Genomic DNA, 144179 nt, shown 5'->3' on the forward strand with positions numbered 1-144179 from the left:
GTTAACGAAGTTAGTCGTAAACTTTATAGCAGTTACACTCACTCACTTAAAATATTACAGAATTTCTTACCATTTAATGTTTTTTAAAGCAAACATTGGTCCAGAGCTTACTTCTTCCACTTCTTGACTATGCGGATGTATGTTATCCAGATGCTAACTCTGAATTACTTGATAAGTTAGAACGATTGCAGAATATTTGTATACGTTATATCTTTGATCTTCGCAAATTTGACCACATAACCGAGTATCGCACGCAACTACACTGGCTCAGTATCAGGCATAGAAGAAACATTCACATTCTATCATTTCTTCACAATATTTTAAATAATCCCACTTGGCCTGTTTATCTGAGCGAGCTCATCCAACCTCTTTCACAACACGGACTATCTCTTCGTTCTAGTAACGAGAGAACCCTTTTAATACCCTGTCATCGTTCTAATTTTCTTGCCTCCTATTTCACAGTAGTAGCCACTCGATTGTGGAAAAATATACCTACTAATGTTAGAGACGCCCCTTCTTTATTTACATTTAAGTCAAGATTAAAATGTCACCATCTAAATATTTAAATTGTTCTTTTATCCTTCTTTTTTCCTTCCCATCCCCTCTCCTCTCTTCATTGTATGGTGTTAGTTTTTTTTATATTCGTAGTATAGTGTTAATTTTTTCTATATTTTTTTTTGTTAATCTTTGTTTTAGCTTTTGTATAAAATTGTAAAATTTAAAATGTCCATGTATTTGTAATTTTCTCAAACTGAATGGTTTGGGTAGGTAAGAAGAAATTGCCTTAAGGCAATATGCCCGCTCTTATATGCATATAAAATGTTAAATAAATTATTTTTGGAAGCCCTATAACAGGGCTACGGATAGTAGCGAGAATCTCCATTCGGTAATCATAGAGAGGGGGAAAGAGACAAAAAAAATAAAATGTGCTTTTTGCAGAAAAAAGGCCTGCTCTTGCAAAACTCTGATGTGTGTTATGTCATTATATATCGATCATATAATTTTATGTTTATATTAGAGTACTTAATTGTAATGAATCACTAAATTATTTTTTTGAAATAACTTCAAAAATAATTTAATACGTTCTGTCATTTTAGTGCGTAGATATGTGTATCGTGACGTACGCTTCCCCCGGTTTCATATCGATATACCTACCTTAAACTTGAAGGGGGGGAGGGGTCGGTAGTGTATCTTCGTAATCGCTAAGCCTTGTAAATGCCTAGATTTCCATATTCTCTTCTCAAAAATATTTCCCTCTATTGCAACAAATTTAGATCTTAATAACTCCCTAGGGATAAAATTTAGCCTGTCGGCAAACTTTAGGACAATATTTTTAGACGTTGCCTAGTATTCGGGTGAAATAATTGAGACATATGAATCTCACCGGCGCGGCGCGGCGCTAGCGTCAATAAAGGTTTCAGGTATTTAACTTCACAATACTCAACAGATGGAAAAATTGAAGAAATGTGATGTTCAAACATAAATAGAATGGTAAATGTTACACAATGCGTGAAGTGGCCTCTTAAACCAGCTAATGACAGGTCAAAAACCCTGTAAGTTATATTAGTTAAACAAAAGGTAGATAGTACGCCATGATTGGACATAATAATAAATATGAAACGATGGCAGATAATGCACCCACATGCTAGGAAATCGTAAATCATTTTTATCAATTTTGACATGCGTGCAAATTTTTCCGGGTTAATTCTTCTCCAGATTGGCTGGCTCGGCCCGTATCGTCGACCAATCTGAATTCGATATTTTATCGTGGCCCCTCCCACTGCGCACGGCTCCGCCCTAGGCCCCTCTCGGGGGCGAACCCTCTCTTTAGTTTACCTCGACCACCGTGGACGACCGTTGTGTGGTCAACTGTGAAAACGGGAGTGAAAAATTACGAGACTACCAGCCAATCAAATATGTCAAAATAGTGTTGTGATAGTGTGAATTTTAATTAATTTTTCCCTTCCGTCAAATAAAGTCTTGAATAGATTTCAGTTTTTAAACTTGTGAAATCAAACATAAAATTATCTATGTACTACCTACTAAACAAGTGAACAATTTTTTTAAACAAAACTATTGTAAACAATGTCATTTAGCTGTTCAGACAATAAAACGCAATACATATTTTTTTTAATTTTATCTCATTTGAATTGAATTTTACCGTCTGTATTCAATTGAACCAGGCGTGAATTCTTTATGACTATTTTCAAATCGACCATGAGTCTCTCAAGATCTCCAACTTCTTCGATCGAAAGCCCACACAACGATATCGTCAGTGATTTTACTTCCAGGAGTGAATGCAGAAGTCCAGCATTCCACGACAGTGCACACCCAGGAAGAGAACATGACCTGGCATCATTCACAGCGAGAGAAACCATTCCATCATCAGTAGAATCGAGCAAGCTCAAGTTCGGAGTGGATAGAATCCTATCTGGTGAAACCACTTGCCTAAGAAGACCAAAACCCTTACACAGATACGGTAATGAAGGATTGCAGGCTAACGCTAGGAGCTCTGAGTTTTCAATTCTTTCTTTGATCAAAGGAGCAAGACAATACATCAAAGAAACATCTCCTGTTCAGAAATCCCCGAACTCTCAATGTCTTCCCCATTCGGCTCCTTGTTCGGATTGTGTGACCTCGCTATTTCGATGTTGCAGACTCAGTCCTTCTTTTCAGAGAAGTCAGGATTCTCCTAATCATGGGTCTTTGAATTCTCCCGTCAGTTCTGTTGGGCAAAGTGTGGTGTCCGGTAGTGTTCCTGTGACGTCTCTGCATCATGGAATGAGTTTTGGCATGCAGAGATTCATCACGACTTCGACAAACATTGCTGACGGTTTGCAGATAGGATATGGAGTCCATGTTCCCGCCAGTATGAGACACCTCACCGTCAGACAAGTTCCAGGTTTGTACAACATAAGCAGATATACCTACAGTAATAGCTGTAGTACAACTCGCGTGTTTTCCTAATGATATACATATCTGTTGAAAGATTGGCTAAATGTCATAAGTGGAAACACGCTATGGTGAAAAAGAAATGTTCAATGCATCTACTGACACACTAGAATTAGGTTTGTACACTAAAATGTAGATTTTTCAGAGCCCATCAAACTTCAAAATTGTTTTCCTTCAAAAATGATAAAAAATCGCAAATCATGTTATATGGAAATTTCTTCAGTTAAAATATGGAACTGAAAAAATAATTGTGGAAGTTACTCAGTGTATAAAATAATTACGTGAAACAGTATTAACTTCCATATTCCTTCCTCAAAAATCTTCGTCTTTATTGAGATATCCATATTTATCTTTAGTGAAATCCTTTGAGTATCAAATTCAACGGTTTTATAATTTGTTATTAATATCCAAACATACCTACCTACAAAAAGTTGTTACTTTTTAAACGGATTGATGATTGAATAGATATGATAGATAAGAGTCCTCTTTAGGGTCGCTATCCTAGTGACCACATCGACAAAATTACCTGTTTTGGCAAACAGATTTAATCTAGTTCTTCTAGGTCTTAGGCGGTTTTACATCGAGTGTCGTTTAACCTCACCCAGAAATCAATATGATTTGACATAGGTATTAATTTTAAAAGTAATATTTGAATGAATATGCCTACCTTTGTATACTCATTTATTTATTAGCTTCAGCCTCACCAACTTCAAAAATATATTTACTTTGGCGGGCTTATTACGAAATGCAATTTCTTCCTGCCAACCAAAAACGAACCGGTCAAAATTTTTACTTTATTTGAACAAATATATATATATATATATACATCCATGTAATTTTTAAACTTTTTCAATTTTCTTTCCCAGATTGCATAATGTAAACATTATTTTGAATTTATTTCCATGCCTAGTATTCTGTTTATTCTGTTATTTTCAAGTATTTTTCATACCCTTTTTAATTTGTAGTATATCATAATTTTAATTGTTCTGCTTTTGTTAAATAATATTATAGTTTAAAATTTAAAAACGTCTCTAAAAAAATTATTATCTGTATGTCCCTAAATGAGTTTTTTTTAAAAAAACTCCTTGGGAATATTGTATATAATTATGTATAATATGTTTTCAATATAACAAAAAAAAATTTTAAAAAAATAAAATAAAAATTAAATTTAAAAAAATAAAATGTCTCTGGTGGTTTTTTCCTATACACACTAGCGCCACGACAGTGTATTTATAAGAAGATTGTGTAAAAAAATCGCAATAAATAGTGCAAATTTGTGTATCTGGGAAGCATGTTTTCAAGAGATGGAGGAAAGAAAAAAATGTTGAAAGGATACTGAATGCTGGCAACAAAATGAACGGCACACTAAACACAGTAATTGCTAATCGAAGCTAGACTGGCAGTGCACAAAAGGGTGTTAGTACCAGCACTCATGCATGGTAGTGAAACATGGAATTGGCAGAGAAAGGATGAAAGCCGAGTGAACGTGGTCAAAATCCAGTCTCTTAGACGAATATGCGGGAAATCATTGTATGACAGAGTTGCGAATTATGAAATCAGGCGAGAGTGCGAATCTGAGACTGGTATAATTGATAAGAAAAATAGGGTCATCATGATGGTTTGGTCATGTAGAACGAATGAATGACGAAAGAATAGTAAAACATATAAAGATAACGATAATTTTTGGTAACGTAGGTCGAGAACGACCAGGAAAGACGTGGCATGATCAGAAAAACCCAAATCTCAAGTTTCGTTATGTCAAAAGCAAACACAACCCAAGGGCATGTATGACAAGATGAATTAATTTGGAATAAATTAGGAATCTTGGTCCATCCTCTCTGCCGACCTCTATGGGGAAATGGCGTGATGGTAGTAGTAGTACTAGTAGAAATAATAGAAATACGGCAACGTATTGGTATTGCCAAAAGTGCTTTGAGTCGGCTGGTGAAGATTTGGAAGAATCGCAATATAACCATTAACACCACAAAGAGACTGATGAAGGCCTTGGTTTTCTCAGTGTTCATGTACAGTGTGGAGTGTTGGACTCTGAGGGAATCTGAAAAGAAAAAAATCAAAGCTTTCGCAGTGTGGTGTTAGGGGCGAATGATGCGGATTCCGTAGAAGGCCAGACGTACGAATGCATCTATACTCCAGGAACTGGAAATAGGAGAAATACCATGTGCGAGAAAAGAATCCTGCAGTTCTTTGAACATATTTCCAGGAAGAACACTCATAGTAGGAATAGAAAACTATTCTCCTGAGAAGTGTAGAAGGGACAAGGTTGCGTGGACGTCAATCGAAAAGATGGAACGGCATAGTCACTGAATTATCAGAATCATCACAGACGAATGCCTATAGAAGAGCACAAGACCGTTCCAGATGGAGGGAGACTTGATGAAGGATTGATTGATGAGAGCGAGTAACTTCTACTCCTACACGCCATTTTGATGTAGCGATACGCAAATAAAATGGAACGCCACATGCGTCTATCCTGATTCCTGATACACATTTCTAGCTTCGACCACATTCATTTATTCATCTTATCATTAAATTCCCTTCAATTGTATCTGCTTTTTAAAATATATTTATTAAAAGAAAACAACAGTCATTGTAACAAATAAAAAATATTTACAAATAAACCAAAATTATGGGCCAATTATAGTTTTCTATGTATAAGTAAATACAATGCAAAAAAATAAGAAAAACAGCGTATCCGTGAAAAGGCACTTCGTTTAATTCCGCTTGTAAAAAAATAAAATATAACAATAATAATAAAAAAGAACATATTGTATTGTATTTGATTTATTTTAGATAAGTGTTCAAATAAAATTGTAACATTTAGTTATACCTTAACTAATAAACGATATACATATAAAAATAATTTCAAAAACAAAACATTGTTATAAAATACAGACGCTTTCTTATGACACAATACCCAAAGGATGTTTTTTTTTTGTTGACTGTCTTAAAAAAGTCCTTTCGTTTTTATTTTGTTAATATTAGATTTTGGTTTATCTGATTTATCTTATTTAGGTCTTTCTTGGTCGTCATTGTCTTTCGGTACCATTCATTCTCGCCATTTATATCTGATTTACCATTCACTCGTCATCCATTTGTTCCACATGACCAAACCTTCTTAGTGACCCTTTCTTAATATTTTTTTTAGAAAAAGATAAAAAAATAAATATATTAAATACATTTATTTATTGATACTTTTACATCGTTTGTATTCTTTTTTTATACAGAATAATGTTCCCTCACTGGGGTGTCCCGTGCCAAGGGAAACATTTTACAAAATGTGAAACGTGCCTTAAATTAGCTATTTAACAAAGTTAACATAATAATAATAACAAAAAAACGTAATTAATCCAATTAAACTAATTATCATTAACAAAATAAACAAAAAAAATCAAATAATCATAAAAAACATGACCAATTTATATAGACCAATAGAACAAATTTCATAAACAGAGCACACATTTTACCTATTTGGCTTGATCCACACATCGATTTGTGTGCAACCCACCTCCACTATCCTTTTCTTACTAGCAACTTTATATTGTGAGAACTTACTAATTGTCCTTATGGATAATGGAAGTAGATTGTACACTTTAACCGAGTAGTAGGCCAATCCTCTTTGACCGAAAGTTGTATTAATTTTCAATTGTTTTTGCAGCATCAGGGTGGAGTATTTAGTAACTCTTGTATTTGTCGAAGGAGTTATGGAAGGTAGAGAATAATGTTTGTGTGCGTATAGACTCACTCATAAAAGACTCACTACCTTCTATTTGGAAACAAGAGTAATGAATCTATTGATGTCTTTATTGGTGTTGATCGTCTGGAGAAAAAAAATAGCACTAAGTACTTGGGACTGTTAGTGGACTCGCAGCTTACTTGGAATGAACATGTTGAGCGCGTGAAAGGAAAGATTGTCCCTGTAGCTGGAATACTGTACAGATTTCAGAGAATGCTTCCAGTTTCGCTGCTTCGAGCAATCTATTTTTCTATGGTCCTTTCGCATTTATCATACCTATGCTGTGTTTGGGGTTTTGCAACTAAGAGCAAAATTTCTGAGGTGCAGATTATTCAGAATAGAGCGATCAGAAATGTGTTTCACCTACCGTATGATACTCATGTAAGGGACATTTATTTTGAAACAAAAATCAGGCCTTTTAGCATGCTTTCCTATTTCGAGATAACTGACACTATCATTAATACTACTCTCGACTCAATGCACAGTAACATAAAGCCAGCTTTCATTGGAGACATCCATCGGTACAGTACTCGATCAAAAAACAATATATATATTGGATCTGTGAAGTCTACGAAGTTTGGTACTAGATCTTTACAATACATAGGTTTCAAGGAATTTAATAAATTGCCACAAAAATTTAAAGTACCTATTTCAAAATATAGAAACAGGACGTGCGAATTGAAGAATTATTTTTTCCAGAAGTACTTTGAATAAATAATGTTAGTTTATAGAGAATGCGCATTCTTGAACATATACCTTTTAATATTTCACCGTTTTTGCTTGTATATGTAATTTTTAATACTATTTAAATGTTATTTGTGTTTTTTTCTTTTTATATACTTTTTTTGGCTTGTATACATAATTTCAATTTTTTCAACGTTTTTGATAAAAAAATTTAACCTGTATTGGGTGTGCGCATATTTTGTTAATTAAAAAAAATGATTTTATTTTGTACTAGTTCAGTATGTATATATACATCCATGTAATTTTTAAACTTTTTCAATTTTCTTTCCCAGATTGCATAATGTAAACATTATTTTGAATTTATTTCCATGCCTAGTATTCTGTTTATTCTGTTATTTTCAAGTATTTTTCATACCCTTTTTAATTTGTAGTATATCATAATTTTAATTTTTCTGCTTTTGTTAAATAATATTATAGTTTAAAATTTAAAAACGTCTCTAAAAAAAATATTATCTGTATGTCCCTAAATGAGTTTTTTTAAAAAAAACTCCTTGGGAATATTGTATATAATTATGTATAATATGTTTTCAATATAATAAAAAAAAAAAAAAAAAATAGTAACAGAGCTTTTACATAAAGTTGTTTAATAGATTTTACACTAAGATTTTCGAATATACTGAGGGAACTAGTTCTGATTGGGACTCTTATGATAATTTTTATTAAAGCTTTTTGTGCAATTATTATTTGCTTGATCAGTGTGTTATTTGCACATCCCCATCCAATTATCCCATATTCCAAAACTGATTGAGTTATTGCGTAATATATTTTTACAAGTTCCTTTATGCTAATTATATTTCTTTTATTTTTAAAAAAGTAAATTAGTTTTTTCAATTTATTTTTAATATGTTAAATTCTTATCTATATAAATTCCCAAATATTTAATTTAATCTACTCTGTCCAACGATTTACAAATACATTTAATATTCGGAATCTGGTTATTGTAATTACAGCTGTCAATAGTTGAGGAAAGATTTGGATTATATATAGTTTTATATTATATCCCTAATATTACAATTTTCTGTCCATTTTCTAAAAGTCGTAAATAACTTGTGCTTTAAAAGTGAGAATCGAATTGTGGTAGTAAGATTTGCACCTCGGACCTTCGGTCCGTGGATACCACAATACTTCCACGGGACCACAACGCGGTTCATTCATCATAAATAATAAATGAAAAATCTAATGTGCTACGGAACGGAATCTCGCATTAAAGCCGATAAATAATAATTTATAAGATCAATTAAGATTAGTTTATGACTCCCAGTCATTAGTAAAGTTAAAACATGTAATAGAAAGTGAATATGGTATTAAGAACTTGTTTCACTTAATAGAATTATGGATATTTGCACCCCCGCTGTCCAGGGCCCGTTGCCCGTAGTCTGTGGCCCGTGGCCCGAGCTCGTTACTCGCTCTGATAAGAAATAAATTGCCATTTGATTATTAATAATAGATATAAGCCCGCCACGATGTAAAGGTTAACGCGTTCCATTCATACGTTATTAGGAGATGCTTAAAGAGATTTATTACATTGTATTGATTCAACTTTAGTAGCCCTCCAACCACTAACTCAGGAGTCACAAACCATTGAACGGGAATGAATTTTCTATTTAATTGTTTGTGTAATATAATATATCGTTGAACAAATAAGTAGGATAAGCGAATTTAAAATGTATGCATACGATAAGTATGTTAGGATAAGATCGGTCGGAAGATTATCCTAATTTGATATTATTGAATTACAGTTATTTAGAATTAATTAATTTATTTTATTTATTTATTAACATACATAAGGTTATTGAACATTATTTGAGACAATAAGTCCCAACTCCATGGGGCTAAAAGTCCTGTGTTGAGATGGGACGAGCAATTAGTTGACATAGACACATGAGTATATCACCACAAATATAGGATTAGAAACATAAAAAATAATTTAAAAAAATATTTTTTAAAACATATGTGGCACATCAATATGGTAAACAGTAAACTCAAGCATTTGAAAAATCATCAAGGAGTTTCCCACTCAATTCCCTCCCACTAAGGAAAATCCAATCCTTAACTCCTTTCTTGAAAATATTTTTTGTCCTATAGAGCTTAATACGTTCTTCCAAAATATTGAACACTCTCGGTGCGATAAATAAGAGATATCTCTGAGCAAAAGTCGTACGTAGGTAATGATTATTAAATGATACGCGAAAGAAATTACTTACATGAGCTAAATTTTTCCCCGAGTTTACAATATTAAGAATAATTTACATTCAATAACTTTAGTCATCAAACGTCACGTATTCGTTTGAAGGCTGTCGGCGTAGAATAGGAGACTTGTTTTTGTTTAGTTTTGTTTTTTTTGTACCACAACAGGCCAGGAGGCCCAATTACAGTGGTGAATTACGTCACAGAACACCCAGGCTTGAGAAAAATTACATTTATTTTTTATGTGTTCTCACCGGGAATCGAACCCAGAACCTACCGTGCGTGAGTCAAGCATCTTGATCACTACATCACGGAGGCCGCCGCATTTTGCATGGGAAAGAAAGAGATGAAACGTACCCTCGTTCTAAAAGATTCTTGCTAAAATCATATGAATGCGGGACAGTGTCCCATGTGAAATAGACAACATGAATGAAAGAAGGTTAGAACGAGATAAATAATATTGTTATTGGCATGAACGAGATAAGAATGATGATTATATTCCTATGCATTTTACATGCCTACACTAAAAAAGAACGAATTCTTAACGGCAATGATTAATATGAGCAAACGTTTTCTCTTCCCTTTGGAGTATGTGCCCGCCTACAAGTACTTACACTGAGCATTTAATAAAATCGCATATAATATTACGATTCAGACATTTTTTTTATTGATTTGTTATATTTTTCCAATTCATGGCTTTCATAAGCAAATAAAGTTTTCGTTTTGTTTTAAAATGAAGTTATCTTATTTCAGTAGACTGGAGTAATTAAATCGCAAAAAGGATAGGGGGAAAATCTGGCTTTTTTTTATTTATCATTATTTAAATAAGATTTTTTTCATTTAGGCACGAAGCGATATTAAAAACACCTATCCAATCAAATATCTCCCTTAGAGAGTTGAAACCTTTATCACGTGGGTGAGATTCATCCGGCTGACCATTTCACCTACTAGGCAACGCAATTAGAAAATAATTTTTCATTTTTTATGCTTCTTCTTATATCAGTTAGTTTAATCAATAATGTTTTGAATATGTCCAAATGTTTGTAGACAGGCTGGATTCTCTCCCTAGGGATTTTATTTAGATATAAATTTGATTTAACAGATGAAGAAAACGTTTTTGAGAAGGGAAGGGCCTATCTACAAATATTTGGACCTAAAAACATTGTTAATTTAACTGATTCAGCCGGATGAATCTCATCTATGTGATGAAGGTTTCGGCTCTTTTACTTCACAAAAGTCAACAGGTGGAAGAGTTGAGGAAATGTGGATGTTGCACAGTGTGTAAAGTGGCCATTTCAGCCAGTGGCAGGTCATAAGCCCTGTAAATGCGTAGACGTCCATATTCGCTTCTCAAAAATGTTTCCCTCTCTGTTGCGACAAATTCAAATCTAAATAACTCCTTAAGAAGGAAATCCAGCCTGTCTACAAACATTTTGACATACTCAAAATATTGTTAATACATAATTTGTATTATTTTTAATGAAACATTGAGGGGAGATCCTTAAGCCCACCATCCACCCGCGGCTATTATAGAGTCCTGGGGGATAGAGGAAAGTTATTATAAATATTCCTAAGGAATACAAACTCTATGCAGATTATGGAGGGGAAGTAGGATGTATGGACAGAGGCCAACACGTCGTCCCCACCCCTCAGAATCCTCTAAATGCCTCTGTTTTTTTTTTATTAAAAAAATATATATTTACACATTTTTTAATGAAACAATACAATATGATTCTGAAATATTTATCAGGTTAGGCACCCCTGGTGACGACCCGTCTGAATACATTACGGGTCAAATCGGATCCCGCTGTGAGAAGGTAGCCATAAATATAATAAGGAGAAATACCTCCGCTATTCCTTCCGTGGCCATACTCCATCACACCCTGACTACTTGGCTTCGACTAGCTCGTCTCAGCTGCCTTTTCAATCCACTATCGCCTAAGTCTGTGGTTTGTGGCCAGCCATACCTATAACTCATCGTCTAACTGGTGACGTTTAACTTCCTACTTAACCTGTGAACCGTAAAGGAATATCTCAAAGGACCAGACAGGAGAAAGAAATATAATTTATTACCAAATTTAATAAGATATTTCTGGCTCGAGCGTATCCATAGCTTTTCATACAAGTTGCCAAACTCACATTAAAAAGAGCAATGAAAGAATTGAATTTTAATCGCGGTTTACAAAATTCGTTTATTTTAATGTTTTTAGCACCGTATGTCTTTCTATCGAAACCGATTTTTCAGTAGGCACAAAAAAGTGTTAAAAGTAAATTTTTGGCATACAAACATATTATTTATTTCAATCTTCGAGTACAAAAAATGAGTATTTTGACTTACTAATAAGTAGCTAAAAGCAATATCTTCCAGCCAACCATAACACAGACTGGTCAAAAGAAGAGTTGGTCAAAAAATTGTACTTAATAACAAAATATATATCAAAAGATATATGATTTCAATTATTTATTGACAATGGGGAAATATTACATACTACGAATACCGATAAAAATATATGAAATGGATTTAAAATAATTAATTGTATTTTCAAAATCAATATGGATATTGTAGAGAAATGTTTTCATACATAAATGTAATAAAGAAATTCAATAAAAATACGTTAGTAGAAAAACGCGATGTGTTTGACCTTGGTTGTTATGACGTCAAGATTCATGAAATTGTTCGACACTAATTTCAATGGTCGGAACAAATAAACATGAATCGTGACGTATTAGGGGCGCGGCCAATGTAATGACCGTTTTTGCGGGAATTTAAAATTGCAAATTTAAAAGTATTTTTTATGCTACTAATAATTAGGATTTTTTTACTGGATAGTTTTTTATAGGCCTTTATTACTTTAAAAATGTAAAGAAAAAAAATGTGATATTTCCCTATTCTTGATGGAATTCCATTGTAATGATGAAATAACATATATTTACATAATAGGGTATTATAACTCGGGTGGAATATTGGATTTAACCTACTTTACAAATAAAAGATTTTTTTTAATTCTCCTAGTGTTTATATAAACCCTTATAATGAATATTTTCGTTTCGAAAATAAGGCCTTTTGAAAACGATCGTTTCGTAGGTTGGTAATAAATTTTGTCACAGAAGTTCACGAGTAATGCATTCATTTTAATGTTGGTAGTGCCACAAGGCACATATAGAAATATAAGAAGAGTTTTCTATGCATATTATCTTAATATTTTTATGACACTGTTTCTAAATTAAAGTCGAAAATTATAGAAATATTGATAGAAGCAGATATTCAATTAATTGTGTTTTTATTATTTTATTTTTTACTTCTAGCAAACTATATTTAACATAATTTAAATTGTCTTAAGCGAAAACATTTTTTTTTGTGTGTGCATGAGTGTCCCATACATTAGTATATTAATACATTTTTTTTTTCAATATTTCTGTACCCTACTGTTTGTTTACCCAATAAAATAAATAAATATCTAACTTTGGTACTACCTACTCAAAGCGCTATAATCTTCTATTTCTTATTTCTGTGCCATATCAGGTCTCCCCGACGGCGACGTTGGGGATCACTCTAAAGTAGGCATTCTAGTCCTGCGCCAACTGGAACAGCGCCTCAACCCCGCGCACTCCCGTCCAGTCGCGGATATTTCTCAGCCGGGCATCTGTCGCCTTCCAGCTCCCCGCTTTTCCTCGATCTCCCCATCGTGATAAGCTGTAGAAGCACATATTTACTTCCGCGCATGATATGGCCCAGATATGCGAGTTTTCTCTGTTATATTGAGGACAGTAGTTCTTTTTCGGCACTGGTTCGTCTCAGCACCTCCATGTTGGCCGCCAAATCTGTCCACGGGATTCTCAGCGTTCTCCGGTGAAGTCATATTTCCAAAGCCTCTGATCGGTTCACGAAGTTTACCTTGAGAGTCCACGTTTCAACCCCATAAAGCAGTATTGACCATCCTATCACTGCAGAAAAATGATTTCATGCCATTGAAGTACTTTGATAAAAAATCTAAATATCAATTTAAAATGTAATTACAATTTTCGAACCGGATTGTGGTCCCGTGGTAGTATTGTAGATTCACGGGCCAAAAGTCCAAGGTTCAAATCCCACTCTACCACAACTCGATTTCCATTTTTCTAGCACAAGTTATTTACGACTTTTAAGAAATGGTCCGAAAAGTTAGAATATTTGAGTAAATAATAAAAACTCAAGTATTTCTCTTTTTTTATAAATTATTTTATTAGTAGTGTAGTACTATTTTGATAGTATCTATATGTTTTATTGTTATTAAATTTAAAGTGCTGCTATTGTCCTTTTCCATACATAAGATTTTTCCCTTTAGAAAGGCACTGCGAATTTATATACCTTAAGTTAACTTATAAATTGATTTTCACAATATTATATTCTAACTGTAATGAAAAATACATTTATCAACGATGAAATAAAATACGTAGATAATAAATTAAACAACATACCCTCCCGTACATCCATTCAATCGCCATACTAACATAAAACTTAAGTGCATTTCTAGCTTTCTTTTTCTATTTTTGCATTTTATTCTAAAGTTCAGTATGTAGAGTAGAACATAATGCATTTCTCATGCATTTATCAATGTTTGCACATGCCGACAAATGTCCATTGTATTTTCATACAAAATGCACATACAACACAGCACTGCTAATATCTTTTTCCACTAACGAATTTGCAGTTCTGAATCAAGTAAAGATATCATCATCGTTGTATCCTAAGCCGCACCTGACGGTGCATAGGGAACTACTTCGGAACACCAAATGCAGTGTCACGTGAAGGCAAGGTCCCACACCCAACGCTAGACTTAAAATTGAGGGTTTCCGGCATGCTTTCCGAATTTTTTTGGAGAACAAGCATTGAATTGCGTTATTCCAGGATTGTTCAACGATCTCCAGAAACCCTCTCTTCCAAAGAAAAGATCTTCAAATGGAAAAAAAAAACTGAAAAATACATCCTAATCACATTATACTAAATGTTAACTATTTAATGTATTTTACATGATATTTTGAGTTTCTCCAAATTTTTGTAGACAACGACTGGATTCAACTCCCTGGGGAGCTGTTTATATTAACATATTACAACAGAGATGAAGAACATTTAAGAGAAGGTAATATAGAAGTCCAGGTATCTACAGGGCGTTTGACCTGTCAATGGCTGGTTTAAGTGGCCACTTTACACACTGTGTAACATTCACCATTCTGCCTATATTTGAACATCTATATTCATCTGTTGATGTTTGTGAAGTTAAAGAGCTGAAACCTTTATTTATGCGGGTGATATTCATCTAATTGAATTATTTCACCTACATACTAGGCAACGCCTGAAAATATTATTTTACACAGTGTGTAAAAAGTGACCACTTAAACCAGCCATTGACAGGTCATAAGCCCTGTAGATGCCTGGACTTCTATATTACCTTCTCTTAAATGTTCTTCATCTCTGTTGTAATAGGTTAGTATTTTACATGCACGAGTATTTCACATATACGCCCGGAGGGCTTTTACAAATAGATAAAAGATATAAAGTAAGGAATAAAATATAGCATTTGGTACATTCAATTCAATTTCTTTATTTTATACGTTTATGAACATTACAAAAATGTTTCAAGGCATACATAACACGAAAAATATTATATTTAAATGTAAATATACAAAGATGGTAAAATAAAAATACGTAGCAATTAAAGAAAAGGGATGCTATCCTCTCTAAACTTTTTTTCACTAATATGAAAGATGTCGATATCCGAAAAGATGCGGTTGAGTAAAGACATTGCTCTTCTGTATACTTCAAATACATATTCCTACTAGTAAAAAAAAACATATTTTAAAAATACATATTTATATATATATAAAGATGACATAATATGCATAAATCTTCCGTGCGCGGGAAAAAGGGCTTAAGTCATAAAATCGTCAAAATGACTTAAGTATATAGTTAAAAAGCTTTAATATTCTTTTTGCGCATTTTTGGTGTATTTGTCATAAATTATTGATACTAATCAATCGTCGCATTACAGGTCAAAGTCTTTAGTCATACTTTTTTCAAAAATTGTTTCGATTTTGTTATCCAAAAGACTTAAGTCATGTAAAAAATAAAATTTAATGCAAAATTTAAAAGACACAAAATGTCAAGAATAATTTTCTAAGTATGTAAATTTTTTTTACTTAAAACTGTTGAATCTTTATGATTTGGCAGCTGTTTTCTCTATTTTTGGACACACTCAAAACTTTGATTGGCTCTCCTGAAAAATCGACTTTTTTGACTTATGCCCTTTTTCCCGCGCACGGAAGAAATATTCTAAAACATTTGAATGAATCAAATATACCCAGCAACAAAAACTTTTTTTTTTCAAGACGCGTTAGCAAAATATAAAAATCCTAAGTGTTACCATAAATTCACAGTTGTAAGCGGGTTATAAAATTATTAACAAATTATTAACATACTTTAAAATGCTTTAAAGTGTACATCTGTAAAAAAAAAACCAATCAAAATTCATATAGGTATTTATATTAATATAAGAAAAATAAATGTTTGTAAAACCACATTTAAAAAAAAAAAGGAAATTTTACCGGGAATCGAACACGAGACCTCAAGTGTGGTAGGCGGACTTATCCCCACTCGATTAGCTTTTTCAGGATTTTTACTTGAGAGACCCGTAGATGGAGGAGTGCTCTCCCGAAACGTTTTTAGAAGAGAATAAAACGTGGAACAGTAATAATAACATTTTTATAATAATTTATGGCATGTCTTCTTCATTCCTCCACTATTTCTGCATTCATCAAGATTCGGTTTTCGGCCAGTTTCGGCCGCGGTTTTTGTTTCCACCGAAAATCAACCTAAACTTTGGCTCAGCTAAAACCTGCGGTAGGGATGGGTCGGATTACGTCATTTCATTATATATTATTTTATTTTATTCGACATAATTTTTTTAATTTATTTTTTAATTATTTTATTACTTTTTTTAAAATTTATTTTATTTTGTTATTTATTTATTTTTACACTTTATTGGGAAAACAACAGTTCTACGAACATATTTTATAGTAAACAATAGTTATATTGCTTAAACTCAGAACCAATAACAGGTTTCCACAAATTGTGCAAAGTTAGTAAAGAAAGTTAAAAATTAGTTTAATAATAAGGAATATTTTTATGTTTTTTTAAAATATATATATATTTTTTAATAACTATAAAAAAAAACATATAATCTTTTACAGAATATTTTAGTTTCTCTTTCCTATGTTACACAACAATATTATAACTGTCCATTATTTATTATAGGAGCAAAAATTCATTAACATTTTCTTGTATACCCACGAACAGGCCATGCCTTTGTGGGATTTTTTTGTTTACTATTTTTACTATTAATATGTATTTCATTGCTGTGTGATTTTACTTTATTTTTTTAATACTTTGTTTTACCTCTTATGTATATTGTAAAAAATAAAAAATAAATGATAAAAAAAATATATATAATACAAAGAGATTTTGCATGTAAAAATTACACCATTTTTCAACCCTTATTTTGATGAACTAATAAGGCCTTTTTTGGACGATTTCTGCCGAAATTAGAACAGAAGCCGAAATTCAGAGTCGGTTTCGATGTCGGCTGAAAATTTTGTTTCGGTTGGCTACTACTAATTTTGCCTCCTGCGATATTTATTTGCCAAGGGTGCTTTTAATGCACCATTCCCCCCTTTCCCGGTACTTACACTTCTTTCAATCTCTCGAATACACTCAAAACATTATGCATATATTGAGTTACGTATAATGAGTTAGAAATTAGCTTAAATATATCATCTCTTCAAGACCGCCGAAATAAATCCGACCTATTTAAAATTCTCAACTCACTCTTTGATGCGCCTGAACTACTGAGCTCAATAAAATTAAATATCCCAACCAGAAACCTCAGACAAAACTTACTCTTTCATACCGATAACCACAGAACTAACTATGGTTTTCATTCCCCCATGTCCAGAATTCTTAAGTCTGCCAACAAACATACCAGTCTTGATTTCTTTGAAAACAAGTTGTCTTTTTTCAAACGATAACTGAATCAAATTCAATTATAAACACATCTCTCCCGCTTCCACTCACACCAAGTCTACTATATACCATTGTGTATATCTACTTTCCTTTATAACAATTTTCTACGTACAAATTTGTCCTTGTAAATGCTCATTGGGCATATATATAAATAAATAAATAAATTAGCCGCTAATCTAATAAAAAAATTAATCAAATGAGGTAATTATTAGTATGGTTGGGACAGTAACATTGACCAGTAGCACTTTAAGGAAAATTAAGATTTTGGAGTAATCAGAGCAATGAAATACGCGTTTTGATTTTCAGCGGGATTCATTAAAGTTCTTGTGCACTCCATAGCACTCTGTAAACAGTAAACGGATGAAATATTTTGTACGCAAAACATACAAACATTTTAGTTAGCACCCTCATAAAATTTAGTCATCCAAACTATAGGAAGATTTATTGGAAAGAGTGGCGTAGACGTTTACAAGTTTTATTTTAGTAAAAATGAATTTAATTATTTTTATTTATTTACTAACGGACATTGTCCATTTACACAATTTATGTGGTTTAAATACGAGTATTACAATAAAAGAATAGTTAAAAACACTTGACGAAGCATTGACAAACATAAGGGACATCAAGACAAGATCTGGACTATTTATTTAGTGCTCGTTAAAAAAAGTCCAGATCTTGTCTTGAGTTAACAATACGTCAAGAGCCGCAACTTGTAAAAGAACGGCACCTTTCTTCTCAGAATTTCCCCTAAGCTTTGCTAAACGCTGTATAAAACAAAATACGCAGCAGAGTTGGGAGGAAAAGTGATATTATCTCAGTTTCACTGTTCTATGGCTGGCAGCTTTCTGCTAAGCTACGTTTAAATATTGTTTATAAATATTCGACATTTAATATAGTGAATTCCTCTGTGTATTTTTATACGGAAACATTTTTTTTTATTATATAAAAATAATCATTATTGACTACGCCTCTGAATAAGTAACACACTATGTACGTCACGTGTATAACACATAAGTATCATATGTTTTCTCAAGAAGCGAATATACGAGAGAGCTATTCGTCAGAGAAATATAAACATTTCCTCTTTGATAAATTTACATAAACCATATTCCTTCATCTTCCAAACTGTAACACGGTTCAAAATACTTTTCATCGATAAATTAGCGCAAACCCTGTACACAGTACACACACTTCCAGATTATATTGTTTCTCAACAAATCATAATAAGATTAATTAGGTAAACATTTTTGATACATGAATCACGTCTCAAAATGTTCTAAATAGGCATAGGGTCAAAGCACCAATGAATGACCGTTTAAGGTTCAGCTTGTAGTGAAATCCACTTTAAAGGTATAAATTTCATTATTTAAGCGTATAAAATAAAAGAAAACAATAAAAAACACAATTATTTTTCTAAGTACTTTTACTTTTTTATTGAAATACGAGTGTTACAATTATAATTAATATTACTCTAAAAAAATAGCAGAATCACCAGTGAAATGGCCGCTACTACCCCAGTAAAAATAATACTCAGATTTAGTTACATCATAACGTTATAAAACACCCTAACACATTAGAATTTGGATATATTCAAAGAATTGCATAAGAAATAGCATAAAATAAAACACTTACCACGCCTTTCCTTATAAAACCACTATCAATCTCAGAACAATAACGGGAAGATGCACTATTACCTTTTGACAACTCACAGTTCAAAACTGATAGATTTTTTTCTTACCAAAAGAAGTGTGCGCCTACTGCTTTTGTCATAGTTTCTAGTGTTAAAAGTTTTTTGACTGGACACATGTAGCAATTCTTATTATATTGTGTTTTATTAACCAATGGTCATTTACTGGGGGGTGGTCATTTACTGGTGCTTTGACCCTATATCATACTGCTTTTGTCATAGATTCTAGTGTTAAAAGTTTTTTGACTAGACACATGTAGCAATTCTTTTTATATTGTGTTTTATTAACCAATGGTCATTTACTGTGGGGTGGTCATTTACTGGTGCTTTGACCCTATATCATAAATATTATAAATATAAATGATAATGCTAATTATAAACTTGAATAGGAAATCAAACATAAAAATGTTTTCATTTTTTAAATTATTTTTTTTATTGATTTATAACTACCCCATCATCCTCGTGGTATAGTGGTCAGCGCGTTTGCCTACCTTGCAAAAGGTCTCAGGTTCAATCTTAATGATTATAACTATGGAAAATTCGCCATAAACATGAATTTTGCCTATAATTAGATAAAACAAGAACAGTCAGTCAATTGAATCAGAGGCAATTTTTAATAAATAAATTATATTAGCTATTTCGCGACGTTTTTTTTACATATTTGAATCTATTGATCGTATTTAAACTCAAGTTTCAACCGGAAACACATGTAGGTTCTTGACAAATTTCTTTGGTAAATATTCAATGCGTGATATCTGCACATTGAACATAGGATTCCACATTTGTGATGCATATTCCAAGTTGCTTCGTACCAATGTACAGTAAAGGTATTAATTATAATTTGCGTTCCATCAAAAACTGCAGCAAAACTTCGATGTAATTTATTTGGGGAAATTAAAATATATATTGGAATTATATCATGCAGAAAACTAGATGCCCTGAAAGCGTTGAGCAGTGTGGCGCGCAATATGGTTTTGGTCAAACAAATAAACACTTTTTGTTCAGAATATGTATATCTAATTTTACATCTATTAAGCGGCTATCCGAAGTGAAATTTACGACTGAGAGTGGTGTTTAGTATATTTGCGTTAGTTGTTCTATCACTGATATGAAAAGTATGGAAATTACTGAGCTGGCTACAAAAAAATATTGTTACCATTCAGAATCTTTGTGCCATAGATCTTGACCCATAAATTTAAGAATAATGAGAATAATAATAAGAAAATCTTTGAGCAATAGAATTATGAATAGTCCAGAAACAGCATACGCGCATTAAACAGAAGGCGACTAAACTACTCTTAAACGAGTAGTTTTACGTTTTGAGCCATTAGTATCTTCGGAGACGTCACTCAGTGCGCAACTCCCTATTTGAATTCAACTATGCAGTGTTGTGTCATTTTTAAGTGTAGAAATACTGCTTGGATCTTAAAGAAAAAGGATGGGATTACATTTCATGTATAAGTAGTAAATTCATGTGCAAGTAGCAAATGCATTACTTCAAAAGTGAATTATTTTTCCATCCGTCAGATTGTCAAAGAAAACAAAATTGGCATTTTGTCAGTGTTGCCAGGGTAGTCAAATTGTTTACCCTACTTTACTCATCTAATATGGGAGAACTAATGAAAATTGGACCTCTCGGATTAAACAACGCGGTATTTTTTATCAGTCATTTGACAGACATCTATAAAACATAAAATATTATTTAACATGACATAAAAATATCAGTTTTATGCTAAATAAAATTTGTTTTATTTTTTTCATTAATTAAATTACTCTTATTAAATGAACCTTTTACTATCTACTCTGTTGTGTCAATCAATGTTTCCGCGTGTACAATAAAATTTTAGAGAAATCAACAAATTCCTTTTTTTTTAAATATAATTTTCTTACATTTGTGTTTGATATTATTGTTCGCGATCTAGCAACACTACGCGGTGTCTTCACGCATGCTTTTTGGACACAGTCCGATGTATTCAAATATGATTTTAAGCTCCTTCTGGACTATTCTTAATTCTATTATTTGAGCTTAGGTCCCAGTTATCAATAATATAATAAATATATTTCAAATAAAAAATAACTTTTTGCGTTTTTATGATTTACCCAAATATTTCAATCTTGTTGCTATTTTCTTACAGTCGTCAATAACTGTGCTTTAAAATCGAAATCAAGTTGTGTTAGAGCGGGATTTGAACCTCGGACGCGACTCTACCATCAGGACTACAGCCATGCAAGTCTAATGATGTCATGAGAGCAATGAAACCGGTTTTAAGTCTATCAAAATAAGTGGATTAAGGTGTCAACCTGTCATTTATTAAAATTTATTTTTTACTCTTTACAATAAATTGCCAACAAGAAATTTAAATGCTTAAAATAACAAGGACTCGAATATTTTTTTAAGAGAAAAAAATTAGAAAGGAAAAAAACAACATTGTTATGCCATAAAAATGTGGAGTTATCTAATTTTGCATAATCAAGAGAAAAGACAAATCTAACTTTGCTTATTACTTGATGGAGATATTTAAATTTGATTCATACATTAAACAAATGCCTCCTTTTTTGCTTCGTATTACGGACTTCAAAGACATAAAATCTGCATGCCCAAAAAAAATATTTCGATTAATAATGTCCTGAAAACACTTGAGGAATTGTTTATAATAAAATGGAGGTCCTGTACTAAAAAAAGATATTCATGGAAGAATGAGTTTACTTAAAAACAAAATGTAAGACACCATTTATTAAAGATACAAAATTTACATGGCAGACACGTTTTTTTAAACATATATTCAACAATAGGTGGATTTTTTTAAAGTGTAGAATAAAATGTAAAATAGTTTGCAAATATAATTTATAAAATGAGTGGACTATGTTAAATAAAACAAACAAAGTTTAAAAAAAGTTTAATTGATATTTTATTTTTGTTATTCTGGCGATATTCTGCCATTTATTTTGGTTTGCGCCTGAAAAAAACACAAACTGTCTTATTATATCATTGACATTTAAAATAAATATAAATAAACATATAAAACAACTTTGTTTTTGGCCAATTTTTTTTTCTATCGATCGGTTTCATAGCTACACAAGCTTCTTTATCAAGGTATAAACAACTAATGAATCTTATTAGAATTTGAACAGTGGTTAATAAATATCAAATCGAAACATATGGAGCTAATAAGTCAAATCCTTTTGCTATGTTGTTTTTGTAAAGATGGGAGGTGTAAAGTGAAATGGATACGATCTTTAAATCTAGACAGAAGTGGACTTAACGAAATGCAGTTTATTTTCTGTTGATAAATGGTTTTTTTAATTTCTAAGATTTCTGAGTGGTCGAATATCAATATTTTATTGTCAACATGAAAAACTGGCAGAAAATTTAAATGCATTCATGTGATATTCTGGCATTTGCTTTGGCTTGTACCTGAAAAAAACACAAACTGTGCTAATATTTCATTGACATATTAAAAATAAAAAATATATATAATGTGACATGCTTTCGACATTTTTCTAATAAAAAAAGCAAAATTATGTTTTGTGTACAATCCAAGACAAAAAAATATTTTCATTCCTTTCCTCTTTATTTTATCAATACTTATTTGATTATTTTTCATATTTCTAAGCACTTTTTTAGCTATTTTATTTATTACTGGGGAAGGATGGATTTCCGCATTTATTGATTGCAACTTTTTTATACTTGAAACAACTTATTTTTATTATATTTTGACTGAAAATTCGCTCTCGAAAAATCACAACCAACTTCCAAATGTATGAGGGGACTATTTTGTTTTTGAAGAAATTCTTCTGATTATAAAATTTCTAACTATGCTTCACCAACTCAATGAAAAATGCTTAGTTTGCAGTGTAAAGTATAATTGAAAATCGTTTTTGTAGGGTTGAGAGACGGTTTTGAATTACGCTATTGTTTAGGTAGGTAGGTTTTTATGTATAGTTTATTTTGATACCAATATGTACAAACCATTAGTAAATGTATATTATGTTATTGTAACTCCTGGGAATGTAATTCAGCGTATTATGCCTGTAAAATACTTTATGTTATATGATTTATAAATAAAAAATTAAATAAAATAAAACAATCGAAATTAAATTAAACAGTTCATTTTCCGTTTTTGGTGGAGATTTATTAATTTGCCTCTAATATCCTCATATAAAGACAAACGAAATATATATCAATTTCATCATACTCGTTACCTAGCCGGTGTAGTCTAGATATTGGTGAATTGAAATAATAATTATCACTGCCAGCAGACTAAAAAATAACGTTAGCTGTCGAGTATTTCGAACAGGTACTTTTATGCTCATAATACTAGTTAATTCCGGAAAGACCAATACGCCATTTGCAATTTTATATAAATTTAATAAATCATTTATAATTCTTCTATTGTAAATATTTGACATAATTAGTGTACACAATCAATATTTTCAGTGGGTATATTGTCTTATCTATTGAACTGTCTACGTGCAAACGATACTTACGCATTTGAAGGGTACAGGATATAAAGGATAAATCTCAAAAAATTAAGTTTTGAGAAATTTTTTAGTTTTCAAACCTCTTGGACATCAAAATAAACTAAAAAATATAAAGGAACCTGCTTAATGTAAATAGCCCACACCGTTTTATAAAATCTAAAGTAGTTTTCATTGATATTCAATTATCGTTGAATTTCCGGTTTTTGACTGACATCCATCCTTAATCCCCTATGTGCAATTTTTTTCTTGTTCAATTATCTTGGAAATTAGAGCTTTAAGGTCAAATTTTATTCAACAGAAATGTACATTACGTGAACTGCCGAAAGCCGAAACAAAATGAAGGTCATAGGTCATAGGTCACAGGTCACGTGGCCGAGCCATAAGATGCACCCGGCGCTGCCAACCTTCATCAAGCTAAAATTGGATGATTCAGAAAAAAAATCGGTAGATCAGCTGGAACAGTTTCACCAAATTCATTTAAACCTTTGACAAACCACGCTGCCAAAAGCTGTTCTTCAAGAAACAGTTTTACAGTTTATAACTTTCATGGGGGAGGGAGAGGAGGGTGACTACGATTTTGCCACACTGCTCTAAAAATTGTTTCACATTGTCAGCCTGATTCTTTGTTTTCGTGGGGACGCCACGGTTTTACCACGCTACTTTAAAAACTGTTTTTCTATATTGTAAAACAGTGTAGCATGTCTCAAACAGTTCAAAACAGAGGGAAGGGGAGGCTGCTGTTGTCATAAAAATTGACTGTGAGGAAAGTGCTTTTTTAAAATATTGTTTTATTTATTAACAGACTACCAAAACTTTGTAGATTTGGTAAATTGCTCCTACAATCGGTAGAGTTGGCAACGCCGGATGCACCAGAGTACAGACGAATGTAATACGAATGAATCGGGTTGTGGTTCCGTGGCTAGTGTTGCGGACTCACAGGCCAGAGGCCCGAGGTTCAAACCCCACTCAACCCCGACTTGATTTTCATTTTCTAATAGTGAGTTATTTACAACTCGTTGAAAATGGCCACCAAAATGGAAATATTTGTGTAAATTATAAGAACGCTAATATTTCTTCTAATTAAAAAAAAAAATACGACACATCCCGACCGCACGTTTCGCCTGAGCGGAACTTTCGGTCAATTTTTGCCGAAACCGAAACCGAAACCGCCCCCGAATCACGTTTTATTGGCTGAAATTGGCCAATACCGAAACTTCGGTAGGTCACTAATTATTATATAATAATAGTAGGAGGGGGAATATAATTTTTTGATGTAGGTAAAGTCATCGAAAGTGTTTTTATAGACTCCACACTTAAGCGTAATTAATTGCCATCAGCTCGGGAGATTTTACGATCATTTGATCACCTCGGGTTGTTTACATCACTTGAGGTTGATGTATGGGGAAAATATTATGTTTTTTTGCGGAAGCCCTCATTTCCCGCCTCTCCGCCATATTGCTCCCGTCTCCGCGTAACGTCGGTAACAGTTTACAAACATCTACGCGGTAACATGTGTTCAAGTGAGTTTAAATTGCCTCAAGAAAAACATTTCAAATGTTTAATGCCGTTTTATTTGGATCGTATTTACGAGACAGCGTAAACTTTCAGCTCTCAATATATATTTTATATTACCGTGTTTTATCTCTACAATTCCGTATCGGCGATAACGAAGCCAGAAAATCAAACCTAATTTAGTTTTAGTAGTCTTGTTTGTGTGGTGTATTTCGTCACGTTCTTAAATCGTATATAGAAATATTAGGAACTAGGAAATTTTAGTAATACACTGAAACCTTTTTTGTAAGGTAGATAAGTGCCGCGGAAAACCGGACAAAAAAGCGTGATCTACTCGTGAAAGAATGAAGATATTAGAGGGAATTAGAAGCGAACTAAGAAATTTCCATTGAATTACTGAGATATTTGCGAAAATCTTTAAAAAAAGAGTTGCGAGATTTCTAATCTTGCTTCACCAACTTAACGGAGAATGCTTAGTTTGCTGTGTCAAGTAGTATAACATTTTTTCATAGAGTCTTTATTCAATAAAATATACACATTATTACAATATTAATACATTATAAAGAAAACAAAGTATTAAAATATATTTTGTCCCGATAAACTATTCAATAATAGTTTGTCATCGGTTGTTCAGACATTAGTTTTAATAAATAATCAAATAAAAATAGTACAGACATAATACTGTACACGTATAAAATAATAAACATATAAAATAGTTTAAAGAAATATGATTTTTTTTTAAAGTAAAAAAAATAGAGTAAAATAATACAATTAATTTATTATATAAATAAAACACGAGTGATACTTTAATCCACAAATTTGGAATATCCAGTGACAGTGAATGAGTTGACATAATGCTATTTTAATGAGTTTAAGTATCACTCGTGTTTTATTTATATAATAAATTACAATGAACTTCCATCAAGAATTTTCACTTACAAACTTAAATGTTTTAATACAATTAAAATTGAAGAATAGCAATTTACTTGAATATATTTTAAAAAAAAGAAAAAAATTAAACACATATATAAATAGTGTGTGCTCATAAATGTAATCAAAACAAGACAAAAAATAAAACAAAGTAAATCGAAAATTTCAATTTATATCTACAAAAAAATAAAAATAATAAGAAACTTAAAAGTACCTATTAAAACTAAGATCTAAAAAATGTAAATAAAATAAGAAAGAAATAAAAGAAAAGGTTAACCTAAAAAAAAACATAAATATATTCAATGAGAGATTAAAAAAAATGTTTTACATAAATAATAAATCAATATAGAAACGTTCTGTCTACTAACCACTTACGTAATGAAAACAATTTTATTTTTACAATGACATGTTTTCATGTCAAGTGGCAACATATTAAATATTTTTTGAACTATTGAAATTATTATTATTGAAATCTGTTTTTGCAAGATTTAGAGATGGTTTTGAATTACGCTATTATTAAAGCAAGTTGGTTTTTATGTATAGTTTATTTAGGCATCAATAACTAATTTTCCGTTTTTAGTGGAGATTACTAAGTGTGCTTCTTATACATGTTCCAAGAATTTAAAAAGCCGTTTAATATTAAAATTAGACAACTTGGAAATCTTAGAAATTAAAAAACCGATTCACAATAAGAAAAAAAAAAAAAATAACCAAATACACATAATTTCCTATAGTCCAATCCTGTCTCGTTTTAAAGATAGTATCCATCTCACTTTTCAATTCCTATCTTTACAAGAGCAACGTGACAAAAGGACTTGACTTAGTAGCTACATATGTTACGGTGTATATTTATTCGATAATATTTAGTAATTACCGTTTTAAAAAAAAGGCTAACATTCATTAGTTAAGTATACAATATTTGAGTTTGTCCAAATGTTCGTAGACAAAAGACTGGATTTCACTCCCTCAGGAGTCATTAAGATTAACAAATTACATCAGGGATGAAGAATACCTTAAATAAGGGAATATGGAAGTCTAGGCATTTACAGGGCTTATGACCTGTCATTGCCTGGTTTAAGTGGCCACTTTTAGTCAACAAATGGAAGAATTTAAGAAATATGGATGTTCAATAATAGGCAAAATGGTGAATGTTACACAGTGTGTAAAGTATTATAAATAGTAAGTATTATAAATAGCTATGAACACGCTCGTGGCAAAGATCTACATTTAGCTGAAAACCGCACGTAAATCGGTCCAGTAGTTACTCAGTCCATCGAGGACACACAAACAACATTGCCTTTTACATATATAGAAGAAGAAGATACGCGAATTTGACGGAGTGCCGACCTACTGATCGTTTGAAAAATGTCTGCTTCTGACGCCGCGTCTTGTATTTTTGAAAATTTAAACATTTACAGGAACCATAGATTGAGTGTTCTGGGGTACAGCCTTTGGTCAGTTAGCGGTCGGCGGTTGGCGGTTGATGCAGCCAATAAAAATTTCCCGAGAAAACGTTTTGTGTAAAATGAATAAAGTTTTATGGCGGTAAACAGATTAATTATACACAAACACGTTGAAGAGTTTCATCTAAATAGAGAGGGATCCTCATTAGATATGTTTACCAGCTGAGGAGAGATTACATTATACAAACCATGTTGCTACCTTCAATATTCAATATGAGGTTTAAGAATAGAAAAACACTACGATACACAAATTTTTACAATAAAGTAATGATTTTTTAATTTCTTCTGATTCCGATACTTAGGATTGGTTTGCAGCATATACTTGCACTTCCTTGGCCAATAATTTCAGTCCTCTACGTTCTTTTCAGCTAGCCATATGAGATCATGGACGACTGTTCATATATTTTTTATTTCATCCAGTTAGTCTTGGGTCGTTTTCTATGATTCGTGCCTTCTAGCGTTCCTTGAAAATACTTCTGTTTGTTCTTTTTTTACTACAACATCTTTTATTTTATTTTTTACGTTTACAACAAAATGGGAAATTTGATATTACCCGGTTTCGAAAATGGTATTAGGCAAATGTGAACCTTCATGGTCCACACACTATTTTTCTTCTTCTTCTTCTTCTTCTTCTTCTTCTTCTTCGATGGTGCAGTAGCCCAAATCCAGCCTTTGCCTCCAACTCGGCAACAGCAACCGATTTCCAATTTGCAACTTGTAACTCATCCTGGATCTTCCAATTCTTCTTTTATCCCCCATATGTTTCCATCTTATCGATTCATCATTGGCAGCATATCAGAAATTCTTTATAATATGCAATATTATATAGAGATAGAATGTTTTGAAATATTTGAGGTACAGCTTCTTATTATTATCTAGGCCAATATATATACATATATGTATATATTTAGTCCAATCATCTGTGTAAATCTTACATCTCTAATGGAGAAAGATGCTTGTGTTTAGAGAGGGAGTTCGTTTTACAATATTTATTGCACAATTTTTTGTAATATTTATAATTTTAAAACGTTTAATAAATAATTAAAAATAGAATACAAGAAACGATTAATAGATTATGGAAATTGGAATGGAGAGGGTTTCATGTGATTCTGTATTGAATTTTAAACATACAATGACAAATCCTGCAAACTGGATTTTTTCTAATTTCAATGATTAAAAAAAAAAACTAATTTACTAACAATATTGGTATTTTCATATTGGGAATATCAAAATGAAAAAAAAAATCTAGCCACGATCGCTTGGAGGATAAATTTTAAATATCAATGTATATATTCTATATCAAATAGAACTTAATATTCTGTTTTTATTGTATTTTATAAAATTATGTACCTAGCTGCTTTAAACCTATAAACTGCATTTCTTTGATATGTTTGTGTTGTATTTGTTTATCTAATTATTTTTTTAATATCTAGCTTCTACACCTTATTTAATATTTTTTTTTTTTAACTAACTATATTGTATTTTATTACAGGTCATGAGCCCTGTGAATGCCTAGGCTTCCATATTCCCTTCTCAAAAAGGTTTTCCCTCTCTGTTGCAACAAATTTAAATGTAAATAACTGCCTAAGGAGGAATTCCAGCCAGTCTGCAAGCATTTGGACGTACTCAAAACATTGTTGATCAATTATTTTATTTATTTTCCCACAAGCATAGTTACTATAAAACATATTATTTTATTTTATTTTCATATTTATTTTATCAATATATTTATACATTTTTACAGCTATAATATTTCAATTTTCATATTTTTACTAAAACTGAAATCCCACCAAGCCACTATCTGTAGCTTGTTGGTGAAGATTATATATACTAATTAATATAATTTTATCTACATATAAATAAAAAAACAATCAATTAACAGATTCAATTAACAAATAATAATATGTATTTTTTTTTAATACAAGAAAATATATGATAAATTTTAATATTTACACATTCACATATACACTTTTGATCGAGTAGCTACTCTTTTATTTTGCTCTTGGTACATTGTGTGTTAAATTTAAGTTCTTTCGGCAATAAATTTAAAATGCTAGGTACTAAATATTTGAAAGTTCTATTACCATACTTATTACATACTTTTGGTACTACCAAACCATCATTATACGTGAAGCGTGTATTATGGTTATGTTTGAAAGGAATTTTGAATGTATTACTATTAAATTGTTCTAAAATGATGCAAAGCCACAGTAATCCTCGAACAAGCAGAGTTTTAAGTGTTTTGTACAGGAGAACATTATCAGTTCTTTATCCGTAAATCTCTGCCGGTACAATCCTTTTAACTACATCAGTTCTCTTAATTATATTATTATCTAAAGTCAAATATAATGGTAAGCAGTGCATAATCGCTTATTTCGACGATTCGTCCCTGCCTTCTACTGATGTGTGCTGTCAACAAAGTAGATTAAAATCTAACTAAATGCTCGACACGGACAATAATGGTTATACAAAATACTCGAGGGAGATGTATGAATGAACTTACCTAAACAAAAACACTAGTTTTGTTTTGAAGATGATAAAAAATGACAAAATCTCTGGGTGGTAAAGGGAAATAACGTAAATACTTTGTTTTGGAGATCAATAAACAAAATCAGCGCCCACTTGAGATGGTACACATGTTATAATGTTATGTTTGTGGCGACCCACAAGTTGCAAACATTCCGCATTTTTTTAGGCAAACGTTTTTCCCTGACACATAAAACATGGGCTCAAGCCAGAATCTTTCATTTACCCATAAATTAAACATTTTAAGTAATTATTATTATTCATAAATTATATAGTGCCATTTTCGAAATATAATACCTCTAGGGCGCTTAAAAAGGTGATTATATAAAAAAAATACATTTAAAAGTTTTTGAATCTGTAATTTAAGCAAAACAATTTACTGCAACGGATTTATTCAAATGATTCAAAGAACAAGTGGGTTTTAGGTTTTTACCGAAACATCACTTCACTCTCACAGTTTCGCATTTTTTTTTATATATGGGAGTAGCATTATTTTTTACCTTGCTTATAATATACAAAGTTTATATTTCAAAAGAGGATTTTAACGCAATTACATTTCTTTAATTTTATCTAAACTGTTGGGATCAAGAAGGATATACTAGAGTGGGCCAATCAGGAACTTCTCAGCATTTGCTCATGTGGAGAGGAAACCAAACTCTTCAGGAGAAGCCGGCCTGTTAGCAGTAGTCAACAGGCCTTCCGTTCCACTAGAAGAGTGTTCGGAATTTTGTTCCCAACTTTGGTTTATTTTACCAATTTCGCAACTCTGCTGAAAGAGCATTCCATGCCGTAGGGCCTGCGACCGCTAATGCGCGTTCGCCGAATTTAGTGCGCTGTTTGCGTAGAGGTATAATAACTTTTCCTCTCGACGTAGAAGTAGCTGATCCAAGTGTAAGACGTCTGTCAGTTAGTTCATCTGGAATGCAAAGTTCCCTTAGATGTTCCGGAGCAGGGTTGTGCAGTGAATTATGCATAAGCCAACAGAGTTTGAATTCCACCCTCTGTGGAAAACGTAGCCAGTTTAATTCCCGAAGTTGTGGAGTAATATGACTGAACTAGGAGATTCCAAAAATAAGTCTCGCTGCGGCATTCAATACAGACTGAAGGCGGGTCATTTTGTTCATTAGTAGACCTGCGTAGATACCATTACAATAATCAATTCTAGACACTACAACGCATTTATTAATTGACGGGCGGCATCAAGTTATTTGTTCAGTTTGCTCTATTGTCTCGGGTTCGATTCCCGATATGGTTGACATGAAACATTTATTTATAAATGTGTTTTTTCACAAAAATATTTCAATATCCCTGGAATGGCACCTGCAGCGTAAGACTGATCATCTTACCCTCATGTAAGAAAAAAGATCATGTTACATTGGGATTGGTGTACCAATGCAGTGCCATATGCACAATTAGTGTCGGAAAGGTGGTGATGATGATGATGATGATGAAAAAAACATTTTTTATATTTAATTTTCCGTACCACTGAACTTTCTCTTTCAGCATTTTTACTATGGTAAAATTATCAAGTAGATACTTTTAGTATTCATAGCTTAAATTTACAGTGATGCTATTTTTTTAAGTTTGTAGGGAATAAAAATTGCACAAAATTGGAATGAGACACATAAAGACACATTCTTTTTACAGGAGCCTTTATAGAAACGTGCATTTTATTGCACATTTTATAAAATCAAAATGGCGTTGTTTCTATTTTGACGAGGCCAAAGTTCTTAATAATAATATGAGCTTTCACTAAGCGGATAGTCATAATAGCTTACATTTTTTTCATCTTACCTAAAACAAACATTCTGATATCTTCTAAACTTTTTTTATGTCATTTATTTGTTTCTTGAACCCTTCTAACAATTTTTCTTCACCTTCCGACATGTTTTATCTCGAATGAACCTTTTATTATCTTGTTAATTGAGAAGAGACAGAATGTTTGTGTTAAAATATAGACTAACAAGGAATTGCACAAATAAAAAATGCCGTTTTTAAAGAACGGATGTCTGTTTTATTTTTATTTATGTTTACATAAAATCAGATAAGAGATTTCGTTTACGGGGACTTGAGGTATGCAGTTTACGATGTGTGTTAAGTTGCCGGAATTTGACACTAAGATTTTAATTTTATCATCATAAACCTGTTCGTACTCGATGGTGCATAGAGCACTGTATTAGTAGAGAAATATGCAGCGCTCAATCATGCATAGATTATTTATTCCGGTATTTAAAGGCCCGTATTACAGTGGGAAGTTAACATTTTTCTTAAATTTTATGTACAAATTAAAATTAAGTTTTCTGTGTGAAAAATATATTATGTACACTTTTTTTTTCCACATTTCTTAACTTGTTCAATTAAGTTTTACCGACGTAGGTACTTAAGATTTTTGTACAAATATACACATTTTAGTACAGAAATATCGATAATTTTTTTTATACCGTCTTGATATATACTGATGAAAATAGCGTTTGTAATCGCGGACAAGATGCCAGTCTAGTGACAATTGACAATGAAATATTAAAGAAAAAAACCACCTTTCAAATCCTATGTGAACCCAATGGTGCATAGGGCACTGCAATGGTACTCCAATTGTAGCGCATCTGGATTATTTTTGTTAACATTAATCAGTCAGTGATCAGTTTTATGCTTGTGCTAGTCCAGGGACAGTGAAATATTGCAGTGGAAAATATCTTTTTAAATTAAAATTTCATGTCGACCCTGCCAGGAATCAAAACCGGAACTTCAAACATAGTAGGCAATCGAGCTAATTAAATAAAACTATCTAGATTAGGTACAACACGACCTGTAGCTAACGCTGACAGTAATTCTTGTGTGGATAGGCGGTGGCTGAGAATTTTGATGAATAGGTATTTGAATATTGTTTTCTGTCGCTCTCTCGCAAATGCCTTTCCGATACTGTGCGAAAAAGACAACTGGACGTCGGACTTATTATGCCTAACTAAAATCGACAAAATTAACATTCCGATTCCGATTTAGGTGTTTTTTTAAAGAAAGAGTAATTTTCTGTGCCGGTACGTTTTCCTTTTATAAAACATGGCTATCGTGTTTGTATATCATATGTTTGAAGACGGCAGATAAAATAGGGCGCTTTTAAGGGTTTTTGGATGGTCTAGTTCCCATAGTAATCAATTTATGAACAACAGTTAGAGACCTCGGAGTTATCCTCGACTCATCAATGAGATATAACTGTCGAAAACGATTAGGGCAGGTCTGAAGGTCATAAGAAAGTCAGTAAGATATTGTTTTAAATTGAACATTACAACCAGAATTATCTTCTTTAAAAAAAAAAAAAATACAATTCTATAAAAAAAGGTTTCAACTAAAGTATTTCAAAAATTTTTTTTTTTTTTTAAGTATTACCGAAGGCATAATTTTAAGTAGAAATTTATTTCTACTTAAAATTATGCCTTCAGAAAATGTCACTAAAATTGATGTAATTTAAAATGCTTGTGTTTCTTTTCAAAATCAAAAAAAAAAAAATTGGCTTCGGCCACTTTCATGTTTAATTTATTATCTTTAAATGATCACAACTAACTTTAGTGCTATACTTAGTCTTTATTGAGATCCCAGATACCTAAGTTTAGTCGTAATTTGAATGAAATGACGTTTGAATGAATTGAAATGGCGTAATCTGCCGGTCTAAAAGTAATTTTATTTTAGTTACATACAACTTTTAAGTATATTTTTTAACAAATACCTTTAAAAACATTGTTTTTATCTCATTTATGTTTTTTTATTATGGCGCGATTAAAAAAAAATCGTTTTAAAATGGCAAAATCGTATGATTTCCTAATGTTGCGTTCTTTTTACCAGACTACAGCCTTGAATAACGAAATCATTCAAATATTCACTAATTTCCATTACTCTGTATACATCTCTAAAATATTCTAGAGTTCTCCTCCATTATTTGGTCTCCAAATTATAAAATTCATTCGGATAGAATTGAAACTATCCAAAGAAAATTGCTCGGGACTCTTACATTTCGAGATGGTTTGAGTGACACCTTACACACATCCAATGATAAGTTAAAACATTTCCATTTTATTAGTTTACATCCATCCGTAGACGCACCAAACTTAACTATACAGTTTTTTTTTCTAAACCAAGTAGAAAAACACAACAATCACCAAACATTTTTTTTGCCAATCTTTAAATCAAATATTGGTTACCACTCACCCCTACCAAGAATTCAACGAAAGTTAAATCATTTATTCCAAGTGGATGGAGGGTTGGATATATTTGAGGAATCTAGGCAGACATTAAAAAATAAATTGTTAACGGTTATTATGGATTAATTAGTGTTTGTTGCCAACTTGACTATATTGCTATACTATGTCTTCTGAATTGGAAACTTGTGGGCTTTATGCCTGTTTTCCCGATCAAAAAAAAAACAGAGTATTATAATTTTCTCTATTACATAGAAAAAAAGCGTTCCAAATGCTTGGTTTGGTTTTAGTTTGGTTTTTAGTTTAACAATAAACGCGTTATGGACGGTTTCGGTTAGCGCTTGCAATTCTCAACACAAGTACGTAATCTGTAATGTAATCTGTAGCTAACTCCATGGTAATCATAGAATGGTTTTTCTCCGTTTGGGTGACTCTATTAGGGTTATTTCTCTAAGAAAAAACAATACAGACACGCCAATGGTAAATACCTATAGTGTGTAAAAAAATCAATGCTCTATTGCCATGATCCAGGGAGAAAACACGGGAATACTATTGTATGAAGAAAAGTCAGACCGCATTTTCTCAATCTAAGTATGAAATTTGTTTCGTTTTTGTTTATTCTCTTTCTGTATCTAATGCTGCATAGTCCACTGCATTTTTTTACATTTAAAAAAAAAAAATTGCACCACAACAGGCCAGGAGGCCTAATTACAGTGGTGAATTACATCACAAAGCACCCAGGCTTGAGAAAAATCACATTTTAATGTTTGTGTTCTCACCGGGAATCGAACCCGGAACCTTCCGTGTGTGAATCGAGCGTCTTGACCACTACACCACGGAGGCCGCTGCATTGATTCACCAACCGCAGTGCATCTTGATATTTTTTGTTAAATGAAGTTAAGATGATCAAAGACTGTGAAATATTAGAATGTAAAATGTTTTATAAATTAATATTTAATAGCAACTATGTCGGGAATTAAACCCAAGACCTCTTGCATGGCAACATACTGACCACTGCATGAAATTATATTTGTTTAATGTTGAATCTTGAAATAGGGCGCACATAAACTTTAAAAAAACAAAGTACATATATTTCATTTATAAGTTGTTTAACACCTAATATATTAAAACGCATTAATATGTAGAGCACAGAAACCACGTCCGTCTGCGACCGCCAAACGGCCGGTATGCGAATGTAATAAAAACCCAAATAAGACATTGTTTAAAATTGAATATTACAACTAGAATTATCGTATTGAAAAAAAAAAAAATACTGTTCTATAAAAAAAGGTTTTAACTAAACTATTTTCAAATTTTTTATGGTATTACTGATTGCATAATTTTACGTAGAAATAAAGGAAAAATTTATGTGATTTAAAATGCTTATATTTCTTTTCAAAAACAAAAAAAATAAGATTCTGCCGCGGCCATCTCTTTTTTAAGTTTATTATCTTCAAATCATTTTAATAGATTTTAGTTCAATACTTAGTCTTTATTGAGATCCCAGATTAATAAGCTTAGTCTAAATTTGAAATGGCGTAATCTGCCGGTCTAAAAGTAATTATACATAAATATAAAATATTAAAAAAATACAGTCCTATAAAAAAAGGTTTTAACTAAACTATTTCAATATTTTTAAATTTTTTATGGTTTTACTGATTGCATAATTTTACGTAGAAATAAAGAAAAATTTTACAAAAATTTATGTGATTTAAAATGCTTATATTTCTTTTCAAAAACAAAAAAATAAGATTCTGCCGCGGCCATCTCCTTTTTAAATTTATTATCTTCAAATCATTATAACAAATTTTAGTTCAATACTTAGTCTTTATTGAGACCCCAGATTAATAAGCTTAGTCTAAATTTGAAATGGCGTAATCTGCCAGTCTAAAAGTAATTACATTTTAGTTATATGAAACTTTTAAGTACATTTTTTTATAGAAATACCTATAAAAAGTATTATTTTTATCTAATATATAATTTTTTTTTTTTTATTGCGTGATTTTTAACAAACATTCGTTTTAAAATGGCAAAATCGTATGATTTCCTAATTTTGCGTTCGTTTTACCCGACTACTACCTTAACCTTCTGCTTGAATTTAGATTTTTTTTCAGAGATGTTTTTATTTTTTTACTACCTTATATTAAATAGAATTTTGTGACTTCGCCTTTTTTCTAAATCGGAGTCTGATTTTTACCTTTCCACTGGTATTGTAATTATTTTCATGTTGGCTTTGATCAGTATTTTTTTCTGAAATCCTGTTTTTTTTCTAATACCAAACAAAGAAATCTCACTATCAAACAAAGAAAACATAGATAAACCTACTGTATTACAAAATAAAGCCTTTAGAATCATTTTGAAAAAAAAACAGATACACGAGGGTAAAGTCGATGGTAAATGAAATGAAATTATTAACATTTAAACAAAGAATATTTTACAATACAATGATATTTGTTCATAAAATTATAAACTCTAATAAAAAAACAGAATTTTGGAAAAAAATTGATCGGAACCAGCATGAACACGATCACAATACTAGAGAAAAGAACAAAATTAGACTTCCATTTAGGAAATAGGCAAAGTCACAAAATTCAATTTTATTTAAAGCAATTAAAAAGTATTACGAAATGGAAAAAAATATTTATGAAGAAAAAAACATTTCAAAATTTAAAATAATGGTCAAGACATATGTGATAAACAATTTATAAATTAAATATATTTGCAATGTTATTATTAGAACACACATAACAATATGTATGATATGTGTGCCCTACTTTAAGATTTAAATATATAAAAAAATACCCTCAATTATTTCATATTTAATTATATTTACATGCTGAAGATAAATTATCAAACGCCTCTCAGCTACAAAAATTAAATTCTAGCAACATAAAAATTATGAATATTTTTAAAAATATGTTTTAGATTTTTTTATTTATTTGTTGTCAGTGTACCCCCACCGCATCCAGTCCCGGTCTCCGGGGGCGGGGGCAGGGCCGGGGGCGGGAGCGGCCCCCAAGAGGAAGCGGTCTTGGTCCCGCGCCGTGTTCAGCAACCTGCAGAGGAAAGGGCTGGAACGCCGCTTCCAGATACAGAAGTACATCACCAAGCCTGACCGCCGCCAGCTGGCCAGCACCCTGGGGCTCACCGATGCTCAGGTGAAACATCTTTAATCATTTGGTTTTTTTTTACCCCTGTATTACAAGGTACTCGAAAAAAGTTATTGTTTATCTTAGAAATGGGATGTTTGATCACTGATTTTGGTTTTTTACCTTTATGAGTCTAATCACCATTGTTGAAAAGTCCAAGCAAAATGGCGCGTGATAACTACTTTTAACGACAATGTGAATATCTGTTGAGAATATTCCATCTTTCCTGCATTCTGCTTCAAGATTATGGCGTGGTGAACTGAAAAATGGGCACTGAAATAACAGGTGTTCGATACTCTGTGAAGAAATATCATCGCGTGAACAATAGTCATCATTCCTTCATTTAAACCTATATAGGTAACTTCTCATAGCTCCGTGTCCGGTAAAAATTTGGGTCGTTTCAAAAGTACCATGGTGATGACGACGGAAGTTTGCTGCATCAGCCAGCGTTGGGAAAAACATTTTAGTGATTTTACCTGTAGAAGCGCGGTAATGATCCTCCCAACGCAGCTGTGTATTTTGTTGTATACTGCGCTTAGCAAAGCTAAGAGAAATTCTGAGAAGAAATGTGCCGTTATTTTACAAGTTGCGGCTCTTGCTCGTTCATCTGCTCTCTCATTTCCAACGATACCAGCATGTCCTCTTATCCACCATATTTGAATAATCATCCCTCTGATTTTTAGATGCTTAATTTTACTCAGAAATTTACAATGAAATGGATTTACCGGCCGAGTATCAGTTATAGCTTAAACGCCCGAACGACAATCTGATAATATTTTTGAAATAACCCACCTCTCTGGTGGTTTTTCAAATAACCATTCGAGAGCTTCTCGTATTGAGAGTAGTTGAGCCTGAAAAACTGAGCAGAAATTGTCTAATTTAAATATTCTGCCTGGTAATTCTTTATCACCCTAAAAAGGAACGAATGCCGCCCCCACTTTGTCGTCGAGCAGGCTACGTAAAGATTCTTATTTCATAGGGAGCATAAGGAGATATATCTTCTGACATTACAAATGTCCTTTCTTTCTTGAATTTTAATGTCTAACGGTGTAAAGCCTGTTAGCTGTTTCATTCAAGCATTTTCTTTATAGTTACTATAAAGAAAATGATAGAACCTTGATTGCAAATAATAATTATAATATAATTTAACTGCACCTATTTAAAAAGGTTTTACATAATTAATTTTTTTTTATGCTTTCATATTATATTTATTTTCTCTTGTTTGAAAGAAGAAAGGATGAAAGGCTGATCTGGGGCTACTCCGTATGGATCCGCTGGCGAAAGGATTTTTTAAGACAGTCAACAAAAAATAAATTATTATCATATTATGTTTTATTTCATTATTATTGTTGTATTTAATTTTTTTACCAGTGGAATTATACGAAGAGGCTTTTCACGGGTACACCTTTTTTGGCATTTTATTTACTTATTCATATATAAAGATAGCTATAATTGGTCCATAATTTTGGTTTATTTGTAAATATTGTAATTTTTTTGCTACAGTGGCTGTTGTTTTCTCTTCTTCTTCTGTAACTCTTAGAAACTTAATAATTCCCCTTTCCTTTTAGGTAAAGGTGTGGTTTCAAAACAGAAGAATGAAGTGGCGTCACACAAAAGAAGGAAGAGGTTTAGGAACTAAAGATGAAACAATGATCGGAGGAGCGGATTCCTCCACACAAGATAATGAAGAAATTGACGTTGATACCGTCAGTGATTAGATTTTACACACCGAAAAGCTGTTCTTAAAAATGTGCCTTAGTTGTACAAATAATTTATATTATAAATGCGTAAGAAATAAAAAATATATTTATAATGAAAAATACATTATTATATTTTGTTTTCATTTCTTCTCTCAAAACTAAACTTAGTTGCATTTGGTGAACTAATAATTTTTTTTTTTTTTAATTGACATATTAATACATAAACATGCCCTGAGCCCTCAAATATGATGACACTCATGCCCAACGCTTATTTAATCGTTCTCCGACCGTTTAGAATCGAAACCAAAATGCCTACTTGCGTCATGAAACTTTGTAAAAACTTTCGGATAAACATTTTAAAAGGGATTGTGCAACTTTTCATTAGTAAATATTTGATTACGAGTGATTAACAAAGCTTTAAAAATCAATATTCAAATAAAAATATTATTTTTTGTAAACGTCAAACTACGCCTAGCGGCACAATTGCGAAGCTCTACTTAGTGATGCACTGAAAGTTTTTTTTTTTTTTTTTATTATTATTTTTTTTTTATTTGATTTAATAGCATAATTATACATTTTTAAAATTTAAAAAAAATTTCACTTGTTATATTTTTACTAAAACTAAAATCCCACCAAGCCACTTTTTGTAGCTTGTTGGTAATTTGGACTATTCTTAATTCTAGGGTAATACGTTATAAAAGTATAATAAACGCGAGTCAAATTATCTTTTCGTTCCTAAAAATCTAGTGAAATGAAATAAATGGGTCGAAATTAAAAGGAATTTAAGGAAAGAATCTGATTGGGATCCACCAAAAACGAATGTTGATTGTTAACGATCAAATAAAAACTTTTTTATGTAATAAAAATGAGTATCCTTAAATTTTTGGTAGCATATGCATGCTCGTCGAATGCAGCCCCGGACTGCAATTCCAAACGCTCTCGCGGCCGTAGAAAAAGCTTTTATCTCGCATGTTTACATACAAAATACGCGAGATAAAAGTGTTGTCTATGGACGCAAGAGCATTCGGAATAGCAGCGCTGGTGTAATAACTGTGGGAACGTTTTCATGTCACTACTTTAAAAAATATTTTACTCTATAGTGCAAGTCTATAAATTATATGTCAGTGATTTTTAAACTGGTTTCTCTATAGCAGTGGTTGGCAAACCGGGGCTCGCGAGCCACATGTGGCTCTTTAGCCACTCGAGTGCGGCTCACACAACCCAAGTTTCACTCTTCGCTTATTTTGCCAACGGGTCCTAATGAAGAACTTTTAGGATTATTGTCACTGAAAGGTCAAACACAAGGCGAGGATATTGCAAACACTGTCATTAAATGGACAGAGAAACATCATCTTACACTTGCCAAAATTATTTCAATTTCAACAAATGGGACAAAAAGTCATCACGAGATACTTGTTTATCGTTGCATCGTTCACCAAGAAGCACTTTGTGTGAAGACATCTCCAGAAGAAATTCAATATTTTGGAATTGTTAATCAAGATTGTCGACACAATTAGTCAATTATCGCCAATTCATAGAATTTTTAGTTGAAATAGAGAGAATACGCAAATCTTCTACCACATAATAAGGTCCGTTGGCTTTGAGGAAACCTTTTTATACGAAAATTTATTTGGCTCGCTAAAGAAATCTCAGTTCTTGTACTGTTGATCTTTGGCTCTTTAACTAATGAGTTTGGCAACCACTGCTCTATAGCAAAAGGAGAACCTTTAAATAGAATGAAGATGGGTGATAAGATTCAAAAAGGAAAGTAAGAAAAAACAATAAATATAAGCCACAATTTATTATTTTAATAATAATTTTCATACATTGGTACATTACTTTTGTATGTGAAGTAAAGAAATTTTACTAAGCATAATGGCGTTATCAAATTGGAGCATAATATGCATTTAAAACCAGACAATGTATAGGTATATATGGAAGACATTTATGCAGAGGTATGAAAAAAAATATTTGAATACATAAATAATCTACAGATATGCATTTAAAAAGAAGAATAAAACAAACAACAAAAATCTTAAGATTATGATTAATTACAAAACAAAATTAATATTTAAAGCACTAACTTTGTGATTTTCCGTGTTAATAATATAACCGTGTATTTATTTTGCGTAAAATAACTAATACAAATTTAATATGCCGACCGGTTTCAGAACACGACTGTTCCTCTGTCAAGACTTAAAAATTAAATAATACATTGAGCCAGATCGCCAAAACACCGTGACTAACAGGAGCAATATTTTTTCTTCTTAATGAGAAAGTTCCGTGTTTTTTTTTATTTTTACTATTTGTTAAGACTATTAAACTAAGCCAAAAAAAAATTTGTATACCGTAGTATCGATGCTCGGCCTCGTGGCGTAATATTTATTCAATAAGGTGTTTTCCCACCAGAATATTTCATAGTCCCTGGACTGGTACCAGAAGCGTAAGACTGACCATCTTACGATCTTCGCGATTGGTGTACCACTGCAGTGCCCTGTGCACCATTAGGTGCGGAAAGGGAATGATGATGATCATTGGTGCTATGATTTTTAAAAGTTTTGTAATTACCCACGTGCGAGTTCTGCTGATTCGTGAATTGGCTTCCTGTAAACCAGAAATCTATCACAATACTATAAATGGTTGATTCGGAAGAACTAGTGACGTCATTCAATATAGTTCGTTTTTAAGAAAATATATTTTTTGTTTTCTTTCATACATTTTCAAGAAACTTCGCGGTACAATTTAATGCTATAATTTTTACTGCGCTTAAGAAAACATTTTTTACATCCAATTTCCCGTAGCATTGAACTTCCAAATTATAAAGGAGTATACTTCCGTAGTCAGATGGCAGAAGAGACTATCTGTTATTTTTTTATTTTTTTAGTTTTTAACAGTTTTAATCAATATTTAAGCAAATACACATAGAAAAAAAAACAGCATAATTTAAAATGGTAATTAATTATTGAAAAGTAACACTAAAATATTTTAGTTCATGGATTAAAGTCTTGAAATTGAGTCTTCCTCATATCATGTTTCTTTTGTTTTAAAAGCGTCATATCGTCGGTGATACTCCAATACTGTGTAACCTGTTTTTTAAAATGATTTTTTTACTGCAGTAAATTCACTATAGAGAATAAGAGACTGTATTTTAAAAATATTGTTATTTTTACTCTAAATAATGATAGTTTTTTTTGTAACTCCAGCGGTATTTTTGGTCGATCAAAATCATAGACAGTATATTAACAGAACTGTTTTTAGGTTCACCTACCAAAATATTCAATTGATAGTTATGAGATATTGCAGTATCACCAACTATAAGCAGCATTTTAAATAACAATTAGGTTCCATATGCACCATTAAGAACATATAAGGAGTGTTTATAATCAAATAATAATTGTAAAAATTATAATGTTATAATTAAGTAATAATGTACATAAACCTAGGAACCTCAATTTTATTCAGTAATCATTTATATCAATAAATAACATACATATTGTATTCATATGTACAACTAACCTAAATGAGTACTTCAAGATATTTCAAGGCTTTAAAGAAAGTTTAAACGGATTGAAATTAGAACTTTTAATTATACGGTTTACACATGCTTATTATATATCGACAGCAAAAAGGCCAATTTTGCAGGAACGTCCATTAAATATTTATAAAATGAAAAATTAGCTAAAATTTTATTATTTGAATCAATTCCAAAACAATGTAGGTAAGACCGGTGATATGTTGGACTATTAAACAGCTAAGTGGCATAAGCTCGTTAATGCGTTCTCCGTTTCCATGCTCAGAGGTTCGGCCATACGAAAATAGCGCATAAAGACGTGTGGCTTTGTACACGCTTTGAACGTCAAGGTCAAGTATTCCGAACGATTTTAGATTTCGTACACTTGGAGACTTCTGTTAGAAGCTTAATGGAACACTAGGACATGACGAATTATTAAAATTATCGACATTATAGTTGTTCAAATGAGGGTATGATGTCAACAGGGTTGACACTTATTTTTGGAGCCCCCTTTGATATTGCATATATTTTTTTGTCAAACTTAGTTTGTTGTAACATCTGATGCTTTTATTTCATTACTTTGCCATAGTTTTATCGTTTATTTCTTTTCTGTTATAAAACTATTATTTGTGGATAGAAGAAAGTGTGTTTCATATTATTTTTCAATGCACAAGCACATCTACCTCAATTTTTTAGTGAAATGCACGAGTCTGTGTTTGTTCGGGATCTTAATACGGTGTGTTGACGATTTATCGTCAGTTATCAAAAATAGTTTTCCTAAATAAAAAATGATTATTGTTTCTATGGCGAATTATTGCTTAAATTTAACTTGAAAAAGTCTTGTTTTCTTCTACGGACTCAGAATGGAAAGAAAATGTTGATGTATGATGTATATAATGTATGAAGATATAATGAAAGAAATATGTAATGATGTAGAATTCGTACAAGAGGGTTTCCGGTGTATATATCAAAATTTACGTCTGATTTTCATGGGTGGTCAGCTCATACAATGAAGATTAAAATTCTGAGATAGGTGGTGTATATATAATTAAATTTTGGCTATATTGTTGCGTAAGTCACTTGGCCTTTTTACCGTCTATATATATAACAGATTGATCTTTTATTAAATAATGCATATTTATGCACAGGTAGTCGTGGACTTACAACTGTTAACGTTTAACATTTTTAAACCCTCCAACATGTCACAAAAAGAAAAATGACAATTTCTCAACCTGCAAAGAAACAAAGACAGGCTGGAGAAAAAAAAACATAGATAAACCTGATAAATTATAGTGGTGATACAGTAATTATATTATCAGCAAAAATAAATCAAAGACAAACATAAAAAAATATTTATTTTGATAAACCACAAGTTTGCGTAAGCCGACTTACGACCTGTTAATTGGAACACCGACTGTGGTCATGAATCGATGATTACCTGTACACATTATTGAAAATCATTTAACATAAATAGTATTATTCATAATAAAATAAGTGTATAAGAAAGCTATTATTTTTATTGTACTATTCTCTAAATTCATTGTCACTGCAATTTAGAAAGCCTTATAAAAAGTATTGCATTAAAATGTAACTGTGCATAATCGATTAAAGGTTAACATAATTGAGAACAGGATGATTTAAATATGTAAATAAAAAATTGCATGTTTGATTTTTGTGACGAGGTTCTAAGAAAATAACCCTTTTTAAAAAGTTTATTTTAAAAGAACAATTCATTTTCCTACTATCAAGCTTTCAGGCTGATAGGATGCCTAAGACGCCCGAGGGCTTGAGTTCGATTCCCAGTAAGATTGTCGTAAAATATTTATTCAACCGGTGATTTTTCACTGCAATATTTCATAGTCCTTGGACTGGCGCCTGAAGAATAAGACAGATTATCTTGCCTTCGTGTATATGAATAACAAATGATCGCTGATATGCCAGTTCAGTGCCCCATGTACAGTTGGATGGTATATCTTAGTTCGGTGCCTATAAAATTATGTAAAAATATTAACATGCCGATTATTTACTATGGGAACTTAAATGACATAATATAAACCCTTTATATGAAGATATTGACTGTCTGAGAGGCTGACTATTTTTACAATGTATATTATAATACGAAGATTGAAAAATATAAACAAACAAAAATAATTCAAGTGAATATTATATACTAATAATCCACCAACTTCTTGACATTATGCTTGCTAGTTCCTTGAGCATTATCTCGGTCATTACTCCACCGGTCCTGTTTTTCCTCTCCTTCCTGCCTGTTGTTGCCCCCGTTGTAATACTCTCGCTGACGATTGCCTTCGTAGTTATTGCGGTTATCCCAACTCCTGCCGCCTCGGAATCCGCGCCCTCTATTATTGTAAAACGGCCTCGACTCACCCCGCCCGCGATTATTGTAGAAGGTGTTCCTATTGCCGAGCTGTCGGTTGAAGTTAGAATTGTCCTCGTGGCGATTGTAAGATCTGCCATCATCCCGATATCCTCTGTAATGCTGTTCGTTCCCTTCGTCCCGATAATTTCTCTCTTGGGAATTTTCACCTTCTTGATTTTTCCAATTCCTCGGAGAAGAATTGTTTCTTTCTTCGTGCTCCCAAACTGGAATCCTCGGCTTGTGTTTCTTTTCGTCGCATTCCCAAACTGGAATCTTCGGTTTAGGGGGTATTTTCCGTACTGGACTTTTGTCTTTATCAGAACTGGAATACCTACGTTTCTTTATGTGACTTTTCAGCGGTGATCCTTCGAAATTCTCATTCTTATCACTGTCTTCATTTTCTGATTTTTTCCTATGGTAAAATAAAACAATATAAAAATGTTTGTAGACAGGACGGATTTCCTCCCTAGGAAGTTATTTGGATCTAAATTTGTTGCAAAAGAGAGGGAAAACATTTTGAGAAGGAAATATGGAAGTCAAGGCATTTACAGGGCTTATGACCTGTCATTGGCTGGAAAATAAAAGAGCTGAAACCTTTATCATGTGGGTGAGATTCATCTGGCTGAACCAATTCACCTACTAGGCAATGCCTGAAAACAATATATAAAGGTTTCAGCTCATTTATTTCACAAAAGTCAACCGATGGAAGAATTGAGGAAAGGTGGATGTTTAAACATGGTCAGAACAGTGAATTGGATTAAACCAGCCAATGACAGGTCATAAGCCCTATAAATGCCAAGCCTTCCATATTCCCTTCTCAAAATGTTTTCCCTCTCTTTTGCAACAAATTAAAATATATAAGTATGTTATTTTATAAGAGTAATTACGTATGTGATTCATTGTGTAAATTATCAGTACAAACCTTTTATTTCTGGACGTGTGGTTAGAAGAAGAACCATCACTATCATCAGAACTTGCGGAAAATTGCTGTTGATGTCTCATTTCTCGTTGTCTGGAAGAAATATGATGCTTAATTTAACAATTTTTCCCTTTTCACACAAAATGTACATTTTTTCCATATTTTATTGAGAACTAGACAGTTACATTTGTCATCAAAATTTTTATGGCAAAGTATGATTTTATAAAAAGGAATAACTTTTTGTCTATGAAAAATATTTAACCTTTGCATGTCGAATTGTCATCCGTCACTAGGATTTTTTTAGATTATATATTTAGAAAATTTACAGAGATAAAATCCATTCAACATCAGCAGATTTAAGATTGCTTGAAGGGCTCAAATCGCACCCCCCCCCCCCCCCCCCCTCGTCCGGGGTGACACAAGTCTAAATGCGTCAAACTGAGAACAACGACTTTGAAGATTTTGACATTGGCAAATTTTGATCACAGATTAATATAAAACAATTTACTCAATACTGTAATATATATTTGATAACAACAATTATTTATAAAAAAAATATCTTTAAGTCTTCATTTAACTATGTTACGGCTATATGGACTGCACTGGCAACACTAAATGCCAGGCAGCCCACAATGACAAACCTAACACACCACCAGCCGCTATAAATCGGAAATTAATCGAAGTTAGACTTTTTCCGATCAGCGCTGGTACTGGACGTCTAGTCTAATTAATTAAACACTGTCTACATTTCATATTAACATATTCGAACATCTGTTATAGTTAAGTAAGATACAAAAATTTATAATAAACTCCATGTAATGTGAAAGTGAATCTTTTCATTTGAATACACGTAACCTATAAAAATAAAACTTACGGTAAGTTTTATTTAATTTAACCATCTTTATATAAAAAACAACATGTTAGAGTGCCATTATTTACTCGTATGCGGTTTTAATGAACTATTTAGCTGTGGCAGTTTGGCACAGTGTACATTTAAATTCTATTAAATGTCAAACTTAACTCAAAACACAGTTTCTATTTTACTTATGGCACCATTGACGGGGGGGGGTTTGCGAAATATTGGTGACATAATGGAAAGGAACAAACAATATTTTTTGAACACATGTAAAAACTGCATTAAATGTTAATTAGTATGAATGTATTATTTTTTTATGTTTTTTCAAAATTATACAAACTCTTAAAAATTAACAACTACAACAGGGTAAGTCACTCTCCAAGCACAAGAGTTTTTTCTCTTTTTTGGAGAGTTACAGTGATAACATTTACTATATGTATAAAAGTAGATCTGTATGGAATTTAAAAAAACATGTACCTTTTATGAAATTTATTAATAAAAAAATATATATATATCGAATGAAAAATACGAGGCATATCCAGAAAGTAAGAGTACTGTTTGGCTCTCGTGCTGTGAGAATTTTTTTTCCAAAAATTGGCAACACTGATTCGTAGTGGGGGGGTCTACTGAACACAACGAGCACCGGCTATCCTCATTAGTACCAAAACTGGCCTCGTAGTGTTCGTTTCTGTGAAAAATGTCAATAAGAAATTCAGCCGAGAGCAGCATTGAATCAGGTCACTAGCGCTCGCGAGTTCTTTGAGCGATTTGAATTGGAAGGTGAGGATTTTCTGTGCTCCATTATGACTGGTGATAAAACATAGGTGGCTAATTACACCCTGAGACAAAAAGACAGTCATCACAGTAGCGGCACACTAGTTCTCCATCGGCCAAAAATTCAAAACCTCAATTTCGGTCAAAAAAATCATGGCATCCGTGGACTGAAAAGGGATAATTTAGATTGATTTTTGCCTCAGGGGGAGACGATTACTGCAGCACGATACTGCGAGACCCTACAAAAGCTCAAAAGAGAAATTCAAAACAAACGGAAGGGAATGTTGACAAAGGGAGTTTGTTTGCTGCACGACAACGCCCGCCCGCACACGGCTTGCGGCCCAAGGCGCGTTTGAACTCGTTTGGTTGGGACATTTTGAACCACCCTGCATACCCCCCTGACTTGGCCCCTTCAGATTTTCATCTTTTACCTTCCTGAAAAATCACATAGGTGGAAAAAAAAATCTATTCGATGAGGAGGTGAAACAAGAGGTCTTGAAGTGGACGAAGGAGATGGCAGGAGAGTTTTAAGAAGAGGGCATCAAAAAGCTTGTGCCGCGACTTACAACCTGCATAGAACGGGAAGGCAACTACGTGGCGAAATAAGTAATACATGTATATACAAACAGTGTACTGTAATTATTTTTTAAATATTTTTTTTTAAATACAAAAATTGAGTACTCTCACTTTCTGGATATGCCTCGTATATGGAATTAATTACTACAAATTACAATCAATCAAAATAAAGTGATTTTCCTAAACTTACTTTCTTCTTATTTTGATTGCCATTTCTCTCATCTCTTCGTCTCGTTCTTGCTGCAATTGTTGTTCTTTCTCTAGCCGGACTGCTTCAGCTTTCATATCAGCCCGCACTGTTATCCAAATCATAATTATTATAAACACAATAATATGAATATTAGATCTCAAATATTAAATCATTTTAAAAACTCACGCTGCCTTGATAGTTGTGCCTGCATCTTTTTCCTCAAACGCTCCTTTAGAGATATTTTCTCCTTCGAGTACTGTAAAACAATTGGCGAATATTAATATACATTCATAACATCATTATTTAGTTAGTAAAAAAGATTACTGTTGCAGTAGATATAAAAATATACATACTATCAAATGAGGAAGTTCAGCCCTACGGGAAAAAAGAAAGAAAAAAAAAATTACGCACAGTAAAAATTAGAGCATTAAACTGCACGGCGAAGGTTATTAAAAATGTATGAAAAAAAATATTTTAATAAAAATTAACTATTTTGAACGAAGTCACTAGTTCTTCCAAATCAACCAATGACAGAGAGGTGTGACTTCCGGTTTACGGTAAGTCAACTGACCAATCAGCAGAACTCGCCGAGAAGAAGGGGAAGAGAACTTAAGACGTCACACGCATAGAAATTCCAAAAATTCAAAACATTAAAAAAATCAAAAACCACTGAACTTCCTCAATGATTCCTGGCAATAGTGTAAAATCTCATTTCAAGCTTTTTTACACCACAACAGGCCAGTAGCTCAATCACAAATAACTATTGACGTGTTAATAAGCAACGTGATAACAATTTCTTACCATGGTTGTTTATCATATTCGCGATCACAATGGAACATTCGTTAACACCTAATATTAAATGTCAAAATATTTACATTTCGCAACATACAATCCTGCTGCGCAATCACATATTTGAATTTCGCCGCTATAAATATGGAAAATATTCCAAAATTGCTATTTTTATTTATCATGCTATTTATTGCATTTAGCCGGCGGTTGGCAAGCCAAATGTCAAGAAAAGCAGTCGCCATAGTAATCGTAATTAAATTTTCACTTTTTTACTATTTTGCAAATGCAAATATTGTATTATATTTTTTAGGAAATGCCGATTTTTCCCCAATGAACTGTATTTATTTACGAGGAAAACAAAAAACAAACCGACAAGAGCGTTGACTTAGAGATTACACATGCGTTGAGTTATGACTGCGATAACTTAAGCATGTTCATTATTGTTCATTGTAATTGCTCAAATGCTTAGCAAGTTTTTAGGCACGTCGATAGTTGTTTGTGATTGAGCTACAGGAGGTGTAATCATAGCGGTGAATTACAGCACAGAACATCCAGACTCGAGAAGAAATCACATTTATTTTCTGTGTTCTCATCGGTAATTGAACCTGAAACCTTCCGTGCTTGAGTCAAGCGTCTTAACCACTACACCACGGAGGTCGCCAATTTGTTAGCAAACAGTCATATTTTTTTTTCCAATTTTATACTAATATGAAATTATTAAAGTTGAAATTAGAATGATTTATGCAAAAGAACAATAGTTTAAAAAAATGATTTTTTTAAGTAAGATCTGACGGGATCAATTTTTAATTATTGTTATTAAGGAAAATAACATTTGATTGTGTTTTGTTGCAAAAGAAAGAAAAAAATTTGAGAAGGGAATATGGAAATCTCATTTGTTGGAGTGAGAGGCCACTTTACACACTGTAATATTCACCATTCTATTTATAAAATTCTCCAATATAGGAAATCATAAAAACTAAATACGGTAAAACCTCGTTTTTACGTTCCTCGATTTTACGTTTTCCCGCTTTTTACACCGAAATGTTCAGGACCCATTTTTCTTCATACAAATATTCCCCCCAATTAACGTTTTTTACATTTTTCATCACCCCGGTTTTACCCTTAAAAATTTTCGGAATTTGATGGGTCAAAAAATCCAAAATTATGTCGTTATAATGATGCCACGGCCCACGCGCCGAAGAATTAAAACAGGTAAACAACTAATAAAGGATAAATTATTGTCTTGACCTAAATACAAAGCAGGTGCAGTGTAATTGACCTTTTTGTTTAAGTGTCTACCTTTAGGGTTAGTCTTAGTTTTCATTTGAACAAAAACGTCATATTGACTTGAACAAATCATGATACGCAGTTGACAAACATTTAGAAACAATAAAGTTTTAATATCATTAAATTGCGATGTTTAAAACATAACAATAGAAATATTTTAATTTATAAAAAAGACGGTTTAAAAAGTTGTCACAAAAGTGGAAAAAAAATTGCCGCGATCTGTATGACAGTTGTTTTTAGTGATGCCATAGAAAAAAAGTGATACCATATAAAAAGATTTCCTAATATTTAGGGGAAAAAATATTTTATGTTATTTTATATAAATTCAAAATTCTATTTTCGTTTTTTTTTTATTTACACATAAAATAATTTTAACGTGGTGTTTTTAAATTCAATTTTTAAAAAACAGATTACATAATATTGTTTGAAAAAATATAAAAATATTTTTAGTGAATTCATTGAAAATAGGTAAAAAAATATCGTCAATTTCCACTTATCACCGTTTTTTTAATTTTTCTGGAAGTAAATGTACACTATAGTGTAGCAAATAAATTTTATTTTTATGTAATTCCCATTTTTTCCATACATTTTTCATTCCCTCAGTTTTACACTTTTTTTTCTTGCTCCCTTGAAAAACGTAAAAAGGGGGTTTTACTGTAGTAGCATGAAACAAAATTTATTATACGATAAATGTATAGAAGGTAAACTAGAAATTATTTTTTCTTTTCTTTTTATTTCAAATAATTTACTATTTTGCCAGGTTTACACACACCTTTATGCATTTTTACACACCTTTAATTTTAAATTAATATTTCAAATAAGCATAATATAAAATATAGGTACATACTGTTCACATTGAACTATTATACTGTAATCTGCTATGATAAGAATAATCAGACACATTCTGTGAATATATAATGTTGATGTAAAACAAAATTATACATTTAAAAAAGTTTAGCACAATTTTAACTTGGTAGTCATTAAAAATCATTTTTTAGAATCATAATCGGTTATAATTATTGAAAAATATGCATGAATTGGAGTTTTGCTTGAGAAAAATTTGTTTAATTAAAGAAATCATTACAATAGATGATACAAATTTTAAAAATAATTACTATAAACCCATATGGCTTTATATTTTGATTACTTGTCGAAATAAATGTGTGTAAATTGATATTAAGGTAATGAGGAATTCCAGCCCAACCCGGAATTAAATTTTTAAAATGTTTTCGTGTACACGTGAATATTAAAAAATTTTGGAGTAGGATGAAATATCTCAAAAACGCACGCAAAAATAAATAAGAAATGTTAAAAATAGTATTCATTTTAAAATCGTAAATAATGACGTCACTCCTTATATCTACGTGTAGTATTTCCGGTTTCCGCTTTAAAGTCCCGCACCTTGTAAGGAACGTTTTGACCATAGAAAAAAGAAAAAAAAAAGAGTATAATTTGTATAATTTGACATTTCAACCAGAGATTGTCAACTTTCTAGGTTTTTCTAAATTGAAACGTTCGTAAAAACAACCATAACATAGAAATGAGCAAATTACGATCAACTAAATGAAGTAATCAAAGCAATATTCCATAGATTCTTGTCAGGTCAGTGAAAGTAAGAACGCCAACCGTTTCATGACGTCACTACTGAAAAGTGACACACTGATTACAGTCATTTGGCGCGGTATTTGATAAATGTAACTTTAAAAAACCATATCTTTGTAAATAACGCACAAAAAAAATTAATTAGAAAACAGTGGAATTCCTCATTAGGTAAAATCAAATTTTTATCAATTTTAGAACAATAAATTATTCATTAAAATTGGAATGTTAGTAGTTTCAATAAAATCATTAAATATTATAGATATGTATGTTATTCCGTCATAATTAAAAATATGAAAACAAATAGATTATTATGCATTCTTTTGCAATCTAGTGATTTACCTGAATAATTAAACTATTGGGGGGCATTTTCAACATGTTGTAAATAGATATCTGTTAAAAAATGCAAATTAAGTAATGGACGAGCGGGTTCGAACCTCAGACCTCTGATCCGAGTTCGCCACACCTAGCCACGGAAACACAATCAGGTAAAACACATCTAAAATACATTTTTTTATTGAAAACTTCCTATAAATCTAGGTACAATATGATAAAGTTAATTTTTATCTTGAATTTCGGTCAGCTGTCATAAAATATGTAAATTAATACTAAAGGAAGAATTTTTTAATGGTGGGTACTAGTGGAGGAAGGTGCTAGAACTACGGAACTTTGTGGACTAGAGTAAGTAATATCTGTAAATGTAATGTTCTGGGAACAGAACAGAACAGTATAGCGCTAGGAGATGACCCAATACAAGGATTCTTACTGACTTTGGGTGATGATCCAGCTTTACGGACTACATTCAAGACTTGGCTCGATTTACTGCCAGTCAACTTTTCATTAGTTCTGAAACAAATCAAATACACCGGTTAGAGAAATAATTCATTCAAAATTTTATACAGTAAAATTAGACCCACTATATAAAAGACACTAACATTTTTAATTTGCTACAATGTTAAAGAGCTAATCAGAATTACTCTGACTCGCTTGCGAGAGAGCAGATAGCATCAAGTAAAGAAAGAACATTATAGCTACCGAATTTTGATTTTAAATTATTTTTTCTCTACCAGATATTCTCAGTTCCGACTTTATTTAGCCTAAAAATGATAAGTCACGAGGTTAAAATCACTCTAAAAAGGCTGTGCTCAAAAATCTCTTTGCAGACGGTGCTGTAATGTTGCGTTCAGGGCTTCTAATCTCGGTATACCGAGATACCGTTATACCGGAATCCCACATGATTTTCTGATCCCACTCGAAGCGAAATTGCGTGTGCGGGATCTCGCGGGATTTAGGAGCAGCATCGAAGACGTCCTACCGCTAGCGCAAGCTCTCGTATACTGACTGCAGCCGACTAATAATAATTAGTTTTGTCTTAGATTAGTAAAATTTTATTGATTTTTCTTTTCTATACGCGTAAGACTGATCATCTTACCTTCATGTAACAAAAATGATCAAGATATGCTGCAATTGGTGTACCAATGCAGTGCCCTATGCACCATTAGGTGCGAAAAGAGAATGATGATGATGATTTCTATAAAAAAGTAATAAATAAAAGATCATAGACTTTTATTTTGCTGTCAACTGTCATTTATCTTTTAACACCATATTACAGCTTTACTTGTTCCTGTACCTTTAATTAACTAAATAAATATTACATGTCTGAACACTAAATATAAATTATTTAAGCTTTGCACTGAAATACGCGGGATTAAAAACCTTTGAATGGCACCAAAACTGCAATGCTGATCCTTCATGTAACAGATGATCGCTAAACGCTGCATTTAGTGTACCAATGCAAGATGATGATGATGATGATGCGACACTTAATTATATTATCATATTTCATCATTTTTAAATCTTCCAATTGACTGATGGTCTCCGAGAGATTAATAAATAATAATTTAATATTTGTTCTTTGAAATTATTTGTAATTCTGGGTGCTGGGAGAGCATTCCATGCCATAGTGAGTTCAAACAAACTAAATTGATTTAGTATTGGCAGAATAACTCGGTAAGGGGTAACTCACTTGTCAGTGGCGTTGGTGTTGCTATCGCTGGAGTCTAAGGACAGTTCACTGGATGAGGACCTCGCTCCCTCCCTCTTCCTCCCGTAGTAGCGCGGTACTTTGGGTGCCGAAGTGTAACTTGTTGGATTACTGGTGTTCTGGCTTCTACTCATACTGGACTGGGATTTATTATATCGTTTATCATCACGGCTGAAACAGAAATATATCAGATTTTTACTCTTATTTTAGTATTGCTAAATGTATTTTTATTCTGTTTGTAAAGTTTCTATTTGTAGTATTTATTTTTCTTCATGTAATTGGATTAGGCCATCAATATTACATATATCGTCACTCTAACTTGTAAAACTCCTAAGTCCACAAATTGTCAAAAATGATAGTTTGGCGTTCTCTATTAGGACTTCAAATAATCTATATTTATTTATTTAATAAGCGCCCAGAGGGCTCTTACAATATACAGTTAAAGTACATAAAGTAAAATCATAACTTAATAGTTATGATTTTATTTTCTGTAATCAGTAAACATGTAATTAATTCTCAAAAAAGAAAGAGGAAGTAGAGTCAAGTAAGATGAGTATAGAAACACATAAAAAAGAGGAGAATTGAGGGGATGGCCATTCAATGGAAAGGATAGCTAATTTAATAGCAGCAGGAGTGGTGTGGAGCAAGTCCAACAGCTCAGCATAATTATTAGCTGTTCTGTGGATGCTCACTAGGGGAGGGGAGAATGGTGGGTGAAGTTTGTCCTATTGTACTCACACTGAAACATGCGTCGGAGTCTGGTGGTCCTTGGTACACAAAAGTTTATAAGAGGCAGTAATTTAATGTGTGTAAAACTTGAATTTTTGTAATTTTTTTTTAATATTGAAATAAAACTTGACTACCATTCGCTACTGAAGTAAAAACTGTTTTTACTCTCCCCTGAACAAAAGTAATTTTGGGACTTACAAGTTTTACAAGTTAGATTAGTTAGTTTTAGGCTGACAATTTATAAATAAAATAAAATTATATTAACCTGCTAGAAGATGAACAGCTGCGTTTCCTGGAACGATCGGATGAAGAAAACACACTCCGATTCCTAAAAAACAAAAACATACATTAAAAAAAGAAATCTAAATCAATTCAAATTAAATCGCAATGCACCAAATATATATATATTTTTTAAATTGAAGGTGTAGTTTTCATACCTAACCCTGCTCCTGGATGAAGAATAGCTGGATGATCTCCTTTCCCGATCTCTTGACTTCGACCTTATCCTCGATTTGGACTTTGAACTGGAGGACGAGAGAGATCGTGACCTCAATCTAGACAATGATCTGGATCGAGATTTGGATCGACTTCTCGAACGACTCGCATTCGACCAGGGAGATGATGACCTCGATTTAGATTTCTGGGATCTATTGTATGAAGAATATTCAGAACAGCGAGATCTATGGAAGATAATAAAAAAGGCTTACATAACTTTTTCTTTAATCCAATTGAAATCTTATTTAAAACAATATATTGAGAAAAATTATATTACAATTTCCTTTTTCTTGTCACTTAACGCATTTTAACTAGTAACTTTTCCTTACATTGTAGTCGACAAAGCATACATTTGAAAGCAGGAGGTGAAGAATAAACTAAGAAGAAGATCTATAATGTATATGGAGTTTCCCCAGCAAAAATCAAGATCTCGGAGATACAAGTTCTTCAGAACAGAGCTCTGAGAGATATTCTTAGATGAAATGAGATTCCCATGTCAAGGATATCTACCGACAGACAAAAATACTTCCTTTCAAGATGATGCCACTACATGACTTAACCAATAATAATATAATATCAATAATATCATAAACTTTTCTGCTCACACAAATTTAAAATACACATTTGGTCATGATATTCACAACTACAATACGCATTATTTAGGGAATCTTCGTGTATCTAAGTTTCACTCAACAAAATTCGGCAAAAGGTCTCTGGAAAATATTGGCCATTTTGAATTTAATAAACTGCCCGATGAGCTAAAGCACGAAAAGTTGAATAGCAAATCCAAAAGTGTCGCAATAAAAAATATTACTTAAATCTTTTTGATAGTGATAGATATTAATGTAATTTATATAGATGGAATAAAGTACTGTTTTTATGTTTCTTACATTATGTTTTCTTACTATTTCGAATGTATTAACTAGTATTATGTATTATTAACTGATATTATGTATGGTCACAAAAATGTTTTATTTTTATGTACTGTCCCAAATGAGTTTTTTTAATAACTCCTGGGAGTATAACATGTACCATATGTATTATATGTTTTATTAATAAAATAAAAATTGAAAAAATAAGAATAATATAAGGTATTTTAGGATCCACTATACTTGCAAAAAAATATTAACTATCTATCATTTGAATCGCGATTGATTGGCCCCAACTGTGTTATGAGATAAACGAGGGCCGTAATTTTTTACTAAAAAATTATGATTTGTAGCAAATGTTAACTCTTTGTAGGTATTTTCAGCATAGATAAAATTTAACGTGAAAAATGTGGTGCATTTAGGAAGAAATATTTTTATATGAATTAAAAATAAACAACTTTAGTAGTATTTTATTCTCCGTTATGTTTTTCGAACGTTAGAAAACCATTTAAAGGGTATTCTTTAATTTGAACAATAAATAAAATCAATATTTAAAAAAAGGGGTGCAACATACGAATTATTTTTCTCAGTAGGCATTTTAAAATCCATAAAAAATAGTTAAGCTTAACAACTTAGATGTCAGTTTTTATTCAGCATCAGTATCCTTGGGCCACAGAAAAGTGTAAAATTGAAACAAAAATTTTCCACCCGGCCCAACACCATGTTCAGCAATATTGAAAGAATAGAGAGAAATAATGATTACCGTTTAGCTGTTTGCTTTGACGGTTCCTTCAATACACTGGCGTAGGTTTTTTCTTTTGGACCGACAGTACTAGTTTTCTCTGAAACATTCTTCACTGGTGTCTTTTCTGAAATAAACATATCTTATAAGAAACAATATATATGTACATATTTTTTTAAGAAAATAACAAATTGCGCTGTTTGGTGAAGAAACAAGAAAAAAAAAAGCATTTGTCCCTAATTATCGTATTATCTGTCCTGTAGTAAATGTCTTTATCTTTACTTAAACATTGTATGCAATGTATATTCTATTGTATAATTTTATGTAAAATCATGTAAATATGTCCATAAATAAATCACGGATCAAGTCCAAGGATCGAATTCCAGTCTATTGCATCATAATTCTTATTTTCTAAGAGTTATACTAGTTTCTGAAACAGTTTAAAATTTTAAATGTTCGGGCAAATTGTAAGAATACAAAAGTTTAATTAAAAAATTAAAAAAAACAACAACCATTACGCCATTTCTCCATAAGGGTACGCAGAGAGGAAAGAATGCCATATCACTGTCTTTGCATACAAATCTTGCTTCCTCTACATTCATACATTTTCCCATGCTTTTGTGCCGATTATTCCATTCGCTCTACATGTCCAAACCAATGCAGAGGTCCTTTCTTGATTTTGTCGATACTGCTCATCTTAGCCTTACATAATGTACGGATATCGACATTTGTACATCTATCTTGCATAGTTTTACAATAAATTTGCTCGAGAGATCGCATTTTGACAGCAATCAGCCTACTTTCATCCCTGTTTTTCCAAGTCCATACTTCGCTCCCATACATCGGGGTCGGCACTCTAATTTTTTATTGTGAACTCTAATTTTGCATCTTACGAGAAATATTTATTTGCCAAGGTCGATTTAAGCGCACCATTCACACTGTTCCCAACACTCACCCTCCTTTCAATATCATTCCATCTCTGTAAACATACATCCCAGATATTTATATATTTTTTTAACTGGTTCAAAGTATTTCTAATACCAAATTATCTTTTTTTTATCGATAATTCTATAACTGGTAATATTTTATTATTTTATATAGTTTATATTTCTAAGACTTTCTTAATTTGTTAATTGATAATATTGTTTTAAATGCTCTGTATTACTTATGCTTACATGTATGTATATTAAATTGTATTTGTAACTAATATGTAAAAGGCACTAAGTGCCGTTTATTTCAATAAAATAAAAAATATATACAAATTGCTCTGCCTGTTTCAGTATAACCCCATTCACAGTGATCACATTTGATTTATCGGCATTTATCAGTAAATCACTTCCCTTGCATACATCGTAGACACTTGTTACCAAGAATTGCAGGTCCTCTTTGTTGCTAGCAAGAAGCACGGCATCATCAGGATACAAAAGGCAATTGACAGTTAAGATAGCACTTTTAGTCCTTTAATTACCTGTGTCTTGGATTTCTTCATCACCACCGAAGCTCGTGATGAAGGTGATCCGGTCGGGTGGCGGGGGCGGGGAGGGAGAACGCCCTCCATCGCCCTCCGCTCCCTCCAGCATCCCGGGTAGGGGGGAGGGAGCACGCGCCGCATAGTGAGGAGGGCTGACCACGCGCAGTGCCAGGCGCTTGTCTCTGAGAGAAAAAGATTAATATTTATTTACACTATGCTCAACAATAGAAATATGCTATTACCAAATGGTCTCATTAACGAAGTTATTTCCTACACTAAAGTATAATCCACCTACACAAGCTGCATCCCAGATTTAGAAAATATTGCTTTGTCCTCAACAATTTTTTAAAAAAGAGCATAAATCAAACATTAATTTAAGAAAGAGATGTACATATTTCTCTAGTTCATATTGTAACTAGTTGCCGTAGCTGTGAAACTGGTGAAAAGACAGCTATATCATACATGCAACTGACGTAATTATATGTTAAGAGGAGATATTGTGTCCCTATAAAAAGCAGCTAGCAACTATGTGTCCCAGTATGTAATAAGTCAAATAAGATTTACCGTTACAACAGAGATGAAGAACATTTAAGAAAAGGTAATATAGAAGTCTAGGCATCTACAGGGCTTATGACCTGTCAATGGCTGGTTTATATTCTAAATTACATTTTCTTAAATGTTCTTCATCTCTGTTGTAATATGTTAATACAAACAGCTCCCCGGCGAGTTGAATCCAGTCCTTGTCTACAAAAATTTGGACAAACTCAAAATATTGCTAAGATTAACCGTATTAGCCTGAACATAACGAGATGTTTTTTACACAAAATATATATATTTTTAAAAACATTCACATTATATTCGGGGTTAAAGATTCATGACATTTTCTTTCATTTCTGCTCTAAATATATAGGTCGTCTTATATTCGAGGCTGTGTTATACTCGGGCTAATACAGCACTTCAAACAACCAACTACAGCCAATTGAAAGTGGAATACATATATTTTTTTAAATAAACAAGTTACAATATGTGTCCATATGAGTGGATCCTATGAGAAAAAAGTGTCTGCGAATTTGTAAATCATAAATTGAAATGTCATCGAATACACTATTGTATCATTAATTTTATCATGTTTTTCCAGAAAGTAAATACCAAAAAATGAACAAAATTCAAATGTCTAACAGAGATATTTAGTTCAGGTACCTGTGTGCTCTTCTCTCTCTTCTACTCTTTCTGCCTGAAAACAGAGCCTTCTCTTTCTCTTCCCGAATTTGTTGTTTTTGTTTTTCTGCATCGTGAGCATCTCCGGTCAAAAATGAAAACAGATCAGTTCCCTGCATTCCAAAGTTGGTTCCGCAGGTGTTCATCACATGAGCCTGGAATAAATTTTACAACGTGAGACAAGTGACAATATTACAAATTAGTACTGTACGGAATCAACTCATCATCCATCCTACCTGTGAAGTTTCCACTTTGTTAACATCTATAGCCAAGTCTACATCGACAATCTCTACATCCGATTCCTCGTCAGAATCTTCTTTGTCATTGTTAACAGCGGGAACTGAGGAAGACGCTGGGTATTCTATAAATATTTTAAAGAATGCTATTACATAAAATGAAAGTAAATTTAGCCTGATATATTATTATTTATGTTATTTTATTTTATTAGAAATTTTTACAACTATTACACAACAATAAGTAGAAATATATTAACAATACTAGAGCCAATTATAAAAATCCACTGTTAATTTAATAATACACATTTGTGCGTCATCTGTGTTCATGTGAGAGTATGTGCGTATGTGAATGTGTGCGTATATGTATTTTATTGATATAACTCCCATATTATACTTGAAATGTAAGCAATATAATAATATAACATGAAAATAAACAGGACCAAAACTAAAGTAATGATTTTGGCCCGTAATGAGCAGCAAATAAATGTAGTAATGTTAGGAGCAACACTAAAAAATGCGAAAGCGTATGTGTACCTTGGAAGCAGGATCACATAGGATGGGAGAAAAAAAAGAGACGTCGACTGCCGCATACATCAAGCGAGGTTTGCATTCAACGAAAAATAAAAAAAATTCAAGTCAAACAACATAGCTAAAGACCTAAAACTCCGCAAGCAACTTGCTAAGACATATGTATGGAGCATATTGATGAACGGCTGTGAGACATGATGCCTTGCCGAAAGAGATAAAAAAAAACTAGAGGCCTTTGAGATGTGGTCCTAAAGAAGAATATTAGGAATTTCCTGGAAAGACCACATCACTAAAGACAAGGTTCTTAGTAGAATCGTAGAAGGGAGGCGCCTATCAACACCATCTCAGAGAGGAGAGCCCGATGGATCGGCCTCATTATGCGCCGTGAAGGTCTCCTGCGTGACACAAGAGAGGGAATGACTGAGGGGACAAATCGCAGAGAACAAGACTTGAACAGCGTCTCATATATTGAGCTGAAGAGGGCTGTAGAACATAGAGTGCAGTGGAGGACGAGATGCGGGACTTTGCTGCAAACAAATCCCCAGGATTTAGACTGCGAAGAAGAATTAATACCTGTAGCGTTATAAGATAGTGAAAACCAGGTTGAGCTCCATCCAGCTGTTGGAGAGATTTACTTATATGTCTACAAAATCCAGTCATTAGGCATATTTTTGATGTTCTGAAACATAATAGGGTCGGTGGATGTAGGATCCTTAGTGAGACCCTAAGTTTGCGACCTTGAAGGATCTCAACTCATGTCGCCATTTCGAAAGGCCACTTAAATTTTTTTATTTCCAGCATAAAAATAGTTATAGTTCTGATTTTTACTGTTCTGTGATATTTTTTGATAGACTATATAAATTAAATACAGTCTTCAAAATAAACTGCTATTTTATTTTTAAATAATGTTATGGACGATACCTGTTGGTGTGTGTTTATTTTCATCATAATTGTATCCAATGGCGGCGCCTGTATTTTTCTTTTCTGACATCTTTTCTCGCTGGGCTTCTTTTTCTTCAATCGTAACACCAAATCTCTCCTCTACAGAAAGTTGGTGTAGAAATTTTTCTTCGCCTATAAAAACAAAACTAGATTAAGAAAAATTCCAAAGTAAATTAGTCGAGTTCTAAATGCCAGTATGGTACTCTCTCAGTAATCCAATGGTCGATTATCGGACACTATAATTTTCCATTATTTTTACTAGTTGAAAGTTCTAAAATTTTCTGGTATTCATACGTCAAATTCAGTCATTCACCAAGCACCTAGACTCAATCGAGGGGATTTTTTATTTAAAAGTATGAATTACTGTAAATTGCTGTTTTCATTTTAAGCATAGTTTGTACACATGTACGCTTAATAATAGCTTATTATTGAGTTGGTGGATTAGTGAGAGAGCCCTGTCTTCTTTTTGAATTTGTTATTCAAAAGAAAATAATTTGCAATAACGATGATAAATAATTTCACATACAAGAATATTGAGCCTATCAAAAAAATTCAACTAGAATCAAATCAGTATGAGAGATTATAGAGATACATTATTGCCCTGTATGTAAAATATGTATACTTATATTTATAAATGTACTTAAAAATGCATAAAAAATGTAACATTTTGTTTTAACAGTTCACTGGAGCATATCTGGATCATTTTTGTTACGTGGGAGGTAAGGTGATCAGTCTTGCAATTCAGGTGACAGTCCAATGAAACATTGCAGTGTAGAAACACCTTTAAAATTAATATTTCATATCCACTCTGCTAGGAATTGAACCCGAGATCTCAAGCATGGTAGGCAAACGCGCCAACCACACTACGAGGCGGACTTATTGGTTTTCATTTTCAGGATTTCAAAAATAAACTTCTTTATTTTATAAAAAACTATTCTTATACATGTAATAAAAAAATGTGACTTTCTGAATTGGTAGATTATAAACCAAGGTCTGATAAAATTCTGCAGCAAAATCTATCCTCAAAACTACTTGGAAAATTGTTTATTGTTCAGGGAAATGTTTGCCTCGTAGGGAGATGTCATTCACATACCGATTCCAAGGAACATATTTTGGGCTAAAATTCTATATCTCTCATAATTGCAATTCCTTTCATCGAGACTCAAATCTTCGGCCGATAAGTCTGGGGTGATTATTTCAGGAATAAAGTCCAAATGAGCGCGAACATCAAACCTGTCAATCATGTTATCGTGGTCTCCTTGCCAAGGCATCCTGAAAATAACATATTCATATTTATTCTTTATAGACCAATATATGTAAAAAATTGTTGTATTTAATTGTACAGCGAAGATTCTCAAACATGTGTGAAAAAATTAATAAGAATGGTTTTGATAAAAATGAACAACTTTGAAACGTAACAGGTTCATGTAAACACGTGTCAACTATATCCATCAATTTCCGGCATCCGGGTAGCCATGTTTTTTGACGCTCAGCGTGTTTTGATGGGCACCGGGTTCCACTTATAAATGTCAGGAAAACTCACCGACTTGAACTCGTGACATTACGGGCGGTATAATTTCAAAATTGCAAAACTTTAAAAAATCATAGCAATGATAATACAATACATAAAAATTTAATTTATTTGGCTGAGAAAAATTTATTTTTTAAAAAAACCACTGAACTTCCTCATTGAGGTTATTGAGTATTTGACCAAGTATTAGCATAGTGTGTGACTGGGAAAAATGCCCCATTGATCCTCCAAAGACTTTATCATTTAAAAAATGTGACTATTAATATGGTATTTTAACAAGTCAAAAAAAATATTTAAAATACAATTTATGTTAAGAGAGGATTTTTACAATTCTTATGATATAACTATGATTGTATTCAAAACAAACTTACATTTATAATTTTCGGGTTTAAAAATGACCACATACATGTTTGCAGTTGGCATGACGCCATTTTGACGTCACGCGTTATGACCGTCGACTGCACTCTAATAAATATTATGTACAAGTTTGGTGCCAAAATGTCATGCGTGCCGTTTGCCCCACAGGGCGTGAAACATTTCATTTTCGGGTAATGCAAAATATGCATATTTTCAACATTTTTACAAAATTTATTCAACGTCGCAAAAAAATATTAATGCCTTTACCATTGTAATTTATTGCTTATTTAACAATAAAAATCATTTTTTAAAATGTGAAGACCCTATTGTGAACTCTATTTAATAGAAGCTCAAAGACTTTTGACAAGCAAAACTGAAAACATTCAAGTAAAAGTGACTGTACTTGTAAATTTTGGTTCCAAAAACTTTTTCATTATTGACCAAGTAGAATAGCCGGTCAATTTCAGTTGTCGGAGATGTCACTTGCGAAGATTATATTTATTTATTCATTTTATTTCCATTATAAACAATGATTAATAATAAAAATAATGTGACCTCACAGGGGTTACCCGTGTTTTGTATTTGCCGCTACTAACCGATAAAACCCCTAAAAGCAAATAGTGATCAGATTAAAAGACGAAGTAAGGCTAACTTGGCCAACACTGAGAGCCTAGAACGACATTCGACCTGCAAAGTGTTTTTTTTATACTTTACAAGTATTATTCATGTACTGGAAAATTACCAACCACCTAAAAAAAAAACCTGATTGTTGAGATGCAATTGAAGTCCAAAAAAACAAAGTACATATTAGTAACTTCAATAGTTCTCTTTAAGATTGTTCAAGATTTTTTTTAAAATCGTGAAATAGGGCTTTTGTGTGCTCTAATAATAACAATGTACATGCATTTCATTTACAAATTATTTAACACATATTTCTTAACCTGAAATGAATGAATGAATTTTGATATAATTTTTCCTAAATGCTTTTTTCCATTACGAATATTTATTTAGCAAAAACAGAAAGGAATTCATTGCGTAAGACGCCACTCCCCATTATGGTACACAAAAATCACATTTTTCTTTTACATAAATTGTATTTTATTATAATTTTTCCTTCAAAAAACTATTTTTAAAAAAAGGGTTGAAAACTGAAGATGCACACTTTAGCCATGATCTTATTAGGCAATCATGTAATGATTTTTTCAAAATTTAAAAACCTTTTGCGTTTTGTATTTGTGTATTATTAAGTGAGGTATATTTATTTTAATTATTTTAGTGTTACACTAGTAAGTAAATTTAAGTAGCTTTGTAAATACATAAACTAAATAAATAAATACAGATATTAATGGTGCAGTGCACCGTCAGTTGTGTTATTACTAACATGATGGCGGGTCCTTCTCCAGCGGTAGCCACGGCAGGATCGAGGTGTATTTTACATGATCTTCCATGGAGTTGCAGAAATTGTGTAGGGTCAGCTTTCTGTAAAAACAATTATTGAACGTCATTATTCAGTATGTGAGTACCAAGTCATATATTACTGGCGAACTTAGAAAGCATCACAGTATACATAATATATATTAGTGTTAGCTATAAATAATCTCAAGCTTGCTTGGCGTACGATGCGCAAGACAAGCATATTGAACATTATAATAAAATAAACACAGTTTTAAGGATTACATAAAAAAAATAGTACTAAAAATGAGTTTATGTTTGTAAAACTGACAATTTTTTCATAGAAATCACGTCTGCGTTCGGCCCGCCTACGATAATCCACAATCAATCCCCTGATTAACTTCTCCTGTTTTCTAGCTTCGTGCCACATATTGGTATATTTTAAAATAATATATGTATAATTAAAACATCAAACACGGTCTAACTGTAAATACTGCCGACTGAACAATACTTTTATGAAAATTTAGATGAATATCGTAATCTAACATGTTGACATGCGAAGACGAAATAAATCTGTCACCGCAGATAAAAATCGGCAAATCTATTTTTTCTTCTTTTTTTTTCATTGTTCTTCAAAAGAAGTCATTGGGTACCTACCTAATATAATCTATTTTGAAAAAAAAATGTACAAAATTATACGAATATTCAAACAGACCTCAAAGCATTTCGGTGTTTTTATTTCAAATATCTGTCATTTTGCACAAATGATTTGGAATTCATTGAGCATTAGAGATATTTTGTTTGACCTACCTTCGGCAACTAGCCGCTTAGCTGTCATCTATTGTCTATGGCTGAGAAACACTGGCAACTTAAATAACAAACAAAAATAAAATAACCTAAAACTTAACACGGCAGGCCTAGGAATACTTTTATTTTATTGTTCAAGTAAAGTAAGTTTAAAATGAATCAGGCCAATACTTCGAAGTTAGTCTCAAAAATAAGATTTAAGATACCTCCTAAGCATAGAAATCTCAAGCAGCCTAGAGGGCCAGAAGGGCGTATGGACAAATTAAGAAAAACCGTCACAGCCTTAATAAAGTATGAACGCATAGAGTTAAACTTTAACAGAGCCGACGAATCTAGACAATATGCAGAACGGGTAAAAAGTAGAATAATCTTAAATGAAATAATTCGACGTATTTCAAGAATGTTAATATTTATTTTTGTTTCAGTTAATATCTGAGGCAATTCGCTACGGAGATTGTCATAAATCCACTATGGAGTTAGCCGACTATTGGCTCCTAGAAAAGTCACTAGTTCACAAATTGTTTAAAGTTCTCGTTCCCCGTTTCGAAAGCATGGAAGTGTCCTGTACAAGAATGTACAAGGCACCGAAACCATACCCGGGAACCCATTACGATAGGGCGGTGTTAGAGCTGCGCGGTAATCCCTTTCCAGACATCAAAACAAATACAGTTCAAAACCGGAATTTGATACACAATGTATTATTAGACGCAGCTAAATACGACTTCAGACAACAAAAATACGCAGAAATGGCTGACAATATTGCTCCCAAGGATCCGGAACCAGAACAAATCTCTTGATTTAAAAAATCTGATATTCTGTTCTTTATTTAAGAACAGAATATCAAAGTGGATATTCTAAATGTGTCCACTGTTCTTTTTTCAAAGGTTTTCGGGATACCGATACCATGATTAAAGTGTGTACTTTCTCGCGCATGTTATATTCTGAAAATACATGAGTTTTATAGAAAAATTCTGACTAACAGGATTATAATTAAGGCAAAATGTATCATTATACATTAATAGAGTAGAGTCAAGATTATCAAATCTATCATGCTAGTTAAATTGATATCAGAATTTTAGTAGAAATTTGAAATGGAAAACATCTTTCGTAAGTTTCAGAATGTGAATATATCACCAAAATAATCACAGCGAGTTTTAAATCTACAAATCTTGTTTTTTAAGTTAAGTTGTTACCGAGACAGATTTCAAAGTTCACCATACATACCAAACTCTGATTTTTAAAACCTAAATAATAAAACAGGAATAACTAGGGCTTAAAATGATTGATAACTGTAGTAATTCAATTTATGCATAGAAAATAAAAAACAATGTTAAATTTAGGATGAAAGTTGTTAAATAAAAACAAAATTTTACCATTGAATTTATTAATTTAAAATTTTCATTAACATATATTATATAATATTATCAATTTATTAAAACTACTGTTACACCTCTAAAAACATTAATTTCTAAGCCTAAACAATACAATATTTTGAGGGCCATGTTAAGGTAGTACATTGCAAAAATAACACAAGCCTGTGTAGGAAAAGTTACACTTATGACAAGAAAATATTGCAGGTTTTTTTTATTTATTTATATTTTAGCTACTTGGCACAAGTATTTATATATTAGCAGTATGAACAAAATTATCTTATGAGGAACTCGTACATTTACACTTGAAGTCTATCATAACTAAAACAAAATTCTTCATTGAATGTGCTGGGTAAATGAAAGAAATTTATATATTTGTTGATTTGGTGATTATTTTGTAGAACTCCATATTTATACTTTTAGTATAAAAACCAAACATTAATTTGAGTCTTGCCTTGTTAGAGCATTTTCAAACGAATGTTTCATTTGTTTGAAAATGCCCTTACAAGGCGAAACAATTGTCACATAGTTTTTGTTTTTATATTTTTAAAAATAAAATAAAGTATTCAGTAGGCTCAAATCGGTGTTTGTTTTTTATATTAAAATTAGAAATTAATATACATTTATGGCGAGGCTGACTGAAAGTCAGAAATACAACGAATATTTCTTTGTTTTTTTCCTTCTTAATGACTCCCGAGGGGGTGAAATCCAGTCTTTTGTCTACGAGTATTTGGACAAACTCAAATATTGTAATGAAACTAACTGGTCCAAGAAGAAGTTTAAAAATTGAAAAATTGTTTTCAGGCGTTACCTAGTATGTGAAATTCAGCCAGATGAATCTCTTCACAACAATAAAGGTTTCAGCTCTTTAACTTCACTGAAATCAACAAATGGAAGAATTGAAGAAATATGGATGTTCAAACATAGGCAAAATGGTGAAAGTGGCCACTTAAACCAGCCAATGACAGGTCATAAGCCCTGTAAATGCCTAGACTTCCATATTCCCTTATTTAAGGTATTCTCCATCCCTGTTGTAATTTGTTAATCTCAATGAGTATTACCTTATTATTAAAAAGAAAATACCCCAAAACTCAATAGTGCATGTAATACCTATGGAACAATATTTTCATGCGTTATGCGAAGTTAAGATAGGTTGGGTTGAGTTAAATAATAAAACAATTATTATTTTATTAAAATTAGTAGGAAATACAACTAACCTAATCTAATTAATAACAAAATAAACGCGTTTTCTTATTTAAAAAGTACATAATATTGGTCACCCCAATGCTCTCTCTAAAAGATATCAAATCATTGCCAATTTACAAACCAGCTAAATGTGGCTAGCTAAATTGTAAACTGCCAAGTATTGACAATATGGCTTATTGTCGATTAGCCCTATCATAATATGCCTCTCTTTTGTAATTTGGCTGGCCGATGTATTTTCGACAATCCGACTGCGACATATACATACTGTTAAGTTGACATTGGTGTGACTTTAGTTTAACATGAATTGTACAAATAAATTATTACTGAATAAATAATACCTACCAGCCATGTTTGAAATTATATAATAATGTAACACTTCATTTATTAATGCTGAAAAACTGAAAACGATGAACGGTTATGATTTTCTTCTATACTGATACATATATGAATAGAACCAGTCTACAGACACACTAATTTATAAGTAAACCAAATAACATTGTCAAAAAAGTCATTGACCACACCCAGAACAGCAAAAATAAACAAGAATGAAATATGTAATTCTATAGGGAGATTACTTCTACATACACCACATTTTTTTATAAATTTGCAAGTACAACAATAATTATTATTGAATGCGGGAATTATTTATGAAAAAACTTGAAGGAATATTCTGGTCCCGTTAAATTCTATATCATGTAACGCATTTCATTCATTTAAAGACAAAACAAACACAATATACTTATGCGGTAAATTATTTGTAATGTGCCCATTCTGTTAATAATCTATGCCTAAAATCAACTGTATTCTTCATATTTCCCCCTAGCACAGCGGTTTCCAAATCGCCAGGGAAAGCGCCAAAAATAATTTCCAGACCATGATATCTACAAATATGTACATAAAACTTCATTCCGAAAACCATTACGATGTGAACTTTTTAATCTTTATCATACGGCGTAATATAACAGTAAAAATTAGGCGAATTAATGTTGACCAAGAACTGCCAAACACGACCTTGAGCTTAGAGGAACCACAGTCATAAAGAGGGGGTAAAAATAAAATATAATAGTATTTGTTTAAAGATAGTGTGAGATGTCCGCCTCGAGGTGTAGTGGTAAGGGCGTTTGCCTACCGTGCGAGAGGTCTCGTGTTCGATTCCCGTCATGGTCGACATGAAATATTTGTTTAAAAAGGCCTTTTTACACTAGAATATTTCACAGTCCCTGATAATTTTACTTTCATGAAGCAAAAATGATTAAGATACACTGCAATTGATGTACCAATGCACTTTATGTACCACCCTCCAAAATAAATATGGATGAACCTATATGTTATAGCATAACCTTGTTGTTATTATGTTAATTGTAATTTACAGTTTTTTTTGTAATATTTTTTTTATTATTTAAAACGCGTATATATTATTAAAGCTATTGAAAAACTAAAAGATAGGGAGGTGCGAAATAAATTTTTTTTTGGGGGAGGCATAGTAGCATAAAGGTTGGAAACTGCTGCCCTAGCACTTACGGGGAATTACACTGAAAAACAGTTGCGGTATTACATTTATACTTTATTTATATATTTAAATACAGGGTAACATTGAAATATTACATAAAAAAACGCAAAACAAATAATTTCATGCTAACCCAGTTGGGAATCGAACCTGGTACTCCACACATAGTAATGCAACACGCTAACCTTTATCCTAAGGAGGCGAACTATAATTTTTACAAGATCGAAAACAATTAGAAAGTTTTTTTATTTTACGTATATAGATAGTTTGAAGATGTAAAAGTACATTAATCCCCATGGTTTCATTTTGAACAATTATAACTGAATTAGCCGTGAATATATTAAGTATGTAATTACAAAATATAGTACTTAATTTATTCATAAATAATGCAGAGGATTTGAGCTTAATGTAGTTTTTAATGTCTACTAGACTATAATTCCCAAAGTGTATAACTTCCAGTAATTTACCTTGATCTATAAATGATTACACATTTAGGTATACTCATCCTTTGTGCCTTTAGAATACTGGACATATAATTTGTAAACCTAGAGTATAGTTAAACTCCTAACGCGTGTAATACACCCGATAGAACAATGTTTTAGATCTCCACAGGCTGAATGTATTATCAAATTTAAGTAAATAGATTCCTTCGCCCGGGTATGTGTGCGATCCTGCATATATCTGGAAAATAAAAAAATAAAAACATTTATAAGCAATAATGAATAGAGAAAAATGCTACGGTAATATCATAAATCCTTTTTAATATAAAATAAGATCTGAAGATTTCAAACTAGCGATTTTTGGTTTTCAGGTCCATCTATGATTAAAAGCAACTGATTTTACGAATTTAAATCTACATTTTATCCATTTTTACTCTGACTAATTATGGTACATATATTTTATACCTCCTTCTTAATACTATGAAGGTTCGCATGATCAACCTACTTTACAACTTTGGCAATAATAAAATGGTTTCATATATACTTGTCAAAACTAGACAAAAAATAATCTTTTATTTTGAATATTTTTTTTTCTTAATTTTTTTTTAATTTTCACAAATTCATGTCAAAACTTTCAAATTAGTCATTTTAAATATATGCTACCACAAAACAGAATGAAAGCATCAGTCTGAGTTTCTAGATAAATCAAAATATATAAAATCGGACAATGTGGTAAAAATTTATTATATATCGTCGACAGCAATCCATCACGGCATATGTAACATCACCCCTAAGTCATAATTTTACTGAACCCATAAAAAAAAAACTCTTTCAAGTGCTCAAATTTGTCTTACGTAGTGGTGGATTTCCGTGAATGATATGTTTTATTTAAAACATAATCAGTACTTTAAAATGTTTTTTTACAACAATAAAATGAGGTTATAGCAGGCTCTCAACATAGTCCTGCTTTACAATCCAGAACACGGCGAATCATTTAATATTTTGAGAAGTATATCATGAGAATAGACTTTATTCTGTAAAGCCTTGTTCATCAGAGGCTCTTCCCTCCATAAACTAATCTTGGTTAATAATTGTTTATACATAATCCACTCATACCTGTGAGTAATAATACGCCACTGGCTAAAAGAGTCGCCCATACAGACAAAAACCATTATATTATAATCAACCACAAAGTAAGCTACAGTTTACAGCAACACAACAAACTGACAACACAACGAGAATCGCAAGCGCAAACTAAAACCGTCCGTTACACGTTTGTTGTTAAACTAAAAACCAAACCAAAAATTTGGAATGCTTTTATTTAGCTAAAGGGCTTCTTTAGCGAATTATTACTCCGAGACTCATACCAACATATGATTTGAATAAGTATTTTCTCATTTTGGGCATTGGTTCATTACAAATACAACAAATTTTAGTAGTCTAATGAAGTCTCTGTATTGCGCCCTGGTCCGATCACAATTGAAATATGCATTATCAGTCTGGAGCCCTTTGTACAACTGCAACTCTTCTAACTTGGAAAGAGTTCAACGGAAGATTTCACGCTACATACAGTTCAAAAAGGGTAAACCTGTAAATGAAATTTGCTACCAAACTTTGATGTCTGAGTTGAGGTTACCATTGCTCTCCACCAGAAGGACAATTGCTGACCTCACTCTAATGCACAAAGTGATATGCGCCATAATAAATCGCCCAAAATTACTGTCCCTGATAAACTTTCGTGTAGCCACAAGGACCACCAGACTCCAATACATGTTCCAGTGTGAGTACAACAGGACAAACTTCACCCACCATTCTCCCCACCCCTAGTGAGCATCCACAGAACTGCTAATAATTATGCTGAGCAGTTGGACTTGCTCCACACCACTCCTGCTGCTATTAAATTAGCTATCCTTTCCATTGAATGGCCATTCTTTTCTTTTCTTTTTTATAATTAACATATTAGTGAAATAATTGTGATTATATTTTGTGTCAATTACTATAATACTTTATTTACTCCTTCTTCTGGGCGTTTATAAATAAATTGGTTTGTCAACTTTAAAGCTATAACAATTACATACCTCAAGATGGCTATCTCTTCTGTATATGGGAATAACTATACTGACAGGTGGCTTCAACATGGACAGTCCTGAACGAACCGTTCCCACTTGGTCGGATCCGCATTCTAGGTCACTAGTGTTAATTATTTCTGAAAAAAAAACAAAGTTTCTTACAAACACTCTTTGTTTTATTTTGAATAACATGTTTTATTTATTTATTTGTTTGAAAGTGTGTAAAGTAGCCACTTAAACCAGCCAATGACGAGTTATGAGCCCTAAAAAGGCCTAGACCTCTATATTTCCTTCTCTTAAATGTTCTCCATATTTATTGAAATATGTTAATCTTAATAACTCCCTAGGAGGTGAAATCCAGTCCTTGTTTACAAAAATTTGGACAAACATAAAATATTGTTGATAGAATTCATAAATAATGAATGATCTGAAGCAATAATTATGAATAATATTAGAAATGATTGTATTTTGTGTATAGTTAGTGTGATAGAGGTTCAATTAAAGAAATATAATTTTTACCATCTTCATCATCAAATTCTTCGTGATCCAAATCTCCTTCATCATCACTTTCAGCTACGTGCACAGTCACTTGAGTTGTTAGGGGCTTACTCCATTCAAAAAATACTCCAAACCCTAGTGTAAAAAAGATACCTATATGAAGTAGTTTTGTAACAAGAAAGATTGTACAGACATTAGTTGACATTTTAGTTTGTGGTTTTCTCCATATATTTATTAACTTTTATAACAAGCTTCTTCTCGGACATATCGAACAAAAATATTGTCAACAGTTGAGCAAAAACTCTTCAATCGTTTAAAAACATAATTTTCGAAATAAAAACCAAATGGGGAATTAACTTAGTCTGATGCCGCGGGGCGTTAGTATTTATTTATTTACATTTATGACACTGTGTAAGTGTCTAAGTACCTAATTGGTGTTTTCGCCGATAACATTAACAAAGTATCACACATATGGTTGAAATTGCATGTAAAAAAACCAAGCTTTGTGAACTTAGTAAGCACAGGCTCAGCACCTCTTTACAATTTATAACTTCTTTCATACTTTATGAATGACATCCTTGTTTCGGGGGTTTTATTTTTTTTATGTTCTATTGTCAATGCATAATGAACATTACTAGTGGGTGATGTTAGATAAATTAAAACCTAACCCTTGAATTGTAAACATGACTACTAACAAGCGGAGTGTTTCATTTTGCAAAAAAGTGGCAATTGTTTGTAAAATAGAATGTGGCGCAAAATATGTTGAAGTGTCAACATTGTGAAAAAATACAAATGTTTATTTATCAGCATTTGAAATTTAGAAAGTGGTATGTTTGTAAGCATTTACATATTACAATTTTCAATAGTGACAATATGCAATGGCGATTGGATTAAAAAAACCTTTCTCTGGTATAACAAGTAATGCTTATAACAAGCTAATTCACTCGATCCCGTTTTCCTCGTAATAACCAAGTTCAACTGTATTTATATACGAATTTTAAGGATCTTTACCGGTAACCTGTAATTGAACATGTTTTAAATAAAAAATATACAAATATTATAAATACATTTTCGTACAGAAAATTTGATATTACTTTATTGACAATTGACTTCCCATTGTAGTGGCCCCCCTGGAATGCATAGATCTTTTAGATATTCCGGAGCAGCTCTGTGCAGTGACTTATTTATACATAAGTCATAGTATGTATTCTACCCAGCGTAGCCAGAAGGTTGCATGCTTACCTATGTCGAAATTATCAGTGGCAAACTCCCAAAACAGACATCTGCCCCCTTCATGCGTAGGGACCCGCACCGTCAAGGTCTCTCCGTGCCCAACCTGCAGCACACCCCCTCCGCCGGCAGCATTCCTCACAGCCTGCTTGAACTGGGCCAGCCCATTCCTGGTCCACATGCTGGGAGATGCCACCGCATAGTTATCTACCAATGGAAAAAATACTCAGATAGTGAAGGAGAAAACGTTTAGAGGTTAATAAATACACATCGTCCGCCTAACTTGTAAAACTCGCAAATCCCAAAAATACTTCTTTTCAAGGGAGAAAAAAAACAGTGTTTACTTCAGCAGTGAAGTTTTTTTTAATACATTTTTTTAAAAATAATGTAACACTATTTTATTTTCTTTTCTTTTTTCTTTTATTCAGGAAACATACAGTACAGTTACAAAGTTTAATATTTTACACAATTAGACTTAATTCTAATGGACCAGTGAAGTTTCCATATTATAAAGCAATTATATGTAAGGTTAATTATAAAAGTATAAAAAAGAGAAGGAAAAAGAAAAACCTAAATGAAAGTTGTTTAAAAATTAAAATTTAAGTGAAAAAAAGAAATTTTAAAGTTTGTAGTTTGTAGTGAGTATATGATTATACTAGTTTTACACGCATATAGATTATTGGAAGTCCTAACAGAAAAGACCAAAATATCATTTTTTACCATCTGTGGATTTACGAGTTTTACAAGTAAGGGTGACATGTATGATTGACTTACTAAACCAACTATAAAATGTATATTTAAAGAACTAAATTTGTTGCTATTTATTATATAATAAAAATAGAAAAACTTTGTTTCTAATTTAATATTTATTTAATTACCCAACGCTTATGAAGCTACACAAGCTTCCTTATCATGGTTTAATTTAGTACCTAACTAATAATATCCTATTTCATAATTTTAACAGTGTCTACTAAATACTAATAATAAGTCAAGTCTTGGTGTCATCAAACAAAATATTTGGGGCTGTTTATTGCTGAATTTATGCGAATATTCATTACTAAAAAAATGAATGAAGTTTTTATAGCTTTGCAACTGGCGAAAAGCCGGTAACTAAATAAATATTAAACGGTTAGAAACAAATTGTTTTAATTTTAACTAAACCATGTTTTGATTGATACTACCAAAATTATTACATAGAAATTCTACACGGTAAATAAATATTTGAAACTTACCATTAGTAACAAAAGCATTTGATATAAAAATATTTACTAATTTGAATTGAACTTTGCAATTGAATATTATATTTTATTAGGGATTTTTACAGCAATTACACAACAATAAGTAGAAATATGTTGACAATACTAGAGCCAAATTGAAAGTTCACTGTTTAATAATACATAATACATATAGGAGAGAGTTTAGATAATCGTGTGTGTGACATTTAAAAACTCACATGTAACGCATATTCACATACTCCATTTTCACATACGCAGATTAACAACAGTGATAGTTAATAATGTAAAAACTAAAAATAATTTTTAAAAACTACAAATTTTCCAAAACACATTAAAGATTGATTAAATTTATTCAATAGATTAGCGATAAAATCAATTCTCTTAGATTTTTCTGTAATAGTTTTCAAAATATTTTTTTTTTTTCAGTTTATTCTAAAATAATGAATACCTCCTTCATCCGACTGACTGTCTTCGTGCTGTTCTTGTGAACTATCTTCCGTCTGGTCATTTTTCTCGCCAAGAGACTTATGATTAGATCTGTTACATAAAGAACATTCCATTAGCAAGTTATAATAAAAACAGACACAAAAAATATTTTTTGGTACCATGTAATAACATCAAGTTCAATTGAATAAAAAGTAACATCTAGAACTTCTAAATTTAATTTTATATTAGTTAATTTCTCGGTTAATTTAAAAAAAAAAAATTATGTATCGTATTATCAGCACTATGATTTTTTCAAGTTTTGTATTTCTGAAATTAATCAGCCTTTAAAGTCTCAAGTTCTCTTCCGCTTCTTGGTTAGTTCTGCATATTGGTTCGTTGACATTAAGTAAACTGGAAATCTTCCACAACTGTCTCATCATTGGTTGATTCATATGAACTAGTGACGTCGTTCAAAGTAGTTCATTTTATCAAAATATTTTTTTCATACATTTACAAGAAACTTATATTTTTATACTCTGATTTTTACCGTGCGTAAGAAAATATTTTTTATAAATAATTTCCCGTAGGGCTGAAGTTCCTCATTGGAGAAGTAATTTCCCATAACTTTGGTATCTAGTTTAATGACTTAATTTTGATAAAAACATCTTAAATTTGAATCCAAGAATTTTATTACATAAAAATTAAACACATACATACACCCCTTTTTCTTTATTTTTATTATTATCTTGATTGTAAATCATGCAAAGAAAAGAAGATCAGTCTGACTTCTAGAGAAATTAATAATAACAATGCCAAATGCTCCATCATCATAATTGACCGTCATAGGTCGCAGTGACATCAGGAAAACATGATCCCAGTAGTAAAGTAGAAATATATACTATAAAGAGGTATATTTAAAATATTCTTACTCATTGTCCTGAATTAGGAGATGTTTTTCGTTAGCTGAAAATGACTTATCTGCACATTCACTTTCTGTCTGTATTTGTTTATTGCTGTCGGAACTTGGTTGGTTGGCCGCTTGGCGATTAAGTGATAGCTGCTGGATGTATTGAAGGTAATGTTGATCTTGTAGTTGTCGCACAAGAACAGCCTGCTGGTCAGGGTTACTTGGAAACTGTTGGCAAGCATACTGGAGGAACTGTTCGTATGTCTGCTCATTCAAGGCATCTTTTATGCGGCGGCTGAAATTTTGAAATAATACTATTACTTACCAAAAACAATTAAATATAACATTCTATAATATAATAAAACTGTACAATAATTTAAACATGGACTAAAGACTATGCTGTAATCTAGCACTAGATTACAATTAAGACCTGAAAAATATGTAGCTTATTTATGTTTGAACAAACTTTTTACAAAATTATAAAGCAGTGAACCAATTACAACATAATATATAATACTTGAAAACAGAAAATTTATAGAAATAACAACAAAAAAGTGTTCATAAGAAGAAAGTACAAAAAAAAGAAACATAACATGGGTAAAAAAAAAAATATTTGTGAAAAATAAACATAAGTTTGAAATGATTAATAACAAAGCAAAAAATAATAATGAAAAAAATCCAGCAAAGTAATATTTAAAAAGAAATAAGAATGCAGTAATAACTAATCACCTAATCATAATAAACATATGAAAGGGAAAAAAATCCAATTTGTGTAATATATTATTTTTTGTTGTTTAAAACAATTTCAAAGAAAAAATATTTTTTTTAGCTTTTTTAATAATCATCAAATCCAAACCCGATGTTGCATAGGGCATTGCATCAAGTAAATGCAATGAATGTATCTCGATTTCCTGTTACAGGAAGGTTAAGTTATCAGTCTTACGCTTCAGGTACCAGTCTAGGGACAGTGAAATATTATTATTAATTATTAGTGAAACAAATATTTTAACAAATATTTTATGTCGACCCTCTCAGGAGTTTATTTATAACGGAAATCATAGTCTTTTTAATAAACACAAGGTATAAGTAAACAATTTAAAGACCAATAACAGATTTCACATTCATATTTATTATGAATACAGAAGAAGGGGAAAAAAATAAATACTAAAAAGGAAATATTAAAAATTTAAATAAAAATTATATAAAAGGGAGAAGACATGGTATGGTGCCATCCCTCCTATCCTCTTCTCTCTCTCGGTTTCCATAAATATAAATATTTAAAATTTCACAACCAACAATTCGATAGTAGGTGTATGTAAAAGTTAAGCAGAAGATGAATTTAAAATGTCTTTTTAAAAAAATTTTTTTTTAGTAAAATGGAGTTGCATATCAAATTTGATGCTTTTGCCAATGTCATGTTAAATTATTTTATAAACAAACTAGTTCGCAGTAAAGTGGTAACAGACCTGATGAAACTATAGTATTTACAGTGTAATATGTCGATGTCACTAAAAGTGACATTATAGGTAGCCTGTATTCTTTGAAGGGTGCTTATATTCATATAATTAGTTTATAAAGAGAAGAAGTTTAGAAGAGATATCAAGTCTTGTTTGTGTTAATATTTCGAGATTAGGAGTTAGTATACTTCTTTATAAAAACATTTAAGTCTGTAAGTGAAAATTCTTGATGGAAGTTCATTGTAATTTATTATATAAATAAATGTGTGTAAAACAATTTATGGATTAAAGTATCACTCTTCTTTTCTTTATATAATAAACTTCTTTATAAATATACATACATCTGCTCCTCTTCACTGGCCTTTTGTTGTTGTAGTCTTCTCTGTTCCTGATCTGTGTTTTTCTGTATTTCCGCCAATTCTTTCGATTCTTCATCTAGTTTATTTCTAAAAGTACATTTTACTATTAAATCAAATAATCAAAGATAATAACATTTTTATTTACACCGTGGTTTTTCGCATAAAACTTGAATAGCAATACATATAGTGAAATGTGTAGGCGCAATGCTTATCTATTTAAAGTAGATAAGTCAAAAGATATAAAATAATTGTGGTCATTAAATATTTTTTACTGCATACCAAGTTGCGATATTTATATAAATATCAACTACGCTCAACTAATTTCATTTTTGTTTCATTTATTTATTCATTAACAATATAATTCTATAAGTCCCAACTCCATGTGGCTAAAGCCCTGTGTTGAGTTGGGACGAATAATATGGTATTCAGAATATCTAAAAAATAGAACATCATTAAAAAATAATACATAGCACATCAATATAAAAAGAACAGACATTTGATTTATTTGAAACTACTAACTCAAATAATTAAAAAATCATAAAGAAATTTCTATTCAAATCTCTCCCCCCAAGGAAAATCCAGTCTGAACCTCCATATCGAAAATAGCTTTTATCCTTGAGAGCTTAATACAACCCTCTAAAATATTAAACACTCTCGGTGTGATAAATGAGAAGTGCCTCTGAGTAAAAGCAGTGCGGGTTTTGGGTATAACAATCCGCGGGGATGAAAGTCCAGTAATCGATGAGACACACACTTGCCAAAAGATTTTACTTAAAATATAGTGCAATGACCGAAGAAGCAACTCAGAATTTTTATTGAATACAATACATCATTTTCGGCAAGAACAACAGTATTGCACATAAGAAATCTGTCCACATAAGAGCAACGTCCTGGAGTACATTAACGTCATTCCCCCGTGGAGACACAAACAACAAAAGGTTGCAGCTTATAAAGAGATCACAGGGTGTGGTAATGTCAGTCAGCCCAACCAAGTCAGTCTATTCCAACATTCCGCATATTTATTTGCACATGTAATAAATACACATTAACCTTAAACATCATTTCTTCTGTCCATCTCCAACTGGAGTACGAGCTCCAACCATCCCCAAAACCAGCAAAATCCTACATTATGCTTTGTAGGATTACATATGCTAAAAGTTAAATTATGAGGGATACTTTTAATCGCCATTTTGTAATAAGTTATAACTTGATGTAAGAAATAAAGATAACAAGGATGTATATTTAAAAAAATATAAATATAGGTAATTATTAAGTTAAGGCAATTTCAAACTATGATTTGCATGTTCTGCCGAAAACAAAACATAATATAAACGTTAACTTGTAATTTTTAATTTCACAAAAACCATTTGTGGTATTATTATTGTTATACACATAAAGCAATAAACCCTCAAACACTTACATTAGTTTGAAATAAAATAAATAGATAAATCAAGTAAGAATCGGTTTGTGGTTCCCGGTAGTGGATCTTAGGTTTTAGGGATCTTAGGTTTGAAAAATCCGCTCCACCCCAGCTTGATTTCCATTTTATGAAAAATATACAAACAACTTACTTTTGGAATTTTTTCTCATCGCTATCCTTTTTATTTGCTTCTACATATGTTTTAAATAGGGGACACAACCTGCGACAAATAAAACAAAAGCAGCGCTTGAAATCCGGAAACATTTTTGTTTTTACCACCAAAACATTACACAGCACATAATATTTCAAATTAACAAAAATATAAAAGCGTTTCTTTGCGTTTGAATTTGGCAATTTTAAGATGCTTCTTTAATAACAATTTACGAGTAGTTAAAATAAGGAATTTACTATGAATTATAAACTCTTCCCTGCATGTTAAACTTGTCTGTATCTGATTGGATGAATAATACAGTTCTGGGTGTGAAATAGAACCAGAACTCCGGACAATTGTTTTTAACAAGATGACTACTCTCAGGTAAAAATCCTGAAAATGTAAACCGAGTATCGGATAAGTCCACTTTGAAGTGTAATGGTTGGCACATTTGCCTACTATCTTGAGGTTCTGGGTTCGATTCTTAGTAAACTCCACATGATATGTTTATTAAAAAGGAGGCACCTGAAGTAGGTGGCATATTACCTTCATGTAACAGATGATCGAGATTATTATTTGAAGATGGTTGAAGTTCTGGTTCCTTTTCAAAGTTATGAATAAGTTTTGATATAGAAAATAGTTTGAGGCGCGAGACGAAGACGGCAATCTCTACCATTGGTCAGAGCATAAACGGAAGTATCTCATACATCGATTGATTTGTGGATCGCTTCGAAAGATGACCAGTTATTTGAACGCGGGATTCGTAAGCTGCCTGAAAGATGGGAGAAAGTATTCACTCCAAAACAAACAAACCGGTCAGAAGGCAGCTGTCAAACTTAAAAACAAACTTTCCTGTGTAATGCCGAATATCAAAATAACCAGAAATAAATAGTGGCGTACGTAGGGATACCAGTAATCAAAAAATAAACTCATCACTTTTAAATTTCAGTAGGTACGTGAGGTAAATAAAAGCCCTTTTCGTACCAGATGGTGATAGGGCACTGTATTCGTACACTAAATGCAGTGTATATCAATCATATGTTACATAAAGGTAAGGTGATCAACCTCACGCTTCAGGTGCCAGTCCAGGAACATGAAATATTGCAGTGAAAAACCACCTTTTAATAATCAATATTTGATAATAATAATATTTGGTTGATTTATATAGTGCCATTTATGTGAAAAATCACCGCAAGGGCTCTTTAAAATTTTATACGTAAACTTACATTCTAACTAAGCTAAAGTGACATATTATATTTTCTGATTTAAAATTGAGGGAATGATAAACTAAAGTTGGAGATTTTAGTTGAAATATGAACTGACTGGGACTGTCTATGATTCGTAAGTTTGAAGGCAATTGATTCCAGGCAGAGGGGCCGGCAACGGCAAAAGCACAATCTCCAAATCTAGTGTTTGGGCAGCGCCGGATGTTGACAAGTTTTCCTCTGCCCGAATCAAATGCTGAATAAAGAGCAGATTTTCTTTGACATGTATTTTCCCTAATACGTGTCGACCTTCCCAGGAATCGAATCCGGAACCTCAAGCATGGTAGGCGAATGCGCCAACTACTTCTTTGCGAGACAAATTTATCTCCACTCGATTTCCATATTCAGGATTTTTACCTGAGAGCATCTTTTGAGTCGAAAGCACTCATCATGGATTCTGGTTCTATTTCACAAACAGAACTATATTTTAATCTGTCTGGACACAGATACATTTTAAATTTTTAATATTTGAATATATATTTGGGATGAAAGGGTTAAAATGGTATTCCAATGAAAACACAAATCATCAATAATTAATTTAGTCCAGTAGTTTGTATATGCACATTATTAAATATCAATCACCTTGATAATAAAACCTTGACTAGAAAGACACTTAATATAATAGTTACTATACAATTAATACACTAACAAACATTGAAAATCACGAAATAAACTTTTCGGGTAACATTAAAAATTTAACATTTTGAACAACACTAAAATGTAAGCATGTTTGGGAATAATTTAAATTAAGTTTGTAAGTATTGTAGAAATTGTGAATGTAAACTGAATAAATAAAACACAAATATCCTGGGTTTCAAGTTTAAACCTATCATCTGTCAGCTATATAATTATTAAACCTTGTTATCATAGAGCAATGAATAGGTAAGTAGCAAATGTCTATTAAGATGTGGCAAATTCAATCAAGATAGGGAGTCGAATGTCTAAGAAATGTTTACTCACCTATCTAGCATATGTATAAAACCAACTATCGCCTGAGTATGAGACATATTCCCTAATTCCAGCCATGCCGATCTGCGGTCTCTTCCTATCACATCTAAAACACCGAGTGGGGGCGCAGTTTTTTCGTTGAATGGTCCATGAATCGCTTGCTGTGTATACGCAATGAGTTTAAGCTTATCTTCATAGCTTAAATGTAACGCTTTTCCTTCTTTATCTACAAAACCAACACAATTTAGATTTGCCGACGAAGTTATATTAATTTTTGACGTTTATTTGACAGCTACGGTAACAAATTAAAACAAGTGACAGGCTTCGCAAAGTACCTTTGTAAAAGCTCAACCCGAGTCGGTACACTTCTTTTAATGTTAAGCCCCATTTCTGATGTTCGTCCTCTAGAATCCCTTGATCAGTGTCAAGGGATAATTTTTCTAATCTAACTTTGACACCCCCTTCACCACCGACAGCCATTTTAAAGAACTATAAAACTGAATTATCTAGAACGAGAAAGACGTAAGCGACTACAAACAGAAACGTCAACAATCCTAGAAACCAATGGCTATACATACGGTATTACCATTGTGAAAATATGAAAATAGGAACCGATTTTTTTTAAATGATAAAAGGTGTTTCATTTTGGCTTTTACATTACCGTCAAACATGACAATTTTGCCAAATCCTTTACAAAATCAAGTTTTAAAGTAAGAAAAGTTACTGGTATCATAAAAATTACATTAGGTAAGTATCACTCCACTTTTAATTAAATTTTTTAAGGGATAACCCACTGTGCCTCTATTTTAGAGGCTTGTCAGCAGGTAGGAAAGAGGGGGTATGGAATGAAGTTATTAAAAATACCCGTAGCGCCCAAGTAATTGAAAAAGAAATCTTTCATGTAAGTGGCAGGAATCGATCCCGCGACGCGTTTCACAGTTAGCCATTTAACCGACTGCGCCTGCCTACATTACCGTAAAACGCTGCAACTTTTCCTACCGGCCACAACTTTTCCTGTTTCGTTACGATTACGATATTTCGCATTTGATTGGCTTTTTCTCACTTTTTACCATTTGGTAGTAATTTTTCATTGTCCTGGCAACACCTTTTTTATTTTTCATAACGCCAACTCCATTGTTGCGCTCTCAGTTGAGCGATGAATGTCGGCAGGAGGAGTCGTGAAATTTTGGTCTCCTAAAACTTTTAAAGTTCAAGAAAAACCAAAAGTGTTTTTGAAAAGTAAAACCGTCCCGGGGTAAGAAAATACTGTATATTTTTCGTATTGTTTGATACTTTTATCAAAAGTACACGATTTCATCAAAAAAACTTGCTAGGCAATGTTGTGCAGTGTTTTGAAAACACGATTTGTACTTTTTGCCTGGTTCTAGGGTTATCACTAGTAGTCAACGTGCTTTATCTTAAATTTGATTTTTTCATTTAATTTAATTTTTTTATTAAACGAAATTTGAATTTATTTGACTTTATATAATTTACCCGGATAAAGTTTTTTTCGTTTATTTCTAGTAATACAAATAAACTTTTAATTATGATTTAAATATGACACACTACTTATATAAGTGTTCGAAACATAACTTAATTCAAAGTTTATCTCTATCGATGATCGTTATAATAAGTTTACAAAATATCTCAAATCTATTGATAAAACGATATTTCGAGGACAAATTGAATACTAAAAATTATGGAAATCTTAATTCTATTGCAGTTATGTGAAAAATGGCAAACAATCAACAGCGAAGAAGGCGTAGAGTAGGAGCTCGTAGTTATTCTGATTACTCGAAGGAAATGCTGGAAGTTGCTGTAGATCTCGTTCGAAGAAAAATTATTTCATCATACGAAGCAGAAAAGCAGTTTGGGATCCCACGTCGGACAATTAGCAACAAAGTCAAAAGCGTACATAATAAACCATTTGGTCGACCTACAGAGTTTTCAACTGAGGAAGAAGCTCACATAGCGGACGTGGTGAATATTTCAGCAGAATTTGGTTGTCCTCTTTCTCTTTTAGATTTGCGTATTGTAGTTTACAACTACCTTTTAAAAAGTGGAAAATCTGCTCTTTTTAAAGGAAAAATGCCTGGTGAACGCTGGGCCCGTTTTTTCTTAAAACGACACAATTTTTCACAAAGGGCAACACAAAATATAAAACGAAGCCGTGCTGCAAAAACAGTAGAGGAAATGGACGAATACTACAGAAATTTGAAAATTTCTCTTAAAGATGTTCCCACCAGTAATATTCTCAATTTTGATGAGACAAATTTAAGTGACGACCCCGGATCTAAAAAATGTATTTTCAAAAGAGGCACAAAACACCCAGAAAGGGTAATTAATGCAAGCAAAAGCTCAGTATCAATCATGTTCAGCGGAACTGCTGACGGAATTTGCCTACCACCTTATGTGGTTTACAAAGCAGATCATTTGTGGTCCAAGTGGTGTGAAAATGGTCCAAAAGATGCTAGGTATAATCGCACCAAATCTGGATGGTTCGATATGATTTGTTTTGATGATTGGTTCAAGACTATAGTTATGCCATGGGCAGACTCTCGTGACGGCGTAAAACTTATTATCGGCGATAACTTGGCATCTCACCTAAGTGTCGAGACAATTCAAATATGTCAAAGTCAAAACATTAGATTTACTTTTCTTCCAAAAAATGCTACACACCTTACTCAACCACTAGACGTGGCATTTTTTGGACCAATGAAACGACATTGGTGTGAAATTTTAACAAATTATAAAGCTGCACACATCACTACAAGCACAATCAACAAATGTCATTTCCCGCAGCTACTGCAGGAGCTAATGTCAAAAATAAACATTACAAAAGAGATCAACATATGTAAAGGATTTGAAGGATCCGGAATATTTCCTTTCAATCCCTTAAGAGTGACATTAAAAATGCCAACACTACAAGAAGAAAATTTTCGTCAATTTGATGCTAGCCTTTTGGAGTTTTTACAGCAAAATAGACAATCACAACCAATAAAAACAGGCAAAAACAGCAAGCTTCCAGTCATACCTGGTAAATCTATTTCAACTGAACAAGCAGAAGAGCTAGCTAAAGCTAAAAAAATAAAGAAGGTTACGAAAATAAATACACAAAAAGAGAAAAAAGACTCAATCTTTTGTTATAACATGCTAATTTTATACTTAACGGTATTTTCAGCAAAATAAGACTATTATTAGCTTGTTTGGTTTTAAGCATATCTAGTTTTTTTAAATATATTCTTAGTGGTTTCTAAAAGTAAAAAGTAACGATGTTGGTTAAACAGTTAGCTATTTTTGTTTTTCGTTTTATTTTTTACGTATGTTTGTTTAGTGTCATAGCTTTTAATATTGTTCCTACTTTGTGTTGCTGAAATTTTAATTACCTGCCTAAAAAGTAACTTTAGGTTTGAGAGAGAAGACTACCTATTATTATAGATATAATAGACTGATATTAATACCTACTGTTACCAACTTTATTTAGATTTACTTCTGATTATTTGTTTAACTTAGGAAAAAATAGAAATAAAAGTGGAAAAAAAAAATCTTTTTTTGGCACAACCCTACACTTACCGACATGTTTGTATGGGAAGTTTGTGGTACCTGCTACAACTCTCCCCATTAGCTGTGAATAAAAATCTATTTCCTTAATGGCAATCATTTGACTGCCGGGGTCAAGCACAGCGACTCTTGCATATGGAAAAAAAATACTATAAAGAGAAACATTATATTTACTGAGGTATTCTTCGAGGCAAAGTTGCGCCTTTTGCACACAACTTTGCCTACGACTTTGAATGCATGTAATTAGGAAAACTTGCAAGATTTAAAAGGATTTGGAACTTATACGGCTAGGCATTAGGTCCGTCTTCCATCTAAAACGCATTAACAGCCATAATAATAAATAGGTTCAGAGATATCTACAAAAAAAGTCAAAATTGCGGCAAAGTTGCAGCGTTTTACGGTAATAGAAATGAAATCAAAAAGTTTATCATTAATAACGGTCTTAAAAAATCTTATCACTAAAAGATTAACACGGAGTAACCCCAGATTAGTTTATTTCAAAACAAAACAATGAAATTACATAAAAAAATAAAAAAAAGAATGTTTGAATACAGTTGTTGTATTATAATTGTTATTTGCCATTCTAGCATTTTATTTGTAGTTGTTTAGACTAAGAAAATATAAACCGATTTCAGAAAAAATATTGTTAAAGAAATTTAGGATTCTGGATAAACATGCATTCTTATTATTATTTGTGCTTGATATACCAACATGAAACATCTGTTGAAGCCGAGTTGTATGTCAAGAGATAATTTTAATTTTCTCAAGGAGTTGAAGGCAATCCAAGTTGATATTGATTATTTTGTGGAGCAAGACGGTATCAGTGATGGTTCTAGATTGCAATGCATCAATTTTGTGACATGGTGCAGCTTCTTCTTTGTGGCTTTATGTGATTATTCTGACCATCTATATACTCTGTTTTATTCCTTTATTTATTGACTATTTATTTTTTAATACTATAGTAGGGCCTCGCTAATCCAGACCTTGCTTCTCTGATGATCGTGGTAATCCGGATGGATGGGGCAGGGGCATTTCATCTTCAGAAGCGGTGGGAGCATTGATTACTGCTTTGGCTGAATATAACGAATTTGATAGCCACAAAGTTATATTTCTACTTTGACTAAGATACCACACATTTGAAATGAAGTTGGAAAAACATAAGCAGATAACAGACTTTTTTAAGACTTCATTTAAAACTCTCAGCCGTCCTACATGTTTATTATTCACTATTGGTAATATTGTTGATGTTGTCTGAAATTTCTGAAGTTGGACATCCATGTTTCATTACCATTAAAGTATTGCAGACTACAATTCGGATGCCTTTCCATACTCAGTCGTTCCAAATAAAAAGGTAGTACCTAGCAAAAATTTAAGTGTGTTTTTTAATGCCATCTGATAAATAATTGTAATTTTTCTTAACAACTTGGTGTAGTAAATACATCTAAAATGTAAAAAAAATACATTTTGATAAATATACGGCAAAAAATACTAAATATATAAAACCTCAAAACTTTACATGTTGGTTACTGCCTTACTTGGAACGGCAGTACTGTACTTGCTATATAATATGTATGTTACAGCCCGATTATCATTTTAACCGGAATACATATTGGCTAGCCAAATCACAAAATGGCTCCGTATTGTAAAAGGGCCAATCAACAATTAGTCAGATTGAATGTTGGCTGAATAAACCACACATCACATTATTTAATGGTATATTTTATCATTTATTTCAACTGATCAAACGATCAGCCATAATTATTATGTAAAAGGGGCCAAGGTGGGCATTTCAGGTAAAAAAAAAGGACATCTACTCAACACTACTGCGAGAAGAAATATGACATGATTAGTATAGCCCCAATGATTGTTTTATTGTATATAACCTTATTATTAAGAAAATACCCCAAGAGGCAATGGTCTGTGTAATACCCACACAGCAATGTTTTGATGTGTCATGTGAAGTTAAGTTAGTTGTATTTCCTGCAAATTTTAATAAAACAGTTAAGAACATAACAAAATTATTTTTATATTATTAAATTAGTCACCCTAACGCTTACTCTAAACTATGTAAAATCTTTGCCAACTTACATATCAGCTAAACGGGGTTAGCTGAATTGAGGACCTTGCATGAAGATTTAGTTAGAAAAATAAAAAAAACTGTTTAAAAAAATAATGTTCATCCCTGAAATTATACACAAAATTAAAATATACCCATTTTAACGCATTACAGTATAGTTTTTAGAGTTATAAAATAAAATTATTTATGTTTATATTATGTATAAAAAATTATCTGCATTTAAAGAATTATAGCAGAAGTATGTAGCAATTAAAACACGCTGATATATTTTTAACACACAAATACGAATATAAAAATTAAAATAGAGATTGTCAAGATATTTCAAAGATGAACCTAATAAAGATCAACATAAAAGAAATATGGATGATCAGATATAGGCAGAATTGTAAATAATACTCAGGGTATACAGTGATCACTTAAAATAGCCAATCCCAGGTCACAGGCTATACAAATGGCAAGATTTCCATATTCCATTTTAGAGGTTATCCAACTAGTTGAAGGATTTATATTTTCTACTAGTTGTAAATAACAAGAATTGAAAATGATAATTAAATTGTAGATGGTAGTAAACAGAGCAAAGTTCGAGCCACCTGCAATACCTCCACAGGAACACGATCCATCCTCACCCACAGTTTATAATTATTATTATATAAATATGTACTTACGGGAAAATTCATTAAAATAAACATTGATAGAAAAAACTATTTATTGGCACATTAAAAAATACATACTAGTAACAAAATTATGGTTTTATTATTTTGAAACAACACTTCACCTACACAAATTGAGCTTCATATACCTACAAAAGAAAATAATTCATTTTTATTTTTAATTGTGAGCAAAAGATTGAATGTTTTTTTTTAATCTCCACCACACTGTTAATAATCTAAAACCATCAATCCAACAAGTGGTCATGCATTGATAATTTATTTGCGAATTGACCAAAACAATTAATGAAAAAGTAATTTAGTTAATTTTCACACAAAATTCAAATTCATGCATTTTCGCTTAGAGCTAAGACGAAAATCTCTCTTGGCACTGAAATAGTAGTAGGTGTTGATTAAACAGGGTCTTTCACTGAAGGAGTTCGAAACGTTATTCAAAATAACATTTTTACAGTTATGTTATATAGTCATCATATTAAAGATATTCGTGGATTATGATTTTATGCCAAGTATTTAAGAGATCCGAGGAATATAGATCAAGCTGAAAGACAGTAATTATGTACATGTAACCCCCCGTTGATCGCGACACCGGCGAGTGCAGATTTGTTGTAATGCAATATTTTTCGCAATGTAGTTTAGAAAAGAAACTAAGAATAATCTGAATGAATGAAAATGGTAATAAATTTGCAGTTGTACGTAGGGATTTCAAATTGCCTGAGTCTACAGTGCGATCAATTGTGAAAAATTGTTAGGATCATTTAAAATCTCAAAATGGAGAAGTTTTTAAAGCAAGCAAAGGTTGGTTTGCTCGGATTGAACAATGACCATCATGCATTGTCTTAAAAAGGCGAAGCGGCTAGTGCAGATGGAGAATCAGCTGTAAAATATCCGATATAGTTCCGTAAAAAATCCCGTCGATCGTGAAATTTTGACTATTGCGGCCATGTCCAGAATGTATCCTCTGCGATCAATGAGGGTTACCCGTATTCAAATCATTAGCTTTTTACGTACTTCAATAGCTGCATTGCCATTAAGCTCAAAAGAACAGCTCCCGATTTTGTTGGGTTTTCCCTTAGTTTTGCTAAAAGAAAAAGTAGAGGCAGGACTCTGCACTGAACATCATTTAAACAAAACCACAGGACAACAACTAAAATGTTCTATCCATTTATTTTTGATGCCTTTGATTTCAGGAGAAAGCAGCGTATGAGCTTTGAACTCAAACAAATCCTTGCGACGGGTTTATGAGCCAACTGCACCATTTAAAACTTTTCGAGATAGATAGCTGTCCATGTGATGACGAAACCTCTCAAGATATTCCTAACTTGTTGATGTATTTCTCCCTTTTCATCGCCAAATACATAATCTGGAGGCGCAATGCAGAATCTATGGTGAGGATATATGGCACATCCGTTCCATAATAAGTTATATTGAACTAATGTTACTTGGTAAGTGGTTGTATACTAATATTTACTAACATTTGTTAAAATGTTTGACCACAAAGTTAATACTTTAAGCATAAATAATATGTTATAATGACTTATCATAAGAGGTAGTATCTTACATGGTTAGAATAGTAGAGGTAATAATGATAACAGGACACAAAATGCAGTGATCTCTTCAAGTGAAACAGCTGGCCGATTGATGTCCATTAATAGTCCGGCATCAGTTTAATAAGTTTTCTGTGGTATCCTCTTCATTAAGCAAACGCGGAGAAGTTCCTATAAAGGTTCACAGCCGAATTCTTCCCCTTTTCCAGCACTAATCAGATATAGATGGCCAGCAAAGAAAACCACATACGAAATAGACATCTTGTACATTATAAGCAAGGTCAATTATACTGCAACTACCAAAAAAAACAATTGAAGGCAAATTCTTCATGCGGAACGGGATCTATTTCTTAATTTAATATATACAAACTATAATACTAATTATATATAAATACACATAAAACATTATTTTATTCTGGTTTTATCGTTATTTGGCGGCCTCAGTGGCGTAGTGGCCAAGATACTTGACTCACATACAGGTTTCAGGTTCAATTCCCGGAAAAATTAAATGTTATTTTTCTCAAGCAATGGCTACATTTGACTCACCCACAGAAGATTCCGGTTTTGATTGCCAGTGAAAGTACAAAAAATAAATGTGTATTTCATCAAGCCTGGTTGTGTTGTGTTGTGCTGTAATTCAAGACTGTAGTTGGGCCTCCTGGCCTGTGGTGTAAAAAAAATAAAAATAGCCAAACATATTTTTTCTAGGAAAAATAATAAAAAAGAGCCATGGCTACAATTTCATGTGACATAATTATTTGATTTTGCAACTATCGTTTCTTTTGGGAATATGGTTAAATTGGAATACTACCTTTTCTGCCTTGTGCCCATTAGGTATAACGGTATTGCAGAACCATGAAGAACATTCATTTCAGATTTGATATTCTTCACCTTATGCAATTCTTCGGGTGTACCTAGGGTAATAAAAGGATAGAAATGCCACGGTCTTTCTTTAAGACTAAATAAGAGTTTATTTGAATAAAAATATTTTGAAAAGTCAATTCAGAATACATTAAAAATATTATTTTGACAAAACAATGGGCACTGATTAGTATTTCATATCTTTCGAGCACATATGTTGAGATGAACAGCATAAAAATCCAGCCAATGGAAGAAAGCCAAGTATTTCCAGGATTGTAGAATGGCAGCTTACTTCAGATCCATGTATGATTTACAATTATTAAATTAATAAACACCATATATTTCATCACTATCACTAACACAGCATTGAACTTTTGAAAATATTTTAGAGAATACAATTATTTTTCTAAACAATATTACAATTAAAATAAACTTTGTTTCCATGAATAACATCAATGTTCGTGTTTCAAATATAAATTCAATATTACAATTATTAATAAAAATCATAGAAATAAACAATTAATTCCTAAAGCTTATTTCTCTAAGGAAGTTATAGGTGCACAAGATGTATATTAGCTTTTGGGAATGAATTAATTTATAGAAGCCATAAAAAAATACTTCAATATCATTTGTATAAATTTTAATGTGCCTTCACATCTCTTTTAGCGCTTTTTACGATTTCCAAAGAGTAAATACGCAAGCTTGTCCGGTTAAGCTAAACTACATTAGACTGATTAAAAAAAAGACTACCGCAGTGAAAATGGATTGGGAAATTAAATAAATACAAAACAATTCTGCCAACTTTTAATGAATTAAAATAACATTTAATCTGTGTTTATGTTTATACAAATTTAAACATAACCACAATCACCATAACATAAGAATAATTAATAAGCACTCCACAATAAACTTTTACACCAGTAAAACTTCGTACCAAATTCCATTTTTGAAGTGGGTCGTTGCAGGTAACAAAATAATTTATGCTCCATTATCAGATGATATTTTTGAAAAACTACCAATACATTTAATCTGAACTGAAATGCGAATTAAGAAATTAATCATATCCTTAAGAATTGATGTGAAATGTCCAATGATAAATCAATATCTTATGCAAACTGTTAGATTTTTTGTCAACTTTTTACCTAAAACAAAAAAAAATATGCCCACTTTAATAAATTAATATTTTTTTCACTTTTAAAGATGAGTTATACTACAACCGCATCTTAAATAAAACAATGTGAATCACATTTTTGTTTGGTTAGTTCCAACTAATAAAAAAAAAGTTATTTATAATTTATTCATGAATTTATTACCTATTAAGAGAAAAATATAATTACTTGATGCATTTCATTTTGTTCGGCAATTAAATTTTCATCCAATCCCACACCCTTGTCAAGTAAACAAAGTACAAGGTTTTGTTTAATTTAAAAAAATATACATGCGCAAACTTGAATGAAAACAATTTAGCAAAGCACTGTGGTTTCAAAACAGTAGTTCAAGTACTTAATTTAAAATGTCGAAATTTTACATATGTTTTTACATTTATTATAGTGGCCACTTAAACCAGCCGATGACATATCATAAGCCCTGTAAATGCCTAGACTTCCATATTCCCTTCTCAAAATTTTTTGCCCTCTCCGGTATAATTGTATTTTTTAGAAAATTTTATAATTGTCTAAAAAAACTTGTACGGTCTAAAGATATGGGCATTTACAACTTATTTACAAGACAATTTATTAAGGAGTTCAATATCTCATATACAATTAGGTTTTACCGACAAGGAGACTTACTGAAGATTATTGATGGTTAATTTACCTTAATGAGCCACATTTCGACAGGAATAAAAATGAAATTATCATATACGTATGCTCATTAACTTGATAAAATTATAAGTAAATAATTGAGCAGTCAAAGGTTTGATCAATCACTAAAGGCATTTGAGTTTGCTACACATAAACAGACACTTTTAAAAGTGAAATGTGTTTATAAAATGCTAACAAAAAAATAACTTGAAAGTGTATATTGTTATAAAGAGATTGTTTATTATTACCAAAATCTAACATTAATTCACAGGCAATAAAAAAAATTCTATACTAATCATCCCCTTTAATATTATTATAACATATAAAATTATATACAATGATATGTAATGCCATGAACATAATCATGTTCGTAATGAAATCGTACATTCTTCATTTGTATTTTTTAATTTAATTTAGTATGAATTTATACTAATGATTTAATACAGTAGCAGAGGCTCGGATACACAACATTTATAAAAACTGCAAGCAATACAATTTATTACCAAAATGGCCAGATACCAAAATATCATGGAAAATCCCAAAATTAAGAAAGATAAAAAAATAATAATACAAATACATTTAATAGTCGATGAAAAAGTTCTGGTAAAATATGAGAAACTTCATGACAAAATTATAAGACATTTTTTTGTTCTTGCAGTTTCTTTAACAAAGTATTTATTATTAAAAAACATTTTACTTATATGTTGGTAATATTATTGAGTAATTAAATTTTAAAAAGCTTTATTTAGTAAGTAGAGCAAATGTGAAAATTAAAATTATTTAAACTCATAATGAAATAACAAAAACTCATGTTGTTGAAAAAAAGGATAGTGCATTTGAAATACATTACATACTAGTATATTATTACATGAATCTTTGTGGAAAAGAAATTATAGGCGTTAATACCTGTTAGTTCTTCCATATGAATCGAAGGGGCCATGGTTAACTGCATTATGTTTTTCATTGTTTAACTTTTTCAAAAATTCTTCATATTCTTTGGAAAGTTGTGATTGTCCTTGTGGAAAACTTGTTCCGGACTGAAGACTTGACTTGGGCACTGGACTATGCCTGGAATCATGACGTATTCTGGGACGTTCTGAATTACGCTCAACCCTGGAAATGTGCCTTGATCCCTGCCTAGAATCATCCCGATTTGATGAATCTTTTTCTTCACGCCGACCACGACTTTCTTTACGCCGCGATGAATCTTTACACTCTTTGGGAAGCACGCTGTCTTTCTTCGGATATGTTGGCTGTGCTGAATTGTTTCCGGTTTGGCTTGAGGATGTGTCCTGTCTGGCTCGGTGAATAGCTTCCACAGTAGATCGTTGAAGATTCCTGGCTTTAGCAGTCAATTCAGCAACTAAAATCTGCGCCGGCGTCATGTGCATGAGGTCTTGCGTAGATGATACACTCTGATGGGGCGTAAACACCATTTTCGAATCCGAGAGATCTTTGTTAGAAACTTGGGTAAGAACTGAAGTGGTCCTAGTTCGAAATGTCATTGTGCTTTTGGTTTTAGATGGATTTACATTACGAAGGAAGCAAGAGTCGCAAGAGAACAAATCAGTTTGAACGGAAACGCTTTTCATCACTGTCCCCATGCTAGAATGGGGCAGATACATCTCAGGTAAAGAAAGAGCTTCATCTAAGCCGATGGTGGAGATAATGCTGGGTAACATGACGGCGCCAGTGTTGTTGGGTTTGGAAGTGAAGTTGAATGATGGCGGCATTTGTCGTCGCAACGGAGATGTTTTAGTAGAAAAACCGTCATCGAAAGTTTCGTGTTTACTTGGCGGGACAAATAAACGGTTCGGAAAATGAAGAGTCTCCAATTTTTCAACTGCATTCTTGCAACGATTGATGACTGCAATACAACGAGTTAATTTTTTAAAAATATATACCGAAAATTAAATGAAAATATATTTTGAAAGAAAAAATACAAATAATTAAAAAAACATAAAACTTCAGAGGTTGAGAAAAATTATTGTCAATACCAAGAATAATAAAAAACCTTTTACAATATGCCTTCGAAACAATTTGAGAAAATAATAGTATTATATAAATAAATAAAACAGTACATAAACACTTCACATTTAGTATAACACACTAAACTACACTCCACTGGACTAAAACAAATGTAAAAACTGTATTTCCTCAGTAGCATTTAAATAATTCAGTATACAATGCACATTTTTAAAGTACAAAATAATTCAATGCCAATATTTCAGATAATTTATGTTTATGTATCCAAAGTGTCAACGACTATCAATATTTTCAAATTAAAAATAGAAATATAAATATTTCCACATGATATAATTTTTAATAATTATTAAAAAAATACGTACTAGTGTTTTCCTAAATACAAATAAAAACGTTATTTTTTATTAGCTGGGCAACCCAACCCGCCCAGTTAATAAAAAGGGTGTTAAATATGAGTTTTGTCTATCAACATGTAAACCGCCCATGGCAACACACATTGATGCAATAAGTAACTCAAATTAAAAAAGTTTGCGGTATTTCTTTTACTTAATTTCTCAAATTGATACGCACTTAGGGTTACCGTACGGCAAGCATTTGCCGCATTTGACAGGCATTTAAAAGTCTAGACAGGCGTGCGGCCGGTATTGTTCCGAGACAGGCATTTTTAAATTTTCGTGCGAGTTCTTAGCGTATGATCAATTTCGCCCCGGCGTGTTGCTGTTATCCTTGTGCGGTAAAACTTTTCAACAAAATATAAGCTACCCTCAGGCTGGGTATGCTGGTCACTCCCCCCTACCCCTCCGGAGTTAGAGTGGAAGATAATGAATCTATCAGAATTTCTCTGAAAAATCAGGCATTTTAGGCACCCTGTATAAGCATACCTTCATTTTGAAATAGTAACCCTATATGCATTGGAACTTTCAAGCTACGTCAAGAAAGAAGCAATATTTAGCCCAACAGATTCGTAAAATATTAAAATATAACTCACGTGTAAAGAAAAATTTCGTTTTTAAAACTAGATGTACAACAAAATTATATTTGTTCAATATTTAATGTACAAAGGTTCCCGGATGTTTCAATAATCAGAATTCAAAAATTACTTCATACAAATTTTGAAAAACATACAAACATTTGACTAAATAAAAGCATAAATAAGATATTTATTTAAATACTTCTTAAAGTAGGTCTTTCGAACATTGTCATTGGCGAGCTAACTGTTCATAGAATGTTTGTTAAAAATAATTGCAGCATTAAGCTTTGATACTAGTATGTAGGTCTTCTCATTTCAGAATCAGATGGCTTTTTTTACATTTGTGTTATAAGGAGACTTAGGTGCTGATGTGGTAGAAACTGTAGTTGCTGAGAGCTTTTGGCCGAGGGAAGAAAACATGTTGGTTTCTCAATAGCTGTGATAGGTGCTTTACCTTTATAGGATCCAGTGTACCCCTAATGACGAGACTCGTAACATTTTATTAACGTTCACTATTTAGATTTATTTATCAACGGACATTGTCCATGTATACAATTTATAGGGTTTAAATATTATAATTAAAGAATAGTTTAAAACATTTAAAAAAAAGAAAAGAAGCATTGACAAACATAAGGGACATCAAGACAAGACTTCTGGACTATTTATTTAGTGCTCGTTTAAATCGTTGTAAACTTAAACCAAAAAAGTCCAGATCTTGTTTTGAGTTAACAATACGACAAAGACAGGTCTTTGTAGACAGTAGATTGTCTTCATTATCTGTTGTTCGGACCAAATCTATACCTACCTACCCGGCCTTCCCATTTCCTAGCGCACTCTATGTAACAATAATACTACGTGTGAGTGCCAGTAACAACATTTAAAAATCAGTACAAAATCTAACATTAACACCAATACAAAATCTAACATACACCAGTTGGAGAAGACAGAAGATCTCTAAATGTTTTGTCATGTTATACACAAGAGCTTCCAAAACAATTTATTTCTGTTATATCATCGATGGAGTAAAGCTTGAATGAGCGTCGACGTCCAGGGATCTCAGGGTGTTGTTTGACGCTAAGTTATCATTTCATCTACATATAATATCATTATGTAGTAACTCCCTTAAAATGTTTGGATTTGTTCTAAGAAATGCCAAGATTTTTTCAAATATTCAAGTTCTGAAAACATTGTATAATTTCTTGGTAAGAAGTCGCTCGGAGTTCAGTTCCATAATTTGGTCACCAAATGAAACCACATATTTTTTAATGATAGAGGGTGCAGAAAAAAATTCTGCATTATCTGTATCTCAGGGAGTATGGATATTACCTGTGGCTTTTCCTGACCAACTTCTTACTAGGAATGCTGGGCTACCAATCATTGTTGAGAAGAAGGGATATTCGTTTGGGTGTTAACATTTTTCAACTGATTGGTGTTCGCATACATAATTGAGATATTCTGAATGAATTAGGTCTATTTGTCCCTGATAACTATCTGTGACAAAGGCAACACAGGTTGTTCTACCTACCACGATGCAGAACCAACCTCCCAATGGTTATGCCGGTAGGTAGAGCTATTGTGTTATTTAGTCGTATTGCCTCAGATGTCGATATATTTCATGACAGTGGGATTTTTCTTAGGAAGGCAATTTCCAAATTGTAATATGCATGTTCATTTTATGTGACTTTTAAAAAAATATTCTATTTAATCAATCTGTAATGTATATTTAGTGATGTATTGAGAATGAATTGGATACTCTGTAATGTTCTCCGTGTAAATGAAAAAAATAAAAAAACGAGAATGACGCACATATAATACAGAAATGCAGCACGAGTCAGGGCAAGAACTGAATGTGACCGCTCCACCGCCCTATTCTAGGTCGTGTTTTTATTCTTGACGTCTCTACGGTCGGGAAGAAGTTGATGTTCTTCAGAGCCTGCTCTAAATTGGTCACCCGATTTCCTTATTAAGAGTAAACGTCCTTCTGTGTGTTATCCGCTACACAGTGGGAATATTGCTTCTCTGCATGACCAGTGTTTAGGTCAGCCATTCGGTCTACTCAAATGACCCCTGTAGGAGGTTACGCATGGTCTGGTTGTCGTATTGCTGTCCTGCGGTCGACGCTCCCATACCGTATAGGTCAGCTCTCCTGTCTACTCAAGTGACCCGTGTAGGTTATGTATGGTCGGGTTGTGGAATTGCTACCATCTTGTGGTCAACGCTCCTATACCATAAATAAGAGAAAATGGGGAATAATATTTTCATTTTCCTTTCCACAAATTCACTTAGACCTGGGTATACAGTGGGTAGTGTATATCAATCCAATAGAATGTGCAAGTATGTAAATCACTTAAAAAAACAATAATCCTATTTTATTTACATTTTCGTTAACACATACGATACCCAAAAAAAACTGAACTAATATTTTTTTTAAATATATACATATATTAAAAAAACCTTTGATAGCTTTTAAAGTACTCTCTATTGGATCTAAAGTTCTTGTCCAATTTTTTATTTCACAGTTGGAAACATTTTTAAAATTGTTTTTCCATGATGCTTGACAGCGCCTCTATCGTTTTTTTCTCAACTTCAACAACGTCGGTAAAACGCTATCCATTCATGTATTTTTTCATTAAAAGGAATAAAAAATAAGTTGCAGGGGGCTAGATCAGGTGGATCAGAGGAGTGAGGGGGGTGGGGGGGTTGGGGCACAGCGGTTGTACTTTTTTGGACAAAAGTTGGCGCACAAAGAGGACTGAGTGAGAGTAAATTTGTCATCCTCGAATCTTCACTTGAAATTCTAGATATCATCCATGGCAAAAACGACGAGCACACAAAACAACTGTCTCCGTTCTCCAGCAGCGACATTTGGGATTCTGATAGATAAAAGGTAGCTTTACATGATCCTATCAGAAGACCCCGTATTGCAAAAACTCCGTCCACCACAACACTAGTTCGGTTTCTTTTAGGTACCTCGTATTTCATTACTAATAAACAAGTGGTAAATGTAAGAAAAATGGGAAAATTACATACTTTCATCTTTCAATTTCTTGTCCACAAGAGAAATGGCTTTATGTGTGATATCATCGGCTTTCAGTACTGTAAAGAAAAGGGTTGAATATATTATACGATATTGCTATTATCATTAATATTTGGCAATTTTATCTACCATCTTAATCTTTTCATTTTTAGAAAGTTAAGAAACAAAATATAAAGGAGAATAATCACTCACTGCAAATATACAAAAATACGTGATATTTAGAAAGATCAATCGGGGTAATGGAAATTTGTTTTTTGTTAATTTGAACGTTCAGCGCTACGGGAAATGGAATATAAAAAATATTTTCTTAAGCGCAGTAAATTAGAGCATTAAATTATACAGCGAAATTTCTTGAAACGTATGAATTAAAAACTACTTTGAACGACGTCACCAGTTCTTCCGAATCAACCAATGAGAGTGTTGTGATAGATTTCTGGTTTACGGTAAACCAATTCGCCAATCAGCAAAACTCACCGAAGATAACTTGTGACATCATACGTGGAGTAATTTAAAAATTACAAAACTTTAAAAAATCATAGCACTGATAACATGATACATAAATGTTTTTTTTTTTTTTCGCATAGTTCTATAGTCTATTAACAAATGGAAACAGTTATTGCAAGTGTAAAATTGCACAATTTTCTTAGTTTACATAATTATTCACTGAACCACTAAATTTGATTCCAACAATTAATCTAAACACAGAAATAAAGTTAAACATATTTTTGTGAACTGTTTCTCCTAATATTCAACTCTTATCGGATGGAAGGCTCATCTCATCTCTACTGAATGTACAATTACATAGAATATTTTTTATCATTGATCCTTTTTTATTTACACATTTGACACCAGAGTAGAATTTTTTACATACCTTCAGAGGGATTCTTTGTTATTTTTAATGCAGTGGGGTGCTTATTACTTGTTTCCTGAAATAAAAATATATAAAAGAGATGTTCACTGTAAAAACCATTGAAGAAATACTGAAAGATTGAATAAATGTAAGATACACAATTATATAATTACTTAAAAGCGTTAAAAAATATTATTAAAAATTTACTTACAGTTCGAAATTGATTCATCTTCACAGGCATCGGGACAGGCTGGGGAGATGGGTTGAACACCTGGCTTTCCATGGGAGGATTAAAAGGAAAATGGAACAAAGGAGGAGGATTTAACTGTGAGTCAGGAACAGGAAAGGAATTTGCGCTGTTCAAGTTGGGTAAAATATTTGGCGGAAGGGCGGTATCCATAAAGGGCTGGTTAACGGGGAACTGAGGAATATCTAAAGGAAGAGGAAATCCGGGAAACATATCATAGGGTGTACAAAGCGGAGGATTTGAGTACATCGTGTTTATATCTGACGAAGGATTCCCATGATCATGCATTATTCCCGAAGTCTTGATTAATTCCTCGATGAACCTCTCTGTGGAGCGTTTGCGAGATAGCCTACGGCTAGGCTCTTGGTGATTGTCTCTGGAGCGCTGGGTCAGGAAATTTTTAGGGGATCTGGACCATCTTCCAGGAGATCTGGACCCCCTTCGAGGTGACTTTGATAGCCGACGAGGTGATCTTGAATATCTACGAGGAGACCGTATTGGCAATCTCGATAGCCGGTTACCAAAATCGGGGACTTTAGGCTTCACGGGATATCTGACCAATTCGGGGCTCTGTCTTGATAAAAAGAAAGGGGTCATGTAGTTCCTTTCGGGTGACATATCACGGCTGGGAGGTCGAGGTGGATCACCTAGCCTATCCCAAACTTTTTTTCTTTTTATCTGCGCGTCATACGGTCTTTTGGAGTCTTCGGTATTTCTAGTTGTTCGTTTCTGTTCCCGCCTTTCTCTTAGTTCCTGCCTGTGTATGTCAAATGGCGGTTCATTTAAGCTGTCCCATTTCTCGGGGGGCTTGAGATTACCGGTGTCCAGTTTAAGGGGGACGTCCATTTCCATTCCCGGAGGTACCAATCCAGATTCCAACTTTTTAACGATGTCTCGGGCAGTTTTATTGAATTTATCTCTTTCTATATCGCGTATGGTTTTTTTTGGATCTCTCCTTGTGCCAAGCCTTTGAGAAATATTATACGGTTTGCTTCCCTTTTTAGCATTATCTGTGTTCACAGGTCTAACACGGCTATGAGATTTTTCTAGTGCTTTAGCGTTGTTATTAGATTTCTTTAGTTCTTTAGAACTTTCATTAGATTTCTTTAGTTCTTTAGTGCTGTCATTGGCTTTTTTGTCTTTGTCAGTATTGTCATCAGATTTCATTAGTTCATTGGCACAATCATCCGATATATCTGGTCGTTTATCGCTGTCAACTGACTTCTCCAGTACTTTATTGCAGTCATCTGATGTATTCACTGCACTCGCTGTATCTTCTGCACTGACATTGGGTTTCTTTAGTTCCTCAGTACTATCAGATTCCCTAACCTCTTTATTATTTTCACGATTTCCAGGCGATACAGTTATTTCTTTACCATTTGCGATTTTATTGCCATCGTCATTATCATAAGAGTCGATTATCAAATATCCTTTAAAAATGTGTAGCGCGCTTTCAGAATCTGGCGGATCATCGGGAAAAACGGTTCTTGAAGCCATCACTTCAATAATGGTTTTTAGGTTATAAAAATTATATTAACTTACCGGTAAATATTACCCATATAATTTTATTTATACCAGAAAACATACATATTAAATTGTAAGTTTTGTTAGCTGCAGACTGTTTATACAAATTCTGGTGCAATGCCACTGTGGGTGTTACAAATACAAAACCAGTGATTCTGAGTATTGAAAACTAAAGTACAACATGTTTGTCCAGTCATTTATATAGAGCAAATAATTATTAAAAGCAACTCAAAAGGGACTTTCATTTAGAGTTTCACCGGTCCACGAGAATATTGCAATAATATCGACGCACTTTCAGTTTCAATAAATTTTTTCAAGTCAAATGTTTACCATAAGTCTTATTGTATAGAGAAAATTGAATTGAGTTTAATAAATAATATATAATGTAATAAATATTTGACAATTGATCAGACAGCGACAGAGCCACAGATTATATACACACAAGATATCTAGATATCTGTAGTCTGTGATACACACATACACAGATTATATAGTACAAGTATTAAAGTCAAAGCCAAGGAGCGTAATACAAATACAAACCACAGATTGCCACAGATTACATTTACTATACATAGACCAAAGAATATACCACAGACTAGAGATTTATGACTGAATGGCGACGGCCACAACTATTTAGGAATCATGATAAGACCACCATTACTAGTGTAGAAGGCCGTAATAAAGGAAAAAAAAATCCCTGGGCAGAGTTTGACATTTGCTCAAAGAATTCTTTATTTGAAAAAAATGGTTTATTTTATGTTTTGGAATTAAAACATAAACAAGTACTTAGGTACCTACTTAAATTCAGTATTTGAAAATGAATTATTTCAAGTTCTGGAATTCAACCATACAAGTACCTACGTACCTACTTACTAATGAAATTTTACATCTTTTTCACGTTAATCCGAACGGTTTTTACTAAACATTTTTTAGTAAAGTTTTGTTAGTATACTTAACTAATTGTATTATTTTTTTTCACGCCCATAAGGCTTTTACATACGTGAAAGTTATATAAAATATGAGTATATAAACAACATAAAATTTGAAAAATACAATATAAAGCAACAAAAAATAGAACAGTGTTAAGAAGTAAAGTTGGTATAAAAAAAAGAAGATGAGTATTTAAACAACATAATTTTTAAAAAAATACAATATAAAGAAATAAAAGATAGGAACAGTGTTAAAAAGTGTACTTGGTATAAATATAAAAATAAAAAGATGAGTGTATTAACAATATAAATTTTTAAAAATACAATATAAAGTAATAAAATATAGAAATGTGTTTAGAAGTTTAGTTGGTTAAAAAAAAAAACAAAAACATACTAATACTTTTTTATTTTTAAATAAGCTAAAGAAGGTTTGTGGATCAGGTTGAAGTGCCTCTGTCAATATAACTACGGGCCACCTTAAGCTAAAGAAATGCAGTTAAAGGTTTAAAGCAGCTATGTACATCTTTATAAATATAATTCCTCTGTACGTGTGATGTCACCGTACTCTTCCAAGACGGCTTAACGCATTTACATGCAGTTTTCAAAGAAATGTAGATCTTTGAGCTGTGCGTGTTCGTAGATATTAAAATCTTCAATCGATTGTGTAAAAAATAATTTAGGAGCATAAATGTTTTATTCCTCGATCTACCAGGGTTGCATTCGAGGAGACTGCATTTGCAAAAAAATGGAAATATGTTTTTTTGTGTATTAAAAAAAGGTTTGTTTTTTAATCTTTACAAACACCATTTGTTTTTTGTGGATCTCAATCAGATTCTTTCTTTAAATTCCTTATAATTTCTACCCATTTCTTTTTATAAGATTTTTGGTAGCACTAAATAATATTAAAGTCAATACATTCTTAAAAATCGTATTCCAAAATCGATATTTAAAATTTACAAGACTCACGTTAAAGATATCGATGTTGTTAGCATATTGGTTTGCGAGTTCATTATGTTTAATCTTAAGAGCAAACGTGGTCCGACTTTTTTAAATACAAACGTATTCACGTATTTTCTCACTGAATGGCACAAGAGAACATAAAAAAATATGTTGATTTGGATCATAAGTGTAACCATGACAGAAAAAAAAGTTTCTTTGTTTAATGTTGTTTGTTTTGTTTAAAAAAACTCCTTGATGGCAAAGAAAACATTTCAACTGATTCAATTACATCTAGCATCACGATAACATTCAAAACCATAGCAAAAACTTGTCACAAACGGCCTATTTTATAAATGTTTTTAGTTATCAGTTAATAATATCTGTAAAGACGTAAAGAGTATCACTAAAGTCTCAATTAAATTGGTTTCCAAGAAACGCAAAAAATATATTTAGTTCAAAATAGCATATTTCGTACTATGCCACAACTCGAGAGCGAAAACGATTTTTTTGGTAACCAGTTATAAAATATTATCAGTTTACGTTGTAACTGAGTAACAATTAATCCCTTTCAATGGGAATACATCGAAACTTACATTTGACTACTGTTTTAATGCATAAATTTGAAATTTAAATCCAGTGACCTGTGCGAAAGTATAAATAATGGGTCTTTTTTCATTTTTTATCCGAATTTCAAAGTCAATCCGGAGACAGAAGATGTTGTCTAATAATTATGAAACTTTTCATACAGTAAAAAACAGTCATTTAGCAACCCCTTTTCACTATTAAAATTGGGTAAAAAATGTTTTTCTCTTAATTCATTGGTGGCCATCTAAACGTGAACCCAGTACCCCTCTAAATTGGACCGGACGTTCGTTTGCCTATCATAAAATATCGACTTTGTTAAAAAAAAACCACGGCAAGCGCTTGCAAGCGTCCGCAACGCAAGCCAAACGCCTGTTTACACGATTGTGTTCCTTGTGTTGTGCTTGTCGATGCTTGGCAAGCGTGTGGACTACCTTTGTAAAATTGCCAATAAAATCTTTTCATTCTTTTCAGACTTCGGAGCATTTCGAAGCATGTTTGATGTCTATGGTTTGACGTAAATTATTCGTGAGATAAATATGGCGAACGAGCTAAATGTTGACAGTCTTATAAGAAGGCTTTTAGAAGGTAAGAATGCAATGTTTTACACGTTTATTATCAGTTATAATGTATACGGAATGTTTTAGCATTGATTTTACTAATAAACGCCGCATGGGCTGTTGCATAATTAAAAAAATACACTTTGACATACGATCTATCAAATGTTAGGCTTCATATTATGGCCAATACTAATTGAAGGCACACTCTATAGAAAATACTGTATCACAAATATACATATTTGACGCACTTTCGGCTTTTAGTCCATAGTTTCATGTGGAAATTCTACTTGCCCCAATGACAGGCATTATGTTTTTTATAAGAATGTTGTCTTGTATGTAATGAATGTATTTATATTATTTATGAATTTACAAGACTATTTTAAACATGTTGAATATTATGTTTCGCTGAGCTTTTTGCTTACTACAAAAAGACAAAATGATTAACTTTTGTGTATTCTTTTTTTCTTGCTGCTTTTGGTCTGCTTGGTAAAGTATTCAGACTCCAAAAAGAACAAGCAAAGAAAAGAACCAAATTCAAAGATTTATTTTCATCGGAGTTTATGGGTATTTAGAAGTTTATTAGTAGTTTAGTGGCTTATAATTATCTAGATTTACTCGGTAGCTTACAACAGTGATATCCATTAAAGTAAAACCTGCTTGCAAATAACTGAACTGGATAATGAATATCCATATTACACATTTGCAAACATAAATTTTATAATTATAATAATTGTCAACGTTGAACTTATTTACTTGTGTACTTTATTTGCAAAATGTCCGATAATGATAATATTATGTAGTCTTTGATTGGGTTGTAATATGTTTTCAGTGTAAAAGTAAAACTCATTAACACCATGCCGTGTGTTGTTTGAACTATTTTCCGTTCCAAATCGCTTTACAGCGTCCATCATAAGGGTTGATACATTTTATTTCGGTATATAATGCAACGTCATGTACAGGACTTGTACCGTGTCAAAGTCGTTAGTAAATTACAGACGCAGATGTTGTTCTTAAATTACATCAAACTGTAGAACATAGATTTCTGGTTAACGAGCTGCATACAGAAACGACGGCACACGGTACAGGGAAACCTATGCACTATTATAAATGAGAAAATTCAGTGCTACAGCAAAATGTTTTCTTACGCGCGGTAAAAATTAGAGCATTTAATTATACTCTAAAAGTTTCTCAAAAATGTATAAATAAATAAATTAAAATGTACTACTTCCCAACGTCACAGGTTCATGTGACTACGTGTTTATAATAACCGACCGATTATAGCGTTGTTATGTTGTGGCGTTTGGCAATAGATTTCCAGTTTCTGGGGTAGCCATGTTTTTTATGTTTGCGGGTACAACTAATTTGTGCTGAATTCACAACTTTTAAATGTCCAAAATACTCACCGACCTAAATGCGACGATCCTAGCATTAAAAAAAATTTTTTTTGGCTTTCAATTCAATATTCTATCACCAAATTAAAAAAAACACTGAACTTCCTCATTACTTTAGTGCCCTTTTTATTTTACACGGAATCGCGTGGAATCTCTTAGTGCCCTGTCAGGTATCCCCAATGTCGGCAATCACCCTGACGAAGGTCTCTCTATCCTGTGCTGCTTGGAAAATCTGCTCCATAATCCTGAAGCCAGTCCAGTCTCGTATATTATGCAGCCAAGACATCTGCCTTTGTCCAGCTCCCCAAGACCCTTAATCTTGCTCTTCAAAATCAAATGAAGCGAGCGGTACTTTTCTGCATGCATTATATGTCCCAGATATGAAATTTTATGAACTTTTATGGTGGTTAAGAGTTTTCTGTTTGTTCTAGCTCGACTTAAGTCTTCTGAGTTCGTTATCAGGTCTGTCCAAGATATCTTAAGCATTCTTCGTGAAACATAATAAAATATAATACGCGCTGTTTAAAATGGGAGTCCGGTGATTAGAAAGAAGAAATGTTCTTTTTTAAATTGTCTTTCCTTTCTTGAACAATTTCCGCATTATCCCTTACAGCATATCAAATTTCCGCCTGCAAAATGTTACCCAGTATGGTAATAAAAATATTGTTTTAAAATGTATACAGTCAAACTTGGTTAATGCAAGGAAGATGGGACAGACTGAATTTGCTCGTTATAATATAAGCATTACTTGTACCAGTGAAAGGTTTTTTTTTTCTTAAAAATACTATCGCTATTGAATATCATTAACAAATAAATATATGAAATTCATACAGATAAAAAATATATATAACTGGTAAGGAAAATTACAATAAATGCTTTCAAACATACTTATCACATGAAGACATAGAGTATGTCACATGACGCCGAAAGTCATAATTCAATGAAAAATACACAATTAGAATCTATTTACACACAATTTCTGTCAATCCTTTTTTTCATTAAAAATATTTTCAAATTCTTTTCAAATGCAGATAATAAACATTCTTATTTTTCCCCAATGCAGTCAAATTGGATGAAGATAGAGTGTACTTTTTGAAACAAGCACGTCATTCATAAACTTTAAAGGACGTGTAAATTGTTGTGTGATGGCTAGCAGGTACTGACTTACTGAGTTCACAAAGCTTGGATTTTTACAAGCAATTTTAACCATATGTGTGATACTGTTTTAATGTTGGTGAAAACACCAATTAGGTACTTGGACATTTACACAGTGGCTGCCCGCTTGAAATTTATTACTTGGGTTTTTATTTTGAAAATTATGTTTTTAAACAATTTAAAATTTTGGGCGGAATTGTTGATGATATTTTTGTTTGGTATATCTGATAATCAAGCTTGTTACAAAAGTGAATAAATTTTTAGAGAAAACTATTAACTAAAATGTTAACGAATGTTTCCTCATTATATCTGAGATTTTGCTATTTCCGTGATCGTTATAACTAACTTCGACTGTATTATTTAAATTTCACTTGTACGGGCAAGATGATAAGGTTTAGATCATAGAATTAAGAATAGTCCAGAAGGAGCGTAGAATCATATTTGAATACATCAGACTGTGTCCAATAATCCCCCCACTATGTCCTACTTTCGCCGCGCGTATTCGTGATGTCGCCACGTAATGTTGCTCGATGGGAAAAAAAAATCATAACACAAATGTAAGGTAAAAATAAAGCAATCTGTTAATTTCTCTAAAATTTTATTGTGCACGCGGAAACATAGATTGACACAACAGAGTAGATAAGTAAAAGGTTATTTAATAAGAGTAATTGAATTAATGAACTTTGAACTTAAAATATAAAACAAATTTTATTTTACTTAAAACTGATATTTTTATATCATGTTAAATAATATTTCATGTATTTTGTATTTTTTTTTTTGCACCACAACAGGCCAGGAAGCCCAATTACAGTGGTGAATTACATCACAGAACACCCAGGCTTGAGAAAAATCACATTTAATTTTTGTGTTCTCACCGGGAATCGAACCCGGAACCTTCCGTGTGTGAGTCAAGCGTCTTGACCACTACACCACGGAGGCCGCCAATATATACGCCAGATAATGTCGTTCAAATGTCCCCCACGGCGTTGTTTAATCCGAGGTCTAATTTTCTTTAGTTCTTTCATTAGATGAGCAAAGTAGGGTAAACAAATTTACTACCCTAGCAACACTAACGAAATGTTCATTTTGTTTCTTCGACAATCTGACAGATGGAAAAATAATTCAATTTTTAAGTAATGCATTTGCTACTTAAACATTTGTTTGCTAATTACACATGAAATGTGATACCATCCAGTTTCTTTAAGATCCTAGCTGTATTTCTACACTTTAAAAGGACACAACACGGCATAGTTGAATTCAAACCAGGAGTTGCGTACTGAGCGACGTCTACAAAGAAACTAATGGGTTAAAACGTAAACCTACTCATTTATGAGTAGTTAAGTCACCTTCTGTTTGATGTGCGTATGCGGTTTCTGAACTACTCTTAATTCTATGGTTCAGATACTGCTATAGAAAAACATAATTAGTAAATGATTTGCATGAACCGATTTTTCATATGACACAATTTGTTCCATTCAATTTATAATATTGCCTCTAAAAACTTATTTAAAAATTAATAAATCTGCCGTATTATAGGCAGAGTTAAAATATTACCGAAGTAGCGACGTAATCAATTTAATCTGTGTTATTTTCCTATGTTCTCTCGCATGAAGTATGAGAAATAAGTTGATTAGTTATTTAACCTTGTGTTTTTACTCACTCTGTTATCCAGAATCTTCAATAGTCGGTTAGTTTGAAGATATTAGTTTCATAATTATGTTCCAAAGGAGTCCTTTTAGTCCTTTAATTTTTAAATTGGGCTTTCAGCAAAGTAAACTGATAAATGTACAAAATACATTTTTTCCTAATTTTTATTGTGTAAATAAATATTATTTCATGTTTGATATGTAATTATTTTTCTTACAAGATTGTTGGCAAACAGTTAATTGAATTAGAGGAAGTGGACTTATTTGAAAACATGCCAACTAATATTTCTGTAGTACTTTTAGGTAGATTAGAGCTAGTTAAAAATACTTTTTTGTTTTAGTGTTATGAATATTTCTCTGATCTTTGTCCTATTTATTTAACATTGATACACTCTGATTTGTAGATTATGATCAATAGCTGCCTTTTGTTTTCATAACCAGATATTGGATTGCTGGCTGAACTCCAGCTTTATCTATCTGATATTTTATGGAAAATTTATGTTCTGCCATTTTGTCTATGTGTCATCAAAATAACAGATGGTTTTTTGTGTCCCATCTGCAGAGGCGATGTGTACTTCCAATATTATATTTGATATAGAGGATGGACAACAAACTTACTGCTAAGAAGGTTTTAAAACATGCCAGAAGAAAGCTTAGAGTTTATTAGGAGATCTATGTTTGAGTGGCTAAATTACATTGGTGGAAAATCAACGCTTTCAGCTTTTAACACATGTACCTATTAGCAAATGAGACATATTTATTGAAGACCAGGTCATCGAACAGAAGATGATTACGGAATGTAATCCTTATTTAAGTACAGCAAAGTTTTCTCAGATAGTTAACAGGCATTCTATTACAATGGAAAGAAGAGATTTATCTTTCAGTTGCCTTTGTCGGTCACGTAACATCGATCATGTTACCAGCAAAATTCTGTACAAAATTTTACTATGTCAACAATAAAAATAAATCTCTCACAAAGCATGCTAAACACTTATGAATATTTTATGTATAAATATTTATTCTTTCTTCCGATAAGTGTTGATGCAAGTTTTTCTGAGAGTTTATCAAGTCCTTGATTTTCTATTGAGATCCAGGTTTGTATGTGTCGGCCTATTGTTTCAGTACGAGGATGTCGACCCGGGAAAACAGTACAAATGTCAGAAGCGGAGGTCCGTGGACTGTGTTCCAAGTCCAGAGAAATCTTCCTACAGCAGCCTATCTTGTTGGAACTTGAAGCCCCGCTTAAAATATGCGGTAAGTTTCATACATCTTGGTATTATACAAATTGAATCAATCTGGTTGAACTCTACGATGTTTTAAACGTTCTATATTCCAAAACTCTTAATTATAGAAATAGTGACGCATTTTGTCTTGTTAGGATATTGTAATAATTACACCACAAAAATAATTATTGATATAAAATTAATGAATGAACAAATGTATAGAATTCAGCGAGTAAAAATGTGTTTAAATTATGTATTTTTACTGCATAATTTAATTACGTTTTACAAAGAGTACTGTTGGTAACATATGCTAATATTACAAACAACCATATTATACATATCTGAAGTGCATTTTGTAGTATACATTATTTTATGAAATAATTCACCTGACACTTCGGAATTTGTATGCGGGCCAGTGGAGTGGCTGGATCCACAAAAACGGTGAATTATGTCCATAAAATATTTAACTTTGTATGTATTTTTTGTTTAATTTTTAAAATAAGTAACATCATTTTAATACTTACATTTTAAAAATATTTTTTAAGTTTAGTTTTTTATCTTTGTATATAATTATTCTACTCTAGTGTAAATAATTTGTAAGCATATATTTAATTTCCAATCAGAGTGGATGGAACCACTTTCGAGCATTACTAGAATAATAATTGCATTTCAGTAAGAAATTTCACACTTAAATTAGGATTGTTTTATCAAATGTAAAAAAATAATTGTATATAACCACTTAAGGACTTTTCTATGTCCACCGGATTTGAGACACACTCTTCTCTTCATCAGGACACTAATTACACCAATATGCAAAACCCACTTATACACCTTTGCAATTCTAGTTGCACAACAATATAAACACACGCTTTTAGTATTCTCCCTTCCTCCCCTTCCCTTTTTCTGACTATTTATTTCTCCCACAAGATCAAATATGAAAAATATACATAATCATTGGGCGTTAGTATTAGTTACTAAAAGCATATGTCCTCTCAGCACATTGGTTTTTGCAACTACTTTGGTAAAGGTGTATGCGGGATTTGCATGTTAGAGCAATTAGTGTCCTGATGGAAACAGGTGGGCCTCGAATCTGGTGGATGTAAAAATAAGGTAAATGGTTATGTACAATAGGGAAATATCATGTTTTTTGTTTACAATTTTAAATTATGGGTCTATGAAATACTGTAGGGTAAAACAAATGTTTCTACTTGTTAGTAGCGTAAAAAGTATTTATAATTTTGAATTCCCACAAAAACATTTCATTGCATTGGCCACACCCCTAATACGTCACGATTCGGTTAAATTTTAAACTTTGTGACCTTTTAAATTTAAATTGAACGCGAATCTTGACATCGCAATTGTCAAGGCCAAACATGTCGCGTTTTTGTAGACATATTTTTTAACAATTTCATTAAAAAAATTATGCGTGATTACATTTCTCCACAATATCCATATTGATTTTGAAAATACAATTAATTTTTGTAAATCACTTTCACATGTTTTTATTGGTATTCTTAGTATGTGATATTTCCCTATTATTTATTAACATGTAATCAAATGTTTGACCTTAAAGTTAATGCTTTTATTTTTAGTAATATATGATTGCTTTATTGGGCACAAACACATAAAATGAGGTTTTATTATCATAAATTTAATTAATAATATTACCCTTTTATCCGAATGCGTACTTACTTAGTTTTGCATACAAGCGATAACCGAGAATAGACACATGTTTGTATTGTTAAGGTAAATTTAATTAAAACAGTAGCGATTGGTACGAGTTTGATACTGTAGCTTATTTTTTCTATTCATTAAATACAAATTGCCATATTTTGTGACATCATCTATGGCCTTGTGGCAGTTATGCTAAAAATCTGATAACATTCTCCATTTTATATCTGTTTTTATTTTTAGCTACGTTCAATAAGTAGATATAATTAAATTATATGGTACTTTTCCATTTCACCTTGCAATGTGCAATATTAAAGTACAGTTATATTTTTTTATTTTATCCTATTTCTCATTATTTGCAAACCTTTTCATCAATATGCAATATTCACTAAACACTTTTTACTATAAATTTATGCATTATTTGAAAATCTTAATGAGGAACTTCAGCCTTACGGGAAATTGGATACAAAAAATGTTTTCTTAAATTAAATTGTGCATCAAAGTTTCTTGAAAATGTACGAAAAGAAATAAATTATTTTAATAAAAACGCACTACTCTGATTGACGTCACTGGTTCATATGAACCAACCAATGATGCGAGAGTTTGGAAGGATATCCGGTCGGTTTACCGTAAATGAACCAATGGGAAGAACTAACAGGGAACAACCTCTGATGTGACACGCGGAGTTGTTTCAGAAATACAAAACTTTAATAAATCATAGTGCTGATAATACGATAAGTAAAAATATAATATTTTTTTTGACTTAGTTTAATAATCTTTTAACAAATTAAAAATAAAAAAAAGACACTGAACTTTCGCATTCTGTAAGAGCTACTCTGCTCTATTGATTGCAATATTTAGTGAAATATTTTTATCCAGATGTAATAAATTCCCTAAAACACATAATGATTTTTTTAAATAAAATTAAAATTTATTATATGCAAAAACCTTTGTTTATAACATATGATAATATTACACATTCTTCGATGAAAATAGTTTGAAGTCTATTTTGTGACTTTCATATTTATTTATTTATTTTGTGACTTTCATATTTATTTATTTATTTATTTTGTTCATTAACGCCCAAAAGGCATTTACAAAAAATAAAAATGAAATACATGCTAACATACTAAATAATAAACACAGAATATACAGAAAAAATATGTGAAATTAGTTAAAAAGGATATGATAAAAAGTTTTACAAAGTAAAAAAAAAAAAACAATAATAACAAAGGTATGCAAGAAAAAACAGTAAGCATGTAAACAATAAATGCAAAGATATAAGCTTATGAAATAAATTCTGTAAAGCAAACAATAAATAAAGTGTTACGGTAAGCAAGAAAGACACTTTTTAAGTTAAATTAATAAACAAGCAAGTATATATTATCACAAAAAATAAGAAATAAAAATATGTATCTATGAAATGCGTATTTGCCAATGCAATTTGATATAATAGTAAAAAATAAAAAACAAGTATAAGGTAATAAAAATAAACAAGTAAGTATTTTTTAAAATTATGGAATTGAATTGTCAATAATAGTTTGACGAGCAGCTACAAATAAACTTGATATGCTCAATCTCCAAGTACAATTTTTAGTTTGGTTTTTGGTTTAACAACAATAGACGTGTAACGGATGGTTTCATTGCTGCGCTTCCGATTCTCAACCTGATTGCCTACGGTCCATTGTTTCGCTGTAAACTATAGCTAACTTTGCAGTTGATAATCCTAGAACGATTTTTGTCCATATGGGCGGCTCTATAGCGGTAGCGCCTGCTTACTCTGAGATCTCAATTCATCTGTCAATCATATTGAACTAGATCAAATTATTCAGTATAGGTTGAGAAGATTTAAAATTGTAGCAGATGTCTTAAATACTTATTACCCAAATTATATTATATTTTGCAAAACTTATTACGATTTTCCTCTTTCTATTATTGTTTTTTATTTTTTTATTTAAATAGGTTGTTTTTTATAAAATTTTAATATAGAGTACCTTTATAGATTTGAACAAATAAAGATTTAATAATAATTTGTTTTTATAATTTAGATCATAATGTATCCCAAAACACAAATAAAATAATGTATAGTTATGCAGTCGCTGCTTTGTAATCTGAAAATAATTGTTTAACTACACAGCGCACAATTGTTTCAATGTAAGGATGTTTGCTTTTCAAAATATTTATTCTAAACCAAGAGAGCTTGCTCATGTTTGCGGAGATTATGAAAGTGATTTTGTGGTTACTCTGTTACTACGCACTCTACCAGGTTACCAAAGTAGTTAAGGTAGACAAATACAGTGCATATTAATTATTTTTTGTACTCTCTTTATTTTCTTTAGACATAAATGACATACTTTGATATAAACATAATATAACAATGTAACGTGAGTTAATTATTAATTTCTTCAAAAAATATTATGTTTTAATTTTGACAATTTACAGCTAACAAGGAACAAGGTGTTACATAAAATCAACAAATAATATAAATATTTGAATGCATATTCAAAATTAGTTTTTATTTTAAGATACCTGTAGCTCTATTTTGAAATTATTTTAGGTGACATTCACGGCCAATATACAGATCTCCTGCGACTGTTTGAATATGGAGGCTTTCCACCCGAGTCAAATTATCTGTTCCTCGGAGATTACGTTGATCGCGGGAAACAATCTCTGGAGACCATCTGCCTTCTACTTGCCTATAAGATAAAGTATCCAGAAAACTTTTTCTTGTTGAGAGGAAATCACGAATGTGCCAGCATCAACCGTATATATGGTTCGTACACTTTCTGTATTACATTCTATAAAAAAAGTTATTTTAAAGTAACCCATCTTTCTGCTAACTGAGAATTGATATAACTCTCCAGTCACTTTGAGTGGCCATGTTGTATTGTATTTTGGACATTTTCTAATTTAGCAGTGGAATTGAACAAGAAAATTGCAAATGTAAAGATTTTTTTTAAATTCAAGATAAATAGTTTACAATAATGAAAATAATATAGATAAAAGCTGTCGATTTACAACATTAGAATTTCTTACAAATAAATTTAACCCTACATAATAATTTCCTGCTTTAAAACTGGCGCACCTAGCTTAAGTTAATTAATAAAAATCTATTGACACAAACATCTTTAAAAATGTTATGCCAAAAAAATGTTGTCGTTTATATTTTATTGAAGGAATAAACTCTTAAAAAGTGGGGCATATGAAGTTTGTTAAGTCCAAAGAAAATAATCAAAAAATACAAAGATATTGTTTATTTTTTTTATTGATAAGTTTATTGACTTCGGTTCATTTTTCTTTCATCGTTAATAAAAAGTCTAGCATATAATATAAAGGTGATATTTTAGATAATTTATCGTGTTGTCAGGTAAAACTTACAGGAAACACAATTGCAACATTTAATCAGTGTAACACAATTTGATATAAAATTAGTCATGAAAACTTATCTTATCTTTATCAAACAAATCAATATTTAAAAAAACAACCGAGTTATTTTTTCAATACACTCTTTATATTTGCTTAAAGACTAATAATTATTATCTCGCCTATGATTTTTTTCTCAATTACATGCCTGATCTCAAGCAAAATTTATGATAAAATTGTCTTTTTCAGATTAATTGATATCAGATTATGAATAAAACATTATTGATTCATACGTTGTTTATGGCAGGGCAAGTGATACATTTCACAATATCTATCTGATTGAATGAATTGCATTTTTTAATTTTCCTAATTTATTTCATTGAAGAGGAAAATAAATAATTATACCGAGTTTTGACATGCTACTTTTAAGTATTTGATTATGCCATGTCTTCCTCAGTACTGTGGTCTGGCAGTGGACTGTATTAAAAGTTGTATAGTGCAGAGAAAGTCAGATTAGACTTTTCACCGTGTGCACTGCAAGTTTCAATAATTTTACCGCATGTAATTATGCAAACTTTGTGTGTTGTACAAAGCACACATTAAAATTGCAAATATACTAAATATTTTAACCAAACATAAAACCATGGATAAATTCAATCAATCGCTTGCAAATTTGTGCCAGTCCAGATATTGCAGTTCAAACAACCTTTAAAATCAATATTTTATCAAAATTTGTCGCAACAGAGGGAAAACGTTTTCGAGAAGGGAATATGGAAGTCTAAGCATTTATAGGGCTTATGACCTCTCATTGACTGGTTTAAATGGCCACTTTACACATTGTGTCACATTCATCATTATGCTTATGTTTAAACATCCTCATTTCATCCACTCATCCATCTGTTGACTTTTGTGAAGTAAAAGAGCTGAAACCTTTGTGGATGTGGGTGAGATTCATCTGGCTGAATTATTTCACCTACCAAGCAGTGCCTGAAAACACCTTTTCAGAGTTTATATTTCTCGTACCAGTTAGTTTAATCAACAATGTTTTGAGCATGTACAAATGTTTATAGACAGGCTGAATTTTCTCCCTAGGGAGTTCCTAAGATCTAAACTTGTCGCATCAGAGAGGAAAAACATTTTTGAGAAGCGAATATGGAGGTCTAGGCATTTACACTGTTGCGACAAATTTAGATCGTAATAACTCCCTATTTCTATTTGTCCATAGTGCTAATCTAAAACTTAACTTTGCTATTGTACAACACCCCGTATTATGTAGTTTTGTCTCACATTCTTCATTCTGTTTCTCCAAACTCCTCCATTCAGTATCCCTGACCATCTAAGAGTTCATTCTTTGTAGGTTTTTACGACGAGTGTAAACGGCGCTTCAACATAAAACTATGGAAGACATTCACAGACTGTTTCAACTGCCTGCCGATTGCTGCAATAATTGATGAGAAGATTTTCTGCTGCCACGGAGGACTATCACCAGACCTTCAGGGCATGGAGCAAATCAGACGTATCATGAGACCCACGGATGTACCAGACACGGGTAATTATTAAATATATATTTTCTTTGTTTACATGTCTTTCACATTATGATTGTTTAATTAATTAAACATTTTTTAGGCCTTCTTTGTGATTTATTATGGTCAGATCCGGATAAAGATGTGAAAGGGTGGGGTGAAAATGACCGCGGAGTTTCCTTCACATTCGGCGCAGACATTGTTAGCAAGTTCTTAAACAGACATGACTTGGACCTTATATGCAGAGCTCACCAGGTATTTATTCACTTCATTTTCAGTCGATGGATGTATTCAAATAAGGTGATATACCCAGCATGCAGCACCAAACAACACATCACACAAAAAATATTTTACTACTTTAAAAATAAGCTATGACTGGAACTGGCACTTGAAGCGCAAGACTGATCACCTTACTTTCATAATGATCAAAGTATGCTGCATTTGGTTTACGAATTGTGTATTAAAATATTTTGAAATACATAACGCTTCATAATAAATGTATTCTGATTTTTCTGCTAAAAAAATGGAGTGTACTGTTTGTTTCCTATTCATGTTACTTTGTTGTATACAATATTAGCAAATATTATTTACAAAATATATTTTGATGACTGCTAAAATTACTGATTATCATGTCAATCTTATGTTAACTCGATCAAATATTAAAGACCTAAAATGATTCGTTTACTGCATCGTCCTCAATCTCAGAATACTACTAATTCGTGTGATGGATGACTTTTATCATTTAGAAAAAAAAAGGAGGTTTTTTTTAAGGAAAGTATGCATTTAAAATTAATTTATCATATTCTTTCAGGTTGTAGAAGATGGGTATGAATTCTTCGCTAAGAGACAATTGGTTACGTTATTCTCTGCACCAAATTACTGTGGGGAATTCGACAATGCAGGTGGCATGATGTCAGTTGATGAGACACTCATGTGCTCATTTCAGGTTAACAACATTTCTACATATTATTTATTATTAAAAGTATTGCATTAATTGGCTTCAAATATACATTGTTTGATTTTTCATTGTTTAGATTCTAAAACCATCGGAGAAGAAGGCGAAATACCAATACAACGGCCTCAACAGCGGTAGACCATCCACTCCTCAAAGATCGCCCCCCAAAAAGAAATAACTTCTCTATCAGGAGAGCAATATTAACCATCATCGTTCACCCTCAAGTCTTTTACCGCATCACAAGTACACATATATTACACATTTACCCCTCTCTAGTTATATGGTAATTTCCAAATTACGAACACCCTTCATCCCTATAAGTAACATTTTCATTTTGATATGCCACTCCTCGTTAAAAGATCGATACTTTAAATATTTACATTTTCTGGAATTGAATGTTGACTCTGTGATCCGGTTTTCGCGTAATTCAGACAAGCTCTTCCACCAAACATTTCCTAGTGACAGTAGCCAGTACTAGGGTAGAATTATAGTTGTTTTAATGAACTGTTTTGTATATTATGTATGTCCTTATTTGCATGTGAAGTCCATTTATATTTGTAAAATACAGACTATATTTTTCCATTGATGAAGCCGTGTGCCGATGATAATTTATTGGATTAGTCGGGAGATGTATATTTATATTTTTAATGTCACCCTTTTTAGTCCCAGTTATTGTTGCAAGAATGCTCTCCAGCTCTGCGAACACTGTATTGAGAATGCAACTCGTGTGGATGGATTGTTGAAAAAAAGCTGTGGGTTTGTTTAGTCAAGTAAAATTTTACATGGACGTATGCGTTACTTAGTCAACTATTTGACAGAAGACTTAACTCCTGTTGGATATGTAAAATATGTAATTATTATCTTGTTTTTATTGGTTTTATCTTTTGAAATGTTTTTTAAGAATAATTAGTCATCTTCATTACAATATTTAACCCTTTTAATCTCAGCCTATTTTGCATAGAATTTGTGAAAATCCCATGCAATTTTCTAACAAAAAAATGGTGGTTTATACATTTTTTTCCTCATTCATGTTGAGTTTTGATGAATTAAGTTAGATTTTACAAAATATCACTCAATATCTCCTTGAAATATGAAAATGGAGCAGATGATCGGTTCCAAAGAAATTCAAAGGCTTAAACAAATAATAAGGCTTATGTATTGCGGGCCACCAATCAAAGGACCTTAGGATTTGTGTTTAAAAAAATAAATTAAACACTGTTTTAAAACTTGTGACATAGTCAGTAAATGTTACTCCTTTAGTATTTAGGGCCTCCCCATAAATTAATAGAAATAAAGGTAATAAATTCTACGCAAACATTTTGATAGTATTTATGTTCTGCATTGAGCTGACGAAATAAAAATTGTATTTTTTTTCTCGTTTAATGTGAAAGTTTACGAAGTAAATCACATCCATTTTAAATGACAAGCTGGTGCTAATGCATACTTAAATCTTTACATTGTGTTATTATAATAATGCGATCTTATCACATTTTAAACCTCTTTTCTATGCACAATGTCTCTTAAATATATATGTAAATATATTATATAAATTTGTAGATTAGTTATGAATTATATATTGAAATATACGGATTATTGATACTTGAAGATATTATGTATTGATAATTAAGATGTTTGGATAGAGAGAATTAATTTGATTAAGGTTTCAGTTTCTGAATTTTATAACATGAGGATATATCGACAGAGATGGATAATCTTTTTTAAAAAGCAATATGGAAGTCTAAGCATTTATACGGTCTATTGGCTGTTTAAGTGATCACGTATCCCACTCGTAACATCCAGTACTTATTTACAAATATTTATGTTTGTTTATTTTTAAATTCCTTCTTTGAATTAGTACAAGTTTTTTTTAATGACAAAGCGCATAAAAACTGGTGGCTCATTCAATAGAAGCTGTTTACAAAGTAAGAAAAAATTACTAAACTTTTCTATGGATCTAAATTTGTTGCAACATAAAAGGAATACATTTTTGAGAAAGTGAAATGAATGAAATATACATTTGAAAAAAATATATATTAATAAAACATAATTAAAATCAATAAATAACAACAGAGATGCAGAACATTTGAACGTAGTTATGCAGAACATTTGAACGTAGTTATGCAGAAGCAGCCAGTCCACAATTTTGAAAAAATTAGATATTGGCGTTATCAAGTTCAAGAAGGTCAATTCTATGTTCTGCTCAAAACAACCAGGCCGCTTACATACAAAAACTGTAATAATCACCTTCTGAAAATTCCATGATGTAAAAATGTCGTGAAAATTAATGTCAACTTATACATTCCGAGGTTATATGAGGTTTCATTCACTATTATTTCTGCGAAACTCATATTTTAGGATGTGTAGTCAGCCAGACTTTAAAAAAATCACCAAAAGTCCTTTCACACATAATTAAATTATTTTTTGAGTTATTATAAAAAGTGATTATTTACAATTAAGTACCCCAATGTAAACATAAAATAATAAAAGCAATACATTATGATGTAACACACATCAGATTTTTCAAATCTTAAGTCGTGTGGTTAGCGTCAGCCAGACTTTAGAAATCATTCAGTCTTGTCATATACATAATTAAATTCGTTTTTGTATCATAAAAAATGAACGCATGCATTATTTATAATTTGTCAAAGTAAAAAACATGCCAACTGTTGTGTAGATTTGATTATTCACCCTTTTCACAAAAGTGCTATTATCTCAGTTTCATTTTTCTATGGCTGGCTGCTATCTGCATAACTACGTTCATTTTAGAGAAGGAAATGTAGAAGACTAGAGCTTATGACCTGTCATTAGCTGGTTAAAGCGACCACTTTACACACTGTGTAATATTCACAATTTTGCCTGTTTTAAAATCCATAAATCTGAAATTTTCTATCTGTTGATTTTAGTGAAGTTAAAGAGCTGAAACCTTTATTGTTGTGAAGACATTAATCTGATTTAATTATTTCACATACCAAAAACAATTGTTCTCCACCTCTGTTGTTATCTGTCAATCTTAATAACTCTTTAGGGGGTGTAATCCAATCTTTTGTCTACAAATATTTGGACAAACTCAAAATATTGTAATAATTAATATCATTAATTCAGTTTCAGATCTGCTGTCTAGTGAAATTTCTCTGTTCATGTGACTTTCATTATTATACATATTGGTTTTAAAACAAAAAAAATGTCAATAATGTTAATGTTTTTGTAGATATTTCTTGAAAACTTCATTATTAATGATTTGGACGCTAAGTATCAATCAAACTTCTTGGAACAGTTTACTGATTTGTTATTACTCAAAAGTGCTTATGGTCAAAAAAGAATTAGTAAAACCAAATCAAAAAGTTTAATTGATACCGCATTTAATTTATTGGCAGTATTTTCGACTTCTCCCAGAAGAAAAAAGTACAAGACTTTAAAGAACATTTGGTGATTTTTTAATATGATTGTAAAATAATATTTGAATATAAATACATTATGAAATGTTGTACTTTAAAATCGAAGTTACTGTATGCTTTGTAGAACATAATATAATATGTATGTACAACCAAAATCCATCTTAAATTTTAACATGTTTTAATTGACAAAAATGCACAAGAGAGGTCACTTAGTTTTCAATAAGCTAAAATGTGCAATTAAGTTCATGTTTAAGAAATTACTCTCCGTGTTTATTGAAGTAATTGTGCATTGGGATAGTTAATTAATTTTTAAATTGTATATTATGATTGCTTATCTATCCTGTAATGTATGTATTTCATTAGGATAATTAGCAACAAATTGTTTTAATGTTGCTCTGCCTTGAATTGTGAGCTAATTTAATATATATGTACTAACAAAATTATGTCATCTGTGGCCTTCGTATTTATTTATCATGATTAACAAATTGTAAATACAGACATATTGTTCATTTTATTTCTATGTTTAACACGTAGGTATCAATTCATTAAAAGTGAAATGATTTAGTATGAAACTTATGAACTATAATCTACATTGGTAAACTAGTATTTTGCGACTCTTATATTCTTATTAAAAAAAAAAGGATGTTGTATTAGTTTTCTTAAAAGTATTTAGGCACAAGTATAAGGACTAAAACAGTATTCTATTGCGATACAAAAGCATTAAATAATACTTCCAAACTTTCTTCGACAGAATATAAATTGTTTTGAACTATGACAAATCCCACCTGGTTGTATATTTACACAAGTAATGATTGTGTACTTTTCTTGCCGTTTGTATCTTGTTAAGTGATTATTTTACCATTCTCAATAGAAAAGTTTGCAATATTGTTTTTATTTTCTAGTAAATTAGCGAAGATTTAGCACAATGGTGAGGTGTTGAGGCCATTGTAGTGTTTTATACACAACTTACTGTTTATAGCGTAATTATATTCATGTTAAATAATATGCCTGGGTGAATGGTACTAAATTTGAATTCAGGTGACTGATGGATGAGAAACAATGTGATAGTTTCCTTATTTATTTTTTGCGCTTTAGACCCATATTTATGTATTAATATCGTGTTGTATTATTATTTAAGTATTTCATTAACATATTATATATTTTTTTGGACTTAAAATAAATAAAGAAGATTAAAAATAAACCCTTTTAAATTATTAAAAGCACCAATCGAATGTGAGTACAGTATATCTTAATAACATTATTTACTGGATAGTAAATTAGTGCTTTATAAGTATGTAAGATACATATATCTAAATATAGTAAAGAATCTACCTAGTAGCTAACAGAGGCCTAATAATTATTTATATTACTTTCTCATATCTTCCTTGAATTTTAAGCCTCAGTGAAATGTCCCCTGTATAAAACATGTATTATATTTTTATTACATTATGGAATCATATTTTTAATAATCTATTAATTTTCACCCACTTACATAAAAAAATAATAGATTTGTTGATGAATAAAATCTATCACCCTTTAACATAATTGGGTGTATATATTAATACTATGGACATAATATTATGTGAAATCCTACAAAAACAATAATACTAGTGCAAAACTTAATGAAGATTATTGGATGAGTTAAATCTTCAGTTTATTTCTTCCGGAAAATGATCCAACATAACTTAATAGTTAGTTATCAGCGATACATCAAGTTAAATATGGTCATTTTTATATTTTTTCATCAACCCGTATTTGAGTTGTGCGGATTTAGTTATTTTGATTTTGACAAGTTATAAATTTCATAAGAGTTATTAACACAAAACAATGTTTTACTGTGTCAAAAAATAAAACATTTCTCAAAAGAAGTAGGGTTAAAAATGGCTGTTTTATCCATTTTTATCTATTGGATTTTTCGTTTAAAAGGTAACTACTTAATGAGGAAGTTCAGTGGTTTTTAATTAATTAATTTTATTTGTTAATAGACTATTGAAGGAAGCCAAATTGTTTTTTTTTTTTATGTATTGTATTAGCTCTGATTTTTTAAAAGTTTTGTATTTTTTTAATTACTTCACGTATGATGTCTCAAGTTCTCTTTCACTTCTTCTCGATGAGTCCTGCTGATTTGTTAATCGACTTACCGTAAACCGGAAATATGTCACAACTCTCTTATCATTGGTTGATTCGGTAATACTAGTGACGTTCCCCGTACAATTCAATTCTTTCATTTTTACCGCACGTAAGAATGCATTTTTAAATGTAATTTTCTGTAGGGCTGAACTTTCTCATTGAATTCACTGTCTTATTTTGATAGTTCAATTTCATACATATTTTTATTTATGTTTACAATTTGACTCAAACTAAATATCGTGTGACGATTTCGTGTGTGGACTGCTCAAGTATGATGTCTGCCAAAGTAATTAGTTTATCTTTAGTAGATCTATTTTTGCCAATTAATAAGAGTGTAAAAACCAGCTACCGTAGATATGCAGACGTTTTGATTTAGAGCCAGTTGGAGATTTGAATAAGATAAATTAAAAGATAACACAGATGTCATTCAAATTTCGTGTTAAGTGAATAAAATTTCATAAAATTAGAAACTGGTTGTCTATCAAAACATTATTCAAAAGTTACTTCTGATGAAGCATTGTAAGAAACATCTGAAGTATAAAGTAAATTTTTAGCGGAGTGCGAAAGTATTTCAAGTAATTCAAAATAAATAGCTAAAAAAAATAGGGGCTTAAACTTTGTTTTATTGTCAATACATTTTGTATTTTAAACAAAGAATGAATAGCGATTTCATATATGTATGTGAAATTTTATAATGAAAAACTCTATTATATTTATTTTTAAAAAGTTGTATTTTCAGGGCCTTCAAGAGCCTCAAGGTCCGGGCTACGTAATTTATTAACAAAATAGTAAATAAAAAATCACAATATAAGTATTTGAAGAGATGTTACGGAGGTTTTGTGCATTTTTTAAAGAAAAAAAAAAACAACTTTAACTCCACGAAGCATTTCAATGTTAAGTTATGTATAATGGACATTACATAATGTCAGAATTATTGTGCACCTACATAGGTGCATAGGTACATACATACTTCAGGCTTAGTATTCCGAATGCATTTATAGCGCATATTTAGTATGTAAAAACACGCTATACCGCGCTATAAATGCGTTAGGAATACCAGCCCTGGTTTTAAGTTTTATTACAGACATTGCTATTAGTAAAAATACATTTACATGTATTATATTAATTTCATTTAGTAAATGAATATTTCCTTCAGAAAATGTCTGAACTCGGTGTAAATGAACTTGATTGGGATTTTATAACACACATTCTTTATTAGGGCCATAGTAGAGTTGACAAGATCTTTTTAGAACAATGCGTTTGAATGTTTTATGTTATCTTTTAATATGTGTGGACTCATAAAAAAACACATTAAAATTTCGGACACAGTGTAAAAAAGGTGCATTTAAGTAAAACGTTATAAATTAGATTTGACTAGGTTCTAACCATAGAATTAAGAATAGTCCAGAAACCGCATACGCACATCAAACAGAAGGTGACTTAACTACTCATAAATGAGTAGGTTTATGTTTTGACCCATTAGTTTCTTTGTAGACGTCACTCAGTACGCAACTTCTGATTTGAATTCAACTATGCCGTGTTGTGTCCTTTTAAAGTGTAGAAATACTGCTAGGATCTTAAAGAAACGGGATGGTATCACATTTCATGTGTGATTAAGTAGCAAATGCATTACTTAAAAATTGAATTATTTTTCCATCTGCCAGATTGTCGAAGAAACAAAATGGAAATTTCGTTGGTGTTGCCAGGGTAGTAATTTTTTTTTTACTACTTTGCTCATCTAATGAACGAACTAATGAAAATTAGACCTCGGATTAAACGGTGGGGGACATTGGACCGACATTATCTTTAAAACATCAAATATTATTTAACATGATATAAAAATATCTGTTTTATGTAAAATAAAATTTGTTTTATATTTTGAGTTCAAAGTTCATTAATTCAATTAGTCTTATTAAATACCCTTTACTTATCTACTCTGTTGTGTCAATCAATGTTTCCGCGTGCACAATAAAATTTTAGAGAAATTAACAGATTGCTTTTTTTTTTACCTTACATTTGTGTTATAATTATATTTTTTCCCATCATGCAACATTACTCTGCGACTTCCCGAATGCGCGCGGCAAAAGTGAGGCATAGTGGGGGAATTATTGGACACAGTCCGATGTATTCAAATATGATTCTACGCTTCTGGACTATTCTTAATTCTATGGTTCTAGCTTATACTACTAAAATAATGCATAATTTCAGTTTTTCTATTACTGAATTTCCTTGTGCATAATAATATACAGTTTATTTCTTTGATTCCACTATTACTAATAGGTAGATGCTTTGGATGATTTCTGTTTTCAGAATTGAATGGCAAATACAGTGACATCTGTGTTTTTACAATAATATTGTTGTTAGTCATACACATTACTAGAATGAAGGCGTACTTGAGTAGTCATTTTATCACTTATTCAGACAGTATTTGAATTTTGTGTTTGATTGTAGAGCAGGATTTTTTTCATAATATATTGTGGACCATATTCTTTTATTGGGTCATATATTATATTGTAGACAATATTCTTATATTGGGACTTATCATTATAAATTTGAAGCTTGTTTACTCTTCAATAAATTAATATTTTTATGCATGTTACATAAATTGGTTAGAAAAGAAGAATTGTTATTTTTTTAATCTGTCGGATACATTATTTAATACCTATTTGAAATAGAAAATGCTCTTAGATATTTTAAAAGCTGTATTCTTTCAATAATAAATATATATATAATCTTACTTCCGTGTTTGTTTTATAAGGAAGATGCTCAGGTGATTCGCAGGTGTTACCATGATTGATAAAATTTGTGGTAGTTTTGGGGTTATTCTAGAGAAACTAAAAGAGGCCAGACTCCGATGGTACTGACATGTGAACAGACAAAATGGCGATTACGTGGTCAGACTTGTACTAGATATCCACTCAAGCGAGCGCCTGAAGTCGGTGCACTAACATTTAGAGGGACTTAAGGGAGGAGCAGCTGACCACTGACTGGCGAGATGACACAAGACTTTGTACCAGAAGGGCCGACCCTAGGTGAATTGGGAAGAGGCAAGGAGGAAGAAGAGTTTTATAAGGAAGTTTATCTAGTTTTATTAATAAAATTTGTGTTACAAAACCATCGGACTTTAAATGCAACAAGGTTGTCACATCCAAAGTTTTAGAAAGTCAGTTTTGTGATCCATGTCACTTGTATCAAATAAGCATGAAGAAGACACAATAATTATGCAATAAATCCTACTGAATTGTGTCGAGCTGTTGTGATAATGTGGAAACTAAAGGTGGCTACTTGCATTTTAGCATTCTTAAATGTCGCTAAGTACATTAACTATTTCAGCTGTACTATCAGATGCAGCCATCTCGGTGAAAAGAGAGAAAAAAAGATGTGTAAGAAGCATAATATTTCCATACAAGGAAAAAAGGAATCTGTATTAATAGAAAATCAAAATATATTATTAAAAACTCGTGCTGAAATAAAGTTTTAATAAATATCTTCTGCCATGTTCATACGTACCCGCCATCAAAAAAGGTCAGTTGATTTCCTATCTGCACTACATAAATGGTGCATAGGCAATTGATTGAGACAGATTGGTCTTATATTAATAATTACACAAAGGTAAGATGCTGGTTTTTGACCCCTTGAACTATTGAGAATTATTATTAGTTATCGACAGATAAAACGTGTTTTTCCAAGGTTATACACACATAGATTTTGTGATAGTTTAGTTTTATAAAATTTGTTCAATAAATTATGCATTTTGAGTCTCACCATTTTACAACCCTACGGGTTAGCCACATTAAACTTTTAACCATAAAATGCTGGATCTCACTTCATTTCATTGAAGTGCAACAATCATCATTTCACCACAATAATTATTTGTATATACAGGTGTATATTAAACCTTGTCACATCCGAAACCACAATGATCAGTATGAGCAAGAAGACATTCAAATAATTTTTTAGAACAAATGTATTTTTTTTTAAATATCTAAAAAGCAAATGATTGCTTATTTCTGCAGGGGAGAAACAAGGAAAGGGAGGGGGAGTCTGATGCACTGACACTGCGCGGCCGCGGTCCCCTCATTTCTCCCCTGCAGAAGCAACCATTTGTTCTTTTAAATATTTTATTTTTAAAAGTTTCCTTTGTTCAAAATATTTTTTTAAATGTGCTAATATGTCTTCATGTCCGTACTGATCATTGTGGTTTCGGATGTGACAGGGTTTAAAGAACACCCTGTATTATACCCACAACAATCAAGATTAAACCAAATTATAATAAACACATATTTATACTTTGTACTGGTGTTTAATCGAATATTATTCTTATAAATATTTAAGTATAATACAAACATATTATTCGTCTGCAAAGGACTTGATAGTGTATCTTCAATTGGCAAAAAAAAATCTAATATAATATTGTGAATTCAAACTAGGTAAAATAAAGTAATTAATGTACAGAATCCGTTGGAAAACAAAAAAAAAAACAAAAAGTGAAGGACAGGTAGAATGTTTTTTCAACAATGTTGAGCATGTCCAAATGTTTGCAGACTGGCTGGATTTCCTCCCTAGGGAGTTATTTAGATCTAAATTCAACAAAAGTCAACAAATGGAAGAGTTGACGAAATGCAGATGTTTAAATATAGGCAGAATGGTGAATGTTAGTATGTAAAGTGGCCACTTAAACCAGCCAATGACAGGTCATAAGCCCTGTAAGTGCCTCTACTTTTATATTCCCTTCTCAAAAATGTTTTCCTTCTCTGTTACAACAAATTTATGTTTTTTTCTTTAAAATTTTGATATAATCTCTAGATAAAATGAAAAAAAAAAATGTAACCTGAAATTTAATGTTCTTACTGCTAAATTACTTACAATAACAATTTTGATAATTGTGAGTTTCAATAAATATAAACAAAAATACAATAAAAGTTTTGTTCTTTAAACTCAAACATTTTCTTTCAGTCATCTTTATATCAATTTCCTAAGGGTACTATTTTTTTTAAATTAGACAGCTTACTAATTATTATTTACATAGATTTTATTTTGTGAACTGTCATTAAAATATAATAAAAATAATTGTGATCGACGCAAGGCTCGTAATTGATGCATTCAAATTAGCATGTTTTAACAATTAAATAAATAAGATTACATTAATCGCTTGAATGATCCAGATTTCATAAATATTTTAGTATTCGTCATTATTTCTTTATATGCACCCAATGGTGCATAGGCCACTGCATTTGCACACAATTGCAGCATATTTCGATAATTCTTTTGTTACAGAAGGTAAGTTAACATTTCAGGTGCCAGTCCAGAGACTGAAATATTGAAAAGCAAAAACACTTTAAAATGATCAACTGAGAACTCTCACATAATAGAAAAACGCGTTGACTATTAGACCGCAAAGCGGATTGACTGCCCTTTACAAAAAAATCTTTCAAGAAAATAATAATTCTCAATATTTTAAGATTAGTTACAGTGATTTCATTTCACTCAAAAAACATGCAAACAATATTTGCAGGAACAAAATGATTGTTTATTGGTGGTCATAGTTAATCCAAATTTTCTTGAATAGGAGGATGAATCATTTCTGTAGAAATTTGAATTGTTTCTAAAGCAGCTGTGTTCTCCGAGGTTGGGATCTGGTCATTGTAAGATTTGTAAAAGTTTTCAAACTGAGAATTGATATCATCGGCGTGGTTAATCAATTTGACTCGATGCTCCTGAACACTTATATCCAGCAATCGAAAATCTTCCCATTTCTTACTAAGTTGGCTTTTGAGAGCGTCTACTTTCTCTTGTTTCTTTTTCAATCTGATTTTCAGCTGTTCCTTTTCGGAAAGCAATCGCATCTTCTCGAGGGATAGACTTTGAGGTTTGATATCACCCACTTTAGGTCTCCTAAAATGAATACCAAAATGTTAATCAGTCTTTATTTGATACATAATTGTTTTGTACAAAAGAGCATTTTTTGATAATAATAATTTGATTTTATTATAGGCGTAAGTATAGCCTGTGAACTGGCTTATAATAGTTAGTAAAATTTATCTAAATTAATATGAGAATTAAAATTATGTTTATACCAAGCTGTGCGGGTTGTATCAGATGAATTTTCTATCATATTCTTGAGTTTAGTTAACTTCTCTGTAAGTTTTTCGTCTTCCCACATTTCATTCCACTCATCTTTTAAATCCGCAGAGAGTTGTTTTCTAAATATTGTTCTTAACTTTACCCAGTTCATTTCTCCATCCTTCTTGGTATAGTTAGTTTTTAATTCGTCATCGCTAAAATAAGCAAAACAATCATGTAAGTACCCAATGAATATTCCAAATTATCACCACAGTGATTGTTATAAAATTACAAAAATAATATAACAGCACATACTTAAAACAATCGGCAATTTTGTCGAAATATTCCGATATAACAGTTTTTAATTCGTTCAAATTGTCAGCATTTTCGCTTGTGGTTTGGGCACAAGGGTTTGGGTTGTTGGTCTCCATTGTTTGAAAATGTCATAAATATCTAAAAAACGGTAAATGGCAAATAACACAAATGCCAATATTTCGGAATTGTATAATATATTTATAAAAATAAAAAGCTTCACTCTAGAATAACTGTCACATTGAAATATTTTCAAATGGCGGCCATAGACAAATCGAAACAAACACTGATTCCACAGATTATTATGCATCATAAACAATGACAACCATAAAGGAAATAAGGCTAACTGCGATAAATGTTATAAAGTCTAAATCAGTTTTATATGTAAAATAAACATAAAATATAAGAGAACAGGAACACTTTTAGTATTTTTGGAAACGTATACATATTTTTTATTTCAAAACTGCGTACATACACATGAATATTGGATCCAACACCGGGAGAATATTTTGTATCGAATTGAATGGCGCCCAGTAATATAATAAAATAATATTGTATGCAAAATACAATATTTTGAGCATGTGCAATGAACCCTTTTAGTATTTCATCTAAAGATACGAATATGTCAACATTATTGGGGAATGTGGAAATCTAAGTATTTACATAGCTTACGACCTGTCGTTGGCTAGTTTAATTGATCAATTTACTAATGTTTGAATGAGCTATATAAGTAATAATTTAATAATCAGTACGTCAATAATAATAAAAGCATTTCAAAATAGCTTCCTTTTTACCTAGGTGACCTTTTTAAAAAAGGTAAAACCAGCTAAGCCTGTATTTTACATGATTGTTAGTAATATAGAACGGAGAAAATATAGAGGGATACTATTAAAAATACTTATAACACAACATCAAGACCAAATTTAAAAAAAACTTTCTCCGCGCCAATTTTATAGTTGGCCGTCTAACAAACTGCGTCACCACACCTGAATTTAAATATCGATCACAGTGTTTTTAAGTACCTAATTTATTACATGAAGATTAAAAATGTCTTACCTACGTTTTGTGCTGGAAAGATAGTAATTTTCCCTATTTTTATCATTTCACACCCAGTGGTGTACGGGGCACTGCATTGGTACCTACTTACTAATTAGCAGCGTGTCCGGACCATTTTCGTTACATTGTAAGGTGCTCAGCTCATTCATTCAGGTGCAAACCACTACATTACGAGGTAGATTTATCCCCACTCGTCTATCTATATATGGCGGCCTCCACGGTGTAGGGGTGAAGACACTTAACTCACGCACAGAAGGTTTCGGATTCGATTTCCAGTCATAACACGAAAATTTAATTCTGATCTTTCCCAAGCCTGGGTACTCTGTGCTGTAATTCACTACTGTAATGAGGAAGTTCAGTGCTACGGGAAATCGGTTAAAAAAATGTTTTCTTATGCGCGGTTAAAATTAGAGCAGTTAATTGTACGGCGAAGTCTCTCAAAAATGCAGGGAAAAAAAGGACTACTTTGAACGACGGCACTAGTTCTTCCGAATCAACCAATGATATATAGTGTTATTATTAATTTCCGGTTTACGGGAAGTCCACCTACCAATCAGCAGAACTCACAGAAGAGTTGGAAAGAATGAGAATCGGGTTGTGGTCCGAGGCTAGTGTCATGGAGTCATGGATCGAAGATCCGAGGGTCTCACCCCATTCTACCACAACTTGATTTCTATTTTTTAATAGTGAGTTATTTACAACTCGTTGAAAATGGTCACCAAAATTGAAATATTTTAGTAAATCATAAGAACGCAAAGATTTATTTTTATTTAAAAAAAAGAGAACCTGTGATGCCACAGACGAAATCAAAAGCAAAATAAAAAAAACTGAAAAAAAACGTAGCGCTGATAATACGTCTATCAAAAAACAAAAAAAAACCCTAGTGATTTTCCGTGACCGATATAATGTAGAATGTGAGAATGTGTATACTTGGAAACTAAAGGTGGCTACTTACATTATGGCATTCTTATTTATAAAAAAACACTGAATTTCCTCATTGGGCCTCCTGGCCCGTCGTGGTCTAAAAAAATATGTTCAATCTTAGGATAGTGAATCAATTCGACTTGATATTTCAAATTCCAATAATAAATTGTAACAATTAATTTATTAAAAGGCTGATACGCCATTTTGACCTGCAGGATTGGTAATAGTGGTATTGTATGTTCATTGTAATATTTGATTATCTTGACATTAGTGAATACATACTTGTGACTTTTATGAACATCATTGAGAACTCGAACATCAAGAAATAAGTACTTATATAATAATAATTCTGTCATTTGGATCTAAAAAGGTCGATGTTGTAAATCGCAATAGGAGAGTAATTTTTCAGCCATTTTGTGGCGTTTTCACGAACAACTGTTTGACTTGTTTGATAACGAATATAAAAAAAAACATTACCGCTCATACGCATGTGAATATAAAATAGTTATATATGGATGAATTTTTAAAAATTGACATCTGCAACATGTTAGTAAGAAAAAAAATAATTTGACATTGACCTTTTTAAATCCAAACCACATAAATATTCAAATTTATTTTAACAGAGAGGGAAAACATTTTTGAGAAGGGAATATGGAAGACTTGGCATTTACAGGGCTTATGACCTGTCATTGGCTGGTTTAAATGGCCACTTTACACACTGTGTAACATTCACCATTCTGCCCACGTTTGAACATCCACATTTTCTCAACTCTTCCATCTGTTGACCTCCCTAGGGAGGAAATCCAGCCAGTTTGCAAGCATTTGGACATACTCAAACATTGTTGAATTAACTACCTGGTAAAAGAAGAAGTATACAAATTGTAAAATTGTTTTCAGGCGTTGCCTGGTAGGTGATTTGGTTCAGCCAGATGAATCTTACCCACGTAATAAATGTTTCAGCTCTTGCACTTCACAAAAGTCAACAGTCCCTAGGGAGGAAATCTAGCAAGTCGGCAAGCATTTGGACATACTTAAATATTGTTGACATAATTATTGATTAGCAATCAATCGTTCACATTTATCATCATCCCTATTTCCAAACCCAATAATGCATTGGTAAACCATTTTTTTCCACCTTCCTTTCTTGCAGCAGTTCGTCATAACCAAATTCAACAAAGATAAGACAGATTTTTCTAGAGTGATGATTAAAAAAAAAAGTTTTTTGGTTTCCAAATGGCGCGGTAGGCATACCAAAATAACATGTTTGGGCTTCTTAGCAGTGTCAATAATTTTTATTTTATTTAAATACATATTTCACACATCTCGATAAAACATATATTAAAAAAAATAATTAAAGCATGTACAGATACACATGCATGAAGAAAAAAACAGAGAGTTTGTTTTTGGTATTTTTTTTATTGTTTTATGTTTTTATTTAGAAGTAAATAGTAACAATAAATACATTTTTATATTATAAAATAAATAGATTGCTTGCTTTGTTACCCATGGACAGTATTTCTTTGTCCGAAATATTGTTCTCATGTATTTGTAGAAGTGTCGAACTTGAAATGGCAAATGAGTTTAAATAAGAAAATGGCTGTGAAAGTTTGAAATTTCGACGGTGGTGTTATTTTGCAACGATACTATTGTTGCACCCAAATGGATATTCTTCATATTTAGTAGACGTGAGCTGAAATAATAAAAAACACAATTAATAAATTTATAAAAAATAAATGTCTGGGGGATCAAAGATTGACCATTAGTAATATGGCAATGTTGATACTGTGGTTAAAATATTACTTAAAAATATGATTTTTTATATTAAATAGTCTACATCGGAGGTCTTCAAAGTTTTTCTCCCCTAGACCACGTGGCCATTTTTTTCTGTTTTGGGTAGACCCCATGCTTCCCTTATATTGATATTATTCAATATTTGATTTAATTCTGTCGTTTTTTAAAGCTACACAGAATATTAACATTGATAGGGTTTTCTGAGGAGTGGAGAATTTCAAAATAATTTTTACATGAAATAAATACTCTAAAAAATTTAAAATTTTGGTAACAGCCAGCCTAAATAAGGTTCACTATCGTGAACCCCCATTTACATTTCAGGCACCTCTGCATTTTTTTTCACTGACATGGACCCTTTTCAGGGCGTAGTCGACCCCTGGGTTATTATTATGGATAACTTATTTAGCGCTATAATACCTCAAGGGCGCTTTACAAAGTCATTATATAAATAAACTAGCGGACCCAGCAGACGTTGTCGTTCCCGAACGTTGGCTTGCCTGCTATTAGGTTGGAAAAATATTTTTTATTGATAAGTAGGTAGTTGTTTTTAATTAAATTCCAAAACTAAACATTGTTAATATTATATTGAATTTAAGTTGGTACCTAGGTACTTGTTTATGGTTGAATTCCAAAACATAAAATAAATATTTTTTCAAATATGGCATTATTTTTGCAAACGTCAAGCTCCTGTCTTCTCACCAACAGAGGGGTGTACTTAATTAGGAATACGATTTAAAAAATGTTTGAAATTTAATATTATTTTAGTATTACCAAAAATCCAGTAAAAATAAATAAATGGGTAGAAATTAAAAGGAATTTAAGGAAAGAATCTAATTGAGATCCACAAAAAATAAATGCTATTTGTTAACATTCAAAAACAAACTTTTTTTATGCATAAAAAAACATCTTTCCATTTTTTTGCAAATGTATTCTCCTCGAATGCAACCCTGATAGTCCGACGAATAAAACATTTATGCTTCTTACTTCTCCTTTACATATTAAATTGAAGATTTTAATATCTACGAACACGCACAGCGCAAAGATCTAATCGGTTAAGCCGTTTAGGAGTTCAGTGACATCACACTTACAGAGGAATTATATATATATATATATATAATGATAAATAAATCGAATTTTAACTTTTTGAATTTGTAATTTAAGCAAAACAATTTACTTTGTTCGCCGATATAAGCCACTTTGGGAATAATTGGTTTACACAATACCACTGTAATAATAATTTGAGTTTATGCCTACCGTTTCTTTTAATTGACAATCATTTGACATTAATGGGTGCTGTACATTATGAATTAAATAAAGTAAAATACAATTTGAAATAAATAGTTTTGATAATTAAAGTATAAATAATTTAAAATAAACATAATGAATTAGGACTTAATATTATTCTTTTTATTTTCTAACTAAAACAAAACAAGGGGAATATACAAAACATTAGATTTAGATATAATTTATCGATTTATGAAGGACAAATACAAATAGTGAACTACTTGAAGTGAGTTAATCAATATATTTACATAAAATATAACTACTTTTATCAAAGCTATGAGTGATAAAAATTTGTTATTTATTACTTTACTTTCTACTAATAATACTTTTCATTTTAATACTTCTTGTAAAATAATGAAAAAAGTTGGGACGAACACAGGCCTACTGGGGATTTTTTAAAGATCTAAACGAGTAACACGTATGATGTATAGAAAATAATGTAAACTGGAGTCATGCAAACATGGTGACATGATTGGAAAGGGTGAATAAATAAATAATATCCCTTTCTCACACTTTTATAGATGTCTGAGCAACGGTTGGATTCCAGTGAAATCTCTTAAACTTAGATCTCCCAGCATAAAATCTGTCATTTAATAAATAATCATTGTAATAAACAAAATAAATAAAAACCTAACAATGTTAAACAATACAAATGTTGTTTCCTTCTGCGTGGTGGTTCCGAGAGTCACATTTCGTCTTTCGTCTACTAATTTTTAAATTACCATTCCACACATTTTTATTGGTATTCGTAGAATGTGATATTTCCCTATTGGGAATTTTAGATTTATGATGACAAATGGCTGATGGCTGAGGTGTACTGAGAGTAACATGGGCATTGAAAGCAGTAAATATAAAAATAAACGCAAATCTTTAATGAATTAAGAATATTAAAAAATATATCCGTTCATTATAACTTAAAGTTGTTTTTGCCATATGCGGATCTGAAAAGAAGCCAACAAGACCTTTAGAACGTGGAGTGGAAGAAGCTTTCAATGGAACTCTCCGGACTGAAATACGAAAGATAAAGCTGATTATTTAGCATCTGTTGCACCAAAGAATGTTACGTTAGGTAAAGTTAAATAATTGTTGCGGTTGTTTTATCTCATTTTTCAAACACTTTTTTGTTCACTGACAAAAACGCAACTTGAAACTTGATTTAATTTGACTTTATTTGGTACAACTGACCCTTAGTCTTCATGCTTTCATGTCACAACTTGAAAGTCAAGATTCAAGATACGATGCATTCATGTTAATACATGATACTTCGTATCGTAAGATAAAGGACAAGTTGGTGGAGATAGGTAAAAAATAGTTCGATTGGTCCAATTAATTGACGGTCTCATTGCTAAGAGCAGCAGTTGGCATGTTCGCCTACAAGATTTGAGGTCCTAGGTTCGTTTCCTGGAAGGGTGGAAGTAAAATATTGGTTTTAGATGTGGTGTTACAGTGCAATATTTCATTGTTCCTGGACTGGCACCGAAAACTTACCTTCCATGTGACAAAAACGATCCAAATATGCTGCAATGGAACGCCAATGCATTGCCCTGTGTACCACAGACCACAGGATGCGTAAAGAGAAATTATGATGAGTGTTTCGTTCCGTATTCGACAGAAACTACTTTTCGTTCGAATTGCTAGTTTGGAGTATGTTTATTTAAAATAATATTCTGCAAGCTTCAAGGACAACGAAAGACGTATGGTAACTCTCGGATAGCGCTGGCGCCGTCGGATAAGTGAATAATGTCTAGGTTATTACGGTGCTTACCGAGTGGCCTGATGGGGTGCTTGTCCCACAGGTAAGTGCGCTTAACAGGCGACAGGTAGGAATCCCTGAGAAAGAAGGGGCTCCGCCACCTGCCGTAGGGAGAGAAGGGCTTCAGCTCCGGAAAGTCCCACCAGAATGGGTCCCTGGTGATGGAGGACATGGGGAGGTGCGGGCTCGGCCTCAGTAGGGCTATCCATGGCTTCTTTATTCCACCTCGTGTGTAAACCGGAGCACCTAACACGCGTAAACACTTATTAACATCAAGTTTAATTGAATATTTTTAAGAGCACACTTTGTTTCAACTCCATGGGACTTTTGGTCCTGTTTTGAGTTTGAATATTCGTAAATGATGAAATTGAAAAAGAACATAATAATGTATATTGTACATACGCAAAATCCGATGCTCTTATTCGTTTTAGGGATAAAAAATGAAGATTGACAATTGAATTGTTAGAAAAGATGTCATCAAAAGATGCTTGACTCGACTTAAAATTTAATATCAAACGGTGAACATTAGATTATGTATGATTGGAAATGTTGTCGCTATTAAATTGATAGTGGTAAGCGTAACATCTAAGCACGATGCTTTTAAAGGCGCTTGTTTTCGAAAGTTAATCATGGAGATTATTCTCGATTGAAATTTAGCGCTATCGATCAATAGTGGAAAGATTTAATAACTCGATCCCACTTCAGTAACCGATAAATAACTATTTAACAAATAAGAAATCCCTCAATTGTCCAATCATTCAATCTATCTATCAGTTTAGTTTGGCAGTAATTGTTTGTAGCTGTATACAAAAAAGAAGATAACGAATGATCCCTTGAGCATTCGATAATTCAAACAGTTCACATGTCCATGTGGCTTTGATTACTTCTAAAATTAGTTTATTATGATACGGTTCTTAACTAAATTATTTAAAAAAAAATCATTAAGTATAAAATATTAATATAAACAAAACTCAATAAAAATCTCCAAAGTAAAAGCGAAACATGAATTCCCCGTGAAATGTCTTTTGAAATTGTACGTTAAAATATTGAGTTAAAAACCTGTCACAATTAAAGAATTTAAAAAAAACACACAAACACACTTATACACAGCAAGTTGGCTTCGTTTATTCATTATAATATCATTAATACTCTTTTGATAGTAAAAGAAAACTGCAATGAAAACCAGAGAGAAGAAAATATAAACAAATCAAAATAAATAAAAAGCATAGTACCAATTAAGAAAAACTATGGATTTTGATAACGTTGCGGTTTTTTTAAATCATGAAATATTTAGATGATAAAAAACAGCAATGTCCGTGTTAATTGTCTTTTTAATTTTTCCAGTATTTATTTATTGTTAAAAGGTTTGAGAGCGAAATTCATAAAATTTGATTTCTAAATAATCCTTAGTATTTCTTTTCTTATATTGAACGGAATTTTGTTTATAAAATGTTTTAACACGTGGTAAAATGTTATATTATTGTATACAAGTACCTACTTACCGGCGAGTGGTTATTTTGTCGTGATCGTAGAACAACGACGGATGTGCGAAAAATGCTACGTTGTCTTTCTTTTATATTTGATCTTGAAAAGGTTTTATAAAAACTTTATATTCCAAGTTTGAAAAAAATCTGTATAACTAGAATCTGTATAAGTATAAAAGGATATATTTTTGTACTTATAAAATTATGACATAAGGTGTCAAAAAAAAATTAAGCCGCTCTCATGTAAAGTTTAAAAAAATCGCATGCGTCGTTATTCTTCGATCGTGACGATTTATTTGATTCGGTTATTCCAAGTGATGTCTTTTTTGTAAATAAGCATAAGTATTTCAGAAAATTATAATCGTTTGATATGCTACCTAGAATCCGACTAGAATCGGTATTGTACTTTACTAGAATCGATAGTGTACTTTATAATATTATGTAGTAATGTACATAATATGTATTGCGTTTATTTAAAATTTATAATTATTACTGTAATTTCAAACGATCTTGAATACTCGCAGTGAATTTCGATTAAATATCAGTTTTAGTGCCGACAGAATCGGCATTTATTTTTAATTGAGTACAGCTTTATTCTTACAATAGATAATACAAATAATAAGGTATATAAGGTGAGTATACTATATAAATTTTAAGTGTGATAGCTATCTATCTCACTGGGTCTAACATGTTCTGGGATGGTATTCTGAACAGCTCTCGCAGCCGTATAAAACACTTTATCTCGTGTATTTACATATAAAATAAATAGGTTTTCTACGGCCGCGAGAGCGTGTGGAATACCAGCCCTGAGATAGCTAGCAATTATTCCTAAGCATAAAAAAAAGCATTTTATTAATAATACTGTTTAAAAAGTACAGTCATAAACATAAAATATATCACTAGAAGATATAAGTTTTTGACCCCATTTACGATTTATAGCTCTCTGAAAACATATTATACTTATGTGTTGAAATTATTGTTTTGATACTTAATATTGTTAGACAGTAAATTAATAAACCAACGCGCATGCTTTAATATTTGTAACAAAACAATTAAGAATAAAAGATAGGGTTATTCCTATGTTTAAAAACATGTCATATATCATAAATATAAATACTGTAAGTTGAGATGATCTATTAAATATATAAATAATTATGTATGTCGTGGTGAATAAACTAATATTTCTATAGTCATATGTTATTTTGTTGTGAGTAGGTATTCCGGAATGAATTGGAAGTTTTTATTCATTTTTTCCTTAACACCAATGTGAATAATTCAAACACACAATTTGTGGCCATCGATATAAGATATAAAAAGATCTCCAGTACCTAATATAAATATGTGTAGGGGAGGGGTTAGATTGTTAGATAAATGTGTTGGGTATAAAAATAATATACAAATATTATTGTAATATATAAACATAATATTGTCTATGAAGGTAAATACTGTGACCACATTTTCATGCATGTTTAGAAACACAGTGTTTAACAACGATCAACATTCTCGAATATTAATTTTCTATCTATTAATACAACAACTAGACTATGTATCGATTCGAGAAAGGTTTTACTTACACTGTCAGTATCTCACCGGGATTTCCTTTTCGATTACATATCCAATTGGTGCCAGATCATGGATATAATGTTGCCATTCAGAATTTCAGCCAAAAAAAGTACTATTAAAATACTAAAAAAATTTTTGGTGATAAGTTCATTATCACGAAATCTATTGTTATGAAAATTTAAGATGTTCATGTATTTTTTGCGGATTTTCTAAAAACTAAAAGCGTTCTTCGTGTAGCAGTATTTATACGCTAGACAATGGCGGGAATGCAACAAACGTCAAACGGGATTGTCGGATTTGTTATGCGCTGACCATAGACAAGGCTCGAGGCTCTCAAGTGCGAATATCGATGGCCACATCTTACCCTCTTTGTCGAACGCGACTTCAGTGTCTCTGGGTGCGAATTCTCCAGCCTTGGTAGGGGTCGGGGAAGCGGAACGCCCACGACGGATTCTATCCAAGTTCAACCATTGGTCAGCCTCAGCGAAAACGTCATTCAAGGAGTCTCCAAATCCCTTTCCTTTCCATCACCACGCAATCATTATATCCAAATTAATCATGGGATGTGGTATTCAATAAGCAATACCTCTAGCGGCTTTGTCAGGGTAAGGACAGCGCTGTTGCGGGAACAAATGGTTAAAATGTCTAACTCCGTGCACCGAAGTTCGATTAATTTATAAGTAGATACTTCCTACATAAAACGAATTCAGGGTATGATTTTTACAATGCTTTGTGTAGTTTTCATTTATACTCCCTCCACATATTGAAATAAATATTTTCAATGTGAAATTTACATATGAATGTATTTGTTTGCTAAAAAAATTAATGAAACTATATTATTTTCAATATGTTGAGTACGGAATCTACATCATTGAATAAAACATTGCGTCTTATCCAATGAATGAAAACGGATTCAGAAAAACACGTTTAAATAGAACAGTGTATATATTGCAGGTTGAAATGTGTAAAGCATTTGAGGCTCTATGGTTAAGTGTAAATAAGGCAATGAATGCAATGATTTGTTCAAAATATTTTTTTGTTGATAAGTTTTATTTTCTGTGTGTAGGTGCGTAAAAAGTTTTATAAGGCACTGTCCATAAACAATATAATTGCTTCGATTATAGATTATAGGGACACAACAACATTTAAACATTCTGGATCTCGACATTGAGTTGGAAAAGCACATTAAATGGTCTATAGACAAAATGATAAAAGAGGCAGTTGGCCAGTCAGTGCAGGCACATACAGATATGGGAAAATATTTACAATACATTGCTTTATAATGTACACATTCTGGAATCCTTTCACATTTTGTCTTGCAAATATTTACAGCTAGTTATGTATTTTCTTTGGATACAGGGAAAAGAGGATATAAAAAATGGCTTGTTTTAACACATTAACATAATGATGTTGAAAAAAGTTTCTCAAAATTGATCATATAGGTGCACACTAGAGGCGGGTAAGACCGTGTCACTGAGGGGACAGTCAGACAGGATCTATATGCTATTGAATTGAACTGACGTACTCGTATCACTAGCGCATTCGGCTTTGTATCAAAAGACACGAAAATATATTTAGCTTGGTACTTTTCGCGGACTAAATGACAAAGGTATAAGAAACGTGTCTCTAGTTGAATGTTTCCGAACTTGTCAGTAGACCGGATCGTTCACGAACTACACACCTCTAGTACATACATGTCGAACGACAATTTTATAGTGCTCTTTCCCCTGTAGAAATACGTATGTTTAATTTTGTAACTGGGGCACATTTCTTGTTAAAATAGTAATAAACAGAAAATTTGAAGAAAATATGTATTTATTTAATAACAAATAGATATTTCACTGTACATATCAAGTAAATACTACTAATTTTTCCAGTGAAATTGTAAACTTAAAAATGTACAATCGAATATTTATTCTTTCCCTTTGTTCACTGCGAGTCGGGGAAACAAAAACAGTCAGTGGAGTATTAACACATGTCGACAGTCACTTAAGCGGAATAATTATGTACTTATACATCGTACATTATAGAAGTTTCTGACGTCACAGGGGGGGTCGACATCACAAACAAGGGTTGGTTTAAGGGTTCACTAGTGGTATAACTTACCACCGAAGAAGTGTGGCTTGTTATCCGGCTCGTACTCGAGTCCCTTGAGGTCTCCCGAGCGGGAGAACACCGGGCTGGCGCGGTCTCGCAGGTACAGCCCATAACGAGAGGGGTACAGGCGGTCGATCTCGGCCAGGCGGTCCAGGTGGTTCTGCCAAGCCTTGTGAGCGTCGTAGGGGTCCGCCACGCGGCGTGGTGTGTGGTAGACTGCGAGGTAAAATTACATTAGGCTTGTTTTCAGAGCTGGACGTAGCCAAAGAAGCTCAACAACTTTCATTGAGTGCAGATATACATTACTTCACCTACACACGTGGTGTGTACATACATTGAATCGCTAGTGGGAACAGCATGCGATGGAATTGTAAAATATTAAATTCTTTTTAAAGGGAATAAGAAAATCATGGACGAAATCATTAAATCTCTCAATATTTGCATATTTTCTCCAGTTTCAAATATACATGAAACAGATTTAACTACAAAAACAATCTTTTGTAGTTTAACAGTCCCGACGAAAAGATTTGATGATTTGAAATACGATCATTAAAATAATTAATTGATAAACGTTTTCAGAATAAGCGCAAACGTTGACAGCTTCAAACAGTGAACGCTTTTTAATTTCAAATAAGAACCAAGGTTAAGGATGTTTGATTATAATCTAGTCGATGAGACTTTTATAACTCGTTTTTGTTTTACAAGAAAATAGGGTGTGTCAAATGTAAGCAAATATCCCTATCATGAATGTATACATTTGTTTTCCTATTTAAAAAAATGTATTATCAAAATTAAAATAACATTGTTATTGATATGAGAGACATACAAACAAAATAATACATTTGATTCTCCGAAATCTGTTAAGCGGCTAAATCCATAAAAAATTAGAATTGCCTTAAAAATATTATGAAATGTGTGTTTTTTCGATTGCATTATTGAAATAAATAAGTTATTAGTTAAATAAAAGCAAACGAGTTTTTACATTTGGCTTATCTTTAATAAAAGCATTCTATCAAATTTCGTACGTTTTTACGTGAGAAAAGTTTTTTAATAAGTTGAATATTAACTTTTTCAATTATCTCTAGTGTTGTAAGTTATATAAAAATTGTTTGAGTAATCTGATTATCAATGAATAATTTATATGATCTTAAAATTAATTGATATTTGGTTTGGAAGGTTTGATTCACTCGGGCAAAGGGTGAGTGAACATAAATTGAAATTGAAAACATAGATGAATTATACGACATGCGCATGACAGTTCCATTATTGTTGCATTCACGTCCTTCCCAAAATTAGACAGAAAATGTAGATAAATTGTGTGAACATCTAGTTGTCATGCTTCCCTTGGCTACATCAAATAATACAGGCTGCGACATCGTAAAATTCAAATCACAAATAAGTACTTTTCTTTAATTGTCATTCAAATTGTACAATAAATTGTAACATCATACAAAGATTGTCATATTAATTAATGAATTATGAAGAATTTAAATGTTCGAAATGTGTTTTATGAATAATTTTGTAGGAGGAAAAATAATAATAATAAAACACATTAGAAATCTTTATCACCAAAACAAAAATGCATAAAACAATTAAAAAAGGTAGAGCTGTATTGCAATGTTCATAATAAGGGAAATTGCCTTTATTTTATAATTGGCGGTAAATGGAAATGAGGAGCCATACTAATTTTATTAAATAATGAAGTGTTTGTTTACTTTAATTTGTGTAAAATAATACACAAATCACTCCAATATATTCGACATATTTTCAATATTTGTTTAAAATTAGTTGAACTAAAACACGGGTACTAAAGGAAATTAACAACGGTTCATTAACAATGTTTTTCATTTAAAAATTTGGTTCGATAATAATTTCGTTAAGAAATTTTGGTATACTTCAACCGAGTTGGAAAAAATATCAGATGAAGTACATTGTTTTATAAAAACGAATAACATTATTTGTCAATATTATTGAAAACAATCAAATAGGATCGATCAGAAAATATGATACTCCGGGTTAAATGCACAAGTTTTAGTGAGGTGACTTATGATTTGTTACGCACAATCTCCACAGCAAATAGGTTTATATTTCACACACGTGTTTCTCCTCGACGACCGCGCCCTCGGTCGGGAGTGAGAGAGTGAGAGGGTGAGAGCGCGGAGAACGATACAGAGTGGAGAGGGTGTACCGGAGCGACTAGGGGTCGCGGTCCCACGAGACGGAGTTCCCTCATGCTCGCTGAGGATGAGCTGCTCGCCATGCGCCGGGTTAGTGAAGCTCGAGACGGGACAGTAAGCGTTACAAAGACCTAACCTGCATTCTTACCTCATACTCCGACGGCTTCAGCAATGAGCTTCCTACTATACTTTTCTTTTCAGGCCTCGAAACTTTGATGTTTTAGAAATATTATTTTGGGTAAATGGCGTGATGAATGGCTAGTGACGGTGAGGTGTGGGGAAGAGGGCAAGCTACGGGAAACGGTTAAGACAATCGTCAAAGACAAGAATCATTCCCTGACAAACGCTTGAAGGAGCACACCCGAGACAGGTAGGATTGGCAATAAAATATGTACTACAAAAGATGATGCAGTTAGAGGCGAAGCGGAGCGGCCATCTTCGAGCCTTTGGCAGGGACTGATGTTCACATTTACTTCCCGTCCCATATGCTTTTATTTACCAAAAACTTTTCATATCATAATGACAATTTTCTTAATCATATACAACTCCTTCTACAGCGGTACATAAACATGTATGTAAATTATATTAATATTATTTACAAAGTTTGGAGCGATGGTACAATAGTCGATTAAAATTAAAACGCAATTTATACAATACTCAGGATCCAATCCACTGAAAGTTAAGCCGAGCTTCATGTGACGTGTATTCGGTACCAATCAGTCGGTACAGATCACGAATCACGACACGAGTGCGGAACGATCGACACTCGAAGCAGTAAAGCTAAATATCGCGGTCTCTGACGACCCGTGTTTTATATGTCTGTCGGTGGAGTAAAGTGATGGGAAATTTAAAGTGAGCTGAGTTTCTGGTTTCTGCGGAGGTCCATTGTAAGTTTAAGGTAAGGTTACCCCTGCCTTTAGCCCCGTGGAGTGGCTCCCGAAAAAACGGCTGTTATTACGCTGAAACATTCAGAATATTTCTATCAGACATTGCCGCCCGCCGAGGAGGGCGATGTTACTCGCCGAGC

The 144179-nt window shown here is 31.9% G+C and overlaps 8 protein-coding genes and 2 long non-coding RNA genes across 21 annotated transcripts in view; 5 read left to right on the forward strand and 5 right to left on the reverse strand.

Moving 5' to 3' along the window:
• The first annotated feature begins 1844 nt into the window (after positions 1–1844).
• LOC148285413 (uncharacterized) lies at positions 1845–39414 on the forward strand. The gene is made up of 3 exons (XM_088225478.1): positions 1845–2902; positions 37433–37641; positions 39201–39414. The coding sequence occupies exons 1-3, from the start codon at positions 2197–2199 to the stop codon at positions 39348–39350; spliced, it is 1065 nt and encodes a 354-aa protein (XP_088081604.1). The 5' UTR covers positions 1845–2196; the 3' UTR covers positions 39351–39414.
• Positions 39415–44181: 4767 nt separating this feature from the next.
• LOC148285414 (uncharacterized) lies at positions 44182–65394 on the reverse strand. Of its 4 annotated transcripts, none has more exons than XM_088225929.1 (16): positions 65099–65394; positions 64757–64854; positions 62581–62759; positions 61467–61619; positions 60018–60142; positions 59764–59936; positions 58561–58745; positions 57114–57219; positions 55424–55666; positions 55252–55314; positions 54240–54428; positions 52984–53059; positions 48725–48794; positions 48539–48644; positions 46146–46235; positions 44182–45635 (listed from the first exon to the last, which is right to left on the reverse strand). In XM_088225929.1, exons 1-16 carry the CDS (start codon positions 65195–65197, stop codon positions 45014–45016), a joined length of 2577 nt encoding a protein of 858 aa, XP_088082055.1. In that variant the 5' UTR covers positions 65198–65394; the 3' UTR covers positions 44182–45013. The 4 variants fall into 4 exon arrangements, 2 of the variants coding, with proteins under 2 accessions (XP_088082055.1, XP_088082064.1); XM_088225938.1 differs by having other exon boundaries at positions 62721–62759; positions 65099–65348; XR_015822245.1 differs by lacking the exon at positions 44182–45635 and having other exon boundaries at positions 46147–46235; positions 52980–53059; positions 65099–65370.
• Positions 65395–65660: 266 nt separating this feature from the next.
• On the forward strand, positions 65661–66954 carry mRpL17 (mitochondrial ribosomal protein L17). Its single transcript, XM_088225967.1, has 2 exons — positions 65661–65926; positions 66000–66954. Exons 1-2 carry the CDS (start codon positions 65729–65731, stop codon positions 66369–66371), a joined length of 570 nt encoding a protein of 189 aa, XP_088082093.1. The 5' UTR covers positions 65661–65728; the 3' UTR covers positions 66372–66954.
• A 2739-nt stretch (positions 66955–69693) lies between these two features.
• LOC148285416 (Golgi resident protein GCP60) lies at positions 69694–82618 on the reverse strand. The gene is made up of 10 exons (XM_088225956.1): positions 82398–82618; positions 82075–82288; positions 79850–79918; positions 78261–78365; positions 76485–76757; positions 75578–75666; positions 73907–74101; positions 72686–72799; positions 72176–72303; positions 69694–70338 (listed from the first exon to the last, which is right to left on the reverse strand). Exons 1-10 carry the CDS (start codon positions 82540–82542, stop codon positions 70222–70224), a joined length of 1449 nt encoding a protein of 482 aa, XP_088082082.1. The 5' UTR covers positions 82543–82618; the 3' UTR covers positions 69694–70221.
• A 591-nt stretch (positions 82619–83209) lies between these two features.
• Positions 83210–85154, forward strand: LOC148285417 (uncharacterized). The gene is made up of 2 exons (XR_015822153.1): positions 83210–83317; positions 83786–85154. It is a non-coding gene; the product is annotated as an uncharacterized LOC148285417 (long non-coding RNA).
• Positions 85155–86554: 1400 nt separating this feature from the next.
• LOC148285418 (uncharacterized) lies at positions 86555–94887 on the forward strand. Of its 5 annotated transcripts, none has more exons than XR_015822257.1 (3): positions 86555–86974; positions 89556–89753; positions 90788–92824. It is a non-coding gene; the product is annotated as an uncharacterized LOC148285418 (long non-coding RNA). The 5 variants fall into 5 exon arrangements; XR_015822253.1 differs by having other exon boundaries at positions 86587–86974; positions 89556–89810; positions 90122–92824; XR_015822255.1 differs by having other exon boundaries at positions 86587–86974; positions 89556–89810.
• LOC148285419 (uncharacterized) lies at positions 91565–101673 on the reverse strand. 2 transcript variants are annotated; one of them, XM_088225987.1, is made up of 5 exons: positions 99627–101673; positions 99437–99491; positions 98559–98624; positions 93482–94442; positions 91565–91915 (listed from the first exon to the last, which is right to left on the reverse strand). In XM_088225987.1, exons 1-5 carry the CDS (start codon positions 101157–101159, stop codon positions 91912–91914), a joined length of 2619 nt encoding a protein of 872 aa, XP_088082113.1. In that variant the 5' UTR covers positions 101160–101673; the 3' UTR covers positions 91565–91911. The 2 variants fall into 2 exon arrangements, with proteins under 2 accessions (XP_088082113.1, XP_088082107.1); XM_088225981.1 differs by having other exon boundaries at positions 91565–94442.
• Positions 101674–104099: 2426 nt separating this feature from the next.
• Positions 104100–118331, forward strand: LOC148285420 (serine/threonine-protein phosphatase PP1-beta catalytic subunit). Its single transcript, XM_088226022.1, has 7 exons — positions 104100–104224; positions 109511–109642; positions 113840–114055; positions 116003–116194; positions 116272–116423; positions 116980–117114; positions 117203–118331. The coding sequence occupies exons 1-7, from the start codon at positions 104176–104178 to the stop codon at positions 117299–117301; spliced, it is 975 nt and encodes a 324-aa protein (XP_088082148.1). The 5' UTR covers positions 104100–104175; the 3' UTR covers positions 117302–118331.
• Positions 118332–128156: 9825 nt separating this feature from the next.
• Positions 128157–129288, reverse strand: LOC148285421 (uncharacterized). Its single transcript, XM_088226035.1, has 3 exons — positions 129027–129288; positions 128726–128926; positions 128157–128543 (listed from the first exon to the last, which is right to left on the reverse strand). Exons 1-3 carry the CDS (start codon positions 129140–129142, stop codon positions 128195–128197), a joined length of 666 nt encoding a protein of 221 aa, XP_088082161.1. The 5' UTR covers positions 129143–129288; the 3' UTR covers positions 128157–128194.
• Positions 129289–132399: 3111 nt separating this feature from the next.
• The window catches only part of Mf (myofilin), a 20527-nt gene continuing 8747 nt past the window's right edge, over positions 132400–144179 (reverse strand). Inside the window, exons 4-8 of one of the 4 annotated variants that reach the window (XM_088226044.1) lie at positions 140985–141191; positions 139243–139398; positions 135844–136077; positions 134590–134661; positions 132400–132693 (exon numbers count right to left, since the gene is read on the reverse strand). In XM_088226044.1, coding sequence (XP_088082170.1) covers positions 134594–134661; positions 135844–136077; positions 139243–139398; positions 140985–141191 — 665 coding nt within the window. In that variant the 3' untranslated portion in view covers positions 132400–132693; positions 134590–134593. The remainder of the gene's footprint in view (positions 132694–134589; positions 134662–135843; positions 136078–139242; positions 139399–140984; positions 141192–144179) is intronic. The other 3 variants (XM_088226056.1, XM_088226050.1, XM_088226063.1) reach the window with 3 other exon arrangements.

Source organism: Micrasema longulum, unplaced genomic scaffold (genome assembly GCF_059751315.1).
Source record: "Micrasema longulum isolate JH-2025_06_02 unplaced genomic scaffold, ASM5975131v1 h1tg000037l, whole genome shotgun sequence".
NCBI lineage: Eukaryota > Metazoa > Arthropoda > Insecta > Trichoptera > Brachycentridae > Micrasema > Micrasema longulum.

Bases quoted from the DNA above. Each gene is read 5' to 3' on its own strand.
- LOC148285413 (XM_088225478.1), top strand. From the start codon at position 2,197: ATGACTATTTTCAAATCGACCATGAGTCTCTCAAGATCTCCAACTTCT. The intron at 2,903-37,432 runs GTTTGTACAACA...ATTTGTTGTCAG, and splicing joins CACCGTCAGACAAGTTCCAG to TGTACCCCCACCGCATCCAG. The intron at 37,642-39,200 runs GTGAAACATCTT...CTTTCCTTTTAG, and splicing joins TGGGGCTCACCGATGCTCAG to GTAAAGGTGTGGTTTCAAAA.
- LOC148285414 (XM_088225929.1), bottom strand. From the start codon at position 65,197: ATGTGGCACGAAGCTAGAAAACAGGAGAAGTTAATCAGGGGATTGATT. The intron at 62,760-64,756 runs GTTAGTAATAAC...TGTTATTTTCAG, and splicing joins GGAGAAGGACCCGCCATCAT to GATGCCTTGGCAAGGAGACC. The intron at 59,937-60,017 runs GTAGGATGGATG...AATTTATTCCAG, and splicing joins ACAAAGTGGAAACTTCACAG to GCTCATGTGATGAACACCTG.
- mRpL17 (XM_088225967.1), top strand. From the start codon at position 65,729: ATGAATCAGGCCAATACTTCGAAGTTAGTCTCAAAAATAAGATTTAAG. The intron at 65,927-65,999 runs GTAAAAAGTAGA...TTTTTGTTTCAG, and splicing joins CTAGACAATATGCAGAACGG to TTAATATCTGAGGCAATTCG.
- LOC148285416 (XM_088225956.1), bottom strand. From the start codon at position 82,542: ATGGCTGTCGGTGGTGAAGGGGGTGTCAAAGTTAGATTAGAAAAATTA. The intron at 79,919-82,074 runs GTGAGTAAACAT...TATTTGTCGCAG, and splicing joins TTTATACATATGCTAGATAG to GTTGTGTCCCCTATTTAAAA. The intron at 78,366-79,849 runs GTAAGTTGTTTG...ATGTACTTTTAG, and splicing joins GATGAGAAAAAATTCCAAAA to AAATAAACTAGATGAAGAAT.
- LOC148285419 (XM_088225981.1), bottom strand. From the start codon at position 101,159: ATGGCTTCAAGAACCGTTTTTCCCGATGATCCGCCAGATTCTGAAAGC. The intron at 99,492-99,626 runs GTAAGTAAATTT...TTTTTATTTCAG, and splicing joins AGATGAATCAATTTCGAACT to GAAACAAGTAATAAGCACCC. The intron at 98,625-99,436 runs GTATGTAAAAAA...TTTTCTTTACAG, and splicing joins AACAAAGAATCCCTCTGAAG to TACTGAAAGCCGATGATATC.
- LOC148285420 (XM_088226022.1), top strand. From the start codon at position 104,176: ATGGCGAACGAGCTAAATGTTGACAGTCTTATAAGAAGGCTTTTAGAA. The intron at 114,056-116,002 runs GTTCGTACACTT...CATTCTTTGTAG, and splicing joins CAGCATCAACCGTATATATG to GTTTTTACGACGAGTGTAAA. The intron at 116,195-116,271 runs GTAATTATTAAA...AACATTTTTTAG, and splicing joins CACGGATGTACCAGACACGG to GCCTTCTTTGTGATTTATTA.
- LOC148285421 (XM_088226035.1), bottom strand. From the start codon at position 129,142: ATGGAGACCAACAACCCAAACCCTTGTGCCCAAACCACAAGCGAAAAT. The intron at 128,927-129,026 runs GTATGTGCTGTT...TGCTTATTTTAG, and splicing joins AAAATTGCCGATTGTTTTAA to CGATGACGAATTAAAAACTA. The intron at 128,544-128,725 runs GTATAAACATAA...TATTCATTTTAG, and splicing joins GATACAACCCGCACAGCTTG to GAGACCTAAAGTGGGTGATA.